General features: G+C 42.3%; 3 protein-coding genes across 8 annotated transcripts; 1 reads left to right on the forward strand and 2 right to left on the reverse strand.

The window, feature by feature from the left end:
• Positions 1-759: 759 nt before the first annotated feature.
• On the reverse strand, positions 760-75,851 carry TTC13 (tetratricopeptide repeat domain 13). Of its 4 annotated transcripts, none has more exons than XR_012644981.1 (23): positions 75,618-75,851; positions 70,799-70,893; positions 67,435-67,510; positions 58,212-58,282; positions 56,771-56,836; positions 53,757-53,849; positions 51,636-51,752; positions 50,566-50,676; positions 49,386-49,468; positions 44,889-45,030; positions 42,899-43,073; positions 42,090-42,246; positions 34,709-34,839; positions 33,457-33,589; positions 32,150-32,242; positions 26,668-26,751; positions 18,461-18,545; positions 14,069-14,178; positions 12,151-12,286; positions 10,498-10,577; positions 9,888-10,065; positions 2,965-3,044; positions 760-910 (listed from the first exon to the last, which is right to left on the reverse strand). XR_012644981.1 is itself a non-coding variant. In XM_074990195.1 (23 exons), exons 1-23 carry the CDS (start codon positions 75,826-75,828, stop codon positions 787-789), a joined length of 2,529 nt encoding a protein of 842 aa, XP_074846296.1. In that variant the 5' UTR covers positions 75,829-75,851; the 3' UTR covers positions 760-786. The 4 variants fall into 4 exon arrangements, 2 of the variants coding, with proteins under 2 accessions (XP_074846296.1, XP_074846295.1); XR_012644980.1 differs by having other exon boundaries at positions 9,877-10,065; XM_074990195.1 differs by having other exon boundaries at positions 9,987-10,065; positions 14,069-14,175.
• A 257-nt stretch (positions 75,852-76,108) lies between these two features.
• ARV1 (ARV1 fatty acid homeostasis modulator) lies at positions 76,109-92,345 on the forward strand. 2 transcript variants are annotated; one of them, XM_074990197.1, is made up of 6 exons: positions 76,129-76,213; positions 79,120-79,226; positions 81,933-82,052; positions 86,946-87,099; positions 89,997-90,221; positions 91,423-92,345. In XM_074990197.1, exons 2-6 carry the CDS (start codon positions 79,203-79,205, stop codon positions 91,527-91,529), a joined length of 630 nt encoding a protein of 209 aa, XP_074846298.1. In that variant the 5' UTR covers positions 76,129-76,213; positions 79,120-79,202; the 3' UTR covers positions 91,530-92,345. The 2 variants fall into 2 exon arrangements, with proteins under 2 accessions (XP_074846297.1, XP_074846298.1); XM_074990196.1 differs by lacking the exon at positions 79,120-79,226 and having other exon boundaries at positions 76,109-76,213.
• Positions 77,016-111,873, reverse strand: FAM89A (family with sequence similarity 89 member A). 2 transcript variants are annotated; one of them, XR_012644983.1, is made up of 3 exons: positions 111,601-111,873; positions 103,551-103,955; positions 77,016-78,373 (listed from the first exon to the last, which is right to left on the reverse strand). XR_012644983.1 is itself a non-coding variant. In XM_074990198.1 (2 exons), the coding sequence occupies exons 1-2, from the start codon at positions 111,832-111,834 to the stop codon at positions 103,797-103,799; spliced, it is 393 nt and encodes a 130-aa protein (XP_074846299.1). In that variant the 5' UTR covers positions 111,835-111,873; the 3' UTR covers positions 98,893-103,796. The 2 variants fall into 2 exon arrangements, 1 of the variants encoding a protein (XP_074846299.1); XM_074990198.1 differs by lacking the exon at positions 77,016-78,373 and having other exon boundaries at positions 98,893-103,955.
• Between the last annotated feature and the right edge of the window lie 29,171 nt (positions 111,874-141,044).

Genomic DNA, 141,044 nt, shown 5'->3' on the forward strand with positions numbered 1-141,044 from the left:
TGTCTGAGCTGAGCCAGGCCAGCTTGAGAGATACCCCACTAGCTCCTAGTTTCCCAGGATGCTCCTTCCCTAACACCATCTGCCAAACCAATTGCCAAAGCCCCACTCCAGACAGCTTTCCAAGTACATTCACAACTATTGGTGCCCTCCCGATCACGAAACCCAGCAGCAGCCTGCCAGCCCCACCTGCGTGTAACTCAACACCCCTCTGTACAAGTCTCATTTGCTTATCAGAAAGGGCTCATTTTAAGAATATAAGTTGTATATTTTTATTTCTAAAATTTGTTTTTTTAAACCAATTTCTTTACAAGTGTTCCTGACATCATTTGTTTAACAGGTATTTGAAACATTTCTTCATAGTTTTTTTTGTTTTGAAGAAACTGAAGACATAGGAGATAAGGGATTTTCAAAGTACATTAAGAAAACATTCTTTCAGAACAAAATCCACGTCTGCAGCATGTTCAAAATAGTTCCTATTCACATTATAGCAAGTCACCCTTAGCTTCGCTCACCAAAATAAATTTGCTATTAAGGAAAGAACTGACATGATGCATGAAAACAAATGAAGCTGTCGTATGCCCCCATCCCTTCACATTCATCATATATTTTCAAATAAACAAAGGCCTTTCCCATCTTTTGAGAGATTCTAAAAGTAAAGAAAATGATTCAAGTATTACATTTGTCGAAAATTATATCAAAATAACAAAGGACCCAGTGTCTTCATAATTTTTCCTTTTCAAAAATAATTTACAAATCAAGGAGGCTTTAACCCTTTATTTATATAAATTACACAGCAACTATAGTTTTTTTACGACAACGAGAAGAATCTGCATTTAGCACCTCAATCATTGCTCTTAACGTTGGAAAAGTCTCTGATACTGATGGGAGACTCTTGTAAGAAGGAGAAATACTGGAAAAAACAAAAACAAAATCAAAATTAAACTGCCACAGAGTTTAAAAGTTTACTTCAAGGACAAAGTTCCCATCTGTACTGATGCAGGGCCCAGTCTTGGTCACATGTTGGTGAACAAAAGATTTGGACAGCAAAGACTCACCCTTCAGCAAGTAGCCTCAGCAAGGAGAATGAGGCAATCGGTACATAAAGGAGCTTTCTGTGTGGCAATAGTTCAGATGAACTAAGATTTATTTTCTAACAATCACTAATCAATCAGGGCTTTACTACACTAGTCCCTTCCTTTGTCAGGGGCATGGTAATCAGCCCAAGCGAGGAATAGCAAGAAGGTGCTATGATACATAGACAGCACCATATTAGACTGTCACAGCAGCAACTTCGAAGTTAGCAACTTTGAAGAACTAGCATTCCGTGTAGCTGCCGACACTTCGAAGTACCCATGCAAATTCGAAGTGCCCTTACTCCCAATTTTTTTGGGAGTAAGGACACTTCGAAGTGCCCACAGTTACACAGAATGCCGGCACTTCGAATTTGCTAACTTCAAAGTTGCTGCGGTGAGAATTAGCCTAATGAGGTGCTGTGTACGCATCACCACACCTCATTGCTATTCCCTGCGCAGGCTGATTACCATGCCGCCCCTTTCAAAGGGGGCTAGTGTAGACACAGCCTTTGTAAAATAACCACCCTAACTGCTAACCACAAATTGAGAGAGGTTGCTTTCATTCAGCTGTATCACTGCATTACTGTTCATACTGAAGAGAGGGTATCAACGTTGTTTTAATATTTTATTATGTTAACAAAAAGTGTGAGATTTCAAAATTGCAAAATGAACAATTATAGTTTGAACACCACAAGTGTTAATTTTAATACCATAATGTGTACAAGATGATAAAAGTCAAAGTTTGTGTGGGCTCCAATTTAAAAAAAATATGGTCTGCTTCTATACATCATTGTAGTATTTAATGTTCAGTTATATTCAAATGAATGTTTATCCGCTTTCATTGTCAGAGTATAGTTCTAATGAAAATTAGCAGTTGAAGTTAATTATCTATCAACCTCTGTAACCTCTTGTCAAACTATCAACAGAGGAGCTACAGCACAGAGCAGAGATTCAGGGTTTACTTTCACTCACAAAGTGACTTAATCCTGGCCTACAGGGACCACCTTTAGAAATGCTTAGAAATCTATTTCAGTTTCCAGTTTTGCTTTTGTACCGAGAATGATCACCAAGGAAAAAGTAGCACCAAATCTGTGGCAGTTTTGTGATGTAAGCACTTGCTTACAAGGAATGAATGTGTGTACTCCATTGTGTGTGGCTCCACACACAAGAACCATGGTGTGCAACCAGTTAACGAATGAGCCAAAGTAGGCTGGATCAGCAGTGACTCACTCTCCCTCCTGGTGCTACCAAACCCAAATTGCCATTTCTGTGCATTTCAATACTTTATAGGATTCCCGGACTGCAGGGTATGGCCCATCACTTAGTATATATACACTTAATCTTTTAAAAAAAAGAAACACATTATGCACAAGTGGTATTGGGTGTTAGCTGGTGGCAATCTGTAATTTTTTAAAAACAAAAACAAAACAAACAATCTGCATTAAGTTACAGTTTAAACTGAATTGACCGTCAAGGCCTCATGCACCACATATCTGTTAGTCTATAAAGGTGCCACAGGACTTCTTGTTTTCGTACCACATTCAACTTTACCATAGCTATTAAGAGTATTTTCATTCGCACATAAGGCCTCATGAATGGCCTCTACAGTGGAATGAATTTTATGACGACTGGTTGAACATCTCTAAAATCAAGACTCTCTGGTATAGCAACATCTGCGGACTGGCAGAACCATGGATGTTCCTGGATTAGAGAATTCTGGTGGAGGGCTGGTGGCCTGGCCCGGCTTTCAAAGTTATTAGGTCATGAGCTTTTGTGGGTAAGAGAAAAATTATGTTTGTTAGTCTCTAAGGTGCCATATGACTGCCTGTTATATATGCATTTAACTCTGCATATAGTTGTTTTGAATGTTTTTATTTGACAAAACATTTACCTTTGGAGATTCATCCAACTTCTGGCTATTTTGCTAAAGGCCTCAGAACCAGGCGCTGTCATGGCTTCAAAATCAACCAACTGAAACAAACATATCACATAATTACACAGAAGAAAGAATGCAAACTTACTGTTAGTACATTCATGAGAATACCAACTGCTTTTCTTAATCCAGGGGTTGGCAACCAAAATAGTACAAACAGGCAATTTTCAGTAGAATACAAGATGGTCCTTAATAAATAACGTCAAACCATAGTTTTTGTAATTCCTGTTTTTAGAACAGCCCACACACAATGATTTGTAATGAGATACAGGTTTACTGCAGGACGTTCACTAACTTTACATATTCTATTTCCTGACACTTTGCATGTGTGTGTTGGTAGTACTATCTTCCTGACTTTCACTCATACCCACTTTAATTGTGCCAATTTTACTTCATGTTTAATTTCAGTTTTCTTTCTTGAAATGCGCATTGCCCTTCACAGCAAGAACGCCACAAGCTTCCTTTTCCTTTTCAAAATGAAAACTATTAGCAACACGATCAAAACACAGATACAGTATCATATCCCACAACATATCTCACATATTAAGGGGGAATCATCCAATGATACAAGATCACATATTGTTTGCTATAGAGACATGATTTGTTGGACTTTTAGATGTGCACTGTTGATCAAAATATTCAGAGGTTTGTTTTTTTTACTTTGCAATTATAGCATTGGGAGCCACAAAGATGCCCTTAAAGAGCCATATGTTGCAGACCCCTGTCCTAATCTATTAAGAAAAACTAAACCTATGGAATTAGAGAAAGTATGTTGATAAACACCAACATTCTCATCCTTTTGCACTGGAATCATACAAATAAAATCAGCTAGATGATTCTGAATGCTCTCTCCACCCGCAGGTGCCATTCCTGTAGCTCCCATTGGCTGCAGTTCCTAGCCAATGGGAGCTTCGGAGCTAGCGCCTGTAGCGGGACTAGGCTAGCACACAGAACCCCTGTGGCTGTTCCTCCATCTAGCAGCAGAGACATACTGCTGCTCTCAGAGCTGTATAGAGTCAAGTAGGGAGCCTGCCGGTCCTGTGCCAGCCAGATTATAAATTGGACTTTAAATGATGATCAGATACGCTGATTTATAGAGCTTCCCAGTTAGTACAGAGCCAACTAACAGTTTTTAACGTTGTTGGAAAAATACATCTTAGACTTTACCCTGAAGCTTACCAAATTCATGCTCTGGTGCATTGCTGGAGAGAACACACAAATAAGCAGCCCTACTTGTTGCTGATTATGGAAAATTTGAAGTGCAGTTCACTTTGAAACATGACTAGAAGTGGTAAGGTTCTACTAGAATTAGAATCACAGAACACCAGGAGTGGAGTTCCACAAGAGGTCATCAAGTCCAGCCCCCTGCTTTCACAGCAAGACTGAGCACCATCTACCTCATGGTTTCCTAAACTGGGGGGGCATGACCCCTGGGGGTGGTGGTGAAGGAATTCCAGGGGAGGCACGAGGCTCCCCACCAGTCATTCGCCACACCCGAAGAAAAAGACAGCCTTTGCTTCTGGCTCTCAGCCCCTGCTGTTTCACGTGGGCAACCTGACGCAGCCATTATAAAAAGTAGGCAGCCAGCAAAGGCTCACGTGGAGCTAGCTGCCTCCTGCAAAGGTGAGTGAGTGTGGGTTTGGGGGAGGAAGAGGATGGGTTAGATGAGGGGCTGGCAGTGCCTGGCTTTGGGGGAGGGGAGGGAAGGAGCTCAGGCAGGTGGCTGGGCTTTGGTTTAAAAAAAAAAAAGAGAGAGGTGGGGGGGCGTGAGGGTTTCTCAAAAATTAAAAAGGGGGGCATGATGCCGAAAAGTTTGGGAACCACTGATCTAGACGATCCCTGATGGATGTTGTCTAACCTCTTCTTAAATATATCCAGTGATTGAAATTCCACAACTTCTCTAGCCAATTACACTGCTTAAGCAGGACCAGGCAAACACCCAGAGACCAGCTACTCCAAGATAGGCCCAAAAAAGCCAAGAACAGACCACCACTGGTCATTACCTACAGCCCCCAACTCAAACCACTGCAACGCATTATTAAAGACCTACAACCTATCCTTAATCAGGATGCCACACTCCAGAAGACCCTAGCTGACAGGCCTGTTCTCTCCTACAGACAACCTCCCAACCTTATGAGGATTCTCACTCACAACCACAGTCTATACCGCAGGAGCACCAGTCCTGGGACTTTTCCTTGCAACAAGGCCCGCTGCCAACTTTGTCCACATATCTATTCTGGAGATACCATCACTGGACCAAACCAGGTTATTCACAGAATCACGGGCACATTCTCAGGTTCCTCAACTAACATCATATACGCCATCATGTGCCAACAATGCCCAGATGCTTTGTATATTGGACAGACTTCAAACTCTCAGACAAAGAATTAATGGGCATAAAACAGACAAAAACACTCCTGATTCACAAACCTGTCAGCCAGCACTTTAATGGAGTGGGCCATTCTGTTAATGACCTGAAAGTCTGTTTTACTGAAGAGGAATTTTCACAGCAGTTTGGAAAGAGAGATTGCTGATCTCTTTTATACTTAAATTCGACACATTAACACGTGGTTTGAACCGGGATGGCGATTTTCTAGCTCATTATAATGGCTAATTTACATACTTTGCTTTATCTAATTCTTGACTCTCTGCCCCTCTGCTCTCTGATTTGCTCACCTTGATAATATTTTTCTGATTTGTCAACCTTGACTACTATTTTTGGTTCTCTGTGCCTTAAATATTTCAGTCTGCTCTGGTATGGCTATGATCTGAAGAAGTGGGTCTGTCCCAAGAAAGCTCATCACCTAAGAAATTATTTTGTTAGTCTTTCAAGTGCTACAGGACTGCTTTTTTGTTTTGATAGTATATAGACTAGCATGGCTCTCTCTCCGTTACTAAACGGATGAATTCTTTCAATTCTTGGAATGTATCCAGGATATGGATAATTGTGATCAAAATGATATAGTGTACTTTGACTTTCAGAAAGCCTTTGACTACATCCCTCACCAAAGACACTTTAGCAAACTAAGCAGTCACAGGATAGGAGGGAAGGGTCTCTCATGGATAAGTAAACTTGTTAAAAGATAGGAAAAATGGTAGGACTAAATGCTTATTTTTCAAAATGAAGACAGGTAAATAAGGTCCCCCAAGGATCTGTACTGGAACCTGTGCTGTACAACATATTCAAAAATGATGCGGGGGGGGGACACAGGTGACCAGTGAGGTGGCAAAATCTGAAGACGATATCAAGTGACTCAAACCACTCAGTTAACTGGGTGACTGGCAACAAAACAGCAGGTGAAATTCAGTGTTGAGTGTAAAGAAATGCTCACCGGAAAACATAATCCCACCTGCACAGAGTGACTCATGGGGTCTAAATTCGCTGTTACCACTCCAAAAATAAATCATGGAGTCATTGTGGGAAGTTTTCTGAAAACATCTACTCATTGGAAAGCTGCAGTGAAAAAAAGCTAAGAATGTGATTGATAATAGAAAATATAATACCAATATAAAAATCCATGGTACGCCCACTCCTTGAATCCTGTGTGCAATTTTTGCCACCCATCTCCAAAAGGATACATTAGAACTGGAAAAGATACAGAGAATGGTTATGAAGCTTTTGTTCAAGGAGAGATTAAGAAGATTGGGACTTTTCAGGATGGAGAAGAGAAAAGTAAGAGGGGATAGGACAGGTCCATATAGTCATAAACCATGTGAAGAAAGTATTATTTACCACTTCACATAAAACACAAGAACTAGGGGCTGCCTGGTTAAATGAACAGGCAGCAGGTTAAGAACAGAATGAGGAAGTACTTCTTCACACAACGCACGATCAGCTGTGGAACTCACTGCCATGGCACATGATGAAGGCCAAAAGCATAACTGGGGTTTCAAAGCTGGACAGTGATGCAACCTCATGCTCTGGGCGTCCCTAAACTGCAAAGTGCTAAATGTTGAGCCTGGATGAAAAGAGATGGATTGCTCACAATACTCTGTTCTGTTTCCTCCCTCTGAAGCAACTGGCACTAGCCACTGTCACAAGACAGGATATTGGGCTAGATGAACCACTAGTCTGACACATCATGATCTGACATTTGTTCTCCACTTATTGTCTCAATTTTCAGTATTTAATTAGCTCATTTTTTCCCTTTATATCAGCCCCCTAAACCCATCAATAAATGGAGAAAGAATCTCTTTCATGAATCACCATTAGAAGGTATTACAAGGCAAACTTTGTTACCTCTATACAAGACTATGTTGAAGAAAATTGTAACTGTTGGTGAGTTATAAGGGGAGGGAACAGAATTCAACTCATTCTCCCTTAGCTGAATTGGCTCTGCAGTGTTAACAGCAAAATGAGAAGTTATTCACTTTGGCTGTGGCCACTGAGAGGAATAAGGGGATTTCGAAATGTGCAGGGTCCTTGCGAAAAGGACCCCCGTGTAGCCGCGCCGAGCCACATGCGTTCGAAAGCAGCGCTTTTGAAGCGCAGCAGCTGGAAGCGTCCTAATGCTAATTAGTAATCTTCAAAATGCCCATTTGCATGGCCATTTCAAAGTTTTGGCCAAGCATGGCCACAGCCTTTGTGCTGGCTACCGCCCTCAGCTCCTTCTCCACACACAACAGTCCAAAGGAGAGGTAAAGGAAGGGCAAGTAGTGGAGCACCTATAAGCATACACCTCTCAGAAAACTGCAACAAATGCACAAAGTGAGTAACCTCTTCCTCTCCTTCAAAGTAGTTTGCTTGAGTGCGCCACTTCAGGTGATTTCTGAGAATCTCTTTCAGAAGAGGAGCAAGCTTTAGAACTGAATCCAGAACATCTAAAATATATGTACTGAAACCATTGCAGCTGCTGTACGTGTCTCAGACACAGGTATGTTCTTAAGCAATGCAGTTGGTGTTGCTTGGGACCTGGTAGAACGCGCTCTTATCATCCCTTGCAGAGGATGAATGCTAGCAGTTTCATAACAAGTGACAATACATCCAGATAGCCAAATGATAGTTTGAGCAGAAATCGTTGATTCCTTGGATCTATTGGTGAAGGAAATGAACAGCTTGGTAACCTTGAAAATTACTTTACCCTATCCAATTAGAAGGCCAGAGCCATTTTAACACCCAGTGTGTTAAGAGAGGACCCTGAAGAGATTTGTGTGGCTTTGGGGAAAACACTGGTAAAAATGAACAGACTGGTTAAGGAGGAACCTTCAAGTGAACTTTAGGTAAGAATTTAAGATACGTTTGTAAAGAAATCTTATCCTTCAAGAATACTGTAAAGGGAGGCCATCAAGACACCAATCTCCCCAACTCTGCAGTCCAATGTGATCGACATATTCATAGATAATGGAACAGAGAACAAGCTGCCATAGGTTCAGATCAATGTTTCCTAAGTTACAGTGGAACCTCAGAGTTGTGGACACCAGAATTACAAACTGACATGTCAACCACACCCCTCACGTGGAAAGTACACGATCAGGCAGCAGTGGAGACCTAAAAAAACAACTACAGTATAGTCAGAGCCATCCTTACACACATGCAAAGTATGAGCTGCACAGGGCACCCAAAGATTTGGGGCACCACTGAGTCTTAATGCCCACCTATCTTACTCTTCCTATACCTGTTTAGTGGCTTGGATTCCTCTGGGGAGGATCTAGTTAGTTTTACAGTGTAAAAGCCAGAGCTATTAGCAGAAGATGTGAAGGAACCATTTAAGTGGTACTGAAAGGGGACCATGGTGGGGGTGGGGTGGGGGGAGTCCTGAGTGTCACAGGCCAGATCCAGGCATACGGCGAGCTGTATCTGACCCTTGGGCCATAGGTTTCCTGACCCTGGTTTAACACTTGTTTAAAAATTATTTCATTAGTGTGCTGCTGAACGTTATAAAATCACGCTCCCCTCCTCCCTGAAACTGTCATCAGGCACAGAGGCACCAGTTTAACAGTCCTGCATAGGACCCTATAAATCCTAAGAATGACTGAGTACAGTACTGTGTTAAGTGTAAACTAAAACTAAGAAGATCTGACAACGTAAGGAAACCTGTTTCTATTCTTGTTTCATTTAAATTAAATTAAGATGGTTAAAAGCAGCATTTTTCTTCTGAATAGTAAAGTTTCAAAGCTGCGTTAAGCAAATGTTCAGTGGTAAACTTTTGGAAGAACTATCAGTGCTTTGTTCAGAGTTGCAGATGTTCCAGTGTTACGAACAAACTCTGTTCCTGAAGTTTTGGTAACTGAGCTTCCATTGTAACCGAGTACCAGACTGAGGTCCCAGCCACTGCTAGAGGAAAAATCTCCAGTCAAAGTCATGAGAAGTGCATATGCACAAAGTATGACCCCGTGAGAGAGACACTACGCAGAGAAACACCTTGTTTTTGGTAGCAATATCAGCAGCTATGACTAACACCGCAAAAAGAGTATCTAGTTCCGACTAGAACTTCATTTAAACTCCAGAACCAACAAGGAAGGTTCAGCAGATCATTACTCCTGTGGCAGAAGATGGGGTGAGATGCTTTTTCATATAAATGCCTTCCAGGCCATTTAGAACTCTGCAAACAGTAACCACACTGAACTCGATCTGAAAGTAAAGAGGCAACACTGCTAGTGTGTGCCTGTAAGATTCTGCTCAAGCTGAATCTTCAGAATTGGATTTTTTTTTTGAGGGCAGTGGTAAGTAGGAGGTCACAATCCTTACAAAGACAGATTCATGAAGGACAGTCCATGTCAGAGGGGAACAGCAGCTGCCACAGAGCTAACCACGGGTGCTGAAATGAACTGTATATCAGTCATCATCTGAGAATCCAGAAAAATACAACAAGCAATGAATCTTAAACACTATACAATTGTAAGCCACCATGGTAAAGAGCGGACAAACACCTGATACACACACGCTCAGTCCTTGCTTATTCCTTCAGATGCTTCTCCATAGTTAGAAGTATCACTTCTGTTATCTAGGTTGAGCCAGCGTATTTTTACGTAGAACTTGCCTTTCCTTTTGGTATTTTTCCTGCTACTTCTTTCCCACTTGCCATCAGTGCTCCCATGATCACCGAATAAGCTATCACACTAAAAATAAAGAGCAACAAATCTCTTTCACTAATAGTTTCCAGCTGGAATTATTTTACATTATACAAAATTCAACCTCAGTCTTTTTTTTTTTTTTTTTTTTTTTTTTTAAAAAGCAGCTAATAATTTTTAATTAAAGATAAAAAGACATCTGACACCTTAGCAAAAAGCAGGGAATCACAACTGAAGAACTGTAATCGTGTAGACCTTCTGATGGACTGGTTATTGACTGATCAGTCAACACTGATTAATCTCTTAAATAAGAGTGTTAAAGGAAGTTTGGGGCTGCTGATGGCTCGACCATCATTAGAATAAGAGATCCTATAAGTACCCAAGGAACAACTGAAATTTATCACTAAATTGATAAGCAGTCCCATAAATACTAAAACAGAATAGCAGATGGAGAGGAAATGTACAAAATAAGTCACTAACCTGGATCCTCTTGAGAGTGGCATTAAGTTATAGAAGTAATAAACTAAAGACAGGATTAGATTGCATACCGCATCTGCCTCCTAGATAAAAAAAAAAATAACGCAAGCAGGAGCTCAAAAATAGTTTAATGTACAGATACGAGATTAAAAAACCCTTAAGTTTGTTAGTGTACTCTATACTACCCTCTATTAAGTAATGATACAAATATATTCAACAACAATATGGGTGGTTGTGGGGGTTTTTGTTTGTTTTTCTATAGTTTTGCTAAGAAAAAAAAAGTTTAATAAAACTGGACCATCCCTATCATAAACACTGGAAGATCAAGCAACTCAAAAAAAACAAGCTAAGCAATTAAGAATAACAAACTACCGTAACACCTTAATGCTCAGTGGCGTACAATGCTATGTCAAAAAGCTCCTGGTAAAGTTAAAACACAGAATCTCAAAAACATAGCATGCTTCTCAGGTAGAAAGCAAGTCAACTTGAAAAAAAAAAATCTATTCACATTAATTTTGATTTTACAGCTGGCTGTTAGGAACCAGTCTATGAACACATTAAATAGTGCTCATCATGGTACAAATACACAGTGGTTGCATGCCGGGATAAAAAGTAATGACATTTTTATTATGGATCATTTCATGGTGTGTCAAGTACCTAATAAATTATTTTGTTAGTTTTTAAAGTGCTACTTGACTGCTTTTTGTTTTGATAGTACATAGACTAACACACCTCCTTCTCTGTTACTATTCATGGTGTGTGTGTATTCAGTAAAGCAGAGCAACCTCGTGGGCTACCTTTCAATAATAAAAATCTTCCCTTTAAGTTCTTCTTACTAATAGCAGTTAAATAAGAGGTGAATTTTATTACTTATTAGGGAACAGTGCCAAAAATGTAAATACCAGAGTCGTGGTCAACAACCTGCAGCCCATCAGGGTTCTGTGTGTAGACACTGTTTAATGTTGCTGATCGTAAGGTTACCAGATTCTGCTGGTTTCCATTTTTTAAATTGTTTTTTTTCCAAATCAGTATCACTAAAGTGACCCACACATAAAGTCAAAGTGTGTAAAGTGCATATGGATTACACACAAAACAGACTCAGAGCAACGTGCTTCCCCTACGTCCAAAGGGCTGCTATGGTTCAAATAAGCACACCCAGAAAATACTAGATATGCAACTGCAACTAACTACCCAATTCTAGGAGACTGTCTGGGTTAGAACAACCTTGCAGGCCACTGAGATGAAGACCACTCATGCAGCTCACTAATCTAGGTTGCACGTCGCTGTACTATAGCAATCCATGGGAAGCTGGAATGTATTTTGACAAAAATAAAAACTGATAGTGGAGACATTAACATTTATTCTGTAAAGGGATTCATAGATTACAAGGCCAGAAGACAATTCTGTTGTCATCCAGTCTGGCTTCCTGCAAATATAGGTCACAACTTCCCTAATGAATTTCTGTTTGAACCAGGAAGTCTTTTAGAAGAAAAACAGCCAGTCTTGATTTTAAAATGACCAATGACAGAAAATCCACCATACCTCATTGAAAGTATTCCAGTGGTTACTTGCCGTCATTGTCAATTTTGCACCTTACATTCAGACACAATGTGCACAGCTTCAACTTTAAATTAATTATTTCCATAAAAATCTTACCCCAAGCTCTGCAGATAGAATTAGCAGTTTTCCTTTGGCTGTTAGATCCTTATATAGTGCATCTATTTCTGCATGATACAGCTGTGTTCTTTCTTCTGTTGTTTGAGTTTCCACTGAAAATAGTATGTTCCCAACTCTAACACAGAGATGATTTGCATACATTTCAAGATACTAATCAAATACTTAAAAGAACTGCAAAAATGCAGGATAGCTGAGGCTAATATTCCCTCCCCCCATCAAAATCTTGTCCCATACCACCCAGACATAAAGCCCCAAAAAATAAATCTGCTGCCCATTCAAAATCAGAAGCACTGAAGTTGAAACAGAAATAAAACATATTTTAATATTCTTACTGATGAAGTGGTAAATATTGACAACACTGTTTTGTGTGCAAATAATCGCTAATACTCTGACGGAAGGAAGTTCAGGCGTTTTCTGAGTTAAGACAGAGCATCAAACATTTATTTTCACATTTACACCTTTTACACATCAATGTTAGCTCACGGGCGGAAACTAGTCTCTTCCAACAACCAGTCATTTGCTGCTCCTTCCATTTACTCTGTGGTACTGAGATAAGGAGGGTAAGCTAGTCTAAGGGCCCTTCTTAAGGTTTCACCTGGGTGCTCCTATTTTCTCATACCAGTCACTTTCCACTTAACAGCTTCATGGAGGAATCTTTGGGCTGGTACCATGAGTACATGTCCAGCACTTCCCTTCTGGTTCTGGTAGAAATGAGCTATTGGCTGGTGATTTCTCTGGCCTCTTCTTTGGGAACTAAATATTTCTAACCAATGCTTAGACTCTTTCCCAGATGGTTATTTTCAAATGTGTCTAGTTTTCTTAACATTTTAGTCCATCCCCAGCTGTACGCTAGCACTTAGATTAGGTCTGACTTGAAAATTCTTAGTTTTGCTTTGTTACCAAGTATTTCATATGTGGGTGAGTTCAGTACATGAAAAGGATGCCTTTCCTATTCCTGATCTCACTTCTTTCTCAATATCTCAGTTAATATGGTACCACAAAGGTATATGAACTGTTCTACTCCCCATATTTTTGCCTTCCGATGGGATGTTACTGGTTAATGTCTGCATTTCAAGGATTTGTTTATCCTAACTAAATTTGAGCCCCACTTGGCCACACAGTATGGGCTATCATTGTAGCTTTTAATTTCCATCTCTTATTTGTTTAAAATCCACAACGTTTATTTTGTTAACTTTGAAACTCCAGAAGTAAAATTGCTTCCTCATTAGTGCTAGTTACATCAAGAGTGTACTTGAATGGTTTGAAGATTATCAAAATCTTACACTTGTAATTTAATTTTCATAGATGTGAGTTTCCCTAACACTGTGTAATGAAACCATCTTGTGCATCATCCCATTATAAATGTGCTGAAGGTCTAGAAATTAAAAGTCAAATGGGAAACATTCACCAAGGTTTATTTAAATAAAAGTCTATCTTCCACATTAAAGATGTCTGTAATAAGTTGTACTTTAAATGATAATGTAGCTTTAGATTCCCTAGGTAATTTAAATGAAAATGTAAGAAAATTATCCTTAGAGCAAACACCATCTAATTTTACACAAGTGTTGGCTGTTTTGATTCACAAGCTGTCAGCCGCAGAGTTCTGATGATCAAAATTTGGTGGGCACTAATATGAAGGATAACACTTTCAAATGTGCATTCAACAGCAGGAGTTGAGTAATAGCATCTTTGTCAGCTGAGATGCTGCACACCTGAGAATCACTTCCAGGCCCAGTGAGACTAAGTCATCTATTATACAAAAGGGACCACTTGCACCAATACAAAATGCCATTAGCACAAGAAATAATTGCTACTGACAATCATAATACTTTAATATTTCTACATAGCCATATCCTTAAAGATTAAAATATTAAAAATATGAATTTTAAAAACATACTTGTCTCCTGTAATTGTAATTGTGAATCCATCGTATTCTTTGCCTTGGTCTTTGAGGCTAGGGACTTTTGTATTTACAGTAAACCCATCTCTTGTTTTACTGTTAAACTGCTTACAGAAAAAAGGAAATATATTAGAATAAAATATTGAACCATGAGCTTTCTAGCTACTGTTCTTAAACACTGATTTCTAGAGGAGAGCTTTAACAACATATACCTAGCATAGCTATGGTCCTCTATCTCTAGTATGCATTTTTTTTTTTTTTAAATTTTAAAGTAAGAACTATACAGGCAAATGTTTTACCCAAGCCGCCATACGATATTCACTATTTGGCCTATTAATGTGAAAATAGTAATGCAAGTTCTACGTATTTTATGTTTGATTTACTTACAAAATATAATTACCCTAAATTGCATTCCAGAACATTGACTCTCAGTTAAAAAATTGTGAGCTATCTCATTCAACATCCTATGTATATTTCTCTCCTACCAGCAGAGGAAAAACAAAAAATACATTTTTAAATTCTGCAAAGCCAAAAAATATTAAATTTAATTTAAAGTTGCAGCCAAAGGTCATAACTATTATGTCAATTATAAATCACAATAACTTTATTCAAATAAAACTAAGTCAAGTTCTGTTCAAATTTACCCACCAACTGGAACCACCTGAGTACTAATGGGCTCTATCAATTTATCCATGTAGCTTTAAAGACAATTGCTCCACCTTTCATTATTAAGTGAATTACTTTTTCAACTATGTATTTTAAAATATTATGTTCTGGCCAATAATATTTTTTAAATTAAAAGCTTTTATTGAGAAACAGCACTCCAATGAGAAATCCAAACCAGATCAAAATAATTTTTGAACTCCAGGAATATTTACTGCCACTTCTTATAGATCTTTATGTTTTGTTAAATCATTCATACCCCCTTAAATAGTTATATATTTTGTCTTCTCTCTATATTCAATTGTTTTCAAATCAGCTGACAGCATTTTCCCTTGTTAAGCACCTGTGGAAAAAAGTGGCAGTCATTTTGCTTTAAAGGGCCTTCTTTATGGTTTCCAATATCAATAATATATCATACTGGACAATCAAATATCTTTCGCCTTTTTTGCTTTCTAGGCTTTTGTTTAGTTTTACTGGTACCCTATGTTACCGGATTTTTAAATTAAATATGAAACCAATTCTGTAACCACTGTATTAAGTCTGTACCCAATCTTGTGCAAAGTAAGGTAAATGCTGGTGATTCACTGAATTTGTTAATCTGCTTCTATATCTGTACCATTTTTAATGTGAAGCTATAGATATTACCTCTATATGTGTATTAGAAAATGTTTTAGTGCTGGGATTCTCAATGGACGGTGGTGTCACCTCCCAGACAGGAAGATGGCCTAAACAGAGACGCAGACTTGAATCCACATCTCAGGAATTTAGCTGAAATGTGTCATCTAGGAATCTGCCAATGGTAGAATGCCCCGAAGAAGCATGGACAAGTAACCTGATCAGGTGATTTGTCACTGTCTACAAGGCCAGGAGCAGAGAATGGCAAGTCTACAAAGATGACCCAGGCAGTGGCCATGATGTTCCTCAGTCCTGAGACAACTGCACTCAGCCTCCATCTTGGGAGCAGTTTGCAAGAACATATATGCAATGAACTAAGCCTGTATAGGCTGGGATCCGTGTCTCAGAGTATGCATTTTCAAAGACTCTCAAGATAGCAACTTTTACCATCAACTGCAGCCGCCACCAAAAGCTTTGATTGAGGTATGTAATTTAACCACTTGAACCCTCTCTCTCCTCCTAGTCTTATTAATAAACCTTCCAATTCTAAGGATTGGCACAGTGTACTGTTTTGGGTAAGATCTGAGTATATATTGACCTGGGAATGTGGCTAGTCCCTTTGGGGGCTGGAAGAATCTGTGTGGATTGTATGAAATAAGTTTTCATAACCTCTCACCTAAGTTAGAGGGGTTACTGGTTTGGACCTAAAGATGCTGGAGAGTCTGTGGGATTTGCTTGTATAACTTCTGGGTAGCCAGAGGGGCTATCAGAGGTACTTTTGTGGCTGGCTTGGTTTGCCTCTGAGAAGGAAACCCCAGTCTGGGCTGTAAGTGGCTTGGTTTTAAGCAATTTTCCCAGGTTCAGCTCTCTCAGCTGTGCCCTGGGAAACCCCTGTATATTATATACCTACTCCAAAAGAGGTGAGAATTGGATTACAGACTAAGAGCTGGCAGAGATGTAAAGGTGTGATCTTAAACCATCCTTGCAGCACTTAACAGCCTGGAGAAAGTCTGGGTAGCAGTATGAGCTTCTGAGAAGAAATCTACACCTGATCAGTTTGATTTTTCTTTTATTTGGTGCGAATTCTCCTTTCTAACTTTTATTCCAGTCTGAATATTTTATTTATAGCCTGTTCATCTTTTAAGAAAATATCTTTGAAATCAAGACTTCTTCCCAAATTCCCACAAAGGCTGTGTCTGCACTGCAAAAATAACTTCGAAATTGAGCATCTACACACACCCTACTTCGACGTAGGGCACTACTCCATTCCCAGGAATGGAATAAGGGCTTCGAAGTTGGGCTCCCTTACTTTTGAAGTCGACTTTGAAGTAAGGGGAAAATGGATGCAGACTCTCTGCTGGCTACTTTGAAGTAGTGCCTAACTTTGAAGTTAACTTCAAAGTTAGTTCCTCGTGTAGACGCACCCAAAGAGTAAATACTCATCTGACTCATGCAACTGTAGATTCGAAAATGCCCAAGACCTAAACTCTGAGATGGAAAGACTTAATGGTTATTCGGGACAAGAGGGTAACTGTTTCCATGACACACAACTCAAAAGCCTTTTTATGCAGACTACTAAGAAGGGTGTAGATAAATTTTGGAAGGGTCAGGAGGCAGTGATTCTGGAGCTTTTGCACTGGAACAGAATAGAAGCCACCAGTTCATTCCCCATTGGCCATCAGGCATTTATAACGAAGGAGACCATGCTTCCCGAGGCAAAATATGGGACCCTCAGGGGGAAGGGGGGGCAACTCCCCAGATGTAGCTGCCAAGCAAGCGCGTCTCCCTGGCTGTTCCATGCCACAGGGCACCTGAATAGAGCTGCTGCCCCACGGGGGAGCCCACTGACTGCAGGGGCAGTTTCCCTGCAGAAACCGAGGGGCGGGGGTGAGATTGGCTTGCCAGCTGTCCCACGCTGCCAGGCATGGAACTGCCACCTCTCAGAGGTTCTCCCCGGATGGCCCATGCCTCCGGGCACTGGAAACAGGGATGCCGCCCCATGGGGAACCTTTTTGACTCTTCCCCATGCCACGGGGAGCCAGGAGCGGGGCTGCAAACCCACCAGGTGAGGCTCCCAGCTTCTCCCCATGCTGCACAGAGCTGGGAACAGGACAGCAGCCCTGTCAGTGAGGCTCTCAGCTTCCCCAAGCCACAGAGAGCCAGGAATCAGATAGCAGCCCCCTGGGTAAGGCTCACAGCTTCCCCTAGCCATGGGGGAATGGGGCAGCAGCCCCGCTAGTGTGGCTTCTGGCTTCTCCAAGCTGCAGGGAGCCAGGAGCAGGGTGGAAGGGGGCGTACTCCCTGGCTGGAGAAACCAGGACCCATTCAAACGTTAGAAATGACTGGATGACACACACTACCCTCACCCCTGCCCACACCCCAACATACCCTGCCTTAATTATTTCACAACCTAAGATGGCTTCCTCCGCTGCTGCTGCCTGTACATGTGGCCATTGAGTACATGCTGTGCATGTGCTCTCCGGCCAGCAGCTGCAGCGGTACTGACCTGGGGGAAGGACAGCTCGGCGGGGGTGGGTCGTGAATACAGGGCAATTAGCCCTTTTGTTAAAATAATTCGGGACTCCTTACTGGAGCTTGAATACGGGACCATCCCAGCCAAAATGGGATGGATGGTCACACTATTTATAGGCAACTACTTTTGCTGATTACTTCTCTGGGATTCACCTCAAATCAGTGGTCCTGAAGTTAAAAAAAATGTTCCATATTCTATAAACACCAACACCATGAACTCACTCTCTCTTCAGTGTGTTCAATTATGTTTTACACAGTTATGTTGGACCAGTCATTCAGGTTTCACATAAAAATCCTCATAAGGCTGGTTTCAGGGGACAAGTACATACAATAATTTTTTCTCCCTTTAACAGCTGTATTTTCCTTTTATGAATTACGAATCATTATTGAGTTAAGTTCTGAGAGATCTATCACACACTCATATGCATCTAGGGAAAGATCAAGCCTTACTTGAATAGATTTGCAGTAATTTTGGCTAGTACATTAATTCTTTAGTTCCTCCATTTCATTTTAAGTTAGACATACAACTGTACCTTTACATTGTTACCCACGTCAGCTGAAGGATGTTGCAAAATTTACCTTCATTATGGGAAGAAGGTCTTCTACTTTATGTACTTTTTCCAGTGCTTCTCTAACTTCTAGCAGACCTTTAGGATTATTAGCACTAAACAAAAAATAGGCAAAAATTTTAACACAGAGAAACACTTTGGTCCAACAAATTTAGCCTTTTTCAAAACATGCACTTAGTTTCAATGTAACCAACCATTTCTGAGGGTAAGTAGAGTGACCATCTTGCATTATATTCTATTTCATTTAATTTCTCTTGGTAAATTCCCTGTTTCCGTGTTTGGGTCACGGACAAAAATTAATACAACAAGAATTTTTTTGCCTAATGATTTTCTATGACTGAGCTCACCAGATTAAACATTCAAACTGAACCTCTCCTGAGAGCCAGTCTGAACTATTTGGCCACACTCCTCCTAATCCTTTTTCCGTATGAGTACTTTCAAAGCTGCAAGAAAATGCTGTAAGCTGCATTATGAAATTAAACACATATGATAAAGTTTGATTCAACAATATTAACCTTTAACCTGGATCGCCGGAAGGCCCACAGACACCCAAAACTGCCTGTTAAGTAGGACAAACTGGGAACAGAGGTCGCTCAAAAGGTTTTTAAAAAAGGGTAGGCAATCTTCTATTCTGGAGCCTGATCTCTCAGTCCAGAAAAGATCAGAACTACCTCTCTTAGGTATACTAGCCATCATAAATGATCCAACAGTTCAGCCTCTTAGTTTTGACCTTTGCCATCATCTGAATAAAGCCCAGTTGCTTCTGAAGCAGAGTGACAATATGTGCTACTAATAACTGGAAATGAGGCCTTTTTGACCCCCCACTTGGCTACTAGAGACATGTAAAGATGTGGGTCATATACAGCAAACTCCCTCTTATCTAATATTGGTTCAACTGGAAATCTCAAATCAACCAGCACCATCCCCTGCCAGGTCTGCCCCTGGACCCAGGGCTGGAGTTGCTGGGCAGGGCTCCACTCCTGCAGGCTCCCAAGGTTCTCCCAGCCCCAGGGCTGCTGGGGTTAACCTGCCTGGGTCCCCGGGGCTGGTGCTGCCAGGTCTCAGCCATGGGGCTGCCAGACCTCAGCGGAGCTCTGCTCCCAGCCCTAGGGCTGCCAGTATAGCTCCACTCCCTGGCAGAGCTCTTCTGTGCTCTGACGTTGCTGGTGTTCCTCCCTACCCCAGGCTGACAGCATTTCTCCCCACCCCAACCAGCAGAGCCCCATGCCCCTGGCAGAGCTCCCCACAGCCCCAGGGCTGCCTGAGTTCCCCAAACCTGCCACCCCAGCCAGCTCCCTGGGGCTGGAGCTGCTGAAAGGGCTCACTGGCCCAGCTAGCTTCCAGCTGTGGGGCTGGCAGGGTCCCTGCCCTCCTGCCCAGGATCCTGCATTGGCCTCTCTATTAAGCAGCATATTTGAATATCAGCCATCTCCCAGTCCAGCAGTTACCAGATATAGAAGAGCTGACTGTAGTGGCAGGTTGCACACAACTGGGCAGGACAGGCTGGCTCCCTCAGACTTGTGTAAGGCCCTTCCTTTGGCTATTGAATGGTTAAGACAGATTAAATATATGACAGGCAGGCAATCCCATGTACTCTCAATAGCCAAACTGACACTCAAGTATCCTAGACTGGGATATAGGAGTACACCTTTTCTGGGAGTTGTGAGGAAAGCACCTTTTAAAGGAACCTGGAAATTTCTTCAGTAGCTCATAAAGCCTTGTTTGCAGGTACACACACCAGAAGAGTCACAAAATTTCAGTGGAAGCAAAGGAGACAGGGTAGTTTTAAATGGTGGGACGCCAAGTCACTCTCTTAAAACTTATTAAAAAGAGCAAGAAGTGCTAGGCCCGCTCTGATTAATTGCTTCTCACTAGTTTAGCAAAGTCAATAGATTCTATGGTGGAACATAAATCATTTTACCATTTACAGAGCAACACCATTAGGAGCTTTGCATTTAGCTAACGTATCTGCAAGTCTGCATTTCACAACGTTATCATTCTAACATTTAAAAAACAAACAAAAAAGTTTAAAATATCTCCAACTACGCACTTTCTGCTAAAGTTGAAGCAGATTTCTTTGCCACAGTGTGGGGTTGGTAGAGCCCTCTTTATCTAGATTTCTTGCTCTCATAATACAAGAATGCACTTTTCCTGGTTCAGTTTCTTCCAGTGTTTATATGATTTGTGTCTGCTTGAGTTCTGCTTATCTCTGAGGAACAGAAGCAGAAACCTTCTGGAATATATATCAGAGAGGTAGCCGTGTTAGTCTGTATCTTTGAGAGCAACAAGACGTCCTAGACTGGCACCTTATAGACTAACAGGTAACAGTGACTAGTGCTCCAAAATATCTGTTAGTCTATAAGGTGCCACAGGACTTCTTATTGTTCTCTTCTAGAAAATCTTAGTTTTAACATTTTGTAATACAGCTAAATGTGAATGTCGTTATTTCCAAGGATCCTGGCCTTAACATTCTTGTGGCTGTATCAAGATTGAGAAGAATGCAAACAAGCTTTTAATGGCTTCAGAAATAAGTTATAATACTTATTACAGGGTGAAACTCTCTGCTCTAGCACCCTTAGGACCTGACCAATCCCTGAACCAGGAAGGTCAATGCCACTGGCTATGGGGCTCCACTCTGGCAGCAGCAGAGGAGGCAGCATTGATGGTGCAGGAACAGGGGGTGCCTGGGAGCAGGGGCGACACAGCTGAGGAGCACTGTGACCAGAAACCAGTAGGGAAAGGCCTCCTTCCTGGCTGCCCTCTGCTCCAGTCTGCCTCTTCTCCCAAGCACCCTCTGTGCCTATTCCTTCCCCTCTCTCTGCGAGCGTGAATGCAACAAAATCGGCACTCCAGAAGCTCTGGGAAGCCAGGGAAAGAGCTGCTAAGTGCAGAGGTCCTAGCTTTTCCCACGACTGCTCCAGCCCTGCAGCACCCATGGATGTTGCCAGAGAAGGGAAGTCCAGAGGATGGAAATTCAACCTGCAATATAATTGTCTACCAACACTGAAAATCTTTTCTGCCCCATGTACAATGCTCAGAAAGCCTTGACTCTCCTTTCCACAACTTTGGGAACGATGTCTTCATAGTTTATGTTGTGTTTTACCAAGATACCACAGCTCCAATGCTGTGGATAGTGAACAAAATTAATTAGCTCTTGGATTACAGAATTCCAGGGCCTGCCAACTAGGTTTCTTCCATTTGTTGGGAGTTCTCCTTATCACGGATCTCTTTGAAAGAGGAATGTTGTATTTTAAAATTTCTATAGGAGATACATGTGCTTGGCTTTAGTCTGCTCATCCTCGCTCTCGATACATCTTAAAGGTGATCATCTCCAACTTTTCTATAGTTTTGTATATTTTTAAGTCCAGAAGGGAGCATTAAGGTCATCACACAAGCCATCAAGTTTCATCCCATAATTTCTATAGGAAAAATTGCAATTTTACAAAAATCATCCAATTTTGATTTAAGTATTTCAAGTGACTGAGAATCCATCTCATGACTTGGTAAGCTTCAAACACATAAGGGACAAAATCTCTCCCCTGAATCTTTAACTCGAGTCCATAATGATCCAAAACCAAGAGTTTCCCTTCTTCAGGGGAAAAGTTCTCTCTTTGCACAAACTCTAAGGATCTGGAGTGATCTACCAGTGCTTCCTTATCTTTAGATACAATAGAAGAGGCAGTGCAAAGAAACATCCTAAATATTTGGATTCAAACCAGTGCTTTGTTGCCTACTCATCCATATCTGCAAAGGGAAGAGGAGCCAGCATGAAGATGCTGCGAGAGAGGATGAGGGAGGATTAAACCTCCAATGGGATAACCAACCCAGGGAGGAGGAGAACTATAGAGCAGGGAAGGAACACTGCACAAATACTGAGGAGAAAAGTTAAAATAAAAGGAGTTAGGGGAGAAGCAGAAGAAATGGTCAATCTGTCCACAAAAAGGCAGAGGGTCTGGCAACAAGTTGGAGTACAGGGAAGATCCCAGGCTAGATGGCACCAAAACATTGATCCATTTCTGTGAGATGCAAGGTTAGATGAGCATCCCAGCTATCCAGCACTGTAAAAGACCCTGTGTTGCAAGAGTCAGCTCACTGCTGCTCCTCTGACAAGTTTCCCCCCACCCATACAAAAAACAGAATTCAAATATCAGGTGGCAACGGGTGAATTTAAAATACTAAATCCACTGATCTGTTTGTGCTGCTAAATGGGAGAATCAGAAAGGCTGGTCAAGCCCCCGAGCCTAGCGGACATGGCTGAACTATTTCCAATACTGCAGCCTAAAGGCCTTAGATTCGGGAGGGAGGCAGGGTTGGGATGAGGAAACAGGCTTTGCAAGAGAGCTTTCTGCTTTTAGATATCACGTGACAGAAAAAAAAATGGTATTCTCCTAGTGCCCAGTAAACAATACCACGCAGGAACACGTTGAACAATAAACACATTTTAATAAAGCACAGAAGGTTATTTCTATGTATGAGAATAATTCAATTTTCCAAAAGCACACATATTGTTTGCCGAAAATACAAATCAATAGCCTAAGTGATTAAAATATGTAGTTTTCACACACAGCAGGTACAATACAGGCAGCAACAGTGCAAGCTCCCCACACTGTGCTTTGCCAATTGATCTAAAGCACAGTTGGGCAATGATTTTTTGATGGGAGTCACTCCAAGGTTTTGAAAAGTGGTTATGGGCTACAGGATGTGGGATGGAGGTTAGGCACAGAAGGGAGCTTGAGTGCAGGAGAGAGTGGGAGGTTTTGTGAGGGAGGAGTGTGAAAAGTGAGCTGTGCCTTGGGTGCATAGCTGAGGGGGTACAGAAAAATAATATAGAAAATTAATTAAAACATTGTAACTCACAAAAAAAGGTTCAGCGAGCTATTTTTCACTGGCTATCCAAAATGAGTTTATTGGGTTACTAGCATATTATTCTATGTGTCTGGATTGTACACCAGATGTATCTCAAACATCTCAGGTTTTGAGATACTTGAAAAATAATTGCCAGAGTGAATAAAGCCTTACAAGCAAAAGGCATTTCTGTTTGGTCAGGCTTCTAAGATGATCCATGGATTATGAAATACTTTACAAGAGATGCATAGAAACGAGAGGTACATGGAAGATATTTTTATTTATTGTAGAAACAGTCAACTAGAGAAATATCAGCAAAATTTACAGAATGCAGAAAGCAAAAAGTTAAGACGAAAGTGGTAATTTATCAGCTGAAGAATTGTTCAGAATACAAATAAAAGCCGTATTTGACAGCATAATATTTGAGTTAAACTGGAGATATGAAATGCTAAATGAGATATCTTTGTTAAAATGGATACTGCTAATCTTCAAAAAGTAGATTTAAGCAGTAGATTTAAGTTTTAAACATGACAGCAATTTGATTGTCTTGGAAATTTCTTCAGAGATTCAGAAAGTTTTAAACATCACGCGTTAGCACTGTTGCCAAACGTTTCATCTGCAACTAATTTGGACCTTCTACAGTTAATTCATGACTATAATCTGGCCGAATCTTTTGCAAATTTGGAAATCACCCAGCGAATATTTCTCTGCTTGCCAGTGACTGTGGCTTCTTGCAAAAGAAGTTTTAGTAAAGTAAAACGAATTAAGAACTACCTTTACACATCCATGGGGAGATTACCAAATACGTCCACCTTATCAACAGAACGCAAGGTAGTGAATAATATTAATTTCAATACAATTATCGATACGTTAAGCCTTTCCTCCCCCTCCTCTGCAGCACAGAGCGCTGCAGGTAGCAGCTTTAAGAGGCACTGCTTCATGGGCAGGGGTAGGCCACAGGCCAGATTAAAAAGCTTGGCAGGCCAGATCCAGCCCATGGGTCATATTCTTCCTACCCCTGAACTAAAGGACTCACCTCCACAGGTGAGAGGGAAGCTCAGGTTCTACCTTTGCACTGGCTCCATTCCTGCTACCTAGGTTTAAAATGGATCAAGCTTTTGCTTTTATATTTCAGTTTCTTCCAGTGATGTCTGAAAAGTAGAATTATAGAGCTAAAGCGACAGCCTTGTTAAAAGCATGCAAAGTACAATTATAAACAAATGCCTAATAGTACCTGACATGGTGATATTTTATAAGTATTAATATATAGATTATATTACAATTTTATGGCTTAAGAGATAGGTGTGTTTATGCAAATCTCAACTATAATAAACACTGTGTTACTGTTACTTATGCATTTTTCCTTTTTCTACAAAATAACTGCTATGACTATATAAACATGAGGGGGTGCAATTTTATATTCTTGCCTCAGGTGCCAAATTAGCTAGTTACAGCCCTGGAACAGGAAATTAAGATGTGGGGCCAGGAGAGGATTCTGGACTGGGGAGGAGTGTAGGAGGAGGTGCAAGGTCTGGAAGGGTGTTGTGACCTTGGGTAGGGGCAAGGAGGGTGCAGAGGGCTCGGGTGATGGCCTGAAGCAAGGGGTTAGGGTGCAGGATCCAGGAGAGAGGTATGGATGCAGGAGAGGATTCTGGCCTGGGGGAGAGGTGTAGGAGGGGTTAAAGGATCTGGAAGGAAGTTGGGGTGTAGGAAGGGGTTGCCAGAGGTAGGCTCTAACAGGGAGGCCCTTAGTAAGCAGCTCCTGGCCAGAAGCACTCTCAGGCAAGCTTCCAGGCTTGCTAGCAGCCCTATACCACTTCATGTGGCTCTGTGCTGACATGGATCCTTTGCATGCTGTTCCTGACCCCAGCAAATCTCTCAGCTCCTACTGGCCAGAAACTGGCCAATGGAAGTTGAGAGATTTTGCTGAGGGTGGGGGAAGTGCACAAAGCCTTTCCTCCCCCTCCTCTGCAGCACAGAGCGCTGCAGGTAGCACCTAGCTGCTTTAAGAGGCACAACTCCGTGCACAGGGGAAGACCACAGGCTGGATTAAATAGCTTGGCAGGCCGGATCCAGCCCATGGGCCATATTTTTCCTACCCCTGAACTAAAGGGCTCACCTCCACAGGTGAGAGGCAAGCTCAGGCTCTACCTTTGCATTGGTTCCATTCCTGCTACTTAGCTTTAAAATGGATCAGGGTTTTGCTCTTATATTTCAGTTTCTTCCAGGAATGTCTGAAAAGCAGAATTATGGAGCTAAAGCAACAGCTCCATAGTTAAAGCTGTAACTTGCTGTCTGTGACATACTGAATTTGGATTCCCCTCCTCTAACTTTTTCAAGACTCCTACAGAACTAAGAATTATCGTTTGTAGCCTCCTTCCTGACCAGATTTCACAAAATGTTTGAGATCAGGGAGGGTTTTTGGAAATATGACACTCATGGCACGGACAACTGGAAGTTTATTTTTCTGAAAGCCTTTTTTTACTATTATATCTCAAGTAACAGTACAGAAATGTGTCTTACTCTTTTGTTTTTAAATAGGGGGTGGCATTTTACAGCTATTCTCCATGATGTTATGAACCAATGAGCTCCTACTGTTACCTACATAGTTCAGTGATGGACACACTAGAAGTACAAATGTGTAGACAATTTCATAGATTTTTTCCCCCCCCCCCCAACCATTCCTTTGGAGTTCATGAATTCATGCAAAACACACTTTAGATCAAACAGTTTAAGCCCTGTAACTGATAAAATCTGGAAGACAGATTCCTATGACTAAGGTTTAAAAAAAAGCCAGCTAATCCAGTGAGGAACAATTTTCTCAAAGAAGCGTCAAGGGCAATAAAGTTTAAGATTCCTAGTGACTACTATTGAGACTCTAAGTTTCCTACCATAATCTTATCACGATCCATATGTAATATTATATAGTTCCAAGGCTCTAGAGTGAAAATTACTTTATGAAACTTCAATACTTAAATGCCATAGTTAAATGCATACCTCAGCCACCAACATTGGTCTGAAAAATTATCTCCAGTAATCTGCGTATGAACCAACATTTTCCAGGACCACCTTGAACAAAGCACACCCTCCCTTGTAAGACAGGGCTAAGATCCACTCATGCCTAATATGAGCCAGAAGGTGGGGGCAGTTACCCTTAAAAATGAATCACTATTATCATTAATAAATAAAAGGAGAAGTTTGCGTTCTTTCATATGGCAATTAGTGGGCTTCTCCCACTGGTAAGAGGGCCCAGTTAAGGCAGGTACTGGAACTTTAAGAATGTATATTCCCCAGACTTTCCAGAATGGGCTATGAATATAATACACACTTGAATGGATATTGAAGGGTGAGGAAAAAAAATGAGCCATTTACCCATGATAAACAAGGATCCTGTCCTTGATAAAATGAAGTATTTTTTCAAAATATTCCAGGTACCTCATGTTAATAACTTGTCCCCTGTAGATAGAAGATAAATAAAAATACTTTTAGATGTCTAATAGGATAATCCACTTTATAACTAGCAGGGTATGTTGTTCATAAAAACGGGATATGTGATTTCTATATAACCGGTATAGAAGAGTAGTGGAATCTTAAATCAAAGGTTTGTCTGCATAAATAAGTAAACCATTAATTTCCAGGAGGGAACCTGTAGAATCTTTAAGGTCTCACTACTCTCACTGCTTGCAAGTTACTTTGCATGGCTTCTCCTCGCACTACCACCAGATGTTCCTTGGCCAAATAAAATACCACAATTATCAATAAGTACTTGGTAATATTTTCACAGAACAGTTTACCCTGGTAGGAAGCTTTGTGTATTATCTGTGATGATAAAAATGCAGTAACTGCTAATCCTAAATGCAACTGGTTTACTTTGAACACTGGTGTATATATAATTGTGAAGGCTCTTCTAAACAATATAAGTATCCTCATCTCATGAATGTATTTGATTCTACAAAATATCAGGTATTCGTATTTTTAAAGGAAGAGCGGGAAAAATGAGTGGAGTGCAATAACTTTAAACACAAGTTTCTACATAGAAAAACACTAGATGTTTCAATCTCCAGGACATATTCAAGAACATTTCCAGTTGCTATTTAATCAGTAGTTTACAAGCTATGCTTATAAACAACTGACTTTGCACTTTCTTCCTTGAACATAGGTATGAGCTTTAAACTCTCAGAAGAGGCTGGTCAGAATTGTAGTCATACATAATGCCTTGAATGGGAACATTACATACCACAACTGGGCTGTGTCTATACTACCACCCTCCTTAGAAGGAAGGATGGTAATTAGGGTGTTGGGAGATTACTAATGAAGCGCTGCACTGCACATGCAGCACTTCATTAAGCAAATCTCCCCCGCCCCCCCACCCCGGCTTTGAAGTTTTAAACTTTGAAGTACTGGCTCATGTCTAGCCACAGCTCACCCACCGGTACTTTGAAGTGCTAGGGCAACTTTGAAATCCCTTCACTCCTCCAGAGTAAACCCCCAACACCCTAATTACCATCCTTCCTTCGAAGGAGGGTGGTAGTGTAGACAAGCCCTTGAATTTGTAGGCATCTTTCACCTTCTCTAGTCTATAAAATAAGAATTTATAAAGCAAATGTTACAGCTACATATACCAGGAGGCTAAAACCACTGTCCATCACAGGAGATATGTCTACAGTCAGTCTCTATTCCTTTTCTGTAAATATTCAGGTCTTGATTCTGGCATATTAAATCATTTTGTGCTGCACCTTACTCCCCACACAGTCCCAGTAATTTCAATTTACTTCGGGGGGGGGGGACCCACCAATCAGAATTCAAATACTCAAGTATGTAGGTTAGAAAAAAAAAAAGGAAGATGATAAATTACTGGTGTAATTTGCCCTCATTGTGCGTCACATCTTACTCCGTCCTATACAAGAAGATTTCTGTACAACAGGCAGAAGTATGAAGGAATAAAAATCAGAAAGTAGGATTTCTTTGAGCAGTAGCTTGGAGAACTCGTACAAGGTCTGTCTAAAAGGATGTTGGATCTAGCCACGGAGAAGTGGTAATGAATGAGGAAAGACATTAGGCAGTGATTCAGAAACATTATTGCTCCTCATCTCCCTCTACAGCTACATCTACACTAGAGAGTTTGTTCGACAAAACTCGTGGAGCGACCACACTAAAAATGCCTTCTGTCAACAGTATTGATGCTTTTGTCATCAGCCTTCTGCCTCTCCCCCAGGAGGGAGAACGCCTTTCTCGACACAAATGTTGACAAAAAAGCCATGTAGATGCTCCAACAGGCCCTCTGTTGACAAACAGTGCTTCCGATTGGCCATTCTGTGGAGAGAGGGTCGGGCAGTCTGGCCGCTTTCTGTTGACAGAGCATCTCTCTTTTTTGATCTGTTTTTGTGTGTGGATGTGCTCCGTTGATACCAGGTTTGTCAGAAGATCTCTTCTGAAAGAAACTTCTGTCTATGGATCACTCTTGTGTAGCTGTAGCCTATGTGATGGGCATTCTGAAGAGGTGGCAATGCCTAAGAACAGCTATTTACAGAGGCTGTCTCAAAATATTTGGAGGAATGCAGATGCCTTTCATCACTCAGAATAGACCTCAAATCCTTGTTTTGCCCATAAGAAAAAAAAAAAGTATTAGACTTTCAAACAAGCAAAGATAGATTTAATAAATTATCACCTACACTTGGATGAAGGTGAACCAAAGGCACTCAACTGACTCAAAAGAGCAGAACCAGCAGCATCTTGACAACACTAAGAGGGCTTGGGTGGTGACCTGAGGCAAGGCGTTTAGGGTGCAGGGTCCAGGAGGTGGGTATGGATGCAGGAGAAGATTCTTACCAAACCCTAAGAAAATCAAGTCAAAGGACTTCAAAAAACATTTGAGGTGTTCCCAAAAGAACCACTCAACACAAGTGTTTCTAACTAGCGTGACTAAATGACTATATTGGAAAGTTTTCTGCTAGTCTGCAGATGTTAAACCTCTGCAAAGAAAAAAATCTAATGCAGAAACTACCATTTATGCAGACTCAAGTAAGAATGGTTAAATGGGACTGAGCCCTTCATAAAGGAATCCCAGACAAAGAAAGTATCATTAGCAAGGACCTAACAAGGACTGGGTGTGCAGAAACAGGTGACAGTATGGGCCAAAAGGGATCTGTGACACTAGGCTGACCTGATTTTTCATAACTGTGCAAGGGAATCAGGCGAGTGGAGGAAACAAGTTCCTTCCCCCATACCACTCCCAAGAGAACGTATTGATTCGCTTTCAGCTTCCCAGAAGTCTACTATGGGCTCTCCTGAAAGCAATCATAAGTTTACTGCGCTGGTAATTCTTTGAAACAAGCTACATAATTTTTTTGGTTCATCTAACTATCATATGCAGAAATCAAACTGGGCTAGTTCATACAGCTCTACAAATGAATACTCCATTTTTGATGTTGCTATCTTGTGCTCAAGAAACCAAGGCTGATCAAGATTAAGCCTCTAGCCTTTATGGTTGTAAAAACAATCTTTAACATTTAAATTGAACATAAACCAATACCTAAGTCTGCAGGAAATGATCGCATTCATCTCAGTAAGATTTCAATTTTGAAGTATTATGATATATGAATTAGCAGTATAGCAAAACTATTTCATGGTTGATTAGAGCACACAAGAACGGACTTTGTTATTGTGCAGACTTGCAACATGTACTGTAGGTGACATCGCTCCTTATGATGAATGGATAGCAGGCAAAGCTACTACCTAGTATTTTCTCCATATCCTTCCTTATTCAATCCCAGATTAAATGATTGGGCAAAGACCCACTTCGTCAGATGTATGCAGTCTACACCGGCCTCTGCTCCTAGGATCTGTACTGCAACTTTCATGGGCAAACATGACCACATGTATCTGATGAAGTGGATCTTTGCCCATAAAAGCTTATGCTCCAAAAATGTGTTAGTCTATAAGGTGTCATAGGATTCTTATCATCAAAAAACATTGTCAATATTATTCAAGCTGTGGTACAGATCCTAGGAGCACAGGCCAGTCCCAAAGAAAAAGTTCAGAAACTGATTGAGTCTGGTCCTGCACCTTATGAACATACAGTAAACCACTTAAGTACTAGGTATAGCCTACAATCAGTAGGCTTGTTGGGCCATCAAGCTATAGATTCGGTGGTGGTATCCGACTAGAGCAACATACAAGAAACATTTAGAATGTGGAGATATAAAGTAGGGTTACCAAACTGGAAGTCATGGGCAGAGAAATGCCTTTGCAACTCTTTCCTTACTATTAATAACCCTAGTGAGAATAGGACATTCCTTAGGATAAGTCTATACTAGGGAAATAAGTTTGTTTCAGATACTCAAGTCTAGCTACAGCATTCGCACAGCTAGAATGAACCTATGAGAATCGACTCATTTCCCTAGTGAAAGCCTACCCTCTATTCTCTCATGTCCACTTCCTTATTCTGTGTGATAGTGTGGAGTACAGGGACTGACTGCCAAACCCAGAGAGATCTATTTTGCCACATCTTCACCACATGTGCAAAATCCAACTCCAGAAGATCGACCCTGATTGGGTTGATCTCGCACTTAGTATAGACAAGCCCTTTGAATTCTCCTTTTTTCTGCTGATGACACTAGCCAAGTTTCAAGCTCTGTTTCTCCCTTCATCTCCAATATTGGGGGTAAAAACAGGTAATGAGTTATGGAGAGAAGAAGGGATTGCCCTTCACATTTTAACAATGAAAAGTGTTTGGATTTTGCTGCATCTTTGATGGAAGACAGAGGAGGATAAAGCAAAAAAAAAAAAAAAAAAAAAAAACAAGGCTTAGTCCTGGAAGGCAGAAATTAATCTGAGAAGAAGAATACAGAAGTCTCGGCACAGCATTGTCCCGGAAGATCTGAAATCAGCTAATATATCTGGCATTACAAAGCAACTGCTGAGCTACATCAGAGCTTCATCCAAACCTGTACTTACATACCCAAGAGACAACATAAGACTGCTGGGCACCATTCTGCGGAATGGGAAAAGGTAAGAGAGAGCACTATCATCTTATGCACTGGGAGCTTTAAGCATTGCTGGGTCTTTCTGTAAACTACTTTTAGAAAGATCATTTTTCTCTTTTTTTTTTTTTCTCCTTTCAGAGAAATGCTGAAAAACAGGATTAGAAATAAAAGTAGCAGGGCTAAACAAGAACTCTGATTCCCATGAAGGAGGATGGAGCCTGACTATGTAGTGGCACGTTCACACATTCGCCATCCATGATTGACAGTGATTTTGCCACATGCATCTCTGCTTTCTCCATTGCTTTATGGTAGATGGAGCTGTAACACTTGCTGTCCAGAATCTTATTTTATGGTATGAAGAAGAGGAAACATACAATAATATGTATTTTTGAAGCTCAAAGATTTTGCCAGTAAACTTCCCATGCTGAAATATTAATTTGGCCATATGTTCTCTCTCTAAATACTACTAATGGATGACAGGTATGAAGTAGAAAAAACAGACTGCTTAATACTTACCGTGCCATTACAGCTGCTAGCATTGCCTTCTGGAAAATAGGTTATCCACAATGGGTTTAGTCTTGGGTACATAAAATAAGTATTTCAATTTAGGAATGAAAACTAAAATGGAGTGGGTATCTTTTTGGGGCCTATTCATCTCTCCCCAAAATAATGATGAAGAAAAAAAGAAGGGGGAAAAGGGAGGCAAAAAAAAGAAAAAAAGTCATGATGGATGATCATTTGTTGATGAATGGAAAAAAACAAAAGCTCTACTAGAATTAAAAAAATAGAAGTGGAACTGTTAGACATTGCATAAGACGTGCACATGAAACAATTTCTAATGTAAGCAAGATTAGTCAAAAACTTCATACCTGATTAAATTGATGTGGTTATTAAAGCCTCTACTAAGACTTCGAGCTGGCATTTGGTCTAACCAAAGCACGGGCTGGTCTGGATCAGCTATCCTACAAAGAAACACCCTGTTCAATCTGGTGCAGGTAAAGAAGTCTTATTACAGGTCATTTTAAATTGAGAAAATACCAGATGTGAAAATTTCAAAAGTTCCATCTTAAAACATAACTGCCAACCTGTGCTAATGTCTGATGCAACCTATGGCTCTGAGAAGCTGGTTCATTCATCAATACCTTCAGGTGAAGTTTGAATTCAAGGATCATAAAACAAGATGCTGGTATTTTTAAACTGAAACGTGTACCAGCTCCTCCAAAAGAAAGGAGTTCATAAAATTCTCAGTGATACAGCTCGACAGTCTGAAATAGTTAACTCTTTGCAAGCAGAGTGTATAGTTGGAATGTATCCTGCAATTTTTCCTAGCTTTTTTTTTTTAAAGCTACCTAATACTACTGTTACAATACTGTTACTGTTACAAAGAGAAAACAATATTTTCCGGGGGGGAGGGGGGCCTGAACCTACAGAAACTTTTAAACACACAACCCAAACTAGCAAATTATACCCTTCTCTGGTATTGAAAAGCCACTTCCCATACGATAAGGAGGGCAGTAACTATTCACTTCCCTATCTTTTCTCATGTAGTGCTGCTACATGGCTGGCACTAACTCAAGTCCTCCATTTATCCAAAGAACAGGTGGAGCACAGGTGGTGGGAGGGCAAGCTTCCCCAACTCTGACAGGTATGCTTGAAATATTATTTGGATAGATTTACATTTAAGAACACTAAACAGATTACTTTTTACCGATTAGCCTCATTCCACATAACTGCAAGGGGGGTGCTCCCAGACCCATGGTGCCACTGCAGGTGAAGAAAGTCTAAAACTACTTTACCAGCCTCTATTCTGCTAGTTAAATGTGTATTCCTCTTCCTTTCACCTTTCAAACACTTATTTAACTTCTTCAAATTCATCTTGTGAAAAAGTCCATTGCTTCTAATCTCTGCCAAGTACAAACCAAGGAGACCTCAACCTGCAAGATGATTCCTCCTTTGGATGAAGAGTTGTTAAAGAGCTCTTTATGAAAATCCATGTACACACTGCACAGTGGACCAGCCCATAAGTGAGGATATGGTTAAAACAGGGGCTATGTTTCTGAAGAGATCTGCCTCCACATCTAGTACAGAGATACAGTTCTGTCTTCAAGTCCACTAAAAGAACTTGCATCAATAGCACAAGGTGTGGCTTTGTAGGCTCTCTTTTCCTCAACATTACCTTCGCCATTTCACAGCAACGTCAAACATATCTCTCCACTGCATCAATCTGGTTTTCCCATTCATTCGTACTTTTGAGTTTGCCCAGGTCCGCTGAACTGCTTGCATTACTTCTAGTGCAGCTAGCCCCATCGCTGAATAACAAAGAGTATACAGAACCAGTTAGTTCACCCGGCAACTCTCCATTTTGCAAAGGGGGTGCGACTGAAACAGCCTGGTTAAGTGACCTGTTTAAAGAAATACACTATAACCCCAGTTATCCCATCCCTGGTTACCCAACAGTGCCTGAGGCGGTGTGGGATGAAATGGAATGCTGGATAACTGGGGAGGTGGGGGCAGTTGAGCGGTTGAATAGTCCCCCCTCAGCCCTAGGCAGCCAGCAGCATCGCTGGGGCCAGCAAGCAGCTGCCTACTCAGGTCGGCTGGGGCACCCCCAACCCCCTCCCAGGGAGTGGGGCCAGGGCTTCCAGTGGCCCTGCGGGTCAGCTGGGTCTCAGCACCCCAGGATTGGTGGGGCTAGCCATCTGGGGAGCCAACCCCTGGGAGCCAACTCCAAGGAGGTGGCATCCCACAGCCTGCCCCAGGGAGTCTATCTTTTCAGAAGGGACCTAGGCAGCCCCACCTTCTGGCCTCCTCCTCTGCAACCCCACACTACTACCACCACCCCCAATAATCCAACATTTTCAGGTATCCGACCGTCAGTCAGTCCTGACTATGTTGGATAACTGGTGTTCTCCTGTAGAAGCAGTTAGTATTAGTGCTGGTATTAAGGCTCGATAATTTCATGGTTTTCAATCCAGAGCAAGATCATGATGCCTCAGAAAATATGTTCATATTAATACACTAAATGTGGTTTGCAAATCTGATATATACACATTTTGATTAATACATTTCAGAGGAATGGAAATGTAAAAAGAAAAAAATTACAATTGTCTATTATTTTAAGAGCACATTTATACTTAAACTGCTAGAGCTGCATCAGTGTAGGTAATCCACATCCTACACAGTTGATAGCTAGCTCTACAGAACAACTCTTCATCAACTGAGTGCTGTCTACACCATAAGTTAGTGCACAAAGCTACATCCTTTGGGAACTTGAATTTGCATGCACTCCACCCCCCACCCAAGAGACATAACTATACCGATGTAAATATCCAGTGGAGACCAAACATTGAGCTAATAAACTTAAGTGCTACCAAAACAAGCATCGACATTTTTCATTTCCATTCCCAGGCAGGAATTCCTCACCATACCTCTGTGTATTCTTTTATTTGGAAGAAATCCTGGTGTTTCATATTGCATCAGTGAACCCAGATGATCAGCCACACATACAAGTTCTTGCACTTCAGGTTTATAGCTTTCAAAATTCTGAAACAGCACATCCCTTGAAGAAAAAATATCACAAAATAAATAAATATCAATCACCACCTAGCATGATAGCTCCTGAAAATAGTTTACAAACCATCTGCACATATGGTGGTCAGTAACACAAGCCCAGGAAGAATTAAAATCAGTACAAAAACAAACATGTAGATACACACACAACAATCAGGGTGAAATTCTGACCCTAATAAAGTCCATAGGAAAGCTCATTCTTTTCAACAGGGACAATATTTCATTATTAGGCTTAATTATTAGAATAAGTTATTTCCAGCAGATATCTAATAAATTATGAGCCTTTATAGTGAGAAATCTCCTTAATGCCTATTAAATCTTGAACCCCATAGGGATCAAAGCAATGGCATGGAAGAAAACAAGTATCAACACAGACTAGTGGCCTGATTCTGTAATTTCTGCTCTAAAACTCCAATTGAAAATCAGTAGGATTTTTGCATGCATAAGAAAGAGAGGGTTAAGACCATACATATAAAATGAGAAGCTTCTAAATACATTCTAACCCATGTTGTGTGAAGTGACCATAAAACAGAAGGTTAATTTTCAAAGAAAGAAAGTCTAATATAGGGAAAAGCTCTACTTCCCCGACAGTAAAAAGAGAAGTTACTCACCGTAGTAACAATGGTTCTTCGAGATGTGTCCCCGTGGGTGCTCCACGACAGGTGTTGGGCTCGCCCCGGCGCAGCAGATCGGATCTTTCCGGCAGTTTCTGCCGGACCACGCATGTGCCGGCGCGCACCGCTCCCTTGCACGCTCCCGGCCACATGCGCGATCCGGTCCCCGCCACAACCACCTCGGATGCTCCTGAAAAATACTAAACAGATCCGAAGCGGGGAGGATGGGCGGGTGGTGGAGCACCCACGGGGACACATCTCAAAGAACCATCGTTACTACGGTGAGTAACTTCTCTTTCTTCCTCGAGTGTCCCCGTGGGTGCTCGACGATAGGTGACTACCCAGCAGTAACCCAAGAAAGGAGGTGGGTAATCAGGTTATGTGCAGCTTGCCCCCAAAAGGACCGCTGTCGAAAGACGGGTATACTCTTGGAATACCCTGTGTAGGGCATAATGCTTGGCGAAGGTGTCGTAAGATGACCAGGTCGCTGCTCTGCAGATGTCTTTTAACGCAATGCCCTTGAAAAAGGCTGTTGATGCCGCCACCGCCCTGGTGGAGTGAGCCCTAGGTGGGGCCAGTAAAGGAGTCTAAGTTCGTAGCACATTTTTATACAGGATACGATGTGTTTCGAGATTCTCTGCGAAGAGAGACCTTCTCCTTTTGATCTGGGAGCGAGAGAGACTAGGAGTCTATCCATTTTCCAGAAGGACTTAGTCCTGTCTATACAGAAAGCCAGCGCCCTCCTCATGTCCAGGAGGTGTAGGCGTGCCTCTTTGTTGGAGTTATGAGGCTTTGGATAAAACGAGGGTAAAAACTACAGGTTCGTTAATATGAAACTCTGAAGAAACTTTCAGAACAAAGGCTGGATGCAGCCGTAAGGTTACCGCCTCCTTGGAAATTACTGTGCAGGGTGGCGTTGCCATAACTGCCGCGAGCTCGCTCACCCTGTGAGCTGACGTGATTGCAAGAAGGAAGGTTGTTTTTATCGTAAGGAGACGGAGGGAAACTGTGGCTAAGGGTTCAAACGGTGGTCCCGTTAGCGCGTTAAGCACCAGGTCCAAGCTCCACGAAGGTGGAAGCGGTTTCCGAGGGGGGTATAGGTTTACCAGCCCTTTGAGGAACCTGGTAACCATGGGATAGGCAAACACCGTGGTTCCTTCCTCTTCATGCCGGAAAGCCGATATAGTGGCAAGGTGGACATTTAACGAGGATAGGGAAAGTCCGCCTCTCTTCACGTCCAGTAAATATTCTAATATTACAGATATAGGCACATCAAGGGGAGCTAATTGCTTGGTAGAGCACCATGCAGTGAATCGAGTCCACTTCTGCTTGTAGGTCTTCCTGGTAGAAGTCCTGTGGCTACTTTCTAGGACTTGTTGCACTCCCTCCGTACATGTACTCTAGGGAGCTGAGCCATGGATTAACCATGCTTGCAGTCGCAGGCCTCAGGGGTGTGGATGCACTATGGACCCCTGGGCTTGCGTGAGCAGGTCCGGCACCACCAGAAGGGGCATCAGTGGGCGGTCCGACATGCGCAGAAGCAAGGGGAACCATTGCTGTCGATCCCAAGTTGGGACTACTAGGATCATGCAGGCTCTCTCTCTCCTGGCTTTCTGCAAGACCTCGTGGATGAGCACTGTGGGAGGAAATGCATAGAGCAGGGGGCCCTTCCACGAGATCACGAATGCATCCCCCAGGGACCCCCGTCCTAGTCCTGCCCTGGAGCAGTATTGAGGGCACTTCTTGTTGTGTTGAGTGGCGAACAGGTGTATCTGAGGAAACCCCCATGCGTGAAAAAGCAGTCGTAGCAGATTGGAACGGATCTGCCACTCGTGTGTGAGTGCGAAGCGCCTGCTCAGCTGGTCTGCCTTCACGTTGTGAGCGCCTGGTAAATACAAGGCTTTCAAGGTTATATTGTTGGCAATGCACCAGTTCCACAGCCAGACTGCTTCCGCACATAAGGCACGGGACCAAGCTCCTCGTCGATTTATATAAAACATGGTGGAGGTATTGTCTGTATTGATCCCGACTACTTTGCCTTGTATATAGTCTCGAAAGTGTCTGCAGGCATTGAACACTGCTGTAAGCTCCAGTATATTTATATGCAGCGACTGTTCAGTAGGGGACCACAGTCCCTGCGTCACCTTTTCGCCCATGTGTGCCCCCCACCCTATGTGGGAAGCGTCGGTGGTGAGGAAGATAGAGATTTGTGGTTGATGAAAGGGTACCCCTGTTAGCATGTTCTTGGGGTTCACCCACCATTGCAGGGATCTGCGCACCTCTGTCGTGGGCGACACCACCCTGCGGACGGTGTGTGTTGCCGGTTTGTAGACGCTCGCCAGCCAATGCTGCATGATGTGCATATGCAATCTGTCGTTCTGTACTACGAACGTTGCTGCTGCCATGTGGCCTAGCAGCTGTAAGCACGTTAGAACCGGCACCATGGGGCTGAAGGTGATGACTTGTATGAGGGAACCAATAGCGTGAAAGTGAGCATCTGGTAGATAAACCCTTGCTGTGATGGAGTTTATGCGTGCCCCTATGAACTCTATGTCCTGTGTGGGGTCGATCTTTGACTTCGCCAGGTTGATGACCAGGCCCAGCGAAGAGAACGTGCTTGCTGTAACGCGTATCATGCATAGTACCTCTTCCTTCGAAGCCCCTTTCAGTAGGCAGTCATCCAGATATGGGAATATAAACACCCCCTGTCTGTGCAGGTAGGCTGACACCACTGCCAGGGTCTTGGTAAAGACTCTGGGGGCCGAGGAGAGGCCAAACGGCAGAACCTTGTATTGGAAATGTTCTTTGCCGATCATAAACCGGAGAAAGCATCTGTGAGCCGGGTGGATTGTTATACGGAAGTACGCGTCTTGTAAGTCGAGGGCTGCGAACCAATCTCCATCGTCCAGTGCCGTGAGAATAGAGGCGACTGATCATCCGAAAGCATTGTTTGCGCAAGTACCGGTTGAGGCCTCGAAGATCTAAGATGGGCCTCCAGCCTCCTGTTTTTTTTCTCTGTGAGGAAGTATCTTGAATAAAACCCTTTCCCTTGGAGTTGCTCCGGCACTCTTTCCACTGCCCCTATAAGCATAAGGTGGTCCACCTCCTGCTTAAGTCTCGCTTCGTGGGAGGTGTCCTTGAGATGGGGCCTGGGTGGAGGTCGTGGCGGTGGGAGTGACTGGAAGGGGATCGCGTAACCCGTGGCTATGATCTCCAGTACCCATTTGTCTGTGGTGATCTTTTGCCACTGGGCGTAGAAAGGTCGGAGGCGATGATGGAACATTAGCTTTGGATGACATTGCGCGATGGTAGTGATAGTGCAGCCCTCGATCTGTCCGTCAAACTTGTTGCCTTTGGCCCTGCCCCGAGGATGCACGGCTCTGTTGGGAACGTCGCCTGGGAGTTCTATACTGTTGGTGCCGCCCTTGTTCGTAGCCTCTTTGGTACTGAGCACGCTGGGGTTGATATGGGTATCGTCTTTGCTGAGGGTAATACTTTTTCTTCCTGTATGGAGGGGTATAAATCCCCAAGGTTCTGAGAATGGCCCTTGAGTCTTTACTGGAATGAAGGACCGAATCAGTTGATTCAGGAAACAACTTCTGGAGTGTCAAAGGGGAGATCGACAATCTTCGCCTGCAGATCCCTCGGGATACCTGCTGTCTGAAGCCAGGATTCCCTGCGCATGACCACTGCCATAGCCGTTGAGCGTGCCGCCGTATCTGCTACATCCAGGGTGATCTGAACTCCTGTCCTAGAGGCTGCGTAGCCTTCCTGCACGATGGCCTTCAGCACTGGCTTCTTATCCTCTGGAAGCGAGTCCATGAGAGAAGTCAGTCTGGAGTAATTGTCAAAATTATGGTTCGCTAGGTGTGCTGCATAATTTGCCACTCTCAACAGTACGGTAGAGGAGGAGTAGACCTTTCTGCCGAATAGCTCTAGCTTCTTGGCACCTTTGTCCATTCCCCCTGCCTTGTACTGGGAAGTTTTCGACCTCTGTTGAGACGATTCCACCACCAGTGAATTTGGTTGTGGGTGACTAAACAGGAACTCCATGCCCTTCGCCGGGACGAAGTATTTTTTATCCACTCTCTTGTTGATAGGTGGAGCAGACGCTGGGGTCTGCCATATCGTGGTAGCGGACTCCATAATTTCTTCGTCGAGCGGAATAGCTATTTTAGAAGAGGCCGGAGGTCTCAGGTTTTTGAGGCGCTTATGGTGCTTCTCCTGCACCTCTGCTGTTTGGATGCCTTGCATAAAGGCCACCCTTTTAAACAGCTCTTGGAACTGTTTGAGATCATCCGGGCGGTGGACATCCCCTGGGGCCATAGCCTCGTCGGGGGAGGACAGAGAGGAACCACTGGGGTAAGCCTCCCTTGAGCCCTCAGGGTCCTGTTGACAACGATACAGCCTCTCGCTGGAGGCTTGCGAGGAAAAATCTCGGGGTTCCAGAACCAACTCCCCCTGAGATAGCTGCGTTTCTGTCCCCGTCCGCGATTGCCCTCGGGGATAGTGAACCGTCTGGGGGGGACCTGTCCCTGGGGGTGTGCCTATGGTGTCTATGCCCAGCATGATAGGGGCGACCATGGCAACGCGGGCACGGTTCTTGGGATGGAGACCTGGACCACTCTCGAGGCGCATATCCCCGGCATCTGGGGGAGCGAGATCGTCTGGGTGATTGAGACAGTGGTGAAACTGATTTGTGGTAGTACTCCAGGGGGTCAAATCCCAGAAAAGGCGAGGGTGGCCCGAGCCATGGTGACGCTGGCTGGAGGAACGGGGAGGGAGGCTCAGGGAGACCCCTGCCTCCTTGTTGGAGTTCGCAGCATAAGGGGAGGGCTTAGAGAGAGCAGCCCTGCAGCCCTGTCTGGAGAAGGGCTGCGGTGCCGGGTTTTCTCTGCTGCCTTTCCCCTCCCCTGTGGGGCTGACTCCGCCCCTTTCCACGCCAGGGATCTCGGCCCCGCTGTCGGCGCCGCGCTCGGCACGCTTAACTGCAGTGTTGCGCGGGTGGTCTCCCCCAGCGCCTGCAGGCTGCATGCCTGCGAGCCCTGCACCGTCGGCGCCCCGGGGGTCTGTGCCGCTAGCTGTGGTGCTGCCGGTTCCGGCGCTTGCCTGGCCGCCGCTCTGACCATGGTGCAGGCCGGCTGTTTAATCATCGGAGGCTCAGCCTCTGCCACGTGTGCTTCCACGCCGCCGCTTGTTTGTAATTGCGGCTGGGGGCTATGTGCTGCACCCGTCCCGCTCGCTGTGGCTGCCGGCAGGGATCGGGTTGGAAAGAGCTTCCTCCGTTTTTGCACTGATGGGGTGAGGGACGCCGCCTTCCTTTTATGGGGCCCTGTGGGTCCCTCTTGTTGAGGCCGCTCCGGCACGTCTGGCTGGAGGGCCTTATCAAAGAGCAGCATTTTTAGCCGCGTTTCTCTGTCCTTCCTGGCTCTAGCCGTGAGCTTTCCGCAGAAGGAGCATTTCTGGGTGACGTGAGATTCCCCCAGGCACCTAATACATTGACTGTGCCCATCGGAGGCCGGCATAGCTTCGCAGCATGACTCACGCTTCTTGAATCCTGAAGAGGACATTGCGGTGAGTCTTTGAGCTGTTAATAGGGTACTTAGTACCTTCTCTGTGCTTGCTCCCCTCTCTCGGACCCAGCCTGCCGCGGCAGGAGGCCTAATGGCCTTACGTCCCCGGGCCTCCGCTGCTCCTCTGGTTACTAAGGCTTTGTGCCTATGCTGTTATATTTTTTTTTTGCAATGAGAGAAAACAACAAGCTAACTGAAAGACTGAAAAGAAACTCTAAAAACACTAAGAACATTAAATACGCTGACTCTGGCCGCAGCCTGAGCGGATTCCGTCTGCAGCCGATGGCGGTTAAGAAGGAACTGGCGGGGACCGGATTGCGCACGTGGCCGGGAGCGCGCAAGGGAGCGGCGCGCGCCGGCGCATGCGCAGTCCGGCAGAAACTGCTGGAAAAATCCGATCTGCGGCGCTGGGGCGAGCCCGACACCTATCGTGGAGCACCCACGAGGACACTCGAGGAAGAACTTTTAATTTCTAATTTAATCAACTCTTCCCTTCACCAGCTGATGGTCAATACACTAAAGGAGGAGTGTTATATAAATTATGCTAAGACAGTTTCATTAAGTCAGAGTTGCAATTAACACACCTAATGTCAAAAAACTATACTCTTTAAAAAAGATCTTAACACTCAACAGTAAGGAAACACAAAGTTGAGGTTTCTACACTAAGGATGGATATCTAGATGGATGTCTACTCTGAGTTTCTCTAGATATCAGAACTAATGTAAATCTATAAATCTAATTACTAATCCAGCCCCGACACAAAATAGAAACCGAAGTAGTCAACATGGCTGTATTACCCGAGTTCTCTTTACTGAATTGCGTGAACCATTTGGCAAGACTAGAGAAGATTGTTTTGACCAAGTTCCGATTCTGCCTCTTCTTTATTGAGCTAAATTAAGTGTTTGCAGTCCCTATGAATTGAAAAGTGCCCAAGATTTTCTGTGGACTTCAGGTAGTTTTCAATATTCATGATAAATTAACCTTGATTTGTCACTTTCTGAAGAATATCCTACCACAAAATTTTCTAAATTGTCCATCTAAATACCACTCACTTTATATGTGGCTGCAATCCTGGCTGTTCTTCATAGTCTTCTATTAGAAAGGGAAGGTTTTTGGCCCAATGGTCCTTAAAGTTTCCAGGAAGATCTGTATCTACATTATACTCTGCAAGAGGAGTATCAAGATGGGCATGCAAATATCGAGAATATTCTGTAGAAGAATATCAATACAAATAAGTGTTATTTTGGTCTCAGCCAATAGTTCATGGAAGCACAGGGTTGGAGAAGACCTCAGGAGGTCATCAAGTCCAACCCCCAACCTAAAAGCAGGTCCAATCCCAAATAAATCTTACCAAGCAGGGCTTTGTCAAGCTGGGACTTAAAGACCTGTAGGAAAGGAAATTCCACCACCTCCCTAGGCAATCCATTCTAGAGCTTCACCACTGTATGAAATAAATGGTTTTTCCTAATACTCAACCTAGACCTGCCCCACCACAACTTGAAAACCTTTGCTCCTTGTTCATCTGTTATTTACCCCCAAAGAAGAATTTAAAAGAGGATTACATATTTGTTAATTAAGATCAATATTTCACTAATTAAACTTAATGTGAGTTAAACTGTTAAAAGTCTAGGCCAGTCAAGCGGCACCATAGTTACTTTCTGCTCCTAAACCAAGACCCAAGTTTGATTCTGGGTCTTGCTTTCAACTCTGAACAAACAAGTGCCCAGATGCTTATGAAAACAGCTCACTCAACAGCAGTCAAATGAAAAAAAAAATACATCTGGCTTAAAAGAAATAATTCTCCATAAATTACTCTTACACTTAAGCAATTTTAGTCCTACATTAAAGGATTTTTCCTTACCTCGGAGGTATTTCACTTTCAGGTATTCTGGGCTAGCCTTCTGGCTTGGAAGCGGATCATTTAACATAACCTTAGTCTGAGCTTTTATACCTTCATAAAACTGCCCCATTGCAACATGACTGAGACCTTTCATATACTGGCATACTTCATTATATGGCTCTAGCTGAAGACATCTCTAGAAGATTAAAGAAATACACAAAAAAAATTAACCTGGGTATCTTGAAACAGTACAATACGCAATATTAAGTTCTTCATTCACCAGGTCAACACCAGGGAATGGTCTTTTACTTTCAGAAAGCATCAGCAACCGTTTTCCCAATGACTTTTCATCAAATGCTGTCAGCTAGCTAGCTATTACGTTGTTTTTAAGATTGAAAATTACATAATTATAAAAACACTTGCTCTTGATCACACTTTTGGTAACCAACTAATTGTTGAGGCTTCACTTGCAGATAAATAGTTTTCAAAAACCAGATGAGAGGCTAAACATAAAAACATTCTCCCAGTGCACACAGACCTTAAAAGTAGGAAACATTTTTCTTAAAACTGAAGGCTTACCAAATGTATCCACCATCAGTTCTTCTAGTCCACCGAGCATCTGAAATTCATGCACTGCACTGTTGCCTTCAATTCTGCACTACATCATATTCATTTTAGCATAATGAAAGACAACTATCTTTTAGAGTTTGGTACCCCAAAACAAAATTCTCTATCTAGATATATTAAATGCTCCTGGATTATCTGCATCACTTCATAAAGTACTTGCTGTTTAAAGTTAAGATGTTTTTTTAAATTCAGCAAGATCTACCAAACAATCACAAAACAGGGACACATGATAATTGACAAAGACATATAGGGCTTGTCTACACTAGCTCCCTACATTGAAGGGAGCATGGTAAGTAGGGTGGTGGGAGTTTATTAATGAAGTGCTGCCATGCATATGCAGCACTTCGGTGATCAAGCTCCCCCACCCCAGCAACTCCGAAGTGTTAAACGTCAAAGTGCCAGCTCGCATCTAGCCACACCTCTCCCGCCGGTACTTCGAAGTTTATTTTTGAGGAGTAAAGGGACATTGATGTACCCTGGGCACTTCAAAGTAATGGTGGGTAAGCTGTGGCTAGACAGGAGCCAGCATTTTGAAGTTTAACACTTTGAAGTTGCTGCGGGGTCCAATCTAATTAAGTGCTGCATATGCACTGAAGCACTTCATTAATGAACTCCCAACACCCTACTTACCATCCTCCCTTCAAAGTAGGTAGCTAGCGTAGACAAGCCCATAATGTTATAAGCAGGCAAAGGGAAACTGTGGTTGTTAAGATAGGCATGTAGTGATTCTTAGGCTTGGCCTTGTTTCTTGTTCTGCCAATGACTCACTGTGTGTCTGCTGGCAAGTCATTTAAAATCTGTGCTTTAGCTTCTGGATCTGCAGAATCAGAATATAATTAATCTACATCATGGGCAGGCATTTGTCTTTACAATTTCAGATGAATCACTGGACACAAGTGTTAGCTGATACTTTTAATGATGGAGAAAACTCAAAAGATTCAGATAAGCATCTAAAAGTTTAGATGCCTATCTGATCCTTGAGATCACAGAACTGGCTACTTGTTTTATGAGAACAGCCATCCAACCCCTTACAGAATCCCAATATTTTCAGTTCCACTCCAGGCCAAAATCTGAGCATTTCAAAACTTTATAAAAAACCAGTTAGAGCCTAGTATTAAAAACTGGTGAGCATGGAAGAAAATGTCTCATTTCCTCCCATGTTTTTACTGGTTCATCATTCACTAATGATTTAAGTTTACAAATCATGCTTAGAAAACAGACATTACATACAGAATTGCACTTTACTTTCAAGACAAATTTTCATTCACATTCAGAAAGCGAACCATTACAATTAAAATGAAATACAAGAAAGTTATGAGTAGTTCTAATGAAAAAATATCAATCCTTAATTTAATATGCATCTTTAAGGTCTACTTGTGCTTACCTTAAAATTCTTCAGTGCCTCATCTAGGCTACCATGATGGTAAAGCATTATTCCCCTGAGCTGTAACGTCTGAACATGATTTTGATTTAGCAACAAAGCCTTCTGGAAGCTCTCTGTGGCAGCATCAAAGTTACCAAGTTCCCTAAGTAATTCCATACAGTCATAAGTGAGGAACATAAAAACAATGGTATATATACAAAACTATCTTTTTATCAAATTTTAATGCTGTCCAAATGAAGACATTAAGAAAAAGATTCTATAGAGCTGGGAAAGATTTAATAGTCACATCAGGGACAATTTGACTAAAGTAAGAATTCTGCAACTTCTTTGACAGTGATGACCAAGCTATTGTTCATAATTCTTCACTTAAATGATCTTCTCTTGGATACAGAATCCCACTAGACCCTGGATTCACACAATTCTCTGGTGGCATTAACCAAAGACTATGAAACTTAATGCATTTCCTGGGCAGTACTCCCTCGGAATTGACAAGAACAAAAGCTTCTTACTATGATCACCCTTCAAGTAAGACATAATTTACGAAGTCCAGCTGACATCCCCTCAGCCCTTACAAGAAAGGCAGAAAGAAAGGAAGCTGTACATATGGATGAAATTGGACAAAAGTTGTGTCTTTTAGAAGCAGCCACTTGAAAAAAAATGGAGTTGTGCCAATGAACGTATGGGATAATTTTCAGTCAGTGGCCAAATTGATTAGGTTTAAAATTATTTAATTTTGGGAGTAGATACAGTAATGCCTCGAGTCGGGGAGGGCTTGAGGGACAGTGGGATGGTGCAGTTGAGCCAGGGTGTGCAGGGGCTTGGGGTGGGGGTTAAGCCCAGCCAGGGGGTTGGAGCAGGAGCTCTGCACACATGCGTGCAGGGGGTTGGGGGCCCCCGGGTGCACATTGAAGCTGGAACACCACATGCTAGTGAGCATGAGCTGGGGCTGCAGGGATTGAAGGGGGTGAACCAGGGCAGGGGGGTTAGGCCTCATACGCCTGTAGCAACTGAGGACCCAGAGCACGCTGGGGAAGCGGGGTGGTGAGCTGGGGACGGTGGTGGAGGTTGAGCCAGGCAGAGGGGAGACTGAACTGGGGTGAACCGGGATGGAAGTGGGTTGAGCTGGAAGAGGGGTTAGAGCCCCTGCACTTGCTGGCAGCCGCCGCACCACACGTCGGGGAGGGCGAGAGGTTCAGGTAGATGGGCGGTTGAACAGGGGGTACACTGGGGTGGGGTGGTTGAGTGGGGGAGTTTGGAGCCCCATGCAGCACGCCAGGGGCTGGGAGCTGGAGCCCTGCGTGTAGGGAAGGAGTGGGGCACCAGGGGGCTGAGCCAGGTGGAGCAGAGGTTGAATGGAGATGCACTGGGGTGGGTTGCTTGAGCAGGGGAGGAGTGGGGACAGAGTTTGGAGCCCTGCGTGCGCTGAGCCAGCTGCATGGTGGGGGTGAGCTGGGGCCGCATGGGGGTTAAGGCACAGGGGTTGAAGTCAGATCTGCAGTGGGCAGAGGGGAGCCCCAGGTGTGTGGCTGGAGCCCTCCCACTGGAGGAAGTGAGCCGGGGTGAATGGAGGGAGGGTGAGTTGACAGCCATGCTGGTTCATGCCTGTTAAGCAGCGCCACTCTGGGAAGCAGGGGAAGGGGGTTTTAGACCACCTGGCTGCCCACGGGTGCCTAACGCTGCTCTGGAAAGGCAGGAGGAAGGGGTTCTTAGCCTGCCTAGCTGCCTGCAGCTGCGGAAAGCTAGGCAGACAGAGCCCAGCAGCATCATGCTGAGTGAAACTCACGTTAAAGCGAGTTTTGCACAATGTGAAACTGCATAAAGTGACGGCTTACTGCATTATTAAAAGCAAATCTAAAAAGTGACCCTATTACCTAATTTCCAAGTAAGAGTGCAACTTAAATACATTAGAACAAAAAGACAGTCAAGTAGCACTTTAAAGATTAACAAACTAATTTATTAGGTGAGCTTTCTCTGTTACTATTAAATACATTAGGTTATTTAAAACAATTTTTTTCCACTTATACTTGAAACAAGTTATTTTTAAAATCCAACTTCCCAGTTTAATGTAAGAATTTAATGCAAGCACTTCAAGGTAGAGACCCTGTCTTCACATTAAATTATATAGCATTTAGCACGCTATATAATTAAGTCAATATATAATTAAGGCATTGTACAAATAAGTCAAAACTTACACATGCAAAAACAGTTCACTGTCTAAATATTACGACAGCTTCAAAAATCATCTAGCGAATTGTTATAATCAGTGTTCCCTGCAAGCTGAGTGCTTGCGCGACCGTTCAGGAGAGTCAAATGCTACCAAATGATTAGCAGATCGCCCACAGTAGGGTTTTTGTTTCTACTGGTGGAGCACACACACACACGCCTCAGTGCACGTAAAAAAAAATAAAAAAATACTCCATTCATAGCCAGAAGAGATGAAAGGGAACATTATTTAGAATAGGAGTAAAACATTCAGCTGTGGTTCATAATATTTACCCCCACTTTTATACAATATCACCTGAAGATGTGTTTCAGCTATTATACTGATAGAAGCCAAAGATCAGGTAAATAAGGGCCTAAGGTATATGCCTACAAGGCCAATGGAAGTGTGACTGCAGCTTGGGTAGATAGGCTCTTGTTAGTTTTAATATCATTAGCAAGGCTAAAGTAGAGGTGAAGACATGGAAGCAGGGGACTCCCTTACCAGTGATGGTGTCCTATGCAGCCTAGCACTGACTCTGCAAGGGGCAGAAGCTGTCCTGAACCCCTTTGCTGCAATGGGGTTCAATCCATCTGGTCTGGAAGAGGGGACAATCCTGAAGCAGGGAGGGAAGCCCCCCTGCAGTCTCTCGGCAGCAGGCAGAAGCCGCCACCGGCAATATGTACACTTGCCAGCGAAGGAGAGGGTGGCTGCTGGAAAGAGCGGCACTCTGAAGGGGAAACTGCTGCTTCTCTCCAGCTGCCGGCTGTGTGTCTGACCCCTTCTCTTCCAGAATTTTCCAGCCCATGTACTTGCACTACTTGCCAGCGCCTGGTGAGCAAGAGCTGGGTGCAGCCCACAGAGGGTGAAGGAGGAGCCAGCCAGGAGATGGGGCTGGGAGCTGCCAGAACCTCAGCACTGAGTCTGTGGGGGAGCAGTAGAGGAAGGGACAGCCAGGCGATGGCATCACTGGAGCCAATCCCTAGGCACTTACAGCACAGAGAACCACTAGATTTGGGGACCATGTATCGGAGGGGTAGCTGTGTTAGTCTGGAGCTGTAACAGCAGTGAAGGGTCCTGTGGCACCTTATAGACTAACAGAAAAGTTTTGAGCTTGAGCTTTCATGAGCACAGACTCACTTCATCAGATGCTGGTCATGGAAATCTGCAGGGCCAGGTATAAATAAGCCAGAGCAAGGGTTGGGGTAACAAGGTTAGCTCAGTCAGGAAGTGTGAGGCTTACTACCAGCAGTTGATCTGGAGGTGTGAACACCAAGGGAGGGGAAGCTGCTTCTGTATTTAGCCAGCCATTCACAGTCTTTGTTTAAGCCTGAGCTGAGGGTGTCGAATTTGCAGATGAATTGTAGCTCAGCAATTTCTCTTTGGAGTCTGGTCTTGAAATTTCTTTGCTGTAGGATAGCTACTTTTAAGTCTGCTGCTGTGTGGCCCGGGAGATTGAAGTGCTCTCCTACAGGTTTTGTATATTGCCATTTCTGATATCCGATTTGTGTGCATGTATTCTTTTACATAGAGACTGTCCAGTTTGTCCGACGTGTATAGCAGAGGGGCATTGCTGGGACATGATGGAATAAATTATATTGCTAGATGTGCAGCTGAATGAACCCACGATGGTGTGGCTGATCTGGCTAGGTCCTGCAATGGTGTTGCTGGTGTAGATATGTGGGCAGAGCTGGCAACAAGGTTTGTTGCATGGATGGGTCCCTGAGTTAGAGTGACTGTGGTGCGGTGTATAGTTGCTGGCTAGGATTTGCTTTAGGTTGGCAAGTTGTCTGTGGGCAAGGACTGGTCTGCCTCCCAAGGTCTGTGACAGTGGGAGATCTCCCAGATTTAATGGTGCCTTACACAGCTGCATATGCTGAGTACGCCTAAGGATGGCCCTGCATGGAGACATGGATACAAACCTTCCCGAGTACATACTTGCATTGCTAGGTCAAGCCAAGCCCCACATCTACATTGCTATGTTTAGTTAGGCTAGTTAGGTTTAATCTAGCAAGAGGTATGCCTACTGAAGCTGCAATCACATCGCTGCCTGCAGCCTAGTTGTACCTTAAGAGATCAGTTGGCTTTGGATTTATGCTAAATTGTCTTTGCCTTTGTTTTATGTATATTGAGTTCAGCCTGGAAATCCATGGTATCAATAACCATTAACAATAACACCAAAATATAGAGAAAAATGATTAAAGACTACTGTGTTATTTTTATTGCTACATAGTGCTGAAAGGGTGCTAGGGGCTGTAAGCCAATGGTATAAATAAGCTATTTCTAAACATGCTTACCTATAGGCCTGTCCCAAACTCTTATATGCATCTATGAAATCAGCTTTCTGTTTCAGGGCTTCTTTGAATGATTCAATAGCTTCCTATATAAAACACATGTAGGCATCATAGTTAACTGCCATTCATTATCCCCGTTCAATTTAAATTCAAAGTAATTAAAAATTATAGTATTGAAGATTTTGTGCTGTTATGTAAAGACCTGTGGAAGAGATCAGTTGGCTTTGGATTTATGCTAAAAATTGTCTTTGACTTTGTTTTATGTATATTGAGTTCAGCCTGGAAATCCATGGTATCAATAACCATTAACACCACCACCAAAATAGAGAGAAAAATTATGATTAAAAGACTACTGTGTTACTTTTATTGCTACATAGTGCTGAAAGGGTGCTAGGGGCTGTAAGCCAATGGTATAAATAAGCTATTTCTAAACATGCTTACCTATAGGCCTGTCCCAAACTCTCATATGCATCTATGAAATCAGCTCTCTTCTGGATTTTGCAATGTATAAGTAAAATACTACATCAGTTTGTGCTGCAAACCACACCCATCTTTTAATGGCTGAAATAAGCAATTTTCCCAGTTCCATATGGAGCAAGGGATAAAACTCTCCTCACCTGAGATTCAATCCATTACCTCCACTACAAGACCATCCTTTTTCCCCTCCACACCAGTCATTCACAGAACCCCTTTTAAACTTCTACAGATTCATTTCACAGCCCGCCTCTCTTACTGTACTGATGTATTCCTGCTGAGAGCCCTACAGAGGAAATTAATACCCCAACTACACTTTAAGTGGTCTGCTAGCATAGAAACACTAGTGTACTGTCTTTGCAGAGATGCAGCTTATATTTGGGGGATGGGGGGGGGCGGAGATTTCTGCTGGTATTGCTTAAATTGCCCAAATGAAATAAGCTACATTTTTTGATGGCATATCTATCTACAACTGGGGCTTTTGCTGGCAGGGCCATGTCAGCTGGAGTTCAAATTCGTTTATATGATCCAGACTTCATTAATCTAAACTTCAGACTTGCTGTCTCCATGCAGAGCCACAGGTCCTTCTCAATCACCAGACCCTGGGGTAGTTGCCCATTGTATCCCCCCTACTCCCCCTCCCCCCCCCCCACCCTCTAAATATTTAAGGCACGGTTCTGTAGGTGGATATTTAAAAAACAACCTTTACCTTCAGAAGGCCTCTATGGAAAAAAGTTAAGCCTTTGTATAGCATAGCTATAGGCTGGTTTTTGTTCAGTTCCAAGGAGTGCTGAAAATCTTCATGAGCTGTTGCATAGTCCTGTTGGACAAAAATAGCTTTCAGATGACAAATTTCTAGACCTAGTTGATAAAAAAGAATACAAACAAATTCTCTTACAGTTAGATGTATGCATTTTGCTCCAAGGGAGCTATCTGGAAATTCTAGGGTTATACCAAAATGCTGACTCATCCTCATCAGGGCTAATACAAAACGTCTCCTCTTTAAAAGGAATGAGGAAGCAAGTATCCATAAGAAGGAAAACTGAAGGCATTCTGCTCCAACACCATTTAGAGCAGCTGAGATAGGCAAATGCCAGAATGGCAAACTAAAAGTAATGTACAGTGCAAATTATTTCCATCTTTACTTTCAGAACAACTGTTGCAAGAAAAAAAAGATAGGATGAAGTGAATAGAGAAAAGAGTTGAAAATAAGTTGAGTGAAATCAACCGAATAAATTGTTTTCACTTTGTCCCCTGGGAATATCAGCAATTCAATGAATGTGGTTTTCAGGCAACAATATTTAAACTAACCTGAAGCCATGTCTGTAAAAAAGGCCAATAATAAAAGTACTCTTTAATTTCATAGACAGAAGATATGATTTTAGCATTTTACAAGGACAACAGATTTTATATTTCTAGTTCTGAGCTCTTGCTCATGTATGTGCACAGGTGTAGTTCTGAATATTTTTTCCTTTTTAAAAATGAGTAACCACCAATGAGACATAATAATCTTCATTACCAAAACAAGTTTCCCTGTGCATTCCTACAGCCGCCAGAAGGCACAAGAGTAGTTATGAGGTTATAGATTGTCTGCATTAAATTTTTATTAGCTGTATCTCCACTTTGCTTCTCTCCACCAAGTAAACCATGACCACAGTTTTCTAAAAAGGCAATTAAACTGCTGGGCAATCACTACTATTCAAAGATCATTTTGCAGCGAGAAGGGGATGAACCCTTATTCTTTCATGAAAGTAGCAGATAATAGCAAAAAAAACTAACCTCAGATATGAAGTAAAGAGTGCCTCTGTGCCTGTAAAGTCGCGCCGATGGCTGTAGCTGAATAGCTCTGGTGAGATCACCCAGTGCCTCACTAATTCGGCCCAGGGGAGATAGTATCTATAAATCCAAAGCAAACCATTAACCTAAAAAAAAGTACACTGAGTCCTAGAGTAAGCTGAACAAGCTAAGTACTGTTTTATCTTTCAATAAGTTTTCACTTTCATGACTGTAAAATTAAATTTAACTCTCAAGTATATATGTAGTTTAGTGTATTTACTACAGATGGTCAGAAAAGAGAATTTAGACCCCACTGAAAATTGACATTGACATTTGTTTTTCTCCTGATTCAGTACAAAGTCAAAATCTCAAAATATTTGGAAATATAGCTGCATTTTATTAATGTCAGTACAATATATTACAAAAATGACTCAAAACAAAAAAAGCCTACATAATCTAGTCTAATTTTAACGCACTTTTAGACTTCCATCGCAATAGTGACATCGCCACAATTAATATTTTATTTCACATTAAACAGTTTCAGTTGGAAAATGTTATCCCATTGAATTTGAGACCAGCTCTAGTATCTACACCCCTAGATATAAACTGAATACTGAAAACCACCATATTTAAAAATAACATGAAAACCACGATTCAGAACTTTTTATTTGAGAATACTATATACACATTATGTCATGCTTTGACAGGGATGTTAATTTTCCTGATACCTGGGTTGCAAAAAAATGAAAAGTTTCTTGCTGATCATTTCCTATCTGCTAGTAGCATCTCCCATAAACGTTGATGTATGGAAAAATCTCCTCCTTTCTACAGTTCACTGATGCAAATCAAAATCTCTGATATATGTGCTCTGGGATATGCCCCCCTTGGCTCCTATATTCTACCATAAAAACTACTAGCAACAGTATCAGTAACAAAACACTCCATAACTATGCACGGAGAACCCAATGTAATCACATGGTCAAGACCCACGCTAGCATTGACTTTTTGGCCTATCATCCACTTGGAGTGGGTATAATTGTGGGATCCTCTGCCAACAGAAAGAAAACTGTCAATAAGAAAGTCTCAGTTCTGCAGCCCAGTGCCTTCCACACTTCGATGTCTGGGAAACAGCAGGAGATGAACAGATACAGGCAGGGTGGTAGAAAAAGTCAGAAAGAAGGAGGGGCTAGGGAGGTATGACTTTGAGGCGTAAGGGACTCGAAACAGAAGGGGGTTTAGCTGGCAGATGCACATCCACACAGCCTCTGCAGTACCGGCACCTGCTTCTGCCAATGCCAAACTCTCATGGGGCTATGGTAATGAGCTTGGTGAGTATGCAAATGGCACGCCATTTCCGATCCTGAAAAGCTCATTTTGCATAGCTCTGCTGGCAGTGGCACTGGGCAGAGCGCTGTGTAGACACAGCCATGCTGTCATGGAGGCAGTGAATTTGGCAACAAGTTGGAGAGTGGCGAGAGCATGAGGCACTAGGACTTTGATCCACCTTTGAAGGCTGCAGAGAGGAGGGGAACAATCCAGCTATCCACAGCTGTGGGAGATGCTGGGCCACAGAAATTGTGCGCAGTTTATAACTGACCAAACACCATATTATCCTCAATTAAAAATTACTGAAATCTTGATTAATCTCAGGTTCTGCTTCCAAACACAAAATCACTATATTAATACGCACTTTGAATGATGTATGTTTAGTTGGCAGCCGTAATGCAATATGATTAAGCTTATGGATATCTACACCATAAAAAAAAAAATCCCTAACCAAACAAACAGAGATTTCACTATTTTGATTAGTTGCAACAAGTTAAAAATGTACATAGGAATCTGCGTTATTCAATACATACACAGCTGAACAATTGTTTATGTCAATTACCTGCAAATCTACTTGATTTTAGTCACTACACATTCTGTACAAGTTTTCACAAGTACCATGAGATATATACTTTTCTTGTAGCAAATATGCATACTTTAAAAACATTTAAACAGGGGAGATATGTTTAGTGGGAAAAGCAAGACTTAACCATTAAAAAGGTAAACAAAGCCAGAAAAAAACAAAACACTTACATATTTGAGAGTTGCAACTGAAAATCTGAAGCAAAATAATCTCACCTCTGCTCTCTGTTCATATACTTCAGGGCGAGCTGGTTCCAGACTAATTACTCTGCTCAGCTCATACAGAGCAAGTTCAGCATTGTTTATGTCCTTAAAAAGAAAAATTAAACTTTAGAAGAAACCAATGGCATGCTTTCTTATTATATTAAGGGATCTTAGAATTACTATACTAAATTTTAAGGAAAAAGGTTAAAAATATCAATGCACAGTAACCTCCAGCCATCAAAGAACTTCAAAGATGATTTATATTGCAAGTATTAACTGAACAAGCTGTGTGCATACTAAAACTTAAGAACAAGCATTAACTAAAATTTCAAACATGGATCTCTCAGGCTGTGTCTGGACTAGCCCCCAACTTCGAAGGGGGCACGGTAATTAGGGTGTTGGGAGATTACTCATGAAGTGCTGCTGTGCATACGTAGCACTGCATTAGGCTAAATCTCCCCCGGGGCAACTTTGACATGTGAAACTTCCAAGTGTTGGCTTGAAGAGTAAAGGGACTTTGAAGTAGCACGGGCACTTCGAAGTACCCATGGCTACATGTAAGCCAGCACTTTGAAGTTGCCGCAGGGGAGATTTAGCCTAGTGACGTGCTGCACACGCACTGCAGCGCTTCATTAGTAATCTCCCAACACCCTAATTACCATGCCCCCTTCGAAGTTGGGAGGTAGTCTATTTACAGCCTCAGTGTTTCATCTTCACTTACCAGGTTACAATGCAATGAGCATTCTATTTTAAGTATCTAAAAATCTCTCTACCAAGACTAGTGGTACTATGAGGTGTATTTTGTCAGCTAATATAAAGCTACTGTGCTCATTTATAAGCATAATGAGGATCTAGAATATGTACCAAAAGACAGTTGTCTGATTCAGACACTAACTTTAATTCTTGCCGAGAAAAATCAGTTCAGCTGAGCAACCTACAGCCAAATAAATGCAACAAGAGTTCCTTCCCTTCAGTGATATCACAAGTTCCTCCTGTCACTACTTCCCAAGAATTCAGAAAAGCTTCATCTGGAAGAAGGAATTAGCAATTCTTCATTAGTTGCATCAGCCAAAAAGATCAATGCTGTGTTTCATGCTTTTAAGAAATCGAGCTAACTGAAAAACAGCTCTCTCTCTCTCTGAACCTAACTGAGCCATGATAAAACTAACTGTAGAGTCTGTACAAATATTATGTCGGGTTCATGAGGGCCCTTTTCTCTCTAGAGACTGGTGGGATAAAATATGTCCGTAAGCCTTGTCTATACTAGACCTTTCCCTAGAGTTTACTACTGATTCACCTGCAATAATAGTGAGAACTGTGGCACAAACAAGATACTGGGAGCCACTAGTGCTTTAAATCAGTGTCAGCTAGACCTTTTGATGTTCAGAGTTAAAAAATATGGTGGCATTCCTAGTACTTCTCCTACATATCTAAAGGTTTATCTGCAGGGCCACAGTTATAAAGTAAAGTAAACTCTTTGATATCTGGCATCCCTGGGACCGGGAGGTTGCCAGCTATTCAAATGTTCTGGATAACAGAGAGGTATAACCTAGCAATGCATAATGCTAAAAAACACAAGATCAGATATTAAGAAAACAGAAAAGTATGCAGAGTACTTTATTACCTACAGCAGTATGGTACACTGTAAACTTATACTGAATGTGCTGTATTTATTTGTATTTACTTTCACCGCACTGTACTTACGGAAAAACATAACTAAAATTTACTTATGGTTAAAATGACAATTATTTGGAAGTTCTGGATGATAGAATGCCAGGTATAAAAAAAGCTTACATTATCTGAGTACCTTACACACAGAATAGACTGGCAAAGTCCACATTAGACTTCATGGCTTCTTTGGCTCTTCTGTCATTTTGGCCTAGAGAAACTCTACTTGAGATACAGATTTTAGCTCTATATTTTTTTTTTGGTTGGTTTATTTGCTTGTCTTGATGTTGGGGGAACATAAGGATTTTGAGTGACCTGGAGCTTCTGCTTAAATCTTTTGACCATCTTTAGGCACGTTAGGGGGAGAAAAATAAATAAATATTTCTCACAGAAGCCACCCATTGGTGAATGGAGCATTTTTAAATCAGCTACCAAAACCCCAGGGAAATCTTTACTGAAGACGGAAATGCATATAACTTTTTAAAAAAAAAAAAAATCACAGAAAATGAGTGCCTATCAACATTCTCTTAACAGACAGCAGTTCTGCACAACAGGCTTTTCCAGCGAGTCATGAAGTTAAACTGGACTCGAGGTAGTCCAAATTCTAAAAAAAGACAGTTTCAGCTCTTTGTCAGGGTCTGGATGCTTTAATCATACTACTACGTACCTAAGGGCTATTTTTAAATCCATTTTTAAACCATTAATAGCCAATTCTTCAAACTCCATATCATTGTGTTGGTCTTTACCTATGGCTCTTTACGTTACAAATGACATTGGAAATGGTTCGGTTAGGTGCAACTGTATTAAACAAAAATGGTTTTGTATGATAGACACTTATTTAACAAGAAGATCAAAATACCAAATTATTCATGGTGACGCCACTGAAGATTTTGAGTCAAGCAAACCAAGTTTAAATATTTTTATGTGAATCCAGTAATAGGGTATGTATTTAGGGAGGAAGGGGAGCAACATGCCCTACAGAGCACAAATAAAACAATCCAAGAATACAAAATAGAAACTGCTTGAAATGGCCCTAACAGTAATACCAAAATGATCATCATACTGTATGTTTGCTAAACAAAGCAACTGGTCCCCTGCCAGCACTTCTTAACAGTCTTCAGAGACCTCAGTGAAGTTATGCCCATACAACAAGTTTCCGAGGTCTGACAAGTATGGTTCCCAGTCAAATGGTATCTTCAAAGAGGATGTTTCAGAGAAAACATTGATAGCATGACAATATACTGCAAGCCTTTGGGATGGATATATGCATATACAATTCTAGTTGATCTAGCTTCTGTAATCTCTCCCAGTTAGTATGCAAATGATTGTGACAATCACGTAAATTATTAAATACTTACATGTAGTCCTTTTTTCCCATATGCTATCCCTCGCCCATAAATAGCACTAACCAGCTCTGGATCATCCTATTCAGAACAAAAACACAAGTAAAACAAAATTTAACAAGTGGAGCAAGTGAATCAAAGTGGTCTGTCTTCAACTGCCTACTTTTACATAACACTGCACGTTTAACATTAGCAGGCCTTAGTCATGGGCTCCAGTTAAAGATACAAAATGATTATTATAAACCATCATCACATGCTCATCATTTGAAATTTATAAACCAAAAATTTCTTTCGTTTCTCCTTTCAGGGGAATTACTTGGAAAATTAACAAAGTCGCTTCACCAAATCTGAGAAGAGCAAAATGAGAAAAAAAAAACCCTTCCTTCCATGGTGAAAAAAATTCTAACCACAGTTTTAAAATTAGAGTAATAGCAAAAATATCAGATATTAATATGTGGCTTGAGCAGACATCAGCAAACCTGAACACAGGAAACTTTTGTGGCATTTTTTTCTATTTCAGAGGTTCCCAAACCATAGGGTGTACAGCACCATGGCCAGCCACAAGTGCAGGCCATGGCAGGGCAACAGAGACAAGATCATGCAGAGAGTCCCTGGTGGCTGCAGGAAAGGAGAAGCAGCAAAGCCCCATCCTGGCAACCGCTTGTTCTTCTCCTCTTCTCCCTGATCACTGGAGACTCTTTGCATGCTCTCCAGGATACCTAGCCAGCTTCAGCCTTCTATTTTTATGCTCGTAGAGCCCGCAGCAGCAAAAAGCTCTGGGCATGGAGACTGAAGGAAGAAGCTCTGGCCTGAGCCATGCCATGGGTTCCTCTAGGGATGGAGCTAGCCAAGTCCTGATAGCCCTCGGTGGAAGCTGGCTTAAATATTACAGCAGCCAAGTTCTTCTTAACTTAGAATACATTATTAACCTGGGGTGGAGTATGGTTTATAACCCACATGGGATTTCTACAATGTCAGTAGGACATGAGGTTATTCTGTCAGTACATTACTGGCAATGTGCCAACTGTAACCAAGAATGTGGTGAAAAAAAATCTAATACTCTAAGTACTAATCAAGAAATTAAGAAACTGAAATATTCAAATTAATTAAATATTCATTTAAGAAACTGAAATATTTTTGGGGTTTTTTTTTTTGAAGCTATTCCTTCACACAGTTGACTCATATGACTTGGAGACCGGCGTCATGAGGTGTTTTTAAAAAAAAAATACCACACATTTATCCATTGTATTCATTTTCACATATGTGGATTTCTCCAATTAAAACCCTGGTATTTAATAAGAGTTAAATATTTTACCTGCTTTGTCAGCCTCAAATGCAATAATGGTTAATATGCCCTGATCGTTACAAAATTCTTTTATACAAATCAGTTTCCTCAGTTACCAACTTTAAGCCTTATCACATTTAAGATTAAAGATTACAGAACTAGAACAGTTACCTGTAGCATTGTTGAAAAATGTCTTATTGCTTCATCATATAAGCCGCTGCCAATCAACACATAGGCAATTGCTGGTAAAGCAGTATTACAAATACGTTAAAAGTCATAGTTAACATTTCAGTTTTTCAAATATCCTACAATTTGATCATATTTAACAAAACATAAACTAAATATCTTACTATAAAGCACTTAGCACTATGGAAAGACCCCAAATTTAACCACTAGGTCAGGAGTCAGCAACCCCCAGCACAGATGCCAAGGTGGTACGGGAGCCGATTTTCATTAGATGTGAGACGGGAGCCCACCCAAGCAACTCGGAACTTCCTCAAAATCTGTGGATTAACAAAAGACCATCTGTCAGGGCTCCTTCCCCACTGGCACTTCAAATGCAGAAAGTGGGGGCCCACAAAAAACTTAAACACCTTGCCTACACGCAGGCTTTACTTGAAAACTTCCCAAAGGTCACAGATCCCCTGGACAGTAGGCTGCCACCACCCCAGTCCTTGGAAACCTCTCTTACTCCAGCAAGGACACTGGGGAATGTCCCCTTGTGGTGGAAACTCCAGCCCATTCTCTGCTCCACAGAGGGCTCGAGAACAGCAAGCTGTAACTTGATACCAATGTGGCTGAAGGCACATACACAGAGACCCTCTCAGAACACAGGTATCTTCAGATCGTTCACTTAAAAAAAGTGATTTATTCACAAGAGAAAATAAATCATGGGGTTGCATGCAGAGAAAACTATGTCCCTAGGATTCAGCTTAAAGTTACGGTGTGCTTGACTGAAAGGGATAGAGAATAAAATTGAGAATGTCTTATTGCCCTTATATAAAACTATGGTACGCCCACATCTTGAATACTGTGTACAGATGTGTTCTCCTCATCTCAAAAGAGATATATTGGCATTAGAAAAGGTTCAAAAAAAAAAAAAAAAAAAAAAAAAAAGGTGGGGGGGCAACTAAAAATGATTAGCAGTTTGGAATGGGTCACATTTGAAAGAGAGAGTGAAGAGACTAGCACTTTTCATATTAGAAAAGAGGAGACTGTTGCTGCATCTACACTACAAGCTAAAAATCAAAGTAATATCAATTTTGTAACACTGGAATTTATAAATTTAATTTGGACTATTTGCACTACCCCACATGCTCCTCACCAACTTGACTTATTGCACTCACACTTAATTGGCAAGCCATCTGTTGCAGTAGTGCATTGTAGGAACCTATCACACAGTTCCCTCATCCCAGTAGCATTCTGGGTATGCTTGCTGATCTTTGAGATCATCTTCCCACAATGCACTTTCCTCATTCCCCTCTTTTGTTAAATGTCCACTCTTCCCCTCAAAAAGGAAGGAAAAGTAGGGCGTCCACAGAGATGGCAAAGTTAACAGAAATCTTTCTCTTCTGTAACTGAATTCTCAACTGGCCATACACTGACTGTCCCCACTCCTGTGAATACATCCGATCCCTGAAAATAATACACGGACCCTGAAAAGTTGAATAGTACAAGAGAAGTAGCTGCGTTAATCTGTAATTTATCAAAACACAAAAGCAGTCATGTAGGACTTTAAGAACTAACAAAATAATTTATTAGGTGATGACCTTTTCATGGGACAGATCCACTTCTTCAGATCTACAGCCCTACCAGGACAGACTCAATATATAAAGCACAAAAATTGTTATCAAGGTTGAAGAAAGAGGATACTAAAAAGTTTTTTTAAAAAAAAAAGTTGCTGAGGGGAGAGTATGTGACTTTCCAGTGCATTATAAGGCTTCTGTGCACAGGCTGTGTTCTCAACTGGCCATCCACTGAGTGTCCCCCCTCCTGTGATTGCATCCAAGCCCTGAAAATAACACAGGGACAGTCTGTATCCTCAGCTGGCCCTCCACCCACTCTGCCCTATGTAAAGGAGTGCAGAGTTAGAAGAAGAGGATAGCAAAGGCTAGGGAAAAAAGATATTTTTGTCTTCCCTTTTCACTACACAGACATTGCCAACACAGGGCACAGCAGTGAAATCTCATACACTGCACTTTTAATAGAAACAGGAATCTCACCTGGCCCTCCACCCTGTGTTTTTGGGGTGGAAAACACAAAGAAAGATAGGAAATGTCAGGAAAAAGATTAACAGAAATATCAAAGCAGTATGTGTCTGCAATGGGCTGCAAGCCCTGAAAAATATATTTCACGGGGGAGGGGGCTGTGGTGTGCAGCTGCAGAGCTGGTTGCAGTAGTCCCTCTGAATACCTTAGCTGCCAGTAGAGACTCCTCCCCAGCAGCAGCAAGTCCCTCCAAGTATCTTAGCTATCAGGGGAGACTTCCCCCCCAGATGCAGCAAGCCACAGAAGATCTTTCCCGCCCTTGAAGCCTTAACCATGCACAAGCCAGGACATGGTGCTGCCTGGCAGCATGGTCAGCAGTGAATGGCAGGCACGTCCTTTTATTGGGTCGAGGACTACCCACGTGACGTGGCCAAGTGTGGGAAAGACCTCGACTGCATGATGCCTGCAGGGGGAGAAGGGGGGGGGGGGGGCGGGGTTCACACACTAATGCAAACTTCTGAGAAGAAGTTTCTTGGCATCTTACGCAAGCACAATCCTCACAACACCCTTGTTGCCATGGGGTGCAGAGGCTGGTGCCAGGCAGCACAGAGGAAAAGAAACAAGTGTAGAGACAGAACCACAAACTCTGTGCAGGGGCTATTTGTAATGGGTAGATGCGCTCACAGTGCTAATGGCAAAAACAGACATTTCACAAACTTCCATACAACATGACCCTACACCACAGGATTCCTGGTCCAGATTTGAAATTCGTGGTTTTCCTGTTACCCAATTCCTGCACACATGGAGAGCAGGGGCCAGAGCAGAGCACTGAAGGGCTTTGTGGGTTACACGTGGGACACCTCTGGAGGCTAAAATATTCAATTTTAAGACATGGTGCTCCCACGCTGGCCTTTAATCAAACTTTTGAATTCGAGCTTGACGCTATACCCATCAGGTACCAACGATATTGTGATATCGATATTAGTGCTCCCTAACTGAGCTAATGGTATTTAAAGTGAAGACAATTATGTGGTAATATCGCACTAACTGCCTTAAATTCAAGTTTATCTCACAGTGTAGATGCAGCCTAAGGAGGGTATGATAGAGATATAAAATCATGAGTGGCGTGGAGAAAGTGAACAAGGAAAAATTATTTCCTTGTTCCCATCATATAAGAACTAGGGGAAACCAAATAAAATTAGTGGGCACCAGGTTTAAAACAAGTAAAAGGAAGTTCTTCACCCACCGCACAGTTAACGGGTGGAACTCTCTCCCGGAGGAGGTTGTGAAGGCTAGAACTACAACAGGGTTTAAAAAAAGAGCAAGATAAATTCATGGAGGTTAGGTCCATTGATGGCTATTAGCCAGGATGGGTAAGAAATGGTGTCCCTTGTCTCTGTTTGTCAGAGGCTGGAGATGGACAGCAGGAGAGAGATTGCTTGATTGTTACTTGTTCTGTCACTCCTTCTGGGGCACCTGGCATTGGCCACTGTTGGCCGTCAGGATACTGGGAGGGATGGACCTCTGTTCTGACCCAGTATGGCCATTCTTATCCTAGTTTCCCTAAGTTTTTCTCCCTGACATAGAAGATACTGCTAGCCTAAATTGATTAGCAATCACAGAACAGTCTGAAATCCTCAAATGGTGCACATTACTACACACTGATTATTTGAACAAAAAAGCAGTCAAGTAGCTCTTTAAAGACTAACGAAATAATTTATTAGGTGAGCTTTCGTGGGACAGACCCGCTTCTTCAAAGCATAACCAGACCAGAACAGACTCAATATTTAAGGCACAGAGAACCAAAAAACAGTAATCAAGGAGGACAAATCAGAAAAACATTTTTCTGATTTGTCCTGCTTGATTACTGTTTTTTAGTTCTCTGTGCCTTAAATATTGAGTTAGTCTGTTCTGGTCTGGCTATGGTCTGAAGAAGTGGGTCTGTCCCACGAAAGCTCACCTAATAAATTATTTTGTTAGTCTTTAAAGAGCTACTTGACTGCTTTTTCGTTTTAATAGTATATAGACTAACACGGCTCCCTCTCTGTTACTATTGACTATTTGATTTTGGTTTTGCTTATTATTAAGTGCTGATGTGGTCAACACAGAAGACACACAGAAAGACCCTGTTCCAAGGACTTTTAAGTCGAGGAGATAGGTCGACATTGAAAGACACAGATGATGACAGGTCAGAATCCACAGTGCTTTTCCTGTGACTTTTTCTAATCCTGTCTCTTGCAGTTATAGAATATTGGGGCATGTGGACAATTGTATATTTCTTTTTTAAAAGCACTGTCAGCCCCTCTGCCCCATCTGCATCTTCCAGCTTACTGTCTGGTATAAAAGAATAGTCCACAATATTTCTACCTCAAATTCTCAAAAAAAGAAAACAAAAAACCCCACACACTTCACATGTGACGCTACTGTACTCTTCCCACTAATTCAATCAGCAATGGTACTTATGTTTCTTGTAGTAGACTGCAAATCTTCATTAATTAGTTTCGATAACTTGCCTTTTACAATTGTATTGGATAAAGTCTCAAACTATGACAGCATAATGTTGTAAGTGTCAGCAATGAGAATTTCACAGTTATGACAAAAAATTTACAGGAAACTTTTCTATTGGGTAGCCCCAGGACCAGGAAGTTGCCAGATATTCAAATATTCTGGCTAATAGTGAGGTTTACCTAGCAATGCATAAAACTAAAGAAAAACAAGATTAGATATTAAGAAACAAAAATGTATGCAGACTACTTTATTTACCAACAGTAGTAGTATTGTACACTGTATTTGCTGCATTTATTTGTATTTACAGTTTCCATGAGTACAGCATAGTGAAAGTAACTAAAATTTACTTATGGTTAAAATGCCCGTTATTTGAGAGTTAAGAATGATAGAATGCTGGATATGAAAATGTTTACTTTAGTAGGTCTTCTAAATAGGCCTGGCAGTAAGCTCTTAAACTTTTTTGAAGAGCCAAAAATCTGCTCTTGGACACATAAATACAACTTCTCCTCAAGATAAAAGAAACTGCAGGTGCCCATCAAATTGCAGAAATTGGCTGTAGCAACTGCAACAATTAAGTCAGCTAAAGTTATCAGAAACTTCTGGTTAATTTACCATTACAACTGAATTTATAAAAGTGGTCATCAAGGCTTTATTTTTAAAGCCTTAAAGATTTATGAGTAGAAATTTAATATGTTAAGTTTAGGATGCAATAACTGGTGGAGAGGTCTTGCAGACATAGGCTTTCAGTAAATTATTCAATTTTGATGACAACAAAAATACATTTGTCATAGAAGTCAGCAAAAAAATTCACGTTATTTTCTAAATAACCATTTAGTAAAGATTAAAGCAATAGTTTTTTTTATAGTTATCAATGCTCATTACAAAACTCCTTTTTCTAACATGCTCATCACCATTAGAGAATATGTATTGAGTAGTCTCTAAGGTACCACAGGATAACAAGTGTATTACATCATGAGCTTTTGTGGGTAAAATCCACTACGAGATGGATCCATCTGGTGAAATGGGTTTTACTCACAAACGCACATAATGTAATACATTTTTTAGTCTCTACGGTGCTACAGGATTGCTTCTATTTGTGAAGTTACAGACTAATACAGCTCTCTCTCAGAGTATATAGTAGATTTCTTTCGTGAGTTTAGTGTCTGAAAGATGGTAGATATATCTGCCTAGGGAACAGTGACCCCTTTACCCACAGAACAGGTCAAGATTGACTACAGATTTTCCCATGCCAACACTTCAGTTCTGATTTGAAGGGATCATTTGTAGGAACAAGAGAGCCATTCAGCCTATTCAACCACTGATATCTCCACAGAGATTACAATTTCAGAGGGGTAGTCATGTTAGTCTGTACCTGCAAAAACAACAAAAAGTCCCTTGGTGCCTTATAGACTAACAGATGTATTGGCACATAAGCTGTTTACATGCATCTGACAAAGTCGGTGTTTGCCCAGGAAAGCTTATGCTCCAATAAATCTATAAAGGCACCATAGGACTTCTCCTTGTTTCAGCAGAGATTGCCAACGGTGCTAATTAACAGCAATGGCTATATTTTCTCTATCACGTAAAACCTGTATTGTGGAAAGCAACACATTCTGGTGACATTGTTGCAAACCACTGCTGATAAAAAGGGAAGAAAAAAACAAAAAAAACCCACACACAAACAGGTGGACAGTACCGTCATTGTGGGGAGATATTAATTTGTCCTGGGTATTGGATTTGTGAGAGGGTATAGCCCAACTTGCACCATTCTTAGCATGTCTGTGCTATGCAGTGTGAAGCGTGTTTATGTTATAGGGACATTACATTGTATATATACACAGAAAAAACTTCATTGTACGTATACCACATGTGAAATCAATCAGATGAGGTGGAACATAACATTGCTGCAGTATGAGGAGTGAAAGGGATCCAATGGCAGCTAGAAAAGCTTCTGGCATTTTCTTCATTTGTCTTTCTTCCCCAACAAATTCTTAAATTTACTTCATTAGCCATCAACCACACAGTATCACAACCACTCCCAAGGTAATGAACTATTATCACGTAAGGGCAGACTGATAACTGAATACACAAGTTTAGTGGGAAGGAAATGACTGGGAAAAGGAGCAAAACAGCAAAGATGACACTGCCTAGAATGTTGTAGCAATATGAGCAGGCCACACTCTGAGGAGTCCCCACTCAGTTCACATTTCTTCCTGTAGCCAGGCAGAGTGCCCCTCCACCCACCCCGCAACTCTTGCTCTACCCCATCTTGCCTCCCTTAGGTGCTTCAAAGCACAAAAAGGGTTAAAAGAAACAGCCTAATCTTGGAATGCCCGAGAGCACAGATGTGCTTATCTCCAAGCATAAGTCTTCGATGCTCCGAAGCAAAAGCCAGACTGATCTGAATGGACTGAAACCAGACAACAAAGTACTAACAGACAGCCAGGGCCTCGGGCTGCCCTTGGCCAGTACCGGTGATTGATACGCCCACACTTGGTCCCAGACAGAGGAATCTGCTGCCCATTAAGAAAGAATGCCCTAAATTATCTCCACCTCACAGGTGCGAACTAAGCCCTTGAACTCCCTGTGAGAACTAGTGTCATGAGACGATTTAATTCAATTGGCACCCTTTTAGATAAGGAAGAGTGTACGCGACCCAGTGGATATAAAGAAGGGCCCGGCAAACCCTCCAATTGAGCTCCAATTACCTCTACCTGCCGGTCAGGAGGGTCTTTGCCTCCCAAGGTCCCAGGGGACGCCCTCCTCGTAGACTGCTTCCCGAGGGATTGAGTGAGAGAGACGCTGGTCACGCCACGCTGAGTAACGCAGGGGTGAGAATAAGTGTTTTTACTTTTGCTTTTGCACGCACTTAACAATAGATCTATGAATTAAAGTACTTTTGGTATATGCTAGCTGTTTGTAATCCAGTATAAATCTTGTAAACTTGCAACAAAGTATGTGTGTGTATATATCTATCTATCTATCTATCTATATATATCTATATCTTGTAACCAGAAGAGTTAAGTCTCCTTAGTCAATAAATAAGTAACTGGTTAAATTGTAACCTGACTCTCCCTGTTACTGTGCAAACCCAACACAAAACAAAGAACCCAACTGCTTTTCAGCTGCATTAGCCTGGTCATTTGTGAGAGCATGCCGAGAGCTGAGTCAAGCTGACTCCACGGAGCAGACTCTCTGGGGCACCCATCAGCCATGCTGGCTGCCCACTGCAAAGGGACTCTCTCATCCTAGCAGCTAAAGACTCGGGTGTGGGAAGCTCTCAGTGTAACCGCTGGGGCACCTGTCAGCCTGTCCTGGCTGCCCACTGCGAAGGGACTTTTCCTGCCCTAGCAGTTAAAGACTCAGGTGTTAGGACCTTGGGGCATCTGTCGGGCTGCCCACTGCGAAGGTACTGTCTGTCCTAGCAGTTAAAGACTCGATGAAAATAAGGGCATAGGTGGTATATCACCCAACCATCGGCTAACACTTCCCCACAGGTTTACTAAAACAGAAGCAGCACAAACAGAAGGACCCAGGCTTCAAGAAATGACAAACTCCCTCTACAATGTACACTGAAGAGTTTGCCCCATTTGTCCAAAGTATGGACACAGAGCAGACATTAGGAATCTCAAGACATATAAGCCTGTCACTGAGCATTTCAGTGGAGTGGGCCATTCTGTTAAAGACCTAAGAATAGACATCCTACTACACAGACTTTAAAAACAGATTACATTGGGAGATTTGTGAACTGGGGTTCATACTCAAATTTGACACATTAACACTTGGTATGAACAAAGACAGCAATTATCCCATGCATTACAAGGCCTGCTTCCTTTCCTTTGGTATTCATAATTACCTCAGGCAAGACACTTAACACCCTCCCGCCCCCATCCAGTTCAGATGTTAGTTTTTATTGCAATTTATTTTGGACCTCTGTGCTATATAACTAGGTCTGGACTGGAAATTCTATAGATCTGAAGAAGTGGGTCTGTCCCATGGAAGCTCATCACCCTAATAAATCATTTTGTTAGTCTTTAAAGTGCTACATGACCACTGTTTTGTTTTGTTAGAATACAGACTCTCTGTTACTACACTCCGAAGAAGATGCTCCCAAACAAGATGTACCTGAGGGACTGCGACTCAACACAGAAGCAGAACTCTGGACAGCAACATCACAGCAGTTCACCAGGTGCACTTTTAAAGGGTGCCAACAAGTAGGCTGCATAAAGAAAGGTGGTTCATGTGGATTTCTACCACCCACCTCATCAGACTTGGGAAAAAACAGCAGTTCTTAGGTCAAAAGAGTATCAAATACACCTGAGTGAAAGCTTCTCTCACACATCCAGAAAATCTTCAGTTATCACCAATGACAGGAAAGAGAGGGTTGGAAGAGTTCGAGAGCTAAGCAAGGTTTAAGAAAAGATTTTCTTCATATTTAAGTGACCGAACGCATGAGGAAATGTCCCACTATGCACAAGAGAAAGTAATACTCTGGGGTGGCGGGCAGAGAAAGCACTTTTCACATAATTAAAAACAAAAGGCTGAAAGTGTATTGCATAAGGACTGATAAGAGCGATCCTAAGCTATCAGCATTGCCATCTATAATTTTATCGTATAAGAAACGACGCCTGTGAGCAACATCTAGAACCACTCTTACAAATCTTGTATAATTATCTTACCCAAATCTTCATTTGTGTGCTCACTATCAGTGGCAAATGGGAATCGTTTTTGTTCTGCAAGTGACTTTGCTTGGCTCTGTAAAAGATTATGGTTTGACATTTAGCACAAAGTAAGCAAAATCAGAAATTAGCACTGGACAATTTAAGGCTTAAATCCTTAAGAGTATCTGACTTCAAAGCAAAATTAAAATTATTATTAAATTAAAATGCATGATAAAGCTGAGGGCACTATAATTTATTCCTAAACATCTAGCAATGAGAAACTGCTTTTCAGATATCATTACTACCTTCTGATACTACAGCATAATTCAACATACCAGATGAAAGTATTTACACTTAGGATAACCAAAAATATAAAACAATGTCATTACTATAATATGCGTCACCTTTTAACTTGAATTATGGAAACATACCCTAAGCAGTGCATTACATTGGCAGGGTGGGGTTCCTCTTTAGCCAGTGAGAAGATTGAAGTAATAGAAAGAAATTACATAAGAAAATAGTTCAGTAATAAAGGACAGAAATTTCACTAATTATTTTTAATCTGACACTGTTAATCTCTTCACTACTATGTGCCTTTACAATCTACTATATATTTTAGAGTGCATCTGTCTACCTGCCTGCCTCTCAGTGCTATGGTTGTTTGAGAACTCCTCTTAAACCGCAAGATCTACAGCCACAAAATTTGGTATGCAGGAGGCCTCTTACCCTAACATAAACCAAGGTCAGGGATTGATTGTGCCTGGAAAGTAGGAAATGCCTGAATCCCAGGATTCCCCGGAAGATGGAAGGGGTGGAGCGGGGCGGCAGTGACATGAAGGACGACATACTCCAGACTCACCACTGGGGGCAGTGAGTGCAGGGAACAGCAATTCTGCAGAGCGGTCACAGGGGCAATTGCAGCAAGGAAACAGTGGCCATGTGGAGATGGAGCTCCTGACCCTGCCTGTATATGAAGGTTAAGTGCCACCCTAGCATCACACAGGGGGAGCCCTGCGGTTCCCCCACAACCTCTCCCCAGCCAATGGGGCCAGGAAACCCTTCCCTGCCCTGCCCCCTACAATTAAGCTCACACTGAGGCTGGGGCAAGCAGCCCATCCCTGGCCCCTCTCCCTCCCAGAAGCCACCGCACAAGTCCCTGGTAAGCTGGCCCCCTCCCCCAACTCCCAGACCTGTGCCTTCTGTTCCCACACCTCTGCCCTAAGCCCCATCATGTACGCCACCCTGCTCCCCCCACTTCTGTCTGCCCCCACTCCCTGCCCTTAATCCTGTGCACTCTACCCTGAACTTCTGCCCACCTACCTCAACTCTCCCAGCTTCTGCCCTCACTCCTACACCCCCACCTCCTGGTCACAGCCCCACACAGAGCTAACCTCCTGCCCTGAGCCCCCTTATAACCAACCTCCTGCACCCCCACTCCCTGCCCTGAGCCTTCCACCCACTGCCATGACTCCTCCCTCTACTCCCTGCTCTGAGCCCCCCACCCAACATCCTGCCCTGCCTCCTACCACCCCCAACTCCCTTTCCTGAGCCCTGCTATTGAAGTAAAGCATGAGGCCACTATTTAAATAAACACACTACATTTTCCTTGTTCTTTTTTTTTTTTTTTTTTTTTTTAAAAGAGCTTAAGTTAAGGACCCAAGCAACACCGGGTACATCCGCTGCTTAAAACATATGCACTGGAATTAGAGAGAAGGTAGGGATCACAAAAGCAGAATTGCTTAAGAAAACTTCTTGCCAGAATACCTATTTGCAGAGCTTGGCAATACGAAAATGAATCATATATGGAAATGTTCAAATATCAACACTTTTGATTCATATAGAAAAGTCCCACTGATTGCAATGGGAGCTGTAGGTAATAGCTCAAGGACACTTTAGAGCCACAAAGATTCTTTTCTCAAGCCATGCTGTAAATATACCTCTTTCGGATCAAGTTTAAATGATGGATGCAGTGTTTGGAGTAGTAATCATTACTACTTTAATTGAAGGACATTTAAAGTGGTTTAGATCCATTGTTGTCAAAGCTGTAGAGAATAAAGAGGACTCCAAATGATCTCAAGATCTTGTACCAGACCCTCACAGGGAGTAGACTAGCATAATGTAGCTGATTATCAACAAGCTAAGCCGGTTTACTTGAGCTATGGATCTGGTCCTATCCCCCCTCCCCAACAAATGTATATCATAGAAGTTCTCAGATAGCTGACATATTAATGAAGCTACCTCATTCTTCAAGAATTGTACACGTTATATGCATCGCTGACCATTCAGAGCAATGCATGTCTAATTAACGGGTCACTTCTGGCCACCTTGAAAACAAATGGTAAAATGACAGAACGTGGTTGACTGAACTGGTGCAACGTGGACGCAGATCTTGCTGCAGAAATATCAGAATCCATCTCAAAAGGATGATGCCCCCTGTCATGTAATAAGTGGTTACATTTACATAAAGAACTAGACATTTGCTAACTAAAACATAAAAGGTATATCCCCAAAGTTCCCAACTCCCTACTTAACTGGCTATTATAAAAAAGTTTTTGCCCCTTTGTCCACAAAATCTGTATAAACCAAGGAGCCCCAACTCTTATTAGCACCCACCAGTTGCCAGAACTTCATAGATAATCTGCCACGTTTTGCCATAATGTAAGTATACAGTGCAGCAAACACCACAAAAAACAACTGAAGGTATTAAGGTGGATTAAGGGACATAATTGTAGCCTAAAGTAGCAGTAGTTGAACAAGTAAACCAAAAGACATTGTTGGTCAGCACGGAAGAGGAAAGGAAAGGCCTTGGGGAAAAAGGAGACTGTAAATCTTATTTTGCTCAAGTCTGGAACAAAGGGTGAATAGTTTCAAAGACCACGTCTATACTGGTACAGAACTTTAAAATGGCTAGGACTAAAGGGATTTTGAAGTTGGTGGGGTCCTTTCAAAAAGGACCCCCATCTGGATGAGCCACATCAGTGCGAAAAGCAGCAATTTCGAAGAGCCACGGCCAGCGGCATGCTAATGAGGTGCTGAATATGCATTTCAGCACCTCATTAGTAATCTTCAATTTGGCCATTTGCATGGCCATTTCAAAGTTTGGTGCCAGTGCAGACGTGACCAAATTGGTTTTAGATTAAGTCAGCAACTGGCAATGAGATCATTTGTTTCTTAAAGAGCATAAAAAGGGCCATGAATCTGAGGTTTCTTTATCAAAGCCTTACCTGACCAAACTTGAGCACACCACAATGAGAGTTTCCCCTAGATCAGGACTTTATTGTTAATATACCAATCATGTACTTTCAATACACAAATTAATTTCTCTCACATCTACAATCAATCAACATTATTTCTGTATGTAATAAAATGGTACACAGCCTACCAGAATTTTTTCAGTGTTGAGAGGAAGCAGAGATTCACAGGATGAAGACCCTCTTAGTTCACAGTCTGACTCGTGGAAATGCAAAAGTGGTGAGTCTGTAAGAACAAACAATTGCATTAAGTAAGGATTGTATACTTGAACTGTTACACGTGAGCAGGGTGTAAGTGTACTAGATCATCCAAATGGCATGTTTCCTCATGCTAACCCCACCTTTTAGTAATTCCTCTACAGGACAGTCCAAAAGGGTATGACTGTTCAAAAGCATGTTTGCATTAAGAGTGATAGCTAGAAGTGCAGTAGCTGACACAAACCTTATTATACAGCTCACTTCACTACTACTTCTGCCGACTAGATGTGGAGAAAACAAGGAGATAAAGGGGGGGAAAAAGCAACTCATGAATGAATGCATGCAGGGAAAGCGCTAACTCTTAACAGAGATAACTCACAGCAGGGGGTGGTCAGGTCAGCCAATGGGAGGGAAGGAGACTTTTTGTGAACTGAGAACAAATATGGTCTGAGAGGTCTTTGTCTGTCGGGCTGAGGCAGAGGAGACAAGAATCCAGCAAATATCCTGACCATCTCAAAATCAGCCACAGATATGTAAGTAGAAGAGATACGTGCAGTTAGACATGATCAGGTTATGGTTATTTTGATTTTTGGAGTGGACTGACTGTCTTTTTCCAGTGGCTTTGGTTAATGATTTGATTCCTTCCACTGTAATCTGTAATTTTTAAGATGAATCCCAGAGACGTATTCGCTGTGCTGTAACCGATACGATTTATTTTGTCTTGTTTTGTGAATAAATTATTTTTAAAGCAAATGATTTGATGTGTGTCCTGAGAAGGGTCTGTGTATATGCATGCCTTACACTGAAAGGCCAGCCAGATAATTAAGCTCTCTCCTGAGGAAGAGTTAACAGCCTGCGGTATCCCACAGGGAGATGTCTCAAGAGTGCCTTCCTGGGTTAGGGGGTCTTTTCCCACTCAGCTGGTGGCAGCGATTACTAACACGCAGGGTGAGGGAATCTGACACCTTGGAGAGCTTTTTAAGGAAAGCTTTTTCCAGGCAAGGTATTTTTTTAAAGGTTTTTGCAGGACCCCATTTTCTGCACATGGAGCGTGGATTAGCTCTCACAGCAACAGGAGGAGAAGAAACCATAAAAGTGATTGGGAATGGTGGTAGAATACCACATCAATTTGAGCCTACTGGTCCCTCATTCCTCAAGCCAGCAAGAATCTGAATACTGACAGCACGTTGAGGTCCTAGGGAGAAAAACTAAATGGATCTATATCCAGCCTTTCCAGAAGGATGTAGGAGTCAAGGGCAGCCTCGCATTTCACTCCCATGAACATTTCTGCAAGCAAAAGGCGGATATCCCTCAACCTGTGATGGCAAAATGCCCTTGCTTACCCCACCCCTGAAACCCAAGCCATGAACTCCTTCACTGTCCCCTGAATAAAAATTATTTAGCTCACAAAAATAGAGTCTTTATTGCTTGCATTGCATGGTGGGGGAGAGGAGATGTATAGGATTTACAGACCAGCATACATCATACAGGGGGCACTTCCTTAAGAGCCACAGATATGACTGTCATGTTACGCTCTGGTCATTCACAACACTGATTTTCAAAACTTCCCTGATTAGCAGTGTCCCTCGCTGTCCTCTTGTTATTGCTCTGATGTCTGGCTACTCATAATTACTGATCAGGTTATTTGCCTTCGTCCTCCAGCCCAACATGAATTTTTTTGCCCTTGTTCCCACATAAATTATGGTGCACAGAACAGACTGCCATCACAAGAGGAATGTTGCTTTCGCTGAGGTCTACCCGAGTAAGGAGGATCCTGAACCTGGCTTTTGAATGGCAAAATGCACATTCTACCACCATTCCGCACTTGCTCAGCTTGTAGTTGAACCGCTCCTTACTGCGACGCAGGCTGCCTGGGTATGGCTTCATGAGCCAAAAGGAGCAAGGGGTAAGATGGACCAACCAGGATCACTTTCAGCATCTCTACACCTTCAGTGGTGATTTTCTTGTCTGGGGAAAAATATTCCATTCTGCAGCTTTCTGAACAGACCAGAGTTTCTAAAGATGTACATATCATGCAACTTTACAGACCATCCCACATTTATGTTGGTGAAACGACCTTTGTGACCCACCAACACGTGCAACACTATGGAGAAGTAGCCCTTGCGGTTTATGCAATCCGTGACAAGGTGGTCTGGCACCAAGATAGACGAAACACACACCCCATTACCCCATCACAGCAAAACCACCCACCGTGCTCTGCATATTTCCCAGAGCGACTGTCATTCATAGCAGAAAGGTATTGATTGCCACGGCTACCTAGATCACGGCAGCACCCACAGTAGATCTGCAGGCTCCAAATTGATTGCCAACTGACCAGCAGCTGTCTGGCATAGGAAGCTTCCACAGAGATATTGCTACTAGCTTCTGAACTGTCAAAGAAGGTCTCATTTTTGTGTCACAGTGCTTCAGGGTGGGAGAAAGCAATTTGCAAAGTTCCATGAAAGTGGCCTAAAAAACTTGCACACACAAGGCACCACTGATTGTCCCATATCTGAGGTCCCACCAGTCTGTGCTTGTTTTATAGTACCAGAACTGGCACTATACTGTGGGCAAAGCATCAAGTGCAGCCAGCATCTCCCCTCCCTTCTTCTCCAGTTTCATGTTCGTGTATATCTGTGTCCTCAGTCTTCATCACTCTCAACTTTATGAAATCTGGTGCTAAAAATTTGACCTAAGTTCCTAGTGTAGTCGTACCCTAGGGCAAGGGTACGCAAAGTAGGGGGTGGGCCTGTTCATGGGGGGTGAAATTTTATATGGGGGCTGCAGCATGATCTGCTGTTGGGGCTCAGGCTCATCCATCTCATTAAAAATGTTGAAAAATGGTATTGTTTCTCTGTGTGTGTGTGTGTGTATTTACATTTATATACCAATTAATAAAATGTTTATATTCTACATATTTTCTTACAGATGCTGAAAAATGCTTTTTCTGTATGAACATGAAGAAAATTCTCAACAGCTTGGATTAGATAATTTGGGCAGAGGGAGGGGAAGGCTGCTAATTGCAGGGACAAAAAAATGGGGTCTGATGTACAAAGTTTGCTCCTTGGCTTAAGGCTCCTAGGTGCTACAGTAATATAAACAAATAACCATTTATATTTGCCATAAGGTGTATGCTTTATATAAACAAATTGACAGGCATCAGTCTTAAGAGCAAAACCAAGTATCTTTCCATACCCAAATATATTTGCACAGACAAAAAAAATTTCACAAGTCTTTACTAAGCTTGTCTTAAGTGCCCCTAAATAACTTTGACAAAATATAGTATACCAGTGCATGTCCCAAAAAAAAGGCAGTAGAAATTATGAAAGTAACAAGCTAAAGTTAGAGGAATAAATCTGTCATTCTGTTACACTGGATTTTTTCCCATATTTACATATTCATTGGAGTTTGTTTTATTGCCTGTAAGTGATATGCACTGAGTGTATGCAGAACTTTAGTCTCATTGATGGTTTCTCATGAGAGTGAAATTATGCACAAACAAACCTTTTCAAGATTAGGCTCCAAATTAAGCAGTTTCTTTATTAACAAGCAAAACAAATGGACCCAGAAAAACAATTATTTACTTCACCAGCAAGGCAACTTTTTTAAAAGCTGAACCCAATTCAACACTCACTAATATGGAGATTTTCCAACTGCTTACCACCAAATACACCATTCAGGCTTGCACAAAGCTCTGTATTTGCACTTTGCAAACCTGCCAGCTTGCTTTTCATTCATTTTGGATTAGAACCAATAGCATGAGTCAGGAGGGCTCATATTTTCATTTAGGCTTTTAAAAACTGAAGCTTTTTTTTCCCTTTTGTTAGTTTATTGCAACAGCCCAAGTCCTGATTTGCACCATTACCAGATACTCTTAAAATAAACTACACAATTCCCAAATGTCTGATGGGAATATAGTTTAAAGAAAAGATGCTGTAATAAAGTTATAGTAAACATTTAAATCTTGATTATCTGAACATCAGTTATCAAAAAAGCAAGGCTTTATTGACAACATTTCTTATAATTAAAGGCCAGATCTTACAAACTTCTTCTTGTTCATAGACTCATGCCCGAGCAAACTTACAAACTTCTTGTTCATAGACTCATGCCCAAGCAAAGCCCCAGGAGGCCTGCCCAAGCAAAGAAGCTGAAAGGATGGGAGCCAAAGTTCGTTCTGCTATCTGAAACTGATCAATGTCCCCATGACACCAGATCTGTGCTTTGTTTTTCCTGTTTTACTTTCTGTTACCTCCAAAGTTTTCCCAGGCCCACAAGACACAGAAAAAGAACTGAACATCATTAAAAGTGTCTGTCACCCCTTCCTTCTCCAATGCACAGAGGGAAAGTCGGGGGAGAAGTCGGTACCATCGCCCCGCATTCAGGAGACAGTTACCTAACAAAAAGTTATTTTTATTGTATTGACCATCCACCTCGCTCCTCAGGAACCTGCCAGGCTCATGGCACCGCAGCCAGGAGGATGGCAGGGTTGGCCAAGCAAGCGCACTGCTCTCGGGGTCAGCAGCTAGGGGACCCACCACGTGACTGGGAGAAAGGACTTTGGAGCAGACGGCGAAGCCACTGCACAAGAGCCACGGACAAGGGAGGACTCGCCACACCCCGTGACACGCCACCCGCCACGGAGGGGCCCCAGGAGAAGGGGCAGCCCCCTCCCCGGCCGCCTGCCAGGCCCTGGCCCGGCGGCTTCCCCCGCAGGCGGCGGGGCAGGACGTGGCGCTACCCGCCCCGACTCACCGCACTCGACCGAGTACTGTTCCGCCCAGTCCGGCGCCTGGGGGCAGCCTGCGGTCCGGCCCTGCCGCTGATGCCGGTGCAGCTCCTGCTTGAGCAGCGACAGGGCCGAGTACTGCTCGGTAAGGGCCAGCACCGCCCGGGCCGCCGCTGCCACCAGCAGAGCCGGCACGACAGCTCCCCAACGACCGCAGGTCCCGGCGGCAGATGCCATTTCCCAGCACGCATGCGTGCGCCTCTCCCCCTAGCCTGTCCAAGGTGGTTCCTTTCTGCCGTGCCCTCCTCCCGGCAGCGCCAGGTGGGCGAGGCTGCGGTCTCGCTGCTTTCCGGGACTTGTAGTTTCTCGGGCCGCAGCAGTCTTTCATCGAGCGTAGTCAGAAAACTACAACTCCCAGGCTGCACCGCGCGGCGCCTCTCCGTGCCCTGAACAACCCGGAAGCGAGGCAATTTGTAGCGGACGGGGCGGGGGAGGGGTGCCTGGCAACGGCCGCTCGCGAGGGATGGGGGCGCCTGGCGGCTACAGGTGCGTCGAGTGCAACCGGGGGGCTCCTGAGCTTTACAGGGACTATCAGCGCGGGGTGCTGCGCATCGCCATCTGCGTGAGTGGGCCGGGCCGGGGCGGTGCGGTGGTGATGGGGGCCGGGCTCAGGCCCTGCATGTCCCTGTGCGGTGGGCCGGAGGCCTCGGCGCTTGGCGCTCTCCCGCGGTGTGCGGGGGCGGGGGCGGGGGCGGAGGAGTTCACCGGCCGGCCCCTCTGTTTTCTGCATTTGCACACAGAGACCCGTACGGCAGCATAACTAGCGCCCGGGTAGCCGTCCTGCGAGCGGCTCCGTGGCGGGGATCACCCTGCACCGGAGAATCCGAAACTCCCGTCTTCCTCCTTCCCGTCCCTTCTTCTGGGCCTTTACTGTAGGCTCAGTCCTACAGGTGCTCCGCCCTCCAGCAGGCTGCGCCATGTGCTTATTCTTGGCCCCACCTTGGTTTAATCTTTCCTTCTCCCAAATTCACCAGTCCCTTGTGTCTAAATGTTGCTGTTTATGTTCTGTCAAAACCAAAAAGCAGTCCAGTAGCACTTTAAAGACTAACAAAATAATTTATTAGGTGGTGAGCTTTGCTGGGACAGACCCACTTCTTCAGACCAAGACCAGACCACTTCTTCACATAGGTCTGTCCCATGAAAGCTCACCACGTAATAAATTATTTTGTTAATCCTATAAAGTACTACTGGACTGCTTTTTGGTGTTGGTAGTATTTAGACTAACACAGCTATCTCCCTGTTATGTTCTGGTTATTTACTCTTCCACGTGTAGCCTTCCCCTCCTCCCCCCACAGCAGTCAGGCCCTGTGTTTGGAATGGATCTCTGCTTCTCTTCCATTTTGGTGGTCAGTGGCAGTCTTATAGTAAACAAGCTGTCCTGCAGCACCTCTTGTTTAAAGAGTAACAAGTTTTTTATTAGGTAATGAGCTTTTGTGTGTAAGATCTAAAAAATAAAATTGTTCATCTTCAAGGTGCTACGGACTGCCTTTTTTTGGGAAGCTACAAACTTACACTCTGAAGTTATTTATAGTAACATATTTTCGAGGAGCAGGTTCCAGTAGACTTGTCCTAATTGCTGAGTCGAGCTTAGTTCAGAGTGTTCTCAGACCACCAGACTTCATGTTCTTATAATCAGTTCAGGACTATCCTGCACAATGGACCCATCTCTCATCTGGGCTTCACATGCTTTAAAACCCAGACCTGAAGATTACACTGTAGTACTGCCTTGAATGAGATTGGAAGACAGCTTGTGTCAATAGCAGAGTGGGGCTCACTTTTATGTGCATCAGAGAACTTCTGTAATTACTCCTTTTTACCCTAGTCTTTAATGTCTGTTAGAAGCTGTGCATACCTAGCAGCAACTATTTAATGAGCATTTCCTTTTTTATTATTACTATTTAGCCTTTTTTTCTGTCACTTTGCCTCCAAACATCTCATTTATCCGGTGTATTCCACTGGCATTTTCATTTCCTCTCCCAAATGTTTTTACTGACTTCATAGTTAAAGGTTGAAGTAGCCCTTTTGTTTTATGAACTGTTTTAGACTTTTCTTTATTTATAGCTTTCAATTTTTGGTAGCATGTACATGTGTTCCTGTTGCCAGTGGCTCGTTTATGAATATTTCTACTAATGGGTGAAAAGAGTCACTTGCAGAATTGTATTAAAGACTTGGAATTTTGGTTTTGAAATGGAAGTACCAAAGTAGATGGGGTACCAATGGAAGATGGGGTACCAAATGTGCCTCTATCACTCTTGTTTTCTGGTCCTTAAAAGAACTTACTTGAGTATCCCTATGGCAGCTGTCATCATACTTTCTATCCATTAAAGCAGACTTATTGTTATAATGTCTAAAAAAAATTAACTTTTGAAGCTGGGGGTCTTCTTGGATGAGACCCAGCAGTATATTTTTAGTTCAGACAGATAGTCCACAAAACTGTCACAAAATTTAGTAACAAAGCAAATTCAAGACATAGTCTTCCTTCCATTAAGCATCATCGTTCACAACGTCAGAGCAAAGAAGTTGTCTTTATTAATGAAATCTACTAGAAGGGAATATGGACAGATATTCACCAGATACTACATATTGGGTATCCATTGCTATTTTTTAAAAAATAGAAATCTTCTTGCTTCAGTGCCCCTGGGAAGATAAAGGAAATCATACATTCTCTATCCTGGGTGTCTATCATCAAAGGGTGATCGTGCTTCCCACTCCTGGAGACACACTGCAAAGAAAGCAAAGGGAAATGTTCAAGGTTTGACAATGCCCAAAAGCTGAGAGAGAGAGAATTTCAAGTTGCTGGGCAACAAATCTCGCTGATGGAAGGAAACAGGAGATAGGGAAACACTAGCCACATTTCAAGGAGAGCTTCAGTGGAGTTAAAAATCACAAATCCTAGGTGACACCCTATAAGCAATTCAAGGCAGTCTCCCTCACACTGTGCAATAAAACAGCTGGATTAATTGAGCAATGGATACTTAAATCTGCAATGAGCTTTTCTGCGGTTAAAATTTAATTAGAAAGCCCCCTTTGTTTTTTGTTAGCAGCAAGGAAGGAGAAATTGAGCTGCAAGTTAAATATTCATGTGGTGGAGCTGGGGCAGAGATGCAGACAGGAGTCCAAAAGCAATATTGAAAATAAAATAGATTATGTTCTCATTTTCATTTACATAATTCAATAGAATTATGTCGTAATAAAAGTATTTCCCTACTATGAAGTGGGCAACTGACAGGATAAAGGCAGAGAATTTAACTTGAATACAATCTACGACTCAAATGGTTTAATTTAAAAATAATCAGTTCCCCTTTTTCTCAGTGCAAATTATCTCTTCTAAATGGCTGAGGAAAGATAACTAATTTATATATTTCAGCAGTGCAGGCTATTTAATTTGTCAACACACCCAGTCATAGTTTTGTGATGTGACAAGCTTTTGTTCCTACTAATCCTCTTTCTTTTGTGTTCCGTGTATAGGATGTTGGTGATGACAGGCTAGAACTCGCCATGATGCTACATTAACTGTTTCATACACTTTGCAGCTTCTGGAAACCATAAACATGCAAAGTAGAAATACCACAGCTGTAATCAAAATGGCTATTTACATCTATGTGTTCACAGGAATCCCTGTCAGAATGTCTGTGTCCCCAGACTGAGTAAGATGGGGTGGTCTGGTATTTCTAAACTGCATGCAGATCATTCACTAACTGCACACTGTCTTCTTGACAAAGGCATTTGCTTAGTTTATCTTCTTCAGTGTAGTCTTTCTGCACGTTCTATTCTTTTGATTCTGTCATCTTCCTCTGCTTAGTTGGCTCCACATAGAGATGTCTCTCCTCGATTTCCACTTACACATCCGTGCTCTCCAATTTTGTGCTTTAATGCAAACATAAGAATGCCTTGCATGTCGCTCCATGAAGCATCTACATCGTTTCCTTGTGATGAAACATGAGTTCCTTTTGTTTCTGACTGTCCTGAGTTTCTGTAAACACATCTCCATATGGTTCTTTATAAGTGACTTGTTCTACACCACAAGACACCTGTAGTAGATATCACACTCTTCTAAATTGTCATTACATTCTTCAATTAAGTGTATCTTTTCTTCCAGTTCTCTGACTTTAATTTCAAACCTATCCCACTGCTGCTTAACTGAGTGCATTTTTTAATCCAGTATCTTTAACTCTGCTGCTACATAAATCCATGTAACATCATCTCTGCTGATATAAATGTAGTTCCATTACAACCTGGCCATAATATATGGGTGGGAGATGGGGTACCAAACCTCTAAACCAAAGCCTTATGACTCGATGCTCCAGGTGATGGCTTCAGTACTGATGGAATCAGGTTTCTGGTGAATTTAATTAACTGGTTTGGGATTCTTAAACTCTCCAACAATAACAGGATTAAAAATGTTGGTAAACTAACTTGGAACACTAAGAATCTCTCGCATATTTCAGGGAGATCTGTTTAATTAGGAGCCTTTGGCTGTTATAATTTGTGATATGCCACATTCTGATAGACTGAGCATTTCTGAAGGCATCACTCCTTGTACCAGTTCCCAATGGAGCACAGCTAGGACCTCATTACAGACTCCTGTACCTAGTATCACCATTCCAGGGTAACTGCAACTCTGACATCTTCCTAGTCTGCTTAAATAGAGACTTTCCCTCCTCAGGTCTCAGACTTCTAGCCATCACTTTCTGCAGGGCTGAGAGTGGGGATGTAATTAGTTAAATGTTGAGTTCAACTGGTTAACCAATTAAAGGGGGTAAGGGGTGAGTGACCCCTGCTGCCCTCCACCCGCAGTGCTCCCTGGGCCACCACAGACTAGGGATACATAAGCCAGGCTGGAGCACCTTGGGACACCATGGACCAGGGCTGCTTCATCTGCACTGGGGCGCTTTCCACCTGCTGCAGACCCTGTGGGTCTGTAGCAGTTCCCTGCCCGTGATGGGTAGGGCTCCTGCAGTCCCCACTGGCTAACCAGAGCCAGACCTCATCCGTTTAGGGTGAGGTTTACCGGTTAACATATTTGTTAGTCTCTAAGGTGCCACAGGATTGCTTGTCTGTGAAGCTACAGGCTAACACAGCTACCCTTCCGAGAGTATTAATTCTCAAAGCATTTCACAATCTACTGATGAACTGTACTTATAAGAGCTGGGCGGTATTTATTATTTATTACGATGCACTGCTCCTTGATGTAGTAGACTGAATATGCTATGTGTCCATAGTGTCTGCTACAAATCAGTATAATAGTCTTTGAGGTTTGCATACTTCCATTGTCTCACAACTGTCAAGCCTGGTATGTTTAAAAATGTGACTGGAAATTAATAAAATGAAGGAGGAATGAAAAGAAATATCTGCTGTTGAAAGAGGGAAGGGCTAATGGAGAAAGTGTCAAATCCTTCAATGCCATGCTGTCCATCCAGACATTTAAATCAAAACTCAATTGGGAGATTCTTCAGTAATCCAAATATTATGTGCATTGCAATTTCTGGCCACTTACTATTATGAAAGGATTGTACAGCAAGGGAAAGGGTTCTTTTCCTCAGCTTTGTCGTTAGCTTTGTATTCTGACCCCTCTTTCATTATATAAGAGAAATTATTGCAATAAAAGGTTAGGTTTTTTTTAAAAAAATGGAAATATGAATCAGCCATATGCAAATAATAAGATTTAGCAGGTGGCTGGTGTATTTCTTAGGTGTTTGAAGGCATTCAGTTGCCTCTGTCTAAGATGACATAAAATTCCATGTAGCACAGCCAGGCGAAATTTAGGGATGTAAAATCCTGCTTTTTTGGTTAACCAGGCTGGAGCGGCCTATCCAGCTGCTGCCCTCCCCACTCCACTTCCCCAGGGCCTACCAGGGACTAGAGATGCTGGACCTGGGCTGGAGTGTCCCCTTGCACGTAGCCTTTCTAGGCACCCCCAGCCTCCCAGGCTTACTGGTTAACCATTAACATCCCTAGTGTAATTTGTTTTACAGATATATTGATTAGAGGTTTATTTTAAAACATATACAAATAGCTAATGTGTTTTATTTGGTTGGGGGTGGGAAAACCAACTGAAAGCTTGAATACTAAGATTAAAAAAGAGCAAACTTGTTTGCGTTAACTAAAATCTGTTACAAAGGGAGGCTTCATTGCAGAAATCCTGACATAACTTTAGAAATACTTTGATGCCACTATAGTGATGCTGTGCTAAACAAATCACATTTTTAAAATAAACTCTTGTTTATTTAGTAAATGCTTCTTTGCTTGTTCTTACTGCCTGGTTATTTTGTTAATTTCAGAAATCCTGCCAGAAACCTGTGGACAAGTACATTGAGTATGATCCTGTTATCATCTTGATAAATGCCATCCTATGCAAATCACAGGCTTACAGGCATATTCTTTTCAATACACAGATAAATGTAAGTTGCTAGGTTTTCCTCCACTTTGGCTTTGTAGAAGATGTGTGAGACTCTGATGAGTGAAAAATAATTACAGTGGAAACAAGAGTTAGTAGTTGTCCTAAGGGTTTATTTTCCTTCTCCAGCCCCAGGACAAATCCTAGAAAGTTCAACTGTTTTTTCTCAGCCCAAATTAAGGGTCTAATGCTATAAACAAAGTAGGTGGAATACCAAACTCTGTAGCTGTTCCTGAAGAACTACCATCCAGGTAGCGTTAGTAAACACAGCTGTTATATTAAATATATTGCTTACAGTAGAAAAAAATATTTTTTTGTCAGAAAAGTGAGAATATGTGATTTAGAATATACACAGTGAGCAGAACTATTGAACACAAAGGGGCCATATTTCTGCAGTCAATTTTTTGACCAGAGCCCTTGGAAGATGTGTGCTTCTGCTACAAATTGCTTACTACAAACACTACCAGCAATCCTCCTCTACAATTCAGAAGTAATGCAGTATACCATATAACATTACTATAGTAGTAAAAGCTAGCATTGCTCTCTCTCACATGCTCTGTCTATTGTAGTAAGACAAGTTAAAACAATTATGATAAAATATCATAATGGCTTGCATGGTAGGAATCACTGATCTATAAGCACTGAGGATGAAACTAAAGACCTCATGCTGCCATGCAATGAGTGGACCCAGAGAACTGTTCAAAGCATTGTGTAGATTGAAGAACTTCTGTATGTCTGGCATTTGAAACTCTGAAGTTCCTATGCATGTCTACACAGTGAGATAATGCATACAGAAGGGGTGTTAATTTTAAAGCGTACCAAAGTGTTGGACACTAACTGGCTTGTGTAAAACTTGCTGGTATGCACTGAAAGTTTCCACTAACATTTTTAGTGCCTGATAGTAGGGCCTACGTGGGCCAGTTAATGCACAACACTTAATGTAAGAATGGCCATACTGAGTCAGACCAATGGTCCACCTAGCCCAATATCCTATATTCTGATAAGGGCCAATCACGAGTGCTTCACCAGAAACAGCACCCTAACAAGGGTGGGGCAAGCAGGGCTCTCACCTGGTGAGAGCTTTGATAAGTTGCAAAGCCCCTCCCCCCCAGATTGTCTATGCTGGCCCCTGGCCTGGGCAAACAGCCTCTGGAAGCTAAGGGGTTAACCTCCCCCCCCCACCCACCAGCCATGCTGCAGGGTTCTGCCCCCTGCTCCAGGAGGTGGGGACTGCTGAGTCCCATGCTTCTGCTGCCTCCATGTGCATAGGGCCAGCCTTTTGGTAGTTTGGTGTCTGCTCTTACAGGGGAAATAAGATCTCTGGAGGTTCCTAAACCTCATTATTTTATTTTTTAAAGCTCAGTTTATGATAAATTTATGTCACTAAAGGCATGTAAAGTAACTTTATAATAATTATTAGAATTATTTTGTCATTTATTATATGCTCCTTTATATTATCGTTAATTAAAAATAACAAAATGTGGTTCTTATCTGTAAAATATGTTCCTAATACTATAGAAAATATATTTTTGTTATATTACTATACTAATTAATAACGTTGTAGTTTTTTTTGACATAAAGATGAATAAAAATGAGTAAACTAGAGATATTTTTTTAATTTGGAGTAGTTGGAGCACCTAAATAACATTTTGCCCCAGGTGCAAAAATACCTAGTTGCAGCTCTGAGAGGGAATGAACACAACAGTCAATCAAGTGATCAAACCTCTCTAATGCACGCTGTCAGTTTGTGTAGACAAGCTCTTTGTGCTGCCAAGCAGCGGCATAAAAGGAAAATCAATCTCTTAGGCCAGGTCTACATGAGACCTTAAAGTCGATTGTAGATGCACAATTCCAGCTACAGCAATTGTGTACGTGTCTCCACTGAGAGAGGTCGACAGGAGAGAGTTTCCCACCGACCTCCCTTACTCCCCACAAGATTGAGGAATACGGGGGTTATCAACCTGATAATTCAGTGGTTCCCAAACTTTTCAGCATCACGCCCCCCTTTTGATTTTTGAGACACCCTCACCCCCTCACCTTTACCATCATCCAACCCCTCTTTAACAAAAAATTCAATTCGTAATTTAAAATAAACACAAAAGCTTGATATAAAAATGTTGTTTAAAATTAAAAATAAACATAATAATAAGCTGGCCAGCTGCCTGAGCCCCATGCCAGCCTCCAGAGCTGCCCACACCAGCCACCTGTTCACCTGCGACCTGTACTGCCAGAGCTGCCCACCTGAGCACCTGCTCGCCCGCCAGCCAGTGGGGCCAGCCTCCCAAGCCACCCACCCAGCCCCAGGCTGCCAGGGCCAGCCGCCCACCCGTCATCCCAAGCTGCCTGAGCCCCATGCTGCCGGGGCCAGCCACCAGCCACAGCGGCCCAAGCCCTGCTCTGCTGGGGCAGTCACCTGAGCCCCACGAGTCTGGCAAACTGGCCACCCGCCCAAGCCCTGCAAGCCTCCCACCCAAGCCCCTCCCCAGCCTTCCTATAAAGCCAGGCACACCCCCTCCCCCATCTAACCCCATCCTCCAACCCACACTCACTCTCATTTGCAGAAGGCACACAGCTCCACGTGGGTCTTTGCCAGCTGCCCACTTTTTATAGTGGCTGCGCCAGGTCACCCGTGGCAAATGGGAGGGGCTGAGAGTCAGAAGCAAAGCCTGGATCTTTCTTCAGGTGCAGAGAATGATGGGAGTAGGGCTGGGTTGCCTCACGCCCCTCCACCCCCTGGAATTTCTGCATGCCTCCCAGTTTGGGAAACCATGCGATAATTCAATTTCACATGTCCCCACTAGGCACAGGAAATCAAACCATGGAAGATCGACCCTGACGTGGTCAATCTTCCAAGTAGTGAAGACGTACCCTTAGGTTCATCTTTCTAGGCCACACGGTCTTGGTTGAACACTTGAAGACTAGTGATTTCTCACGTGCATAGTGCTGGAGCTGCGGGTTGAAAAGGACACTAGTGGTTTTACTCATAAAAGCTCATGACCTAATAAATTTGTTAGTTTCTAAGGTGCCACGGGATTGCTTGTTGTTTTTGGATTTTAAGCCCATGGTGTCCAACGCAGTAGCCATATGTGACTATTTGGCTAGTTATGGCTACGTTTTCAGAATAATGTGGCTAGCACAGATTTAAGCAATAAGACTTTCTGAGAGGGGCAAAATACTTGGGGCTTCTGGGGACAGGACAGACACATCTCACAAGAGCTTCCTATGAAGGGCTTGTCCATATACAAACTGTAATAGTGATACCCTTCTGAAGCTTAAATTGGTTTAATTAAACTTACCAAAAAGGCCAAATCTTGTAACCCAAATATGGCGACCCTCCCTGAGAGGGTGTGTGGAGTGTATCTGTATCAATATCTACTAAGTCACATTGTATTAATATACTATGTATAACACAGCACGCTAATACAATTTGTTTGATAGACACACTCCCTCTCAGGGGTGTCCTCTTTTTCAGATGGTAATCCTAAACTTGTGCAACTTCTGTGGATTCATGTGTGGCTTAAACCTGGCTTGTACCACTTTTTCTTGCACCTATAAAATTATATAACCAGTTTTAAAGTGATATGAGAGAACCCAAACCCAAGTTGCACCAGTTTATCACACTTTAATTACAATGGCACAACTCAGTGTACAGACCAGGCTTAAGAGCAATTTGTCTGTTGACATTTATGCCAGGAAAGTAGAACTCACGTACATCTCATAAAAAAAAAAACTAACCACACTAAAAAAATCTGACTCTATATCATTGATTTAGGCTCTAATTGGGAGACAGAATCACTAGGCCCCAAATTTTTCTACTGCTTAGCAAAGAGTGACTTTATTTGGAATTGTGTAAAATGATTAATGTTGCATTAGTCATTGTACGTAGAAATAAGAAAATGTGATCCCTGCCCCAAGGATCTCACACTTGTCGTCTGATGTTGTAGTTTCCTAGAATTTTCTCATTCAGCTGCAACAGTAATTTCAAGTTCTTTAGAGTTCAAACTGTGGTATATCTCATCTAAATCTCATCAGCCCCACAATCTCTCTTTGCTTTTACACATGTAAAGTTTAGAAACCCTCTGAATTGCATTTTGTTGTGATAGTGCATTAAGCAAAGGCTTCTGGGGGAGCATCTTAAAGTGTGGCTCTTCTAAGATAACTGACCACAGGCATATCACTTATTTTCTTTCAACAGCTCTGGTCCTCGTATGTACTTCAAATCATGTATGCTCACTCTTTGGACAAAAATAAGATTTTACTCATGTCAGCATATACAACTCTCATGTCAACATATACAACTATGAAAGAGTGAAATGCATAGTGTAGCTTGTGTGTCAAAAGACCTAAGCAAAGTAAATTCCAGCTGCAGAAATTTCTATTGGGGATTGTACACATACCCGAAAACAACTAGGATTTTCAGTCCGTGATTTAAGTTCTCTTACTGCCAGTGTTCGAAGCACACTGTATTTATTTATTAATCAGGCACATTAGATATGAAGATGCACTAATTTTTGTCTCACCTTTGTTTATGCCATTTTTTTAATCATGTTTTTCAGTCATATGGTACTTTAAACTCTTTGAGACTGTTTATGCTAATATTGAGCCCTTTTCCTTCTTCTTCCCATCCAAACATGCTCTCATACCATGATTTTATGCTTTCTTTCTGCCCGGAGCGGCTCCCGTGACTTGCCAAACCTAAACTCTGCAATTGGGCTAATATGTTAAAGCAATTAATTGTTATTAAAAATTGTGCTAATGTGATAGAACTGAACAAAAGTCATTTGTTTCTGTACTTAAGTAACAGAGCTACATCACTTGTGTGCCTAGAGATGCGAAGAAATGACCATGAATTAAAAAAATACTTAATATTGACCCTGTCAACATTCTTTCACATCAGATTCATGGGAAGCTTTGCATATTTTGTTTGCTTTGTGAAGCTTATCTCAGGTGGCTACAACTACAGGATTCAAGCCAAGACACAGACCCTGATGACTTAATCAGATATGCCAGAGAGTGGGATTTTTACAAAATGTTTGGAATTGCTTCTTTAGGTGAGAACTATGATTACATCTTTTCACTATCAAATGATCTCATACTAATTCTTAAAAGTGAATACACTGAAGAATTTGCTAGTACAGAATGAATGTCATAGTCCACCCCAGAGATGGCTGAGTGATCTCTCAGGCAGCTCTGTGTATAGATAGTCTTAAAACATTTCTGTCATCATCAGAGAAAAAGCAGCACTGCATAAATTACTTCATTTATTCATAGTCTTTTTCCTGCCTTTTTTAAAGTCAATGCACATGGCAAATACTGTGCCTACATTGATCATCATTAAATATCAAAACGACAAAAGATGGCAGTATTTCAGAATGTTAGGTCTGAAAAGGAATTCATTTAAATGGTATTGTTTACAAGGGGTAATGCCTTATTCCAAAACCTGAAATCTAGGATATTAGCAACATACTGCCTTTTATGTAAGATAGAATTGTTTCAAGCATCAGTTAATGAACATGTTTGGCCATTTGCTTTGTGTCTTAGTTTAAGTTGTCTACTATAACATATTAATCCCAGTTGCCATTCCACATGTTCCACTTAGGAAAGAACAAAGTGCTCCACTTAGGAAGGAACAATCAGTTTCACACATACAGAATGGGGAGAGACTGTCTAGGAATGACTACAGCAGAAAGAGATCTAGGGATTATAGTGGACCACAAGCTAAATATGAGTCAACAGTGTGATGCTGTTGCAAAAAAAGCAAACATGATTCTGGGATGCATAAACAGGTGTGTTGTGAACAAGACACGAGAAGTCATTCTTCTGCTCTACTCTGCGCTGGTTAGGCCTCAGCTGGAGTACCGTGTCCAGTTCTGGGCACCGCAGTTCAAGAAAGATGTGGAGAAATTAGAGAGGGTCCAGAGAAGAGCGACAAGAATGAGTAAAGGTCTAGAGAATGTGACCTATGAAAAAAGGTTGAAAGAATTGGGCTTGTTTCGTTTGGAAAAGAGAAGATTGAGGGGAAACATGATAGTGGTCTTCAGGTATCTAAAAGGGAGTCATAAGGAGGAAGGAGAAAACTTGTTCTTCTTGGCCTCTGAGGATAGAACAAGAGGCAACGGGCTTAAACTGCAGCAAGGGAGGTTTAGGTTGAACATTAGGAAAAAGTTCCTAACTGTTAGGGCGGTCAAACAGTGGAATAAATTGCCAAGGGAGGTTGTGGAATCTCCATCACTGGAGATATTTAAGAACAGGTTAGATAGATGTCTGTCAGGGATGGTTTAGATAGTACTTGGTCCTGCCATTGGGGCAGGGGGCTGGACTCGATGGCCTCTCGAGGTCCCTTCCAGTCCTAGTGTTCTATGATTCTATGTTGAAACCATGTCATTACAAAATATACTTCTAAATATCAGTTTAATTGGTAATTCAGGTTTCTCATTTGTCCTATTATAAAGATGTTAGGAAACTTTGAGAAATGTTGTATAGATTCTCTATAGGTAGTTTGTTTTATATGCAGTTGAGAAAGGAAAGAAAACTTAAACCACTTCTTGTGATTAGGCAACTGCTATTTTTTTTCCTTTAGAGGCAATTAGCAACTGGAAACATAAATTCTTTACATGTTGGTTCACTACAAATCTTAGTCCTAGAGTTGAGGTGATACTGAAGATAATGCTTATGAAAAGAAACAGTAAATAGGGAAGAAAATGTTGACTTTCAAACCTTACGCCAAGAAATTTTTAAAAACATTTGCCAAATTGAACAATGACAAACCTGGTATGTAGGGAAGAGATATTTCCAAGCTTGTAAATGAGCATCTGAAAAAACAGAAGGGAAAAAAATAAAAAGTAAACTACTTTTAAACTATAGGTTGAACCTCTCTAATCTGGAACTCTGTGATGGAGCAACATCTGTAATCCGGCATGATTTTAGTTAGCCAGATGACCACTTCTAATGGGCATGGCCAAGTTTCCCATTGTCCCATAAATTTCTCAGTGTTCTGTGGTGTTATCTGTAATTTACCCCTAAATATCTTGTAAGAGCCCAGTAAGCAGTGAAAGCATTGGTAATGCTGCCAGACGATACTGACCTCCTGTGGTCCAGCAAATTCTCTCGTTTGGCACCAGTCAGCTCCCAAAGGGCCAGACAAGAGAAGTTCAATCTGTATATTCAAATCCATGTTCTGTTGTCTAATTCAGTCACATCTACTAGAAGAACCGTAAGAATTCCCTCAACTTTGAAGCTTGATACTTTCAGTCTACAGGTGTGGCTATGCTACCAAAAGTGGCAGTTGATCACCAGTGCATATCCTCAGCAAAAAGTACTGCTGTAGAAGGAGGACTGGTGTTTATATTGCTGTATCATGTAATCTTGCTCTGAGTAGGCTTTTATTAAGGTGCCTCTTAGGTTGGGCTTCGCTAGCATTTCCTCCAATACTACCATTGCTGAAGCAGCACTGATGGTGAATTAATCCAAATGCTACTAGTGTAGGGAAGGATTAGTAGTTCAGTAACACCTTGAGCTTTTGCATTCTTCCATGAGCCAAAGGATTCCTTCTTGCTAACTTTTCAAGGTTACTAACGTGACATTGGCTTACCAGGTAAAAAATGTCTGAAAAGACAGACTGTGTTTAGGAAGGAACAGCAAAAACAGAGGAAAGTTTGTGCATTAATTTTCCTGTGATGTATTAGGTCATATAGTCTAATAGATAGAAATGACTGAATCCTTTTGAATGAGATTAGACTAGTTTGAGTTACTGCTAGAATTGGCTTGGCTAGGTTCAATAAAGATGTGAGGTGGGACTGGAGACCAGCAGAGGATGTTTGTTTCATAAGTAATTATAATTTTTTAAATAGAAGATCAGTTGTATTTGGCACTTGCCATTTAACTAAGATTAATTAAAGAAGTTTTGATTTGTTGCATCATGGTGTTTTTCCTCACATTTCTCATGCAGAACAAACGGCATTTTTGGTTGGCATCTTTACCACTCTTTGGCTAGCAAGACCAGAGAGACTGAAAACAAAGTCAGACTTCATCTTTCTTCTGAAAGCCCTGCTGTTGTCTAGCTATGGAAAACTTCTGCTGATTCCAGCTGTTATTTGGGAACATGACTATACACCTTTGTGCCTCAAACTCATAAAAGTATTTGTTCTGACATCAAACTCTCAAGCAATTAGAGGTACTTTTCTGTTTCTGTTTTATAAGTATAATGTCTGTTAAATGTAAGAAAGAGTCTTGCTGTTACATAAGTTATTGCTACTCATTGATTTTTTTTAAACCATTAAAAATTTAAGTAGAAGAATGTCTTTCATTTGTGAATTGCTGAATTAGCTTTAAGCCTAAAATTTTGACACTGGCCTTTTTGTCAAAAATTAACGAAGCAGAACGTTTGTGTGGAAAACTTAAACTTGTCTCTCAGTAATTATCTCTGTAGGTGCAAATCAGTTACAAATTGAGACAATTCATTAGGGGTCACTTGGGCAAAAACAGAAAGTAGAATTAATTATTTAGTGCTTTTTTTGTGTCAGTATTTGCCAGTACTGAGTGCCAGCATGACGACAGCCCCAGCCATGGGATTGGCTGTGGTGGGGGATGGGGAGGCAGGAGCCAGCTGAATAACAGCTCCTCTTTTTTGTACCAAAAAAGCACTGATAATTTGTGTAAATTTGTAAAATGGATGCACATATGTTTAGTTTGATTTTCATAATTTTTTTTTTTTTTTTTACTGAAAGTGAGAATTTTATGTTTGCTTTTAAGGAGGTTTTTTTCTTCCCAGCTGTGCATAGATTCTTAAGCTGGGTCTACACATGCCCCCTCCTTTCAGAGGAGACAAGTTAATGAGACAGTTTGGAAGATACTAATGAAGTGATAACATGAATATGCAGTGCCTCATTAGCATAATGGCAACTGCACATAATTTGAAAGTGCTGCGTTCAGAATGCACGCTGCCTATATAGATGAGGGCCTTTCAAAAGTACCTGCTGACTTTGAAAGCGCCTTCTTCCTATTTGGTTTTAGGAAGACAGGGCTTTTGATGTCGGGGGTCCTTTTGAAAGGCCCCTGTCTAAACAGGTGATGTGCATTCCAAAAGCAGCACTTTTGAATTATGCGCAGCTGCCATTATGCTAATGAGGCACTGCATATTCATGTCAGCGCCTCGTTATCATTTTCCATACTGCCTCATTAACAGGGGGCATGTATAGATACAGCCTTAAAGTAGATCTTTTCTGTGTGACTTACTTAAATATACATATTGATCTAAAGCCTCACACAAACTTTCTGTTGACTTCAGAGAGGTTTTGACCAACACTGTTTAAGCTATTTCCTCAGTAATGCAATTATAAGACATACTGAGCATTGTGTTCTGTTTTATTCTGCAGTTACCTTGAATTCAAGCCAAAAACTCACTTTTTTGGCCATCTTCTGTGGATTAATTTTGGAAAATGGTATAATCTACTTCTTCCAGAGAATGGGATGGAATGTTTGAAAAGGCAGCCCAATGTCTATTTGCTAAATCCTGGATTACTTTGCAGATCTTTTTTAAAAAAATTGATTGGCTGGAAACAGGTCTAAGGTTTAAAATGAGACGCTCCAGTAGTCCAGCTACTGTGTGTTATACTAAAAAAGCTTCAGTCTGAACTTGTTTGCTTTCTCACCAAATATGAGAGCATCACTACTGTTACAGATTTCATAGGTGCAGCTGTAACACAAAAATTGGTGCTAAAAAGTTTCAGCACTACCACCAGTTATAGCTTTGGTGTTTTGCAGAAGGAGCTGGATGAGTTGTTTTCCTTAAGAGGGGAAAGCAGTGACTGAGAGAACTGATGGGGGGAAGACAAAATGGGTACTTTCTAAAAGAGACATGAATAGATAGAGAACAAAAAGGACAACCAGCATTAAGTCTTCTGTAGTACAGTAAAATTACAGTAGACAGACTAAACTTATTCTTGGATGTTTGTGGAATGAGCCAAAATAAGAAGTTATTTGTATATTAATCTTGCAAAGTTTAACATTTGTGACAGTGTTATTAAGGATTTGTTTGAAAACCCTAAATGTCTTCATTTTTTAAAACAACTGTTAAGAAAGGCTGCTGATTATTTCATTTAAAATCAATTTAGGTTTAATTTAAAAATTCTAACTTCAGTATTAAATGAGGTTCAAAGGGACGACAATCACCAAGCAAACTGTGTGGTCAAATTGATTTGGAGTTGCCTAACACACAATGCCCATGTCTACATGTGTCCCAAACTTCGAAATGACCATTTCGAAGTTTACTAATGAAGCGCTGAAATGCATATTCAGCGCTTCATTAGCATGCGGGCGGCCGCGGCACTTCGAAATTGATGCGCCTCGCCGCCGCGCGTCTCGTCCAGACGGGGCTCCTTTTCGAAAGGACCCCGCCTACTTTGAAGTCCCCTTATTCCCATGAGAGAATAAGGGGAGAATTCCCATGAGAATAAGGGGACTTCGAAGTAGGCGGGGTCCTTTCGAAAAGGAGCCCCATCTGGACGAGACGCGCGGCAGCGAGGCGTGTCAATTTCGAAGTGTCGCGGCCGCCCACGTGCTAATGAAGTGCTGAATATGCATTTCAGTGCTTCACTAGGAAACTTCAGAATGGCCATTTGTGTGGCCATTTCAAAGTTTGGGGCTAGTGTAGACGTAGCCTTATTAATGAAACCCTCTGTGATGAATAGCCTGCGTTATATTTTGAAATTTCTTATATGTTGAAGAAACTGTCACAGTCTACCTCATAGCTGGAATTTAATACACTAGAAGAGCATTCTGAAAAAATGTTTAACACATTAGGCCATCAAATGCATCTCCTTAAAGTTCATGGAATTTTGCTTAAAAACTAATGGTACATTATAGCCTGTGGGCAAAAAATAAATAAAATAGACCAAATACATCCAAGATGCAGGTATTTGGTAGGAGATAATACAGGGAAAGCAATGAAGTTCTTAGGATTTCTCTTCAAGAGCAAATTAGAAAAAATTATAATGTGGGATAGTAGGAAACGCCATCAACATGAGCTTTATTTAGCTAGCTCTACAGCCATGTCTTGGAACAAGTAGTTAAATTTCAGTAATTGCATCTTGTATACTAGGCACAAATCCAAGCACCTTTGTCAACTTTGTGGAACAGAGGAGCAGTAAAAAAAAAAAAAAGTGATGAGGTGCCTGAAGGTGTTATTTTATGAGTCATGATTAAAAGCTGAAGGTGGACATAGCTTAATTACATGATTATATACATGGACATCTTTAAATATTAAAAGGACAAACATTAAGGAAAATGGCATTTTGGTGAAACAAGGTGGTGGAAAGAGATGGCAAAAAACATTTGTTGATGTTGAAGGCTAGGGCTCAAACTGTAGAAGTCTCCCTCGAGATTGAGATAAAATAGTACTATCACTTTGAGAATGTATTGTAATGAAGATGTTCTGTATTAGCAGACTTACACAAGGAGGTCAGTTAGGCTTTCCTTTACTTTCCCATCCACTAGTAGTAAAACTTATTCACCTAAATTTGGGTTATTGCTGATCATGTACTATATGTATTTTACAACTTTAAAATAAAATTTATTTTTGCAGAATCGAAATATTATACTCAGATGTACACTCTTTACTTAACATATGTATTATGTGATTTTTGAATATTAGTTTTAATATTTTTTTAAATCTGTTCAGCCAGACAGCTAGCCAATCCGGAGACATATGCTCTATACTTTGTTAGCATAGTCTTACTAGACTGGCTGGAATAGGGAATAAAATAACTAGTCTTAGTGGAACAGCTATTTCTCTGCTGCTTTTCAAAAAAGGAAGGCAATAGTCTGCCAAGAAAGTCTTATGTTTTTGATGTACATCATCTTTGCTTTCCCAACCAAGCAATGCTAGTCACTACAGTGACACCTGGATCCAAAATGAAAGGGACTTCCTTTAGTTTTCAAAACTGTCCAATAGGAAAGTGCCCTCACATGTTGATTGTATACAAACTGTGGTAGCCTAACACTTTACTTTTTTTCTATAAACCTTTACACATTCAATTTTTTAAATGAAACTTTTCTGCCTGGTAGAAGTTAAAATAAGGGGTGATAATGCTCGTGGTAGAGTACATAAAATAACGGGATTTGTGATTAATTGAATAGTAAAGGTAAACATTATATAATCACCACGAGAACTGTTTAATGCAAGTTATTTTACAACGGACGTCCGTTTTATACAAAGTAGTGCAAAGTCTGCTTACCACAAATAGTCCCATTATGTTCAATGAGTCTACAGATTCTAGCTCCACAGGGTCCAATATATATGTTCACCGCATGTGGTGAACAGGATGCCATGGAGTGGAAATTCCAGCTCCGGAGCTGCATGCATCTCTCAGAGCCTTTAAATGCGGCTCCTTCTAGAGCCCCACATGAGGAGTGCCATCCACCCACTCTATGCATGTGCCCATGCCAGCCACACTTGCAGTGGTGGCAGCTCCAGCCATTCTGGCAGCCCCAGCAGTGACAGCTCTGGCCGCTCCGGTGGCCCCAGTGGGTAGCTGCTCTAGCCTCTTTGGCAGCAGCGGCTCTGGTGAGTCACCGGCATTGATTTAGTACAGAGGGGGTGGGGAAGCTGGAGAGTGACTGGGTCTGGGGGAGTGTGAGGGCTGTGGCAAATATGGCAGGGCAACAACCCCAAGTGTGGTGATCTTTGAATTCTTATTGGACACTGCTGTTCTAGCCGTATGAGGCTGCTGCTTTGCAAGAGAGATAACAGGCATTTTATCATTGCGTTAATTGGAAATAGGAGCATGCCACAAACATGGTAAAGAGGATTTTGCAAGAAGGTTACTAACCTGACTTGTGTTTTTTCTCTCATGATTTTAAAATACTGTACCAACATTTTCAGCCTTTCTAGTGATAGTACATTGGGGGTGACTAGGAGGAGGAACGAAAAAGGTAGCATTAAATAAAGGTCTAAAGCACTTTGGGCTCTCTAGAAAACAGCAGCAAGTTTGGGGAATGTGTGCTATGCTCAACGTTTTCACTGTTGCTCATTAAAAGATAAGATGTTTTTCTTTTTCTGGGTAAGATTTAGCAGAAATTCCTAAAATTAGATAAACTTTCATCAGGCCTGGGCTAGAACTCAGTCAATTCTTAGCTAATAAGATTGTTGCACATAACCTATTGCAAGAGAAAATTGGTTTAATTGAGCCAAGGAATGGGAAAGAAGGCCTTCAGAATTCTCTTCCCAGATCTGACTGATACCTTCTCTGGTCTTGGCCAACTCATTTATTGCTAGTCATCTTTAAATGAGGTCAGCAATACCTGCCTTACAGGAGTAATGAGAGGATTAAATGGTTGTCAGGCTGAAGGCAAAAAGAATAAGTTGGTGGGTCCTTAGCTTCAGGATGACAGTTGGTAAGTGCTATTAACTATAATAATTAAAGCTGACAAGCCAGGAACCTGAGAAGATGAAATTGTTTAGGATGGCATGTCTAAAGAATCCTCCTTAGTTGTGTTATGTGAAGGATTGACTTTGACTCTTCCTAATGTACAGTTGTATAGCAGAGGTAGCTGAAGACTCCTTACAATGCAGACGGCAAACTCAGCTTTTGTTAATGTGAGTTTAAGTGCCCTATTCCAAATAAGTGTGAAATTAGTTTGGAAAATGGTGGGTGAAGTTAAACAACTCTTAGAACAGAGCTCTCCCCTTTAGTTGCTACTATGGGGGTTTACTTATTAAGCTTAAAATAACTTTTTTTTTTAAAGTTGGTATCAAATTTTATTTTCCCAATCAGTGGATCCAGTAACATTTCAACAAGTCTTCTTGTGAACAATTACTCCAATATCAAATGCTAATCTGTGATGTCATCTGCATTTAAAAAAGTAGTAAACAAAACCCCTCAGTAGCAGTTTTTCCAGAGTTAGTATTCCACTTCAGTTCTAGGCCACAATAGTTACCACCTTCATAGTGCTCTTTCTGTGTGTACTGTATTCGTTGCCTGCTGCCTCTTCAGACTAGTCTGCTATAAATGCATTTATCCTATGTTCTTTAAGGCATTGGTTCTAATAATCAGACAGATAACTTATAAAGTCCCAGGCATGTTAGACAGCATTTGTCTCTATCAATTAGGAGGTCTACTGGAACAATACAATTTAAAGGGAAAAAAGTGACCTCATGAAGCCTGCTGTGGCTTGTGTTAATTTTTTAAATCAGCAACATGCTCAAATAATACAAAGAGCAATGTTAAAATCTAAGCTACAATAAAACGATCACAACTAAGTGGAGTGGAAATTTATATTAATATTGAATGAGGTACAAAAGGGATTGAGAATAGCAAGGAACCAGTAGCAACACCATATTAGGAAAAATGCCTGGGAATGTGGAGGATAAAGAGCATGAGAAGTGACTATAATGTTTTCTAGCACAGTGGTTCTCAACCTTTTCCCCACTGGGACTTCCCTTCCACTTAATGTGAGAAGGCGAGTGAGTTACAACCTTCATGAGCTGAACACCCCGTCACCTTCTGCCCCTCAAGAGAAGCAAAGGGTTGGATCTATTAAAGTTCATATCATCAACAGCCTTGTCAAGTACCTCATTTCCACTGGCATCGTCTTTTCAGCAAAAGCTTCCTTGTGAATTAAACATATGCAAATAACTTGGGGTGTAATCCAAGTTGAACAGCATCTGTATTTTTAGGCTTTTCTACAAATAACTCTTTCCCCACTGTGGAGATAGTTACATCAGTAAAAAGATACTCAGTATGGTATATCTATCTAGGCCTGCACAGAAAGGCAAACAAGCTATACTGGTTAAAATATCTTTCTGGTAAACTTGCATCCACAGTAGGGACTGTACCAATTTAAACTGTGTAAAAATGGGTGTTGCCAGACTTCCTCTCATTGTTTGGTCTCCATCATTGCAAATACCAACACAGTGATATCAATCAACTCAGCTGCAGGAGCTGATTTGTAGAAGGCTTCCAAGACACGTTTCACTACTACATCCCATCAGAGCACAGCAAAACAGGAAGTCTTTATATATGGAGCCTTCTCAGCACAGAGAATAATAAAAGGTGGGAAGACGATGAGACAGCTGTAATTTCAGTCAGTTGTATTAAGAAATACTAGCTCGCCTGTCCTCTTCTAAACAACTGTTTCTGAACACTGGAACCTAGATTATGAATTCTTCGGCTGCCTGTTCTCTTGAAGAGGAATTGCTTTGTTTTGACTTGATTGGGTGCTGGGATCTGTTGCTGCCAATCAGATACAGGCTCCCAGTCAGTTTCTCCGGTTATGAGACATGGCAGCGTGACTATCAAAACAAAAAAGCAGTCAAGTAGCACTTTAAAGACTAACAAAATAATTTATTAGGTGAGCTTTCGTGGAACAGACCCACTTCTTCAGACCATAGCCAGACGAGAACAGACTCAATATTTAAAGGCACAGGGAACCAAAAACAGTAAGCAAGGAGGACAAGTCAGAGAAAAATGATCCAAGGTGAGCAAATCAGAGAGTAGGGGGATTTAAGGGCGGGGGGGGGGGAGGTCAAGAATTAGATTAAGCCAAGTATGCAAACAAGCCCCTATAGTGACTCAGAAAATTCCCATCCTGGTTCAAACCACATGTTAATGTGCCAAATTTGAAAATAAGACACCTCAGCTGTTTCCCTTTGAATAGCAGTGCGAAAATTTTTCTTCAGTAACATGCAAACTCTTAAGTCATTAACAGAATGGCCCACTCCATTAAAATGTTGGCTGACCGGTTTGTGGATCAGGAGTGTTTGTATGTCTGCTTTGTGCCCATTAACCCTTTGGAGTGGATGCCACACTCCAGAAGGCCCTAGGTGACATGCCTGTTCTCTCCTACAGACAACCTCCCAACTACTAAAATGGTCTTAGTAGAGCTTCCTTTTCCCATCAAAAATACTTTAATCATTTCTTATTTTTGCCCTTTAAGCAATCCAATACCAAAACTTTTCAAAATAAAAATCTCACATCTGATTTTTTTTTTAATCTAAATGATTAGTGATAAACGCTTTGGTTAAGTGATATGATTCATTTAAGTTGAATGCACTGTAAAGATTAGATGAAAATTAACAAAATACCAGCCTCTCCCTGGAAGCTTGCAAAAAGAATGTATTGTACTGGTACCTTTACAGATAAAATAATGACCTTAACACACGGGCTTTTTTTTTTTAAATGATTCAAATGACTTGGCTGTTTGAACAGTCAGAACCATTTAAGCAATACCTCATAGGACTCAGACAGGCATAATTATTTTTTGTGACAGGGATGAAATCCAAGAGCCAAAATGAGCTCTAGAACTATTACTCATGTGTCTATCCAGATAATCACAGATAAAACCTATATGAGAAGTGTTCCTTGTTTCTGAAAGAGGAACACACAGTGCTGCAAGAATTAAAAAACCCTTTATCACCATAACAGTTTTACACCTAAATTACACCACCAAACGATGATGAATAGCAGATTTTAGTCAAAGGCCGTGTCTACACTAGCCCCAAACTTCGAAATGGCCATGCAGATGGCCATTTTGAAGTTTACTAATGAAGCGCTGAAATACATATTCAGCGCTTCATTAGCATGCGGGCAGCCACGGCCCTTGAAATTGACGCGGCTCATCCCGATGGGGCTCCTTTTCGAAAGGACCCCCCCCACTTCGAAAGTCCCCTTATTCCTATGAGCAGATGGGAATAAGGGGACTTTGAAGTAGGCGGGGTCCTTTCGAAAAGGAGCCCTGTCGGGACGAGCTGCATGGCGATGAGCCGCGTCAATTTCAAAGTGCCGCAGCTGCCCGCATGCTAATGAAGCGCTGAATGTGTATTTCAGCGCTTCATTAGTAAACTTCGAAAAGGCCATTTGCATGGCCATTTCGAAGTTTGGGGCTAGCGTAGACACGGCCAAAGGCTGCAATTTTCCGGATTTTCTATAATCCAGGATTTTGGGAAATGTGCTGATTTTAAATTAAGGGGGGGTCCAAGAAAAGGATTTTTCAGTGTAAACACAATAGTGATTAACAGTAATAATGAAATGCAGTTAAAGTTAAATGAAGGTCAGTCCACTTACTGAAATAGTGCAGTGTTTCAAATGCAAGTGGGTTCATCTCTACATTACTTACCAATTTTCTCTCTCACATATATATTCTTTTGCTAAAAGCACATTCCTCAGAAATTAGCTCAGTTTCAGGTTGCACAATGTTTGCTATTTCCACATTCTCTGGTGCAGTTTCCTGATTAGCAGGGACAACAGGAAGTCCAGGAAGCAGGGAAAATGGGCTCCTGCTGTGCATAGGACAGTGTCAGCCAAAAATATCAAATTTTGTCATTTAAAATAAAATAAACAGCCAAAATCTCTGCTGGTCAAAAGACATCACAGAAGTTAAGTCAGAGAATTTGATCCAAAAATAGTAGCTTATTCACAGAGGGTATTTTCTGTGTAATTAAATTCTGGGTGCTCTTAGTGAGTCTGTACATTCACAGTGAATCAGTAACATCACAGAATACTCAGTACTCTTACATCAGTTTTATTTTCATGAAATGAAAACAAATCAAGCACAAATCAAATCAAAATCATTTTAATCTACAATATCCACACTTAAGCACCTCCAAAAACCTAGGCTATGGCTATTTTTCCAGGCAATATGATCCCAGAATAGATTGTCCATGTGGGCCCACCCTGTATGGAGCCTTCTGGGATTTAAGCACACCAGAACACCATGCATCTGGTGAGCTTCTTAAATTACTTCTGTGTAAGTTACTGTAAGAGCCACCTGACAATGAATGAAATCCTTCTAAATGAGGCTTTTTGGCCTTGTACTATCTAACATTCAAAATAAATTAACCATCCTTTAAGAAAATGCCTGCAGGATCTGAGAAGGAATATGAGCCTTGAACAGGTTTCTCAATGGCCATGTCTACACTAACAAGTTCTTTCAGAAAAATTAGGCCCTTTTTCAAAAAAATATGCAAAGCACCCACACACAAAATGCACTCTTCCGATCCAAAATTGAAAGAATGCAATTCATCATCCAGAAGCCCTCTTCCGCTCCCATATCAGGAAAAGCGCCTCCTTTCAAAAGTGTCTTTCAAAAAAAAGCATGTGTAGACACTCCAAAGGCCCTTTTACCACAGCAGTTTTCATGGTGCTGGAGTTTTTGATCCCTGGCCTATTCTTTCAAAGGAGCAGGGGCTGTGTGGACACACACTATTAAAAGAGCAGGTCGATCTTTGCACCCATTTTCCCATTGTTTCTTGATTTTTTGTCCCTCTCCTGCTCAATATTCCCTCTAATTTTTTCCATCCATGTTCAGAATAATTGATGAAGTTGGGCGTCGGTGGATGTGTCTGTCTGACAGGCTGTTTTCAGGATGCAGAGTAGCTCCCAGGGTATGGAATCCCTGCTGTTTGTAACCTAGGCAACCAGGTAACACCTTTGCTCCAGGGATAAGAACAAGGGAGAGGGCTGGAGCCTGACTGACTGTTTCTGAATTAAAGCCCAGGCCCTTAGTCTGGAAGCAGGAGAGGAACAAAGGAGGCAGGATTCCAGGTTTGGAGATTCCTCTGGGAGCCTCCTCTCCCCTGTTATGGATTGGACTGACTACTTCTGGTTGCTGTACTGAGAAGTCTGTACCATGCTATGTCCTTGTCATCTAATAAACCTTTTGTTCCACCTTCTGAGTGAGAGTCACTCCTGCCTGTGGATGGGGTGCAGAGCTTTGGGACCCCTCGAGCCCTGTTACAGGCACTAAAGCATGTGTAAATATGTACCACCAGCAGAAACAAAATCCTAGCTGTGGTCACACACACTGCTAACCAAATGAATGGCATTGGAACTTCGAGTGGCTACACAAGAACACAGCTTACAGGGAACACTGTTGTAAGTGGCAGAAGGCCCTGCAGTATCTGCAGATCCCTGTCCTGCTGCAGGGCCCTACTGAAAACTGTTCATGCTTTGATGGGCGTAGAGACCATCAAAGATTTAAAAACCAACATCAACCCATCTCTTCATCAGCTGAACTGCTTCTTTGGAGGAAGTTGCTCTGTAAGGCCAAGTCACACAAAACCACACATAAGTGATCTTGCTTATGTGCACAATCCAAGGGAAGTCATTAGGACTTCATGCATGAATAAACCAATTTACATGTATTTGCAAGATTGGACCCTTAAACATTACATGTAAAAAAAAAAATCTGTCAATTTTAATTTGAAAACACAAAGAGGAACTAAGCCAGAATACTGGGGCATTCTTATTCCCAATAAATACAGAAATTCTATTTTCATATAATGTTCTTTTCACAATGACCAAAACATGGTTTATGCTTCAATGCATAGGAGGAAAACATTGTTCCCAGAACTGAGTATTTCTGAAATTCAGAACAATGACCTAAATTCATGCACCTTTATACTTTATGCCACATTTTTATTTTGTGATGGTCAGGAGATGAGAAGGGGATGTATACAGACAAATTTTTTAATGCCAAGACTACAGCAAGTCATATCCAAATTATTATTTTCAATACATAAGAAAGATTAACCATGTTAGCAAGGGTACAATTGCTGAATATACACAGATGAGAATTGTATGAATACTGAAGTTGTCTTTTTGAGTCGAAGTTTGCTAAATGAAACTTACAGAACTCGATTTTCATTTTTTGTGTATAGCTCACTGAATGAATTGAGTGAGGAATGTTTTTTCCTCCATTTAAGCACCCTGTTGTACCATTTAAAAAGTAAAAAACACAAATTACTTCATAGGAAATGTTTTTCCTATACATAATCTTTACTTTTGTTTAGATTCCTTTGCTACCCCAGTTGAAAGAAAAACGCACACAACCAGCACCATCTTCCCTTATGTCAATGCAACACATTATATAATACCAGCTTGTGTTGACAGGTAAGTAGGGAACTACCCACAGACTTCGCTCTGTGATCCTGGGTGCAAGCTGAACATGTCCTAGACACAGGAACATGCAAACATCCTTTTAAGACTAAGCCCTTAAGATCAGAACAGGTTTTAAAACAGAAACTGCAGCCGGTTAAGGAGTCTCTGCATTGACCCAACAAAAGACTTGGTTCAAAGATGAAAAATATAGCTACAATGTGGGTATGTGTCTTACAAAGGTTCACAGATACTACGTCTATAACAACTTTCTATAACAACTGCTTTGAGACCCTGTACGCTGCCTAAAAGTACAATGGCATTTTCCTTTACAAAAGCCTTCAGCACAGCTCGTGAAGTGGGATATTTAAAGGTAAGCATTTTACAAATCCTAAATTCAGGACAGCTTCTCTAAAAAGCGTAACCCAAGAAGGCCAAGGGGACAGCTTAATAAATCAGCAATTCCTACATGCTACCCATTCATTAATATACAAACTTTCTAGTTTCCAAACTACTAAAATTGTCCAAAATGTATTAGTTGTTCTCTCTATATCTTCCTAAGGCATTCCAAATTATTAGCTTGTATCAAAAAGTCTAATATCAGAATCTTATAGCAGTTTTTAAATCTCTAAAATTTAAAGGGAATTTGCCATGCTGAAAAATGCAGTTAAGTTGACCACTTTCAAAGAATTTTAAATACATTTAATATTACACACATGCCTGCACACACTTGCACTATTAAATCATAATAAATGTAGCATAATGCTTTAAAAAACTCTGAAAATAGAAAAAGTTATACTTCAAGCTTAGTTCTATGGAAAATGTGGTAGTATCAAAAGTGTTAATATATGCAAACTGTACTCCCAATACACTTATTTTGTAGGGTTTTTTTTTTGTTTGTTTTTTTTCAAGTTGTAAGTTACCTTCCAGAAACGAAGTTCACCCAGTACAAAATATTGCAGTTTTCCCATATTTCCTCAAGCTTCATTTTCATGCGACTGAAAACTTTGCATAAGAGAGTTTGGCTTATTAGAAGCCACACAGTGGCCGATTACTGAAGCTACGCTTTTACTATTCAACACAGTAAAAGCTGAGTAAGCCATTGTGGAACAGGTGTTGAAAGGTCACAAAATTATGGGTATGCAAGACATCTCTAGAAGCCAGTGTAAAGATATAGCCCCTTGGTGGCACTAAGAAAGTGAATTAGATCAGCAGGGGGGGAAAAAAAAAAAGGTAGTGATAACATTCACCAACATACATGTAACGTTTGAGCTAGTAGGAAAAGAACATGGCAAAATACATGTTCAGATAAAGAGAGGAAGAGACATCTGATAAACTATGTAAACAATCCACCACGCACAGAAGTGAAGGTAATGTCTGAACATGGCTGATAAGAACAGACTAGCTTAGCACAGCTTGGAATGCGTGTATCAAATCACGTGTTCAAACAATATTTATCTGTACTGTTGACAAATGCATACCACTCACAGTTATCCACATTGCAATTACGCAAGAGTTATTAGCACACTCAGGATGTTTTTGCGCTCATTTGATTAAAATTATTGCTGTGCATTCCCTGCCAAAAATCAGCAGGTTGGAAACACCCAGCTTGAAAATTAAAATGATATCACCTGTCAAACATGCTGGAGGACTTTTCAAAACATGTAGTACATCACTCCGCTGAAGCAGCTTATGCATGTTAACTTGTATTGAGAGTCTGCCAGAAATAAATGAATTTAACAACAGGTAAAGTAGCGGAGTGTTCTCCCCCAGTGAAAAGATTCCAGTCATAGAATAGATTCCAGTCTCCATGTCTGACTGGAAATGGGAAAGAGTGAAAGACTGATCCATGTGCTTTTGTCCCTTCTGCATTAGTCCTAGATATATTCCTCCTCTTCATCAAAAGAGCCATTTTCCAATGCATATGTGCAGTCTGCGTTAGATACAGCTTGACATGCCCCTTTGTATTCTTGAATCGACTCATAAAGAGAGTACAGTTGACACAGCAAGGACATATCCAGCTGCCGAAGGCCAACCTGATGGGGGAGAAAAATAAAGATGTTAGTACAGATTGAACCTCTCTCATCCAGCATCCTTGGGACCTGACTGATGCTGAACCAGAAAATTTGCCAGACCACAGGAAGCTCAATACTGTCTATCAGATTACCAATATTTCCACTGCTTACTGGGCTTTTAGGAGACACGTAGGGGTAAGTTACAGCTAAATAACAACACGGAACACCAAGAGCCAGGACTGGTGGCTGAAAACAAACTATGGGACCACAGGAAACTTGGCCACTCTCACAATAAGTGCTTATCCAGCCAACTAAAAATCATACCGGATTATGGATATTGCCAGACGAAAAGTGATGGATTGGAAAGGTTCAACTATATTTCAAATGTGATTTGATTGCAATATGGTGGCACTTGTACACTTTTCTCCACAGATCCTGTTTCACAGGATGAGCTGTGTCACACCTTGAACAATTGTGCAATATGGCAATTTCATGAATGTACTGAATAAGCCAGATGAAAGAGCTGTGAAGAAAGCTGTGTTCCTTGGTATAAAACGTGGCAAAGCCTTCCTCATGATTCAGTCATGTTACCATGCCCTGCATACTTAGCAAAAAGATATGCAATCCTAGGCCAGCGTGCTGCAATGTTTAAGAACGCAAACGCTTTGTACGCCCTCTGATGACCAAGCTAGATTTACAAGTGCCACTGTGTGCAAGATACTATTCTGTTTCAAAAATTCAGGAGCAATGAGGTTAGAGAGTAACTAAAAGTTACCAACTCTGCACCATCCAGGGCATATAAAGATAAGCTCCTGAGTGCCCACACGAAAACATTCTAGAAATATGCAGGTCTACAATCATAGTGTATAACTTCATTGCACAGCTCAGGAAATTGCAGCTTTGAGTTGCCGTCAAGTAGCTTGCTGTACAGTATTAAGTTGATTTGTTTCCCCTAACAGAGTGCTATGTAGTAAGTCAGCTGCCTCATGTGCCAATCTCTTAGAAAAAGTCCAGGACTAAGGGTAAAATTGTGAAAAGTACTTGAGTGGTTTAGAGTTCAAGTCCCATTGTAAACACGTGATTTATGCCATTCTGAAAAAATTGCCTATGAAAACCCACATATTTCTGAGGTGGAGGAAAGGATAGATGAATGTCCCACAGTCTCCCTCCAGCTAAAGAAAGTTGGACATCTGTTGTCAAGCTATACGCCACCAGACCACAGCCAAAACTCCCTCATGATCTTCACATTTGTGGGTTTTCCTCCCCATATGCATGATTTCTTGTAGCTGCTACCATCTCCTCCTCCCCATCCCATACCCCCTTCAGGCTTCCATGTGCTGCTGCCCCAACATTACACTTCTCCCTGCCCCCACCGTCAAAAAGTAAAGCAGTATCAGGAGCACATCATTTTCTCTGCTGTTTCTCTCCACCGTAATAAAGATGCTTTAGTGCTGCTGCTTTTGCATCTCATGCAACTCCCCTCCCGGGAATGAGCATGACAGAGAACAGAAGAGTCGGCTACCTGGGACTGAACTCCAACCCCCCGCTTACTCCTCAGATCACAATCTGAGATCTTATTCAGCCTTGCAAGACTATTTAGAAGCTCATGCAAAGTCTATATACTTAAGATGACAACTAGCAATCAAAACAAATTACTCACCTCCCCGCCACACCCTAGCAAGCATGCAAGATGCTACATATACATACGCCAGGTTAGATGATGAATAGGATCTACAAATATTTGAAGAGTATCATCACTGAGGTTAAGAATTGTTCAGGGAAGACTAATTAGAGGTAGAGAGTTGAAGTTAAGAGAGGAAATCTTTCAGCAGGAAAAAGATTCTAGACAAGCAGGTCTGTCTTATGAGAAATACTAGAGTCCTTACAAAAATGGAGTGACAGTTTCAGTTACACATGCTTGGGAACATTTTGCCAAAGCAACTTTTGCACTTGCTGGGAAATGGGCCAGAACAGATGTTCTAATAATTATTGTTTTTCCCCTGTTTTGATCAACAAGGTAAAGACAGGTTTAATGTTAATGTAGTGCAATATAATCTCGTATCTTATTTTCAAGCTAAAGCCTTAAACCCAGACGCTCTGCATCTTTCATGTTCAGTAGAACCCATGCAGCAGACAAGGTCAGAATGTAGTACATGATTTTGTGCTATACTTTCCCAGAACTGCAACAGACAAAGAGAACTTCTTAAACAAAAAGGGCTAATATGTCTTTAGATTAGAGGATACTAAAGCTTATCTCGTAAAGTTAGTCCCCCTTTAATCTGCTAAATCTGAATTTGGCTACCAGAATAATTCTAACTGGCGACAGTACTAACAACTGTTAATATCTTGGGGGGGGGGGTTCATATTTGTTCTGTATCTCAAAGTAAACAGATATATCAGTAAAAATAAAAAATGACATCTCTAGCTTTTGGCATGTTGCTAATGAGACCACTGATGCTATATTTCTTCAGACTTCTTGCTAACACATGCTAATCTTATATGGAGAAAAAGTTCACTCACTCAAAGTGTTCAAAGTAGACACTGCAAAAGACATAGTACTACACAAAGTTGTCGCTGTACCTACTCCTTACTCAAATGATAGTTCAGAGAAGGTCAACTCCCTCCCCCCAGAAAAACAAACACCCTATTCCTTTCTAAATCTGCCACTGTCCACTTCAAAAGCAATGCAGAGAACTTCACTTAAGTATGGCGCCAATGATGGTACACATTTTTCCCCCCATGTTGACATTAGAATCTTACCACAGGCCCTTCTCTATAATTTAAGCATTAAAAATATGCCCAATATTATTAGTATAATGTAAAAAAAGTGTGCAGTATAGCAGTGGTTCCCAACTTTTCAGTAACACCACACTTCAGTAAGAAACATTTCCATAGCTCACACACTCTTTACTTGGGGGGGGCATGGTTCATGCTCTCCCTTCCCTTTTATCATAGCAGAGAGTTGGGGGTTGGCTCCCTGCCAGCCCCTTCTGGCCAGGAAGTAGCATTTCAGCTACCTCTGGATGCAAACAGTCCCCTGTGGGGTCAGTATTTCCCCTGGCAGCAGTTCAGCCAAGAGACACTATGAGGGGAAATTGACAATCCTCAGCCAGCTGGGACTCAAGGGTTACTCAATTTCACCTCAGGGACAACATTTCAGGGCACAGTTAGCGAATTCTCACAGCACACCAGTGTGCCTAACAGAAAATAGGTGACCTATTACTAAATTAGAGACTCCATATTTGTCACCAGCTGCACCTAAACTGCACGAGTGTTCGTTAGAAAGACACTGTAGCTCTAGTGGGTGAAATTTACTCCCCAAAAGGTTTAATTAACCAGACAGAATACCTGGGTGACAATCTGTAGCAGCAGAGATACAGTAAACCGTCTAAATGCATGATTTCAAGTGCGCTTAACTTGTATTAATGTGACTTAATTACAACTCAAAATCCCTCTCCCCCCCAGCTCAAACCCTTCCCCTGGCCCCGGTCACCACCCGCGCGTGGCTCTGGCTCACCTCCACCCACTGTCTCCCCTGCAGCCCTAACCCACCCCAGACTGAACCCCTCTGCCTTCTCCCATGGCTAGAATGGCCATATCTACCCGTCCTACATACGAGACAGGGAGATATGGGGAGCAGGGGTGGCTCCTGCTGGCTGCACCAAGCCCCGGGGAACAGGCACGCCTGCCTTGGAGCCCCGGGGAAGCAGTGGCTGCAGGTGTTCCAATGGGGAAAAAGCTGCCGCTGACTTATGCGAAATTTGGTGTATGCGAGGTTGCATGGGAACACAACCCTCACGTAAAATCGAGGAGCTACTGTTTTCTAATGTAAGTCATTTCACATGCATTTCTCACTGATTTTTCCATCAAAAGACAAATTTCTACCAACAGTGATTACATACATGAGAAACAGATTCCCCCCCGCTGCCTTTTGGAATATTCCTGAAGCAGAGTTAGCAGTCTTTGTTGACACAATGCGCCTGTCAACCCTCTAAAAATGCGTGCTCTACGCAGATGCAAATTGGTACCACCACCATGAAATTCAAGACACTAATAAAACTATTTAGTTGTTGAAACACTTTCGTTGTGATATAATACAATTTGAGCATTGAAAATGTCCTCTAATTATACTGAGGAGCATTCTACAGTGTAGCAGCAACATTTTATCAGACAAAATGAACATGTCACTGATAAGAGGATAACGATGCAATTAGAATTAGCTTCAAGTGGTTGGTTAAGAAAACAGCATACTCTGTAGTTCATCACTAGGCTGGAAAAGGCCCCACTCAGCAAGTAAAATATAACCATGAGAATAATAAGTAGTATCATTGTAAAGTAGAAGTGATGTATGGTTCCAAATAACTAAAGAGCTTCAGTAACAAGACAAACTGTCTTAAAAGAAACAAGCCCAACTCTTCCCACTGTTCTGATGGCAAGCAAAGAGTGGAGGGAGAACAAAAGAAAGAAAAGGCCTTAGGGAAGAAAGAAACAATCCTTTTTGGATGAAGAATAAAAATAAGGGTGAATTGTGTCAAATGGCCAATTGTTTGTCAAATGGTATAAGCTCTGAAAGGGTTCATTGCAAATAGTAGATGACCAATATCGATCTAAGTACGCCTAGGAGTAGCCTATTTGTAAATATCTTAATCAGATCATTATAAGCGTGTTAAGATTTGGATGTAGTAACCTGCTTATTAGACCTTTGGTCTGACCCAGTATGGCCATTCTTATGTTCTTATGTAGACTTTTTAAGACATATTTAAAGCAATTTTATAAATACAATAAGGCCTTTAGATTTAATAAAAGAATTTATGGTTAAGTTCATATTTGGTGGTTTCCCACATTAATGTTAATTTCAAATATAATTCCAACAACTCTGTTTAAACTATTGATCAGCAGTGAATTTTGCTCTATTTACAGCATTTTGCACATCACCAAGAACAGATAACACGCTCTTCTCAGAGGAGAGAGTCAGACTTCCCAGCTCCAGTAGACAGCTGTGTGCTAGCTTTGCTCAAGCTAGCATGCTAAAAACAGCAGCATGATCAAGCTAGCATGGATGGACCTTGTGCTACCCACCTAGACTCTCTAGGTAACATTCACAGGCAGCCAGCCCAAGGCAAAAGCAATACTAACCCCAGCAATGCTGTTATTTTTATAACGCCAGCTTGAGCAGAATTAGTACACCTCTGCCTGCTACATAAACAGATTCTTCTTCCTCAAACAGCACAAAGAAACTTCTGTAATTCAAATGCTCCAAGACACTTTTGTAACCTTGATCACCAGGTCAAGCATTTTTAAAAATAAATCTTATTTAACTTGAGGAGAAAAGAATTCCAGCAAGCGTGTGTCCTAAATAAACGTTAAGCATGGGTGGGAGCATTTCAAAAATATAAAATATTTTCAAAAGAACAGGAAGAGGAAGGAGAGGGGCAGAGACAGGGGCTGGACTAAAGATGCATTTTGAAAGCGTATTTTAGCAGTGGCTAAAGGAAACCCAGTATTTTCTAGGGTGTCATGGGCCATTTTCATTCAGACAAATGTACGTTAACCCTTTAACTGTAATGCACCATATAAAGCACACTTTCCTCACAATCTTTTTGTCTGAGGGATGGAGATGTTAATATTTATGGGCTTAAATTATGTCAAACAGCTAAATGTTATGGGTGTTTGTAACCTTCAATATTAATAGAGAGGTAACCTTGTTATGCTGTATTCTAACATAACAAGCCAGCAGTCATGTAGCACTTCAAGACTAACAAAATAATTTGTTTTATTTTGTCAGTCATTAAACAAAATGAAACAAACGACTAACAAAACAAAACTACAAATTATTTTGTTAGTTTTTAAAGCGCTACATGACTGCTGGTTTGTTTTCTTCAATATGTAAGTTAACTGATTTACACTGTAATTCCTGCCTTGCAGAGCACACAAGATAATACTTTCAGCAGACTGAGTGATTTAGGAGCTGACATCTCATTTTCAACAGTGATCTGGGTTTTGTGGGCACCACAAGCCTTCCATCTTGAACTGCTGGGTTCCTGTTGAACTAGGGCTACCATACTTCACCTTTCAAAAAAGAGGGTACCCGTGAGAGGGGATGTATCTGTATCAGTATCTACCAACTCAAGTTGTCACAGAGAGAAAGCCGAACTAGTCTACATACTATGAAAACAAAAAAGCAGTCCAGTAGCACTTTAAAGACTAACAAAATAATTTATTAGGTGATGAGCTTTCGTGGGACAGACCCACTTCTTCATATCTGCAAACAGTCATCTCAAGTTGTACTGTATATACAATAACTGTAAGTCCTGTGGCACCTTATAGACTAACAGGTATTTTGGAGCATAAGCTTTCATGGGCAAAAACCTGCTTTGTCAGATGCATGAGCACAGCAGGTCTTTGCCCACAAAAGCTTATGCTCCAAAATACCTGTAAGTCTATAAGGTATCACAGGACTTCTTGTTGTTCTCTAAAGATACAGACTAACACCGCTACCTCTCTCAGACTAGAACTGTTTCTCTCTAGCAGGGTTCATGTACCCCTGGGGGTACATCAGCTCATCTAGATATTTGCCTTCTTTTACAATAGACTACATAAAAATCCACTGGTAAAGTCCCCACAGTCTAACAGTTCATTCAGACAATGATTTGTTTCTACTGCTTCATATGCCTTATATTGCACTTACATTTCAGTGTTTCTATTCCAATTCATTTATTTGATAATAAGATGGTGGAAAGTCAGCAAGTTTTCAGTAGTTGTTTTCTGTGGTATTTCGCATGTTTTTATAAGTAAGTAGTTTTTACATGAGGTGTAGCTTGGTGGTATACAAAATAAATCGGACTCCTGCAAAGGGTACGGGAATCTGGAAAGGCTGAATGACACTTGTTTTAAAACATCACATTACTTTTAGTATCAGAGGCTTAGCCGAGTTAGCCCGTATCTTCAAAAACAACAAGAGCCCCTGTGGCACCTTATAGACAAACAGATATTCTGGAGCACAAGCTTTCGTGGGGAAAGACCCACCTTGTCAGATGCACAACGTCTTGTGCCCACGAAAGCTTATGCTCCAAAATATCTGTTAGTCGATAAGGTGCCACAGGACTTCTTGTTGTTCTCCAAGATACAGACTAACTCGGCTAACTCTCTGACACTTGTTCATCTATAAGGTGCCACAGGACTCTTAAATCACGTTCCTCAACCCTTAGGACATGCCAGACACATCTGGGTGTACTTACAATTTTTTTTAAAGCGGTACTTCATTAAAAAAAAAAAGTTGAGAAACACTGAACTCTAGCACATTAATACAAGGTGAGCTGGCAGACACCGATACAGATACACTTCCTCTCGGGGCGTCCCGTCCCGCTTTTCCTACTGGCTTTTTAAACACCATCTGCGCCAGCGGCGAGGACGCCGTGGAAGTGGCCCAAGCAGCCCCCAGCTGGGGAAGAGTCTGATCTAGGCTGAGCGCAGAGAGCACTGACTCCAACGGGGCGCCCCGTACAGGAGCGCAGCCACAGCAAGCCAGGGGGCGGCAGCGCCCCGCTCCTGCGCTCCCAGCTCCAAAACCTTTCGCCCCGCTCCCAGGCGGCGGCTCCGGCGTGGGGCGCTGGCTGCGGCGGGGCCGAGGCGAGCCGCCAGCCCCGGGGCCCCCGCCCTCACTCACCATCTCCTTGCGGAGCAGGGCCAGCGCCGCGTCCAGGTTGGGCGGCCGGGGAGAGCCGCGGCCGCTGCCCGCCCGCCCCCGGCTCAGCTCGTCCTGAATGCGGGACTTCTGCGCGTAGAGCCGCTCCAGGTCCCGCCAGCGGCCGCCGCCCGAAGAAGAGGAGTTCAGCAGCCCGCTCAGGCTCTTGGGCAGCGGCGGCAGCCCCGGGCCCTCGCCGCTCCCCGGCACGCTCATGCTGCTGCTGTTGCCACCGCCCGCCTCGGCTCTGTGCGCGGCCGCCGCGCTGTCCCGCCGCCCGGCCACGCCCCCGGGCTGGAGCGGGAGCCGGGCGGGCCGAAGGGGCGGGGTGGGGCGCGGCGCGGCGCCTGTGGGCGGAGAGAGGAGGGGGCGGGGTCACGGGGCTGCAGGGAGCGCCCTCGGTAGCAGGTCCCCCAGCCGTGCGGGTAGCAGCGATGGGCGATGGGAAGGCTGCAACACCCCGCCCCCACTCCCCCCCCAACACACACAGGGTGTCAGACCGCCTTGGGGCCTAGCCCGGGCAGCTGAGCTCAGTGCCTTCCCACAGCGTGTCGCTTGGACCCTGCGCCTTCCCAGCCAGGAGGCGGCCCTGGAGTGCAGGGGAAGGGACAGAGCTAGGCGGCGGCCCCACATCCCAATAACAGGGGGACAAAGACGGAAGAGGCTTTGTCTTACAGGCACAACTATCCCTCCTGTTCACCCCGAACCCAGTAGTGTCTTGAGTTTTCACACTTGCTCGCTAGTCACCCTACTCTGGGACTTGCCCTGGCAAAGATGAGAATGGCCAGGCACCTCCCTGTATTTTAGGGTTACCATACTTTGAGCTTTCTAAAAAGCAGACGCCTTTGAGAGGGAGTGTATCTGCATCAGTATCTACCAACTCACCTCACATTAAGGAAAAAGGTTTAGTCCATACCTCCCCCCTTAGCATTTCCAGTTGGCTAGTTTGGGCAGTTCCCCACTCATAGAATCTTAGGGCTGGAAGGGACCTCAGGAAGCCATCCAATCAAGCCCTCTGCCCACAGCAGAATCACCCCCAACTAAATCATCCCGCCCAGCACTTTGTCAAGCCTGGACTCACAAACCTCTAGGGATGGAGATTCCACCACCTCTCTTGGTAACGCATTCCAGTGCTTCACCACTTTGCTGGTGAAATAGTTTTTCCGAATATCCAACCTACACCTCCCCTCTGAAACTTGACACCATTGCTCCTTGTTCTGCCATCCGTCACTACTAAGAACAGCCTCCCTCCAGCCTCTTTAGAGCCTCCACATTCAGGAAGTCACATGCTCCAGCCCCCTAATCATTTTCATTGCCCTCTGCTGGACTTGCTCCAATGCATCCACATCCGTTCTACATCAGGGGACCCAGAACTGGACTCAGTACTCCAGATGTGGCCTCACCCATGCTGAATAGAGGGGAATAATAACTTCTCTAGATCTTCTGGAAATGCACCACAATATGCCATTAGCCCTTCTTGGCTATTAGGGCACACTGTTGACTCATGTCCAGCCTCTCATCCACTGTAATCCCCAGATCTTTTTCTGCTGCACTGCTATTTAACCAATCGGTCTTCAGCCTGTAACAATGCTTGGGATTCTTCCATCCCAAGTGCAGGACTCTGCACTTGTCCTTGTTGAACCTCATCAGATTTCTTTTGCTCCAATCCTCCTGTTTATCTAGGTCACTCTGGACCCTGTCCCTACCCTGCAACATATTTACCTGTCCCCTTAGCTTAATGTCATCCACAGATTTGCTGAGGGTGCAATTCATCCCCACACCCACGTTATTAATAAAAATGTTGAACAATATAGGGCCTAGAACCGATCCTTGTGGCACTCCACTTGAAACTGACTATCAATCAGATATTGAGCCATTGATCACTACCCGTTGGGCCCAGCCATTTAGTCATCTTTCTATCCACCTTACAGTCCACGTATCCAATCCATACTTCCTTAACTTATAGGCAAGACTGTTGTGGGAGACTGTATCAAAAGCTTCATTAAAGTCAGGGTGTACCACATCCATTGACTTCCCCATGCTCACAGAGCTAGTTATGTCATCATAGAAGCTAATCAGATTAGTCAGGCATGACTTGCCCTTCGTGAATCCATGCTGACTACTCTTCAACACTTCCCCTTCTTCCAAGTGCTTCAAAGTGGATTCCTTGAGGATCCCTTCCACTAATTTTAAGGGGACTGAGGTAAGGCTGACCTGTCTATAGTTCCCTGGATTGTCTTTCTTTCCATTTTAGAAGATGGGCACTACATTTGCTTTTTTCCAATCATCTGCGACCTCTCCCAATTGCCACAAGTTTTCAGAGATAATGGCCAAAGACTCTGCAGCAACATTTGCCAGTGCTCTCACTACCATTGGATGCATTAAATCTGGACCCATTGATTTGTGTCCATCTAGTTTTTCTAAATAGCCCTTAGCCTGTTTTTTCCCCACCAAGGGCTGCCCAGGTCCTTCCCGCACTGCATTGCCTAATGCAGTAGTCTGGGACCTGATCTTGTCTGTGAAGACAGAAGCAAAAAAAGCATTGAGTACTTCAGCTTTTCCCACATCATCTGTCACCAGGTTACCTTCCTCATCCGATAATGGCCCCACACCCTCCCTGATCTTATTGTTAACTCAGCCTGATGGCATCTGTGGACCACATTCTTAGGTGCCTAGATCTCCTCATGCATCTTTTAGGAGAACTCAGGGCTTTGGATTTGATTAGGGTCAAAGTGCCTAGGAGACAGGCATTGCAAGCTTGAGTGTGGCAACACCAAAGCCTAGGTCTCCACTACAAAGGCTTGTTTGTCACCATAGCTGTGGGGAGTCAAGAACGTGAACTCCTGTCTCCAGCTGACACACGTGAGCCAGCAGAACACCTACTGAAGAGTGCTTCTGTCAGCATAGCTGTAATGGTGTTCGGGAAGATGTTACTATGCCAGCAGAAAAACTTGATAGCATATGCTGCATCTACACTAGAGGGCTCTAGCAGTACAGCTATACCAGGAAAGCTAGCTTGGTGCAGCGTAGGCAAAACTTAAATCCCTTTGTGGATCCAGTGCTTAGCCTTTGTTGGTTTTTAGAACTCAACTAGCAAAAGGTGTTACTGCTGTTAACTTTTCTTTAATGACACTAAATGGACAGTTCACAGAAAAAATACATTAAAAAGCTGAATTTTCACAAGCTGGGAAATGACAGACTCGAGACTGTCCACATAACCTCAGCGTGACCTCCTTGTGCATATGCATTTTGATAAACCTTTAGTTACCTGATCACATGCTATTTTCCCACCGGACCCTGGCCTATTCAGTGTGTGGGGTGGACAGTGCTCACTAACAGGTAGTCGTGCAATACAGGTTGAGCTGCTCTCATCTGGCACTCTCAGGACCTGACCGATACCAGATGAGAGAATTTGCCAAACCACGGGAGGTCAATATTGTCTAGCAGTATTACCAACACTTCCACTGCTTACTGGGCTCTTAGAAAACATTTTGGGAAAATTACAGCTAAATAACACAGAACACCGAGAACCAGGACTGGTGGCTGTAAACAAACATTATGGGACCATGGAAAACTTGGCCACACTCTTGATAAGTGGGTGCCCACCTAACTAAAGTCATGCTGGATTATAGATGTTCCTGGACGATAGAACTCCAGATTAGCGAGTTTGAACATGTATTGCTTTTTGTTGTCATCAGTCAGTATGTGTATCTGAGAGGTAGCCGTGTTAGTCTGTATCTTCAAAAGCAACAAGAAATTCTGTGGCATCGTATAGATATTTCGGAGCATAAGCTTTTTTAGGCAAAGCCCCACTTCATCTGATGAAGCTTATGCTCCAAAATATCTTTAAGGTGCCACAGGACTTCTTGTTGTTTCAGTTAGTATATAGCACTTTGCCTTGTTTACTATATATTGTTTTAACCCTTCTCTGAATTGGTGTATTGATTTTCAATTGGCTTTTCTAGGATGTGCTACACTGTAGTATCTGACTCGTTCACAACATTTTTGAATTTCTCATTACAGCATCCTTGCAATATTAGATGGTATTATCCCTATTTTACAGCAAGGAACTAGGAATGGGAGTATGAATAAAATGTAAGTTCACCAAGCGCTGGAGCTCACTCAGACTTCTCAGCCATGTTAGGTCAACCCACCCTACTGTAATTACAGATAGAATCTTCCGTTGAATCCACCAGTCAGAGAGATGAATTACCTACCTTGATGAATAACCCCTTTTGCTGATGCAGGAAGCCTTCCGGGGCGATATGTGGAGGTGGGCCACAGGGGGTCACATGCCCCAAACACCATGGGCAAGAGGGGCTGGGAGACAGGGGGAGGGGCTTGGCGCTGGCAGCATGGGTCTGCCCCCTCACACAAACACACCAGGAGCAGCAGGACAAGCAGAGCAAGGTGGCCCAACTGCTTTGCTCTCTTGGACATGCCACTCTGTGGTAGGCAGCGGGTCCAGCCCTGCACTCCTCGACTGGAGCACTGCAATGTGGCAGCTGGGAGAACAAAGTAGCTGGGGCTGCTTTGCTCCACTTATCTTGCTTCTGCTGGGGAGTGCTGGGAGGAGGGAGTGGACTCCATGCTACTGGTGCCAACCCCACTATCCCCTAGGCTGTCTTGGTTGGGGGGGGCGGGGTGGAGTAAGCGTGGGGAAGAGGTGGGGAGAGGGTGCAGCAGGTGCAGAGCCAGGACACGGAGAGGCAAATCAGGGCTCCTTTCTTCCTCTCTTAGAGTACAACCTGTTGGTGCTAATGAATGTGATCTGGTGGAGGGGTCAGCACATTTTTCTTTCTCCATTTTGCGACTCATGATTTATGACTGAGGAAATGTAGCAAGTTGATTTCCACTATGCCTACAAGTACAGTATATATTAGATACCCACGTGTATTTCTGCAGAGATTAGGAACCTAATTTTCCTTTTGCCTACATTTGTTTTCCGTGGGAATTGATGGCATTATTCCTTTTCTCTATCGCTGAGAGAGAAGAAAATCAGGCCCCAGGCCTTCTTACCAGCTCTGCTGGTGTAGAATTACTGTCAGTGCCATGACCAGAAGCAACAGAGATTTGGTCCGGCAATTCTGGTAGAACTGATGGTTATGACTAAGGAAAGTTCTTAACCGTAACAGGGTTCACTTACCACAGGAGCACTTCCTTGTGGCCAGGTTTAGCATAGCAGCTGCCTTCCCTGCTGCCTGTCTCTCAATTGCTGCAGTGACCTCTATTTCCACAACTTGTCTCTCTGACCCAGTCACAATGTAATCTACCCCTTTCCTAGGAAAGAGAGTCCAGCTCAGTGACCTTACAGCAGATCCTCCAGCTCTCTCTGGGCTCTCTGATCCTTTTACCCCCTTCCTCAGGGGCTTCAACCCACCTTCCTTGGTGGCTGGTAAGGGAGCCCAAGCCCGTCCTTTATTCTGTGTTCCAGCCCAATGACCTGATAGCTATTTTACACCCATACAATCCTTGCTGCCTCCCTGGACTGCTGGCACGTCTCTCCTCCTGGAAGCAACTGCAGAGTCTGACCCTCTAACTCACCTTGCTGCAATGTTTCTGCCTTTATTATTGCTGCCCAGTCCCTCCTCAGCTAGGCGTCATTACCAGTTATGTTTGGAGGTTTTGTGTGCAAACATGCTTGTGTGTATGTGTGTGTGCATGTATGGACAACAGCACGCTCTCTCTTAGGTGCTGCCAAGTATGTTAATTGGCTTCTCAGGCTCACATTAACCCCTTCAGGCCTGTGTAGGGAAAACAGCCCATCACAATGGCAAACTGCTTATTTTGGTATTGGCACTGAAATCACATTTGCTCGTGTCTGGATTAACCAGAAACAGGTGCAGTTCACCTCAGAGAAAATCAAACCACTTCCCCTGTAGCACATCTCGCTGCACAGTGCAATATTAGGTTGAAATTCACCTGCCACTCTAGCCTTTTACCTTATTTAAAAAGATGTAATCCTGCTCTCCTCACCAGCAGATTCTCCCTCATTTCATGATGCCTAGGAAAGAGACTATCACCCCAGACAGACCAAATTCAAAACAAGGACCAATTGTGTCTGTCTTCATGCCCACTGTAAAAATAAATTGCCCAATTAAGAAAAAAATATGCAGAGTAGGAATGAATACTTTCACTAATACACAAAAATTAATGGGCCTAAAAGAAATAGACATAGTTATGTGAAAGGATTTAAAATAAAGTCTCCTCACATATATCCAACTCTTCGTGATTTTGTCAGTCTTCACTTACTCTTATTTGGCTGCCTCACAAATAAAGAAAATAGCACTTCAAAGAGCTGTTGAATTTTTATTCCATCTCATGAATTTAATAAGTTTCTGATAAAACCTTTGGCAAGAGCCATGTGCATCTTCAAAATGACAGCTGAAGGGAAATATTTAACACTGTACTTCAATTCTATGTTTGTTAGTCTTGCAACAACAAGTTTCTGACTCTTAGCAGTGCAGGTTCAACTTACAGTAGCAGCCTTGCAGAATCTGATTACTGAAAGGAGATAACAGGGAAATCAGAGCTGTTGGCTTTGAAGGTATTTGTCTTATTATCCCAGTGACACTGAACAGACCTCTCTCCATGGAGTTCTGTGCTGGGGTCAGCTCTTAGAGAGAATCTCTCTTGCTTGTGCTGAGGTCATTTGCAATGGCATTTATGAAAGCTCTTACTCTGCAGATAAATTGGGTGGCAGAAATGAAGTGCTAGTGAAATGTAATACAGGAGAAGTGAGGATGATTGGTGCTCACCATATGCACGTTTCAGATTCTCCAGCCATATGATCTCTGCCTTAATACATCTCAGCGGGGGGGAGCAAATGCTTGTTTAAACCTTAATTAATTCTGTATTTATTTTATATGAAGTACATACAAAGCACATTTTAAGTGTATACAGCAGTTTCTACAAAGCATTATAGTCAATTAGAAATTAAAATGGGCAATTTTTCTCTCTTTCTCCTCCAAACCACAAAATATGTTGCACAATTGTTTTATTTTACAAAAGCAATTCTACATGCCAGCTTAAATATACCTTTGATCACACAGCTCTCTACTTTTATTTCAGACATGGGCTAGGTACATCACATGACAAAGACTTCTCCACCTGTCACAAGTAGCTATAATACAAAAATTTGTTGGCATCATTTTCGACTCAGAGTTAATGATGAATGTAAATACTTATGTTTAAGCATCTAAACATCTTATTTCACCTCCTGGATATGTAAATATATGTATAAGTAGAAATAGCTGTGCTAAAGATTAATTATGGGCAAAATTATTTGCAGGTGAAAATCTGAGGTCATAAAAATGAAGAGACTTTTAAAAAACCAAGATTTTTAGGGGTAAAAAGCACATTTCAGCTAAGGTCAAAGCCTGTCTTCTGTGCACTGTCTTAATTACTGGGCCAAGTGCTGACTGTGGAATCACTCTGCAGTTGCTACTTAGTAGTTCAGAGGAAAGAATGATCGATAGATTTGGGCTGTTGGTCTTCCTGTGCATTGGGAGACAGGCGCTCCCAACAGTGAACATGGGTACAGAGGGCACTGACTACTGTGAAACCTGTGAGGATGAGCTATGTGGTCGGGAGCACAGGACTCTTGAACAAGTAAAGGGGGACTCCACACACTTTGTAGACCAGCGAAAAGCTTGGCATGAGCCCCGGTTTGCCAATCAGATAGATATTGAACAAAGGTTGGGCCAAAGATGATGCAGCCACAAGGGAGGATCCTTATATTTATGTGAGTCATTTTGTCCACCAGAGAGATGCAGCCACATCTGGGTTGGAACACAGCCATTTTTAACTATGCATAGAAACATTACAAAACATCTTAGGAGAGGAAAAGTACCTTCACCAATTGAAAGGGCAAAATTAATGGGCCACAGCTGGTTTTGGGAAAAAGGGGCTTTCAAAATCTGGGGGGTCCTTTCAAAAGGCCCCTGTCTACATGAGCAGCGTGCATTTCAAAAGCGGCACTTTTGAAATGTGCACGACCTCCATGATGCTAATGAGGTGCTGCATATTCATGGCATGCCTCATTAGCATCTGCCGACATGGCTCATTAGCATGCCCCTTTCGAAGGGCAGGGACTAGTGTAGCCACGGCTGTGTAGGTGTAGCCAGCAGCTGCAGATTCTTGTGGACCTAGAAGTTCAAAAACCATTGGCCCACCTGCCTTTTCAGTCCATTGAGAACTCAATTATAGCACCTCCAGAAACATCCATCCACCCCAACATTCCATGTGGTATCTGGGTCTGTATCCTTACCCCTACCACTACAGCCTGGGAGATGTAAAGAACTACACTTCATATACACTGGCTTGTGAAAGTCATGGCTGCTTCCATGGATACTGGCTAAGTTTTGTTTCATGAATTTATTAAAATGTTAATGTGTTTGCTTTAAAATTGTACAAATTTTTCTTTGCCTGGTGTTTGTTAGTGAATAAAATGCTATTATTTAGAATATATTTCATCTTTCTTGATTCAAAATGTATTCTGCAGAGTACATAGGAGTTCTAGAAGCACGTACTTGTCATTACACAGTAGTGGTTCAACCAGTGCAATCAGCACACAGCTGTGGCCCGTGTGTCATTCTCAGGGCCATACAGATGGAAAAATATCGTGTGGCTGCAGCCCAATAACAAACAGCTGCATGTGTGTCCCACAATAATAAATAGGTTGACAACCACTGCTTTTCAGTGACATAGTTCAAAGGGTCAGTGACAAACAACTTAATTATTACCAATGTCCAGTAAGAACCACAAAACCAGTAGGAATAATGTCAATAATTATATTCATAGAAGTACACCAAGCACCACATTTAAAAGACCCAAAAACAGCATCCACCGTAATGCATTACTGTGGCTCAGTGTTCAAGTGACCTTTCAAAGCTTCTCTGCATCCCAGATCTCTGCTTTGATCTCTTCTAATAGCCATTACGCCTGGCTGCTCAAACTCAGCAGCAAGCAGTTCCAGCTCTGCCTTTTACCCTGGTGGCAACTTAGTCTCACTGATATTATAAAAGACACAGCAGGCAACTATAAGCATATTTTTACTGAGATCCAGTTGTGTCAGTAAATACCAGTTCATACTGTTTCCTGAAGGCACATCCAATTTTCATGCCGCACCTGCTGACTGGTAGCTGAATCTTTCCTTGGTGCAGTCGAGCGTGCAGCTTCATGAGTCAGGAGAAGGAATATTTGGGGTTCCCCCACGGTCACTATTGATATTTCAGCATTGTCCATGGCAATCTACTGGTCATGAAAGAAAATCCCTGCTTGTAGTGTTCTGAACAATCCTGTTGTCCTAAGGATGCGAGCACCATGCACTTTCCCTGACTAGCCAACATCTTTCCAGTGATCCACCAATGCTTACATAACCATAGAAAAGTAGCTCTGTTGATGTACTCCGTGGAAAGGGAGTGACCAAGCCGTCTTACAGTGGCTGAAAAGAACATATTTATATGAAACTGAGGGCAGACTTTAAAGAAGTAGCGCACAAACCCCTGGTTCTGAATTCTGTACTTAGAGTTTATCCACCAAGTATCAAGTGTGATGCCCCAGGCATGATAATGGCCTTACCATGGAGTCACAGACAAAAAGGCTGTTCTAAAGCTGAATCATCTCGCCGCCTTCAACCTCCTCCCCCTGCACACAAGGCTTGAGTGGCACCGGGGAGTTCTCTAGGCATCTATGGACACTGCTTGAACAGCAAACATCACAAATATACCTTACAATTCAGTCATTAAGATGAACATCTGATAGTATTATACTGTACAATTCTTTCCTGGATTACCACTTTTTTATCTTTCCTTTCTTGTGCACTTATGACTGGAAGAACTCTAGTGACATATAAATGTAGTTAATAATTATAAATAAGTAAATACATTAGGCCAAAACCCACTACTTCTGGTTTTGGGAATTTAGTTAAGAGTGAAATTCATCCCCACACAGAGTTAACTTGAATCCCATGTGGGATATAAATGATACAAGATTGCTTCACAGGTATGAATTTCACCTTCCTTAAGGCACAAGAATATATTCTTGCTTGCTCTGTCTTAGCTATTTTGGCTCTGCGGTTTCTAAAATGAATAAAAAGCAATAGAAGCGATACTTTAACTATGAAATCAGCAAATATGGCTCTGAATTCACAAAGGGAACACAGCTGTTAAGTAAGAACTTACCATCTTTACATAATCATTTTTCAGAGCAGAATTGCACTGCAAGTCTAATTATGATACCTTTTTAGATATTTTGATGCTGGGATCTTATTGACTTGAAATACCTTTGCTTCAATACATTTCTCAACTCCTGTCAAGACTTCATGTTTTAACTGCAAGCAGGAAATAGGAGCAAATAAAGCAGCTCGTTTGTGTTTCAAATATTTTATTGTGAGAGTTCAAAAGAATTCACTAACATCAGTTGTTACAGAGTAGGTCACTTGTCTTCTGTATCAGTTGCTCTGCTAATGAAGTCATTGTTTACATCTACACCATTTATTTTTGTTGAGTCATTCATGTTCTCAATGATTTTGTCCCTTTTGGGATAGTAAAAGACAGGAAAACACAAAAATGACAGCTTTATATCAGCCTCTGGTGAACTGACAACGTCACATTAAGTTAGATCAAAGAGAAACCTAATCATATTTTATAGACACAAACTTCAGCTTTTTAATTATTTCAGAATATAAACGAGTCCAGTTTTCTTCATGAAATTTCAATAGTGCTTAGACTGTTAAACTGAAAGAAGAGTAAATATCAAATGTACTTTCAATCATTATTTTGCGTGGAGGCACCACCCTAGATGTTATATATCTCCTTCATTTATTGAAATCACTGAAAGTTGAGAGCTCTCAGCCCTTCTAGGACAAGAGTAAAAGCCAGGTCCACTCCCATCAAAAGCAATGGGAATCCTTCCACTGACTTTAGCTGCAATGATAGTTGGATTGGGCTCTATGACTGAAATTCAGCCTTGTGCAGAGAGCCTGCAGAAGTCCAGTGCATTATGTGAGTGCCCCACAGACCCTTAAACGGGAGCTCAAACAAGACTTGAGCGAGGGAAAGGCCTTCTGTGCAGGGCTGAATTTTGCCCTAAGGTGCAGGATCAACAAAGCATTTAAGTACTTGCTTACATTCCATTCAAGTGAATGAAAATTAGGTGTGTAGTTTCATACTTTGCTGAATAGGGTTGGACTGCTGAACTGAGGCCTTACTGAGGAAGGTGTAACACAAACATTACATGAAATACATGAAACAGAGGAATGTACGAGGGTATGAAGAAGGCATTAGGACCCACCCAGAACAAGATGGCACCTCTGAAATCCAAATCTGGTGAAGTCATTGCTGACAAAGCCAAACAGATGGAGCGCTGGGTTGAGCACTACTCCGAGCTGTATTGACGCGAGAACGTTGTGGTTGATGCAGCCCTCAATGCCGTCAAGCTCCTACCAGTAATGGACGAACTGGATCAAGAACCGACTGTGGATGAACTGAAGAGAGCCATCGACAGCATTGCAGCAGGAAAGGCCCCTGGTCAGGATGGTATACCACCAGAGGTAATCAAATGTGCCGCGGACACGCTCCTGGAACCCCTGCATGAGCTACTGTGCCTGTGCTGGAAAGAGGGTGAAGTTCCACAGGATATGCGCGACGCTAACATTGTAACGTTGTATAAGAACGAAGGAGACAGAAGCGACTGCAACAACTACCGTGGAATCTCCCTCCTACGCGTCACTGGTAAACTGTTCGCTTGCGTCATCCTTGGCAGACTCCAGAAGATTGCTGAGAGGGTGTACCCCGAATCGCAGTGCGGATTCCGCGCAGAGAGGTCTACCGTTGACATGGCCTTCTCTCTAAGGCAGCTGCAGGAGAAGTGCAGGGAGCAGAGAAAGCCACTCTACATAGCCTTCATCGACTTGACCAAGGCTTTTGACTGGGTCAGCAGGGATGGTCTGTTCAAACTGCTCCACAAGATAGGCTGTCCTCCACGGTTACTCAAGATGATCCAGTCGTTCCACGGAGACATGGGAGGAACCATCCAATATGACGGCGCATTATCAGATGCTTTCAGAATCAGGAGCGGCGTCACACAAGGATGCGTGCTTGCTCCGACATTGTTTGGGATCTTCTTCACACTCCTCCTGAAGCATGCCTTTGGATCTTCAACAGAGGGCATCTTGCTGCACACAAGATCTGACGGGAAACTGTTTAATCTTGCAAGGCTGAAAGCTAAGTCTAAGGTGCGAGAAGTCCTCATCAGAGACATGCTGTTCGCAGACGATGCTGCTGTAGTGTCTCACGCAGAAGACCAGCTTCAAAAACTGCTGGATCAGTTCTCCAAAGCGTGCAAGGACTTTGGGCTTACCATCAGCCTAAAGAACACGAACGTACTCGGTCAGGATGTTGCTGAATCCCCATCAATCAGCATTGACAACTATACGTTAGAGGTTGTCCACGAGTTCGTTTACCTCGGGTCCACCATCACTGACACCCTGTCGTTGGACACTGAGCTAAATAGGAGGATCGGAAAAGCGGCCACAACTCTGTCCAGACTCAGCAAGAGAGTGTGGAATAACAACAAGCTGTACGCTCACACCAAAATGCAAGTCTACAGAGCCTGCATCCTCAGCACCCTCCTTTATGGCAGCGAGACTTGGACCCTGTATGCCTGCCAGGAAAAGAGGCTGAACGTCTTCCACTTGCGCTGCCTCAGGTGCATCCTTGGAATATCATGGAAGGACAGAGTGACCAACACTGCCATCCTCGAGCAAGCTGGAATCCCAACCATGCACACCCTCCTCAGGCAGCGTCGACTCTGCTGGCTTGGCCACATCCACAGGATGAATGATGGAAGGATTCCAAAAGACATCCTGTATGGTGAGCTAGCCTCTGGCAAAAGACCTCCCGGACGCCCCCAGTTGCGCTACAAAGATGTCTGCAAGAGAGACCTCAGAGAGGTAGACATCGAGCTGGACATCTGGGAAGAACTAGCAGACGACTGCAGCAGATGGAGGCAGGGGTTACACAAGGGCCTTCAGAAGGGCGAGTTGAAGATCAGACAGCTAGCAGAGGAGAAGCGAGCACACAGAAAGCACAATAAGGACTTGCCAGACACCCACCACATCTGCAAGAGATGCAGCAAGGACTGTCACTCTCGTGTGTATAGTCACAATAGACGCTGTAAATGAAGTCCTCAATTGAAACTTTAAAGGGCGCGATCCGTAGTCTGTGCAGACTGAAGGATGCCTACTACATGAAATAGCTTGTTTTTTCAGTCACCTTTGCAATGGTCTGCTGACTACTGCAGTGTTTTTCTGCTGGCTGGTCATCATCTCCAAGGAGTCATGATGCTGTGAGGCATTGAAAATGTTGACACAATCTAAAACAGAGATTCTTGCCCCTCCACTTTCTGTGTATGGCGTTACCATTGAAGGTCAAGTATTCTCTATCACTCTCTGAACATATACACAGTCACACAGATAATTTATATAGGCTTATCAGTTACCCCTGGTATATATTCTATTCTTACTTGCAGAGTAAATATAAGGGAGACACACATTTTTTCTAACTTCAGTTAAGAGATTGCTATCTGGGAAAGGTTGAGAAACAATGTTCTAAGACATGGGTGCACAGAGTGAGGGCAGGCCCCCTCGGGTGGGGTGGAGGCATGTAATTTCCTAAGGTGGGGTGCAGCATGATCAGCTGCTGGGTCTCAGGCTCCTCCATCTCATTAAAAATCTTGAGACATGCTACTGGTTGTATGTAAGTATGGGAGATTTATATATGTGTAGCATTGCACCGTGGGATGAAGATAAGAAGAACTGCCCAACTAATACAGTTACGGTGCTTGTGGAGAGGCCCCAGTAAACTGAACGTTTTTAGGTGAGCCTGAGCTCAAGACCTCTTCCCAAACCAAACAGGGTTACCAGTACTTGTAAAGCAGCTGGTATGGCTATTGTGTGAAGAGGTAAGCGGCTATAAAGAATCCTCAACCAATGGCTTGCGTGCAACACACTTTCACCTAATATAAGCACTCCCTAACAGCAGTTACTGTATTACCAAACCAAGTTCAGGTGAGGTTAACAGCTTTGGTATTTGTGTAAGTAAGGGTCAAGAAAGATTGTTGTCATTTGTGACACTGCCCCATTAAAGGAACAAATTTAAGGTAGTTTTAAGGCAGAACATTTAGGGTTTGTGGGTGGGGGGGTAATGAAACCAAATAAAAATATAAATGTTTGTATTAAATTATATAATTGTTTAATAAAAGGTGTCATGCTCTCTCCCTTTCCAGTGGGGAGGGAAGCCACTCTGTCTTGCCGTACTGGGTTTTAGTTTTCAGCCTCAGGTTGCACTGGTGGGGCCGAGCCCTAAGCAGCCTAGAGCTCTGGGCCAGTCTGACAGAAGCAAATACGCAGCAGTTGTCTGGAGCCCTTGTCTCCACCTCTGGGTGGGGAAGTGCCCTGTGTAGTCTCTAGCTTGCAGCTCCTCTATAGGGCTGGCAACATCTCACAGTCTAGAGCCCTAGTCCTCACGCAGGGCTGGGGCTAGCAGCAGTATGTAGACTAGGCCTTCCAGGCCAGGCAGGTAACAGCTATGCCAAGTTTCATAAGCTCTAGCCCTTTGTGTGAGGCAGGGCAGCTTTAGCCTGGACTTGGTGGCTCACACAGCCAACAAACACACAGTCAGTTCACCAATATGCTTCAGCCCCTGGGTGAGGCAGAGTAGAAAATAGGCTTTAGCCTGGACTTGTGGGACGCCAAGGGGTAGGGGGAGTCAGTAAGCCAGCAAACAGACACCGTCAATACATCCTAGCAGTTTCAGCTTCCTGTTGCCACTACAGGCCTCTGTTTTCTCTGCTGGCTCTGCCCAGCTGAGCACAGAGCCTTCCTTTTATACTTGCTGCCTCACCCTGGTAATTCTGGTGAAATGGCTAGGGCACTTTTTGTTCTGCCCGCCAGAGGAGTATACTGCCCCGCTTTCCCTCCAGTCTGAAGGGAGGCCACTCTGTCTCTCTCACAGAAACGTTTTGGGAACTGGTCATATCATCATACTTGTAGGGATGCTGAGAGAGTAGACAGGTGGCCAGGACACTTGACAGGTATCTATGCATCTGATGAAGAGGGTCTTTGCCCACGAAAGCTTATGCCCCAAAACATCTGTTAGTCTATAAGGTACCAAAGGACTTCTTCTTGTTCTCAAAGATACAGACTAACACGGCTACCTCTCTGATACTTATCATACCCCAGAGGCCCTAAGACATGGAAGGAGGGAGAGCTTTGCGGTTAGAGCATTGGTTTACTAAGCCCAGCATTCTGAGCTCAGCCCTTGAGGGGGGCCATTTAGGGGTCTGGGGCAAAAAATGACAGGGATGGTGATAGGTCCTGCTATGAAGGCAGGGGACTAGACTTGATGACTTCTCAAGGTCCCTTCCAGCTCTATGAAATATGCGTGTAAACACCCCTGACAAAGGAGTGTGAAGTTTCTGCTCCACTGACTTAGCTGAAAACCAGCTGTTTTTTTGCTCATGCTGTAGAACACACATTTAACTTATAAGGTCTCAGGTTCATTCCCTCCTGCTGGCAACCCAGGCCTTACACTTACATGTGGTATTCCAAGGTCAGGTCTACACTACTGCTTAAGTTGATGCAATCTATGTCACTCAGAGATATGAAAAAATCACCCCCAACTTACATTGACTTAACATGGTGTCAACACCACACTATGACACTCTCCTGCTTCTGCTTGTTATTGAGAAGGTTTTAACATGTTGATGGGAGGGCAACCTCCTATTGACATAGCACAGAACTCAAGACTCTCCAGCGTTCAGATTTCTTTACTGTAGACCTGCATAGTTTTCAGAACACTAACTCTTGCCTATACAACTGCACTCATTAAACCTCCCTCAATTTTTTGTAAATAGCTTTTTTTTTCCTTGAATCAAAACAACGTCTTTACCCTTGCAAACCAAACATCTTTTTTTGGTCTGGTTTCTCCCTTACCTTGATACGTATCCTTGTAAGCAAGCAGAAGTGAATTTACAGATCCACTGTGACCCTAGCTTAGCAGAAATGTAGGTCAGCTAGGTTGTACTCTGTTCTAACTGAAGGAAAAGGTTGAAAGGGATAAGATTTGCCAAACTTTGGAGAAGCTAATTTTCCCATCCGTTTCCCTCAGGCAGACACTTTGTTATGAGAGGAGACAGCTTGAGCCAACAAACCCTTGATTCCCTCAGGCAGCTTTTTTCAGATGGCACTGGAAGTGCAGACTGGCAAAGCCCCATTCACTTTACTTGGTCCAGTCTCACATGGCAGAAGCAGCATGGTCTACTAAAGCATTATTCTACTCAGGCAGTGGCTCATGTAGTTTGCAGCAGTGTGCTATGAGATTTTTTTTTCCCCAGAGGCAATGCAGTGTTTCAGTTCTACTGATTTTTGGTACAAAAATTTATACATTAAAAATAGATGGATAAATAAATAATAGAATGCCAAATTAATCTGACAAAGCAAAAATAAACAAATACAATCTATGTATAGAACAAAAGAGCACTGAAAGAGTGGTATTCTACCTTTTTTTTCTTTTGTTCTTGTCGGACAGGGAGATAAGACTGGCTACAAGAAAGAATCAGGCCTTATTTTTTTCTCTTGAGCTGTTAATCTGTTAGAAAACGCAATATTATTGTAACTGATTAATAAAGCTTTAGCAAAAATGGAAGCCTAGAAATCAGTAAGAAAGTATTAATGGTCCAAATACATCACTGGTTTAATGCCACCTAAATCATTGCATCGGGGTAAATTTTCTCAATAGATTATGTTGTCCATTCCCCACACATAAGTGAGTATTAAGGAAAAATCAAGACTGACTGTCATGAAGGACATAAAACAAATCTGGGTATGCTCTAATATGTCTAAGATCTACTTAGTTACAGGCACAATTCTAACCTGCAAAATATGCGTTTACAAAATGATTGCAGACCCAAATTGAGTACTCATGCTTAAAGGTCCTGATTTAGCAAAGGCAATTAAGTACATGTCTAATTTCAAGCATGTGAGCACTTGCCTATCTATTTAGCAGAGCACTTGCTTAACTTTAAGCATGCACTTAAATCCCATTGGTTTAAATGGGACTACCCACATGGTTAAAATTAAGCACATCCTAAAGTGCATTGCTGCATCAGGGCCTTCACTACTTGATTTACACCTCCATTAGGCAGTATTAAGGGTGTTTCACTAAAAGTTATTATTCAATATGGAGTCCCTGTTGGGATCCATCTTTAAAATGGAGTATGGAAAAATTGCTGAGTCATCATCCCTCTCAGAAAAGGATGTGAACTAAAGGCGGGCAAAAAGGGCGTCACAGGGCACAAATCTGCCTGGAGGCAAGAAGCTATAAGAGGAGGTGACCCAGCCTGCTCTGAGCTGTCTCTCTCTCCCTCTGCTGCCTCCCCAGCTTTGAGCTGAAGCACTGGAGGAAGAGGAGAACCCCTGGTGGCTAGGGTGAAATGCTCCTACTGTAGAATAGGGAGTGTGGAGATCTTGTAGGCCAGGAGCCTTATTCCGATTTAAGTTTAAGACTAAGACAAGGGAGCGTAGTGTCTTACCCACACGCATACCATCATTTCTCCTAGGCATTGCTACACGCAGGACCACGAGTCAAGAGCAAAAGGCAGAAGACAGAAGAGAAGAATTCCAGTTGTTCATGTGCCTGGAAGAGAGCATCTAGGAGGCAGACTCCCCAGCTTTCCCCTTTCTTCCTGAGGAACAGCTCTCCCTATCTGCCATCCATATATCACCTTGGACTGCGGTAGAAATGACTTTGGGAAGGGGAGTTCAGGGGAAAACTCTGCTGGAGCTCAAGGGGTTACTCCGCTCACTTGTAAATAGTTCTAACAACTATTTTATTAAGTTTACACTCATTGTTAAATAAATCGTTATTGTTTACCTTTTATTTAAGAGGTGTTCAATGTGCACGGTGATAGAAACGTTAGGGGGTCCGGGCCTGTAAAAGCAGAAACCTTTACTGCATACTGTTCTCAGGTAACAGCAGTTAGAAGCACACATACTCAGAATTATGGCTGCACAAGTTCATGGAAACTTTGCAGAGACAAGCGGCAGCCTCAGAAAAGATGCCACACTTTGCAAGAAACAATGGAAGAAAAAATATGCAAGAAATAATGCAACTTTGACCATGAAACCTCACTGTTCTCTACCAAAAATATGAAACAACAGTATTTCCAAATGTCATACACTTTTAACACTCTTGGGCTGTGTCTACACTAGCCAAAAACTTCAAATGGCCATGCAAATGGCCATTTCGAAGTTTACTAATGAAGCACTGAAATACATATTCAGCACCTCATTAGCATGCAGACGGCCGCGGCACTTCAAAATTGATGTGGCTCGCCGCCGCGCGGCTCGTCCAGACGGGGCTCCTTTTCGAAAGGACCCCGGCTACTTCCAAGTCCCCTTATTCCTGTCTGCTCAAGTCATGGAAGTTGGGAGAGATTCCAGAACACTGGAAAAGCACAAACATAGTGCCCATCTATAAAAAGGGGAAAAAGAACAACACAGGAAACTGCAAACCAGTCAGTTTAACTTCTGTGCCGGGAAAGATAATGGAGCAAATAATTAAGGAATTCATCTGCAAACATCTGGAATAAAATAAGGTGATCGGTAACAGCCAGCATGGATTTGTAAAGAACAAATCACGCCAGACCAATCTGACAGCTTTTTTAACAGGATAACAATTCTTGTGGATAAGAGAGAGGCGGTGGATGTGGTATACCTAGACTTTATTAAGGCATTTGACACGGTCTCACATGATCTTCTTATTAATAAAGTAAGCAAAGCCAACTTAGATGGGGCCACTGTAAGGTGGGTGCATAACTGGTTGAATAACTGGTCTCAGAGAGTGGTTATTAATGGTTTGCAGTCACACTGGAAGGGCATAACAAGTGGGGTTCCGCAGGGATCTGTTTTGGGACCGGTTCTAATCAATATCTTCATCCACGATTTAGATACTGACACAGAGAGTACGCTTATTAAGTTTGCAGATGACACCAAGCTGGGAGGGGTTGCAACTGGTTTGAAGGACAGGCTCAAAATTCAAGAAGATCTGGACAAACTGGAGAAATGGTCTGAGGTAAACAGGATGAAGTTTAATAAGGATAAATACAAAGTACTCCACTTAGGAAGAAACAATCAGCTTCATGCATATAGAATGGGAAGCAACTGATTAGTTAGATAATTCTGTTACAGTATGTTAGTATTAGTTAATAAAATAATTGGCTAAGGTACAGCTAAGGAGGACTCAGGTGTCATTATACAAACTGGAGATTTCTTTGGGAATCAAATCCAGGACACACCTCTAAGACCAGAGCTGCCAGACCTCAAACATATGCCAATGACATTGTGGAGACATGCAGTTGGACCTGATCCTGAGTGGCCAGAGTGATAGACTGGTAATTATCAGGCCATCGGCAGCACGTGTGCGTGGGAATAGGTATGCTGCTTTTCATGTTGTCTTTTCAATAAATGCAGTGTACTGCTTTTTCCCCTGAAAAAGATCCCATGTGCTTCTTATACGCCTAAAAGGAGCTCTAATTTGGTAATAGGACAAACTCTTCTGGGCATTGGGTTTTCAGATTAGACTAATCAGAAACATAAAACATCCCCACACACTGTTAGTCAGTGTCATATGAAAGGACTTCAGTCAGGAAGACAAATAATTAAATCACATATACTTTGATCAAGGGGCTGCAGTTTGCTTCAAACACCTCCATGGGGCATTTGCTTGCTTTCATCACCACTCTCTCTTTTGTGATCAAAGGAGTACCTTTTGGTATGAGAAATGCATTGCCTCTCAATCGCAGTGACTTAACTCATCCCTAGACACTCTAAACTTCCTAATTGTTTTACCGGCTTAATACAAAAGACATGTTCATTGACAACTGCACATTAACCTTCTGTATGTCACACTAATTGTATTCCTTGAGTGTGACCAGCGTCTTTTTATTTGTCTGGCACATTTCAGATTCCAGACATATGCATCTTTACTTTTTGAATATAGGTATAGAATGGACAATCTTCAAAAATAGAGAGAATTAGAAAATATCATGATAGTACCCTTTCAAGTGAGGATCTCAGAGCATCAAACAAATATTGAGTAATTCTCATAGTGCTCCTGTGAAGTAGTAAGTATTGTGTGAACCAGCTAGTGGATTACTAGGCACTGTGTTAAGCCCTACTCCAACATTCAGTCAGCTCAGGATTCCCAGTCCTCCTGTGTACAAGAAAAAGAAACACAACCTGAATCTCAGAAGGGACAAATGCTACAAATTTAATAATAAGATGGGTGAATTAGATGGCTAATATTAAATGAGGTTATTGATATAACCGGCATAACAGAAACTTGGAATGAGGCAAACAATAGGACACAGTAATACCAGGGTACAAAATATTTTGGAAGGACAGAACAGGTCATGCTGGTGGGGGAATGGCATGACATGAGAGTGTAGATTCAAATGAAGTAAAAATCTTGAATGATCCAAACTGCACCATAGAATCTCTATGAATAGTAACTCCCTGCTCTCATCACTCTCTCCATATTTTAGAGTGCATCTACCTGCCTGTCTTTCTGTCCATTTGTTCATGAATTCCTCTTAAACTGTAAGAGGTGTACCCACAAAATTTGATATACAGTTTTCTCTTACCCTAACTTAAACCAAGGTCAGGGTCTGGTTGTGCCTAGGAAGTGGGAAGTACCTGAAATCCCATGGTTTTCCAGAAGATGAAAAGGGAGGGACACTGAGAAGAGGGATGACATATTTCAGACTCACAACTGGGGCAGGGAGTGAAGGGACAGCAATGTGGCAGAGTGATCGCTGGGGCCAGCTGCAGCGGGAAAACACTGGCCACATGGAGACTGGAGTCGCCACCCTTCCGGCTTCCAGACAGACTCCCCATCCCAACCCCGCTCCCTGCTGGGTTTGGGCACAGTGCCACACAGGGGGACCCCTGCTGCCCTCCCCACAATGACACCCCCCACCCACCCCCCTGCAATTAGCTCCTGCCAGGGATGCTGGGGCCAGGAACAAGAGGTGAAACCTAGATCCAGACTCTCCCCTGCAGCTCTCACTGGGGCTGGGGAAAAGCTCTATGACCCTGCTGCCTCCTTCAGCTCTCACCAGGGCCTGGGACAAGTGGCAAATACCCAGCACTCCCCTCTCCCATCCACACTTCTCTTCAGGGATGGGGACACGTGGCCAAACCCTGCCCCACCCCCTGCACCTCTCACTAGGGCCAGGAAGAATGCCCTGGCCCCAGCTCCTGCATCTATTGCCAGAGCGGGAGAAAAGTGCAATGGCTCCACCCTCTCCCCCCCCCACCCCCGTGCCACACCCCAAAGTTCAGGCAAAGACCTGAGCAATGCTGGGTAAATGTGCTGGTAGAGATATATTACCACCACTTGACCAAGATGGTGATAATGATTGACAAATGCTCAGGGAGATCAGAAAGGCTATAAAATTAAAAACATGAAATTTAATGGGGAATTTCAACTATTCCCATATTGACTGGGTACACATCACCTCAGGATGGGATGCAGAGATACAATTCCTTGGCAGATCAGCATCGAGCAGGTTAAACTGCATTTTCCAAGCAGAAAAGAATAATGAAACCAGGAGATCAAGATGTAGAGAAAGATGAAAGTGATGGCAGAGAAGGAGGAAAATGAGTAGAAAATGAAAGTCTGACAGACTGAAAAGGTTATGTTGCAGGCAGAAATAAAAGAGACCAAGGGGTCAAATGAGAATTAAATCACCAGGTCACTATTCTTTTATGAGATCAAATGAAGACATCTGGTGAAGTAAAGTGGAATAGATTAAACAGAAAAGGAACAAGAAGGAAAGAGAGAAAGCAAGATTACAGTAATGCAACATACACCCACGGCAGGGATCTACCTGAATTGTGGAATAGGAATTTAGGAGAATTTTTATCTTAACATTCTAGATCTATTGAGATGTTAAGAATAAAAGGACAAATATTTTGGGGACTCCAGCATTCAAGTCGCTTTCAAAACTGATAATATGTTGGGAAATATTTTAAGATTTAAAAAGTGTCAACTGCTCTGCCATTACAATTACTGTTTATATCAGACCCAGAGAACCAAACTGTGCAATCCTCGTGTGCAGTGGTGAGTACCGACACAGGCAAGAATGACCCTTATCTTCACAGTGGGACTACTTACATGAATTTTACATGAATTCATCAATGTGAATAAGAACTCACATATACTTTTAACTGTTTTAATCTTTCCTTACAATCAGTCCTTCACCTCCCTGATAATTTTTCTTCCTCTTCCTTGACCTCTCTGCAGCTTTAATGTCTAATAACATGTCCAGCACTGAAACAATATTTCATGATGATGTTTTCTAGACTAGTTACTCCTTACTCCAAGAAGCAATGCTTCTGTTTTTGTAGCCCAAAACTACATTATCCTTCCTTTCTGTTCTCTCACACTTGATATTTATGTGCTTTAAAAGGATGTGAATTGTCAAAGATCATTAGCTGTTTTCAGGTTAGGGTAATGCAAGGGCATATGTATGATATATAGTATATATTTGTGTTACAGTATACATACATGCATATGTTAGTATTGCCGTGTGTGTGTGTGTGTGTGTGTGTGTGTGTATATATATATATATATATATATATATATATACGCTATATATATATAGCTGAGGGGATTTCTGGGACCAAACCAGTCCATCCAATTTGAACTAGGACAGTGGTTTCTCAGAGTTAAGCCTCTTATCTGTCCTCTTCAGCTGTTTTAGTTCTCTGCTATTCAAGATGAATATAAAATTAAAAGGGTACAAATTTATTAGCGGGAACCTAGCAAAAAAACCTAAGGAGGAAAAATTAGGGGACAAGATTCTGATTTCAGATGATCCAATCTCTATCTGATAATGGCTTTCTGAGCCCTAGTGACAGGAATTAATCTCTAGCTTCTTTAGGAATGGACATGCAAAGTACACATCTAGGGTATTTATAAATCCTTCTTGGTTCAGCTCGACTCTTTTACTTTTGCTGAAAAAATGATGGTGACTTCTGGGGCAAAATTCATCATTGTCTTCACTTTGTAGTACACAGGGTAGATGCTTCCCACACCAATGGAAGGGGTTTTTCTGTCAATATAGTTCAGCAACCTCCCAAAGTGATAGTTGCTAAGTCGATGGAAGAATTTCTCTGTCAACCTGGCCATACCAACAGCAGGTGTAAGGTCTTCTTAACTTCAGCACTGTGGGATGTGTGTTTTTCTTCTAAGCAACATGGCTAAGTAGACCTAAATTTTAAATGTAGACCAGGGGTCAGTCATTTATAACCAGACAGAGTGAATGCCAAAGGAGGATAAAATGCAGCTAGATTAACACAGTAGCAATTTACGCTCACTTTGCACCAGTGTAAAGAACTATACAAAGCCTAAAGCAATGGTGAATCAAGCTTCTGTTCTAGTGTTTCTAGTTGTTTTGTCAGGCACTCTTGCTTATATGGCACCAGTTATTCAGTGCAACAGAAACATTATCTCCTGCGACTTTCCCTCTGTTTAGAGATCTTTTTCCTCCACTGCTTATATGTTTCTTTCTACTTTGTATGCCTCTACTCAATGGTTTTGCCTTAAAGGAAAATTATATTGACTTGGTATAATAAAAGCCAGATTATGTCTAGCACTGTGCAGCTGTGGGGAAGAAAGGATGAATTGCAGACAAGGAGAAAGAGGTGCAAGGAGAATTCCTCTCTTCTGTTCAGAGACCAGTCACAATCCTTGTCTTTGTGCTCGCTAAGTACAAAAACTGGTTTAGCCTCATAGTGTCATTGCTGGCAGTGGGGTGGAGTGAGTGAAGAACTACTGAAATTAGCTAAACTGGGCCAGCTTTAAGGAAAATACACACTGCAGCCCCTGAAGAGGTGGCAGATATTAATAGAGCCTAGGACCTTGCAGAGGTACTGATTATGATATCAGTTGCATCCAAAACAATCTTAAAATGGGGTCTAAATTTGTGTTCTTTTCTTTATGTAGGTGGTCTATCAGAGTGAAATCAAACATAATGGTCATTCTTGTGTGTGTTGTGTTTTCAAAATAATTTGGCTTTGCATACTTTTTTTTGGTAGGAAGTATATGAACTTGGCTGCTTGTTGGAATTTGTTTGCCAGGCTCTCTAGTTGCCAAGCAGTTTCAAAACAATGTTGTAAGTATCTACACCAAAATCAGCAAACAGTTGAGTCACGAGTAGATTGGCTAGTTCTTGACAATAAATGTTTGGATAAGTGTTATTTGTTGTTATTATTAATTATAATGAGACCTCGTGTTCAACAAGTGGTCACTGAATTAAATCTTCCCTACTGGGTAGAAATACTCTGTGTCAGCACTTACACTTTTCTGACAAATTTTAGCTTTTGATGGAGATTTTACGTGCAGCTGCATTTCTCTGGCAGATACGATCTTCTCTGTCAGCATGCTGGTAAAATCTCTATCAACAACAATTTTTTTTCTGTGTCACAGCTCTACAGTCTTCCCCATTGCCTCACTGAACTCATAACTTAATACACACAAGAAGGAAATGAAGAGTTAAGTTATTTAAAAACAACGAGAAGTCCTGTGGCATCTTATAGACTAACAGATTTTTTTGGAGCATAAACTTGCGTGGGCAAAGGGTCATCTGCCAACGAAAGCTTATGCTGCAAAATATGTGTTAGTCTATAAGGTGCCACAGGACTTCTTGTTGTTTTTGCGGATACAGACTAACATGACTACCCCAATATAAGCTACTTAACAGTACCATGCTTTCAGCCACAGAAACACACTTTATCATTACCACAGCTACTATATATTACAGATCACACACAACTTCAACTCTGCTCCACACTGGATACTAGATTTTTGGCACCCTGCTTGGCACTCCAAACACCCACAGTAACATTGGGCTAGAAGTTTGGTTTAAAGGCTGAATGCAGGAAGTGATGACAGGGCAGCGTTAAATTTGTGGTGCGAATGCAGTCTGCTGTACGTAGTACCTATGGCAATCACAAAGTGATATGTATGCCTTTTGTATAACCTGTACCCTGAGACTGAAGTGCTGAGCATTTGCAGCTCCTCTTAACGTCAGTAGCAGGTAGCTGTGAGTGCGCAGCTGCTCTGATAATCATGCTACATGTATTTTCAATGGTGGAAAAAAAATCATATTGCAATGTAAGCCTCTAGAATTGGTCCAGGTGCATTTTGTCTTTTTTATCTTATGTACCCTTTCTTTGTAGCTGTTTCTTCAATTGAGTGGACGCCTGTGGCGTGATATCCTTTTCTCCTCTGCTGCTGTTTGAACAGCAAGCAGCCTGGTTTTAGTGATGTCCCTTTAACAGGAAATTGGAACCAGAGCTTTCTGTAAGGGCTAGGAGAAGGCAACTGGATCATAGAAATGGAAAAAAAGAGGAAAACTAAGTGCAGCAACCTCAGCAGCAGCCTTTTGAAGAAAAAGTGAGGAGAAATGGACAGGAAAGAGGGTAAACTGTGCTAGGAAAATAACGTCAGCCATAGAAGATTTAAGGAAAGGAAGAGAATAAAAGAAGAAACCACCAGACATATGGACAAAGGAGAAGCACAGAAAGAATATACAAAACAAAACCAAAAAAACCCACCACTTAACAAAATAAATGAGCTCCTGGTTGTTCTTTTTCTCTGCATTGTTTGAATTGCTATCTGGCTTATCTTTTAAATATAAACATTAAGCCTATTCATTTTGCTCCAGTGCACAAATACCCAATTATAAAATATGAATTAGTCAGTACTGATAGGAGGGAAATGATTTAAGAGGATAATAGTAATAGCACTGAAGTATTTACATCACAAGACAAAAAGATTCAGAATGAAAGCCATAACTGCCAGAAAGAGGCAGAAAAGAGGAGGAAACGTAAGAGGCTTCAGTTTTTATAAGAATAATGTGCATACAAAACAGGTTAGAGAGATTCTCACATGCTTGCTTATACTGAACAGCATCGTACTCTATGAGCAGTTCCACTGAAATCAATGGGATTCTTCAGAGTAAGGTGTTATTTCATATGAATAAGGATGTCAGAGTCTGGTTTATAGCTGTAAGAAAATACAGCTTGTAATCCCCAAGTGCCATTTTTCAATATCTGTATTAGTTTGTCTTCTGTCCACAGATCAGCAACAATGGCAGAGTAGTTGTAATCCTTCTCACCCATATCTCTAATATAATTACAGTTATGTGTACATTTGGCATAAGGGAAAAACTACTCACTCTGCTCCTGCTTGGACTCTTCCGTCATTGACCCATGGTGTGCACTTTGTGACTGAGCATGCAATCAGCCAATAAAATTAGTTTGGAACGAGACCCTTTCTGAGGGTACTAGCATACGTGAACAAGTGCACAATGTTAAATTATTCCTCCTCTGAGGCTTAGCTATCACCCTCCCAAGATCTAAATAACAATGACCTTTTAAACTAGAGGGCAAAGACCTTGAATAAAAAACGTGGCAAAAGATGGGAGAAAAAGAATCTTGAAATGATGTGGATTGATTTTAAAAAAATCTATTATTTGTTCGATAATCTCAGTTTTAAGGTTATTGCATAACTAGTGAGGCAAAACCAGATTTGTACAGGATACACATAAAACTCAGTCTAAAACAGAATGAGGTATCTCTTGACCACACGTATTTGACCAGTGCTCCTGCTTCAAGGAAATATTGCAAAGCCTGGGGTGTGCTTTGAAGTACTATCAGCTCCTCCCAAATATGGCAACCAGCATGACACAATATTAGCCAAACTTTGTGCACCATGCTGATTTTTTTTGCTGTTTTGTGCCATCAAATCATAGGGAAAAACTGTGCCCAATATCTGTTATATGAAAATTAAAATATTTTTATAATCTACATAGTCTAAAGTAAATCTCCCCAGCTACAACCTCAATAGACAATGAGTATTTCTGGCAGTATATGTCACACGTCATAGTATTCATATTTTTTATTTCCCAGAAATGACATTTGTTATGGAGATCTTTTGGGTTCTTTTTAGCCTTTTACCTGATCTCTCTAACTGTGATCGTATTAGAGAGATAGCCGGGTTAGCCTGTATCTTCGAGAACAATTCTGCGGCACCTTATAGACTAACAGATATTTTGGAGCATAAGCTTTCGTTGGCAACGACATGCTTCATCAGATGCATGAGTGGGACCTGGAACCAATCCCTGCAACAAACCTTGCTGCCAACTCTGCTCACATATCTGCACCAGTGATATCATCACAGGACCTAACATCAACCATACCATCAGGGGCTCCTTTACCTACACACCTATATATATGTCATCATGTGCCAGCAATGCTCCACTACAATTTACATTGGCCAAACTGGACAGTCTCTACGTAAAAGAATAAATGGACATAAATCACACATCAGGAATGGTAACGTACAAAAGCCTGTGAGAGAGCACTTCAATCTCCCTGGACGCTCAGTAGCAGATTTAGAAGTAGAAGTCCTAAAACAAAGAAATTTAAAAAATCAAATGGAGAGAGAAATCTCTGAACTGCAATTTATTTGCAAATTTGACTCCATCAACCACGGATCAAACAGAGACTGGGAGTGGCTTGCCCCTTACAAAAGCAGCTTCTCAGCCCTGGGTGTTAATATCTCCCCATTAGACTCTGACAATGGGCCTGTCTGATTTGACTTGGTTTTTCCTCTTTTGATACATACTACTGGTAATGGGCCGTTTCCACCTTGCTGAATAGACCTTGAATAGACCTCCCTTCTACTGGAACCCCACTCTTTAAATACCCCTCTGAAACCACCCCCCCACTCATGCATCTGATGAAGGGGTCTTTGCCCACGAAAGCTTATTCTCCAAAATATCTGTTAGTCTATAAGGTGCCAGAGGACTTCTTGTTGTGATTGTATTGGGTGTAATAGGATATCTCTGAGAGATTATCGGTACAGTGGGAGCAAAAGCAAAGAGACTGGTCAAACCTGCTATCTGAGAAATCGTCTTGTACTAATGATGTCTATGACTGGGAACAACAGTCTATACCATCCATTTTGGTCCCCATTTTGACAGAAAACATATTGAAGAAAAAAGATGACTTGTCAAAATATAGCTGCTACTTTCTGCCAGTCCTGCCTGCTGGAATGTCCCTTTTGAACTAAGGCAGCAACATGTGACATCCTTAAATTGTAATAGGCCAAAACCAGCCCTGTTCAGCCCAATAATGGGAAGCTATAAAGATATAAAGCCGTTTTTTTCCTCCCTCTATGGGCCTGCATTGGCCACACCTGGGAATCGGGGCAAGTGAGCGGGGAGTTTTCAATATCTTCCAAGTGCCACACAGATGGCAGCCTGTTTAGGTCTAGCTCTGTCAAATGCTGTCTCATGATCAAGTGAGCCTGTTTCTGCACAACGGGTGCTAAAATGTTCCACTGAATGTACAGCTACAATGTTACCAGTGGTACAATGGCAAAGGCCAAACTAATGTATGCCCTCCTTCCCAATGACAAAAATAAAACGCTACAGTCCTTGTAATGAATCATGATAGAGGATTAAGCTTTTCTACTCACTATGTTTTCAGCTGTCAACTTTTGCTACAGTTTTGTTGGTAAACAAATGTTTGAAAACAACCCTCAAACATCTAAATAGGAAAACAAGTAGTCTGTTGGCTGGATGGAATTTAATATGCATGTGGCTTTTAGGCAAGCCATCTATTAAATCATGATGCACTCACACAACCGTGTAATCTACCCCGAGTAAAACTGTTCCTATTTTTAATCTCTTCATTCCGTTAATAAACCTCCCTTTAAATCCACTCTGAACATATGGAGAGCAAACAAAACAGATGAGGGATTTCCCACTGTTGGTTTGTCTTGTACTGCTGGTTATTTTCAATTCACAAAACTCTCAGCCATCATCTCTGATTTAACAACAAGAAGTCCCGTGGCACCTTATAGACTAACAGATATTTTGAAGCATAATGCCCACAAAATCTTACGCTCCAAAATATCTATTAGTCTATAAGGTGCCACAGGACTTCTTGTTGGTTTTGAAGATGCAGACTAACACGGCTTACCTCTCTGATACTTGTCATCTCTGATTTGTTTTCTCCCCAAACTTCTGCTTGGGGTTACATTGCTGCTGGCTCGGGTGCACTGCTTTGCTCATGATTCCCACTCCCCTGGCTTGTGCATAGGCTCCTAGGGCTGGAAGACACCTCAGGAGCTCATCCAGTCCAGCCCCTGCCCAAACTAGGATCAACCCCAACTAAATCATCCCATGGAGCACCTCAGGGAGATTCGTGCCTACAACAGCCGCCCCCGCCCACGCCCCAATGTTTGCACGATTCTCCCTCTGTGCCTGTAGGTTTGCATTAGCGC

The sequence above is a fragment of the Carettochelys insculpta genome, chromosome 3 (genome assembly GCF_033958435.1).
Source record: "Carettochelys insculpta isolate YL-2023 chromosome 3, ASM3395843v1, whole genome shotgun sequence".
NCBI classification, from domain to species: domain Eukaryota; kingdom Metazoa; phylum Chordata; order Testudines; family Carettochelyidae; genus Carettochelys; species Carettochelys insculpta.

Excerpts from the sequence above, each read along its gene's own strand:
- TTC13 (XM_074990194.1), bottom strand. The coding sequence starts at position 75,828 with ATGGCATCTGCCGCCGGGACCTGCGGTCGTTGGGGAGCTGTCGTGCCG. Across the intron at positions 33,590-34,708 it reads AAATAAAAGAATACACAGAG|CGATGGGGCTAGCTGCACTA; the intron begins GTATGGTGAGGA and ends TTTGTTATTCAG. Across the intron at positions 10,578-12,150 it reads TTCTATCTGCAGAGCTTGGG|GAGGCAGATGCGGTATGCAA; the intron begins GTAAGATTTTTA and ends TTTTTTATCTAG.
- ARV1 (XM_074990196.1), top strand. The coding sequence starts at position 76,115 with ATGGGGGCGCCTGGCGGCTACAGGTGCGTCGAGTGCAACCGGGGGGCT. Across the intron at positions 82,053-86,945 it reads TTTTCAATACACAGATAAAT|ATTCATGGGAAGCTTTGCAT; the intron begins GTAAGTTGCTAG and ends CTTTCACATCAG. Across the intron at positions 90,222-91,422 it reads AAACTCTCAAGCAATTAGAG|TTACCTTGAATTCAAGCCAA; the intron begins GTACTTTTCTGT and ends TTTATTCTGCAG.
- FAM89A (XM_074990198.1), bottom strand. The coding sequence starts at position 111,834 with ATGAGCGTGCCGGGGAGCGGCGAGGGCCCGGGGCTGCCGCCGCTGCCC. Across the intron at positions 103,956-111,600 it reads CCCTGCTCCGCAAGGAGATG|GTTGGCCTTCGGCAGCTGGA; the intron begins GTGAGTGAGGGC and ends CTCCCCCATCAG.